Consider the following 133,223-nt stretch of genomic DNA (forward strand, 5'->3'; position numbering starts at 1 on the left):
GTGAACCGACGGTGGGACACCTTGGAGTTATGCATGCATACGACCGCGTACGACGCCGGTTCTTCTGGCCGGGTCTAAACCGCTCTGTGCGTCGTTATGTCCCAGCTTGCGAATAGTGTCAGTGCCGGAACAAACCTCCCCTGCCACCTGTTGGACCACTCCATCCAATAGAAGTTCCCTATGAACCGTTCTTTCGCGTAAGCCTTGACCTGCTTGGCCCTTTTCCGACGATGACTAGAGGGGATAAGTGGATAGCCTTCGCTACCGTTTACGCGACACGCTACGCGATAACAAAGGCGTTGCCGACTAGTTGCGCAACAGACGTCGCCGATTTTCTCCACCACGACGTCATTCTCCTCCACCACGGTGCACCTCGACACTTACTTGCAGACCGCAGCCGCTCATTCTTGTCTCGAGTGGTCGACAACCTCCCCTCTTGTGCCTCTGAGCACAAGCTGTCCACCGCCTACCACCCACAAACGAACGGTCTTACGGAACGTCTCAACCGAACAATCACAGAGATGCTGTCGATGTACGTCTCCAATGATCTCCGCGACAATGACGCCACGCTGGCCTACGTGACGTTCGCGTATAACTCCTCCCGACATGACACTGCGATATATTCACCCTTTTATCTTTTGCATGGTCGCGACGCCACATTGCCATTTGACACCATCCTACCTTCTGTCCCGCGTTTTGCAATTGTGTACACCCGTGAAGTCATCACATGGCACGTCAAGTCGCCCGGTCTCGTTTATTAGCCTCGCAGCATATTCAAAAATAGCGTTATGACCGGTGCCATCGCGATGTTAAGTTCGCGCCAGGTGCTTGGGTGCTCCTTTGGTCACCATGTCATTGGGTTGGCCTCTCCAAGAATCTTCTCTCTCGCTACACAGGGCCCTATAAGTTATACGTCAAGTTAACGACGTAAATTACGAGATTTCGCCGCGACAGTTTGATGCATCCTCAAGTCCGACGCCTGTTGACGTGTACGTTTCGAGGCTGAAACCATACTTCGCTCGCAATTCTTCGCATACCATGCGCCAAGACGGCGCTTCACCACCCGGGGTTCCTTTTACTTAAGGATGAAAGAAGAGAGAGGAAGAAAATCGCGAGATTCTGGCTGCTGCGTGTTGTTGGTGGTAAGCCATCTTAACTACTGTGACTCAACTTGTATATATATTGTAAATACAGTCTTTCTATACTCCCAACATCCCCGTAAAAATATTTTTGTCTGTAAAACACAGACGTAAAGAAGGGTCAGCTGGCCGTGCAAAACGGAAATGCTTTAGCATAACTGCTTAATTTGCTACAATTTTCAAAAGTTGCTATATCTACGACTTTTTATCAACTAAACCAATCAGTCAAGCCTTTTGGAATTTGGTGGACTGTGAGACCTTGACCTATTCAACAAGTGCGCGGAATATTATTACTGCATCACAAGTTACCATTTTTACAATTCACCTCAAATATGAAGTTTTCATGAAAATGAACGCGATATAAATATCAAAATAAAAAAGGACATCGTAAGTTTTTCTCAAAATCTTATAAACAGCTATTCACAGGCACTTGAACAAGAATATTAATAAACATGTTGCATTATTTAGTTTGTAATGACAATATAGGTGATAGAAATGAGAGTCGCCAGACTGTAGCTACGTGCTAAGGAAAAAGGACATCGGGGTAAAAAGAACGTGTATAAGGCTCTGACTTGCCCAAACTTGACTATGATTGTGACGGAAATGCAGTTTTGGCCTTGTGGTTAATACTTATTCATAAAAGTGCGTTTAGTACAATACTCATTCGATTTAATGGGAATAAGGAAGTGTCAACATAATCTTTACATGGCTCTTTTATTTAACAGCATGTGTGCGCAGCTTACAGCGTAGATAATTTGTTCCTTCTGTTAACGAAGGTTTGTATTTCTTTGTGTGCTACAGAATTAACGGTTAACTCTCTGTGAATGTGCACAGGTAACATAATGTAGGACAGATAAATGCCTCTAAAAATGTCGTACTGGTCATTATATAAACGTCATTATATAACAAAAGATGCAGTGGTGGGAGTGGCGATGGTGGTGGTTCGGTAAGAGTTAGCTAGAGATAGTTCCAGCTGCCAACTGCCTAAAACTGCCAAAACTACCTTTCTGTAGCAGTCATGGTCAAGTTTAGGCAAGTCAGAGTCTTATGCACATTTTTTTTTACCCCGATGTCTTTTTTTCTTAGCACCTTGCTGCATTCTGGCGAAGCTGTCATTTCTGCCACCTATATTGTCATTACAAACAAAATATAGCAACATGTTTTTTTAATATTCTTGTTGAACTGCCTGTGAACAGCTGTTTATGAGATTTTGAGAAAATTTTACGATTTTTCTTTTTTTATTTTGATCTTTATATCCCGTTCATTTTCATCAAAACTTCATATTTGAGGTGAATTGTAAAAATGGTAATTTATGATACAGCAACAATTTTCCGCACAATTGTTGAATAGGTTAAGGTCTCACAGTCCACCAAACTTCAAAAGGCTACACGGATTGGTTTAGTTGATAAAAAATCGTAAATATAGCAACTATTGAAAATTTTTAAGCAGTTATTCTAAAACACATCTATTTTGCACGGTAGCCTCAAACAGTGCTGGCTGACCCTTCTTTACATCTATATTTTACAGAGAAAAATATATTCTTTGTAGCTGTAATATATTGTATTTCACATTGCTGTGAATTTGCGAGAATATGCCTTGTGCTTGAATAGGCTCCTCCACATACTGAAGAATTTCGCTATTTTCTTCCTCCTAAAATATTCATTTGACAAAGAAGCCACATTCACATTCCTGCTACCGAGTGATTATGAGCATAAAATATAAAATATTCATTGGAATCTAAAATATAAATTTTTTCACCCGTGTTGATCTCTCGAGGAATCACCCTGGCACTACCTAATCTGAAAACTAAGACATCAGCTCCATGTGCCAGGTGGCATGTATGGAGCCTGAACACTGAAGAAGTGAAACTCAGGGCTGCCTTAATCATCACCAGAAATGTTTTACATATCCATCCAGTAAACTACTCAGACCTTAGGTTATTTTCACATATTTCTCCATAGCTTTCGACATTCATTCTCCTTTACAGCATGATTTCAGGAAAAGCCTTTCGGCTATCACACAACTAGCCACGGAACTTCACAGCTTTGAAAAATTGTTAATATATAAGGGTTATTATGTCTGATGTCTAACAGTACAACGGCCTGGAATTACTAAATAATTCAATGAATGTTGCATGATACATTCAATAATTAAAAATGGATTGCTACAAAATAATAAATATTGGCTGCATACAGGGCTAAAATTACTAGCTGTATAGGAGTGTAAAATCTATATACTGTTAAAATTTCAAGCCTATAAGTGATGTTTGTGTTCGCCAAATTGCATGAGGAGATGAGAAGATAAAGCATTTGAACTGGTGTGGTCTTTTACCAAGCACTCTGGGCCTTTCCATAGCCCTTACACACCATGGTTTGGAAGCTGGCACTCTAAGTGCACTGCAGCATTGCAGCTTAAGCCTTCAACTGCATGCCGTGCTATGACTTAAGACTTAGAGGACACTGTATATGTCCAGTGTACCTACATCACTGCATCATTCGATTCAAGAATTCACTATTTGAAGTTGTCGAATAGTACATTTGTTTTGTTCGAATACTGTAACGGACAACAACAGTTCTTGCAGTCTACAAGGAGGAAGACTGATATAAATGGAGAATCGTTGAATGGTTATAGTGCAGGATAACTGTGATTGTTGCGCAGATGATCCAGTTTCTAAAGAAAGATATGGAGGAGGTCATTTAAATGCTGTAGTCGAGTAAGCATGTCCTGCCTTAGGAAGACTTTGCATTTGCTCTGTCTAATTAGGCAAAGAAACTTATTGTTTGGTCAATCTCTCCATATGCTTGGATTCCTTCAAAATGATATGCAGGGCTGCAGTATTGCCCTTAGCTCCTTCACTGAGCTGTATACTTTACTGTACTCTACTACATGTGTCTGGGTTCATCTTTTTATTTGTGTCATGGTCATTGTGCACCAGATATGATTGTGCTTTCCTTTGCTTCTCATTTACAAGCTTCCTAGTTGACTTGACATCTAGTTGTTAATGGCACTACACGCATCCAAAAAGGCCAGCAAGTTTCTTTTTCCTTAACAGGCTCCACGGCATTTTAGAGCGCAGCTCTTTGGCGTCCGTTCCTGGGTTTCGCGTCGTCGTCGGCGTTGTCGTCGGCCTCGTAACCAGCTCCGCCCCCCTTTCATCCCCCCAGCGCTAGCAGCGACCGACTGATACCGCTGGATGCCGCTGACGCCGCTAGAGAGTCAAGATAACGTGACTGCATAGAACACCGTCGCCGCCATGCAGAAAGAGGAGGAAAGGGTCCCCCCCCCCTGTTCTTGTGTGGCGGATAGGGTGCTCTTCAGTTGCCGACGCGCCGGTTATTTCACGTAGGCCCCGGCACGTCGACGATTACGTGACCACCTTCCCACGGCTAGACCTGGTTCTTAGCGCTGCGGAAGCGAGGGTATCATATTGTTTGTGTCGGCATCGGCGGCGTTGTCCCTGAAACCAACTCCGCAGCTGGGGTTGACTCACTATCGGCGTCAACGGCATCAGTCAGTCGCTGCTATCTCTTCCCTCCTCCCTTTATCGTGTTGTCCGCTTGCTGCGCGCGCTTCTGCCCCCATCGTTTGCCGCTGGGTGTACACGCCGCCCCCCTCCCCCCTCTTCCTGCAAGTCTCCGGTTGTCAAAGCGCCGGCTCGAACTTAATTCCTTTCTTCGCTCCTCCTCCAATGCAACCCCTGTGCGGTGTCAATCTATCGAAAAGGTGAAACAGCTTATTTGCTGCGCTCAAATTTCGCATTAGGAAGTAACGTAATCGTCGGTAATTTTTCGTTTCATTATTTGAGAAACTGGGAATATTCAATATTTGATTTGATATCCAGAGGTAATTTTTCTTGAATATTGCTATCGATTCAATGAGAAAATTTCACTATCCAAGCATGCCTATTCAATATTAAAACTGCAACAATAAAACGCTTAGGTTTCAGTGCATGAGAACAATGTCACTTATCATTGCTGAATGTGGCTTACGTACTGTACGTACGTACAGTACGTAAGCGTACTCCAAGCAAAAAGTACGTACTCCAAGCAAAAAGATTGCTTGGAGGCAGGGGACAGCTGAAAAGTGAAGCTTACTTAACATCATGTCAAGCATTGAGGGCCCCCAGATGGTAGTGATGGCTGGCAGCAAGCTCGGGTATAAAATTTGTTATGGCTTATTTTTTTTTGTCCACAATGGCTCTGACGAAGTGACATAGGAGTGCTGCGCCAAGAAGGCCGCAGCAGAGAGAGCTCACAGTGCTTTGCACAAATGAAGTGACAGACTAAGGAGTTGAAAGATACCTCCTAATTCTGACAGCTGATGCTATCTTGGCATACATGCTATTATCTGAAAGTTGCACATATCTACTAGGAGTTCCTTGAAATTTTCACTTTCTTTATACATGCTGTGATTTGTGTGCAAAAAGGCATGGAATGTTGTCGTTCATCTCATGAATAAAAACCCTTTTTATTGATTCACAATTTTTTTGTATTTTGACTAAGCACACAAGCCGTAGAATCCTTTAGTTTTGCAGTGGCATGTGCAAATGGTGATATAACTAATATTGCACTGCACAGCACTTCCTTTGTTTCAAGCAGCTATGCACAGACATTTGTGCGATGCGAGAATGAATGTTTGCATTCACCGTCAGCGCTCAGTGTTGCCCATGTATTAATAAAATTTACTAATACCTTAGCTACTTCAGCTGCAAGATTTATGGCAACAATTGTGTGTACTCTTGTTAAGCTTGACGGAGTTCTAACGACATCACCTGGCCTGCCTGAAAAAGACACATTGAGATGAAAGCCTGTGCAGGAGTGGCACAAAATGTTTTCACTTCACATCACGCGCAAAAGTGCCAGCTGTGCGTTCATGCCACTTCATGCAGCCCTACTTCTGCCCCGGGTTTTACCGCAACGCTTGGCACTATGGTGAAGTTCGACAAGTTTGTAATTATGTCGCACGATATGACCGAATTTCACGCTTTGAGACTGAATCTTGAGCGTAGTGGCAACAAATGGTTACATTCACCTTAAGCACAAGCGCACTGTGGAGTCACTCGTTCGATTTCACGATGTGTTTGCGTCTGTCGAGGGCTTTACCTCAACACTTGTGTAGGGCTGTGAAGCTTCATAAATTCTACAGTCTGATATATGGCATGGTCTGATAGAATTTCACACAATAAAGCGTTTAATTATGTGTGGAGAGGCAATGAAGCTTCATACTGAGCTCGCAGCTTCACAGGCACAGCTATTTTTTAGATCAATGATAATGCCGTGCAAATTTCTTTTGATGAATGAATTAGTGCTCTTTACAGCATGAATGGTAGTCATGCTGTGAAGCATGCAGCGGCAGTCATCAGCCATAGCCGGCGCTTTTCTGAATGTTTTATTATGCTTCTTTAAATTGAGCCTGTGCGTTTGCGTTTACGCTTCACATAAGACATGAGTGTGATTCTCTCCAAGGAAAAGCGTTTAGCAGGCATGTGCGTTGAAGAGCCGTGAATAATGACTGACCTAGAGGGAACGTAATGTATGATGTGCATTGGCGCGGTGCATCGTACGTAGCTGACCGAGCATTGGATATGCAAAGCGGGTAGCGATTTCGCAGAACCTTCGCTTGACATCGCTTCTAGCAGAACCGGCGCGTAGTAATAAACAAATGAAATGCTGAAACCAGTGGTAACACCCACATTGTTCAGGTGCGAAAGAGATGCGGGCAAGCATTGCAAGTCAATCCAATCCTCTCATGTGCTAGCGAATCGTAGTGTTCGTGAGTTCGCGTCTCTTATGCGCGTTGATTGAATTTCAAGCGTAAGAATCGCTTCTTAATGCTTTTCAACAATGATGAGACTGTCAGTGAGTTTTACGATGTGGTTACGACGTGTTTCACAATGTTTGTATGTAAACAAGTGCGTCTGCTTTCGACTTGCTATAACTGTTCCGCGTCTGGATGGACAAGTAGCGCGTTTTGCAAACAGCATTTCTAGTGCGGGATTTGGTACTGTGTATGAGAAAATTTGCGCTTATTATGTAGCAACGAATAGTTATTTCTGCTCCCAAACAATGAGTGCACAGTGCCGCCACTGCAAACTGACATGGAATTTACGCGCGTTGGGTGTTCGCACTGAAATTTGTGCCGATCTATGGTGTAAGGGAAGTCCCTGTACTCATTTTAGTAGGAAACTCCATGCTCTTGCTGATGGCTGAGTTCTTTCATAGTATGGGGCATACCGCCCCAGATGGTGCAACGTGTTAAGCTCTTAGTATCCGTAACCGGAGAACACCGAGGCACCTCGCCCTAGACACGGGTGCACTAGGCCGCTGTTTTTGCTCCATCGCCATGCAACCGAGTAACCCTTCGTTGAACCGTTTTCTTCTGTATCAAGCCACTTCCTCCTGCCTACAGTGGCACCATTTCACACAACATGATGCAGCAACTCATTTCTATGTTCTGCTTGCACTCAGCACCCTGTCATGTCTTCCCCAGTGAAAGCTGCATTAATTGATGCACTAGGCATGCTTGAGCTCGGTTTTAGCTCTACTGAAACTTTGCTCAAGCAAAGTGGCATCCTGACTGTTCTAATACCATTCTTCCACTTCGCACCCTGCCATCCATTCTGAAAGTGTGACACCTGATTTAGTGTGAACACATTTTGATGAAGGAGTTTTTAATACACTGTTGAATTAACAAGACCTTGCTCCACCAAGTTTGAACAGGCTAAGCTTGGTGTGCCACTATAGTGAGCTTGATTTCTTCTCTGCTTATAATGCCGACATATATGATTGGCAGACAGGTGAAAGGTTGGACTTATAGAACACAGTGGTGTCACTTCTAGGTGCTTGACACATTAAGAGATCGCATGACATACTTACAGGTGGAACATTAGCATGACATATTATGCGCATGACTCATTAACGCATAATATTAACAGCTGCAAAGACCCACTAATGGGATTTAGGATTTTACTGGGACAATGTTAGTTTATTACTTTGAATGTGATAGCATTATAGGTGAACTTCAACCACTTTGAAGGATCTAGCAGAAAATGTAGCCTGATTCCAAAGGCAATGCAATCTCACACAGCATCTCAAAGTACTAGCTGTCAAGAGGGAAGAATGCGAGAAACTGGCACGTTTTGCACGCACCGGATGTTTCAAAGAGTGACTTTGGCACAAGAGAAGTATATGTGCAATTATGGGTTAACGGTTAGAACATTGGGCCGCTTTGCTGGAAGACAGATTCAATCCCACCAACAGTCACACACTGCTTTATTGTTTTATGGGTGTACTTCACCCACTTTGGAGGTGAGTTGAGTGTGTACGACTGTGTCACAGTGTGCATGAAATCACAAGTTTGTGACAGGTACAAGTTGTAGGAACGTCACTTTGATAAATGAGTATGTGCAAGATTACACATGCATATAGGTTTCACAATAATCACAACCTATTGCATACTTAGACAGCAGTGCTATGTTTTAGTCTAGTTTTCTTAATTTACTTACGCTCAATGGCTGGAGAAACATTAGCACATGCAAAGAATTCTCGAAACAGAATTCTGTAACACTCTGCACATGGCCTACGCGGTTAGGCACGGGGAGAAGGGGGTGGGTCAAGTGCATAGCTTCACCGCAGCATGGTAGGATGTTTAATTGTGCAGTCAACGAATAAATGTTTGCGCTACGTGTATGTTTAGTGTGCTCTACCAACTATGAAATGCCAAAGAAAGAAGTGTGTAGTAACTTTCACGTGATTACTTACAGTTCATTCTTGGTGCAGAGAAAAGGCACTTGAAGCCATACGGGTTCACTTTATGGTGGAAGCATTAAAGTACCTAGAACAGCTACTCGTGACCTGAAGCATCCAAACAACAGGGTGATATGAGTTTTAATGTGGCAAAGCGTGCTGCGTAGTAAGTCTTAGTTTTTATTGGTTAGCTTAGTCTGCAGCGAAATAATAAAAAACCATAAATTCCTAGTAGCTTAATCATGAAATGATTAAGTTGTGCATGTTTACATGTTTTCTCCACACCACATTTAATTTGTAGCTTTTCCTCTAGATGTTTAATAACACAAGTGAGCTTTCACGTTGCTATTTCTTCAACTGAAAATTGTTGCATGCTCAAAAGTGTTATAGTGTAGTGGAAGTCAGTATGTGAACAAGGCATGGAAAGGTTTATGTAGGTGCTTTAGGTGCGTGCTCTACACCAAGTTTTACAAATTATTGTGAACTTGGAATTATTTTTATCCCTCAGACATGTCACCTTTTCATACCCATTTCATGTAATGAAGCGGCCTACCTCTATATAGCTCTTTTAATTAGCATACAGATTTCTCTGCTACATTAAAGCAACATTTAGATGGGTTACACTGTCGTACACCATAAAAATGTGCTGTATTCTTTCAGTAAAACAAAATAGGAATAACTTTGAACTAATATTGATGCCGTTTTCAGGTAACATTCAAATGCCCTTTTCTAGACGTTCACTGAACATCCATGTAATATGCACAAGTCTTGTAGCGAAATGTCTATGCGATACCCAGAAAATGTTCTAGAAAAAAAAAAGAAATGGATGTGTAGTGCATGCAAAAAAGTGATCTGGATGACTGAATTGTGTTACAATTCTTTAAAGTATGCTCAGATTAGGTACAGGGGCCCAATACTTGATTACCCATGCAACAGTGAAAGACAATCGAACAGTAAGTGTTGGGCTTTTCAAGCGAGTTCATTGCAAAACAGTGTAATCTGGACTTGATTGTTGGGTTGTTATAGAGTGCTGCCCTTTAGCATGAACTTTTTTTAATGCTGTCGTCTCTGTTCATTTGTGTTCATCGCCAATAAAAATTGTAGACAAAGCTATCCCTTGCCTCAATTTTGACAGTGACAAGCACCTGATCAAGGAGGAGTATTTAAAAGACGCGCTTAGGACTTAATTGACACATACTTAACGTAGTTAGTGCAAAAAGAAACTGTTGTGTGTAGGCTAGCTTGTTCTTGAACATGGAAGCCAAGTTGTGCTGCATAGCTGATACAAAATACTCCTATGTAAAAATGCCAAGGCACTAAAGAGGGTGCACAATCATCTTCGGTGTTTTGTATGAACTATGCAGTGCAAGTTGGTTTCATAGCAGGTGAGCAGTATGCATTTGCAAAAAAGTAAAAAAAAAACAGTTATAGCTTATATGCTGCACTGGCCTGTTACATATACAATGCCAGCTTTGCAAGAAAATAAATATGTATAATCAGTCTTTTATTGGCAGAACCATTACAGAAAAATATACAAGTCTGATTTTCTATCTTAGACAATAGTGTAATATTTAGATAGAGGTACAGACGCTCCTGATGACTTGATGGTAGTGTGAATGCATGCAGCTGGTACATCTAGTGGACCTGTACAAGAGAGGGTAAAAACGCAGGTGAAGTACAAAGGATTAAAAAGAATCTGCAATGTGCACTCTGAGATGAATATGTCACTGTGACAACCTGAGTGCTGCTGTTTAGCCTTTTCTTAGCCTGTTGGTCCGCAGGCACAAGTGCCTGTCTTGCATGAAGCTGCTTAGCACAGCTTCATGACAAGAGCTTTCTCTATCCGCCACCCGAGAACGCGCTCTGCAGCGGTCAGGCTCCGCCAAGAGACTTGCGGTAACGGGAAGGTAATGGGGCAATGTCAGTACAGATTTTGGTTGCTAAAGCCGTACCAGGCCGATGGCAAGCAAATTTTGTAACACAGTTGAATATCTGAAATACTTGCTACTGCTAAGAAGCAGATTGATTAGCTTTTCAAATTGAATAATACAAAGTGAACCTGTGCACATTAAAGCTTCAACCAGAAGAAACACGTTCCTGATGGATTGTCGACGCCAGCTAGTGTCGTCAAGAACGATGAGATGCTGATTTTGATGCTCTAGATGCTGAATGGTGCCCACGTCAAATCAAATAGCCGGTCAAAACTATGTTGGAAACTTGTTTCTTGTGCTTGGGCCTTAGTAATCCCGATGCCGCAGGCAACCATAAAGCAGTTGCACAGCTGCCGATGGATCTAAGTTAACGCATTGATAATGAACAAATAAGCCTCTTAACAGCATTGAAATGTACAGGCATATTGCTAACGGGGCTCTGGAAAAATAAAAGAAGTTTCACATCACCGGTTTGTGTCAGTGTTTACTGCTGGCTTGTAGATATACTGAAACCCGATTACAACAAACTGGCCGATGCACTAAATATAGGGTCATTATATCAAGTAATTCTTTAAATCCAAACGCGCCTATAACGAAAGGAAACAAACTATTGTATTGTGTTTGTTCTACACGAATTTGTTGTCCTTAGTGGAAAAATTAAGACAGACAGCAATCTTTACTTTAGCTTTAAACAGCTTGCCAGTCACTAAAAATAGAGACCCGATAGGAGCTTGCTTGAAGTACACTGCTGGTATGTTTCTGAGTATTCTAACATTTAGGCACAATTTTTAAAAAAGTATGAAAAAAAGAATGCCTCTGTTACAAGCGAGTGTTTTACATGAGTATCAGTCAGGAAGTTTGGTGTGTGCAATATACAGCATAATTCACTTTATGCTGGTTTGTTATAGTCAGGTTTGTCTAAACCTGTACAAAGAGAAAAATGCTATGTACTACAAGTGTGGATTTTTGCCTTGGCAGTAGCCAAACATGACTTGGAGCACACAATTACTTCTTTATACATATTATCTGGTAAAAGGCGAAGGCGCACCCTGTGAAAGGTTTTTGAACAATATGCACAAGAAATGTTCAGTACTTTTCTGCCATACAGCGGTTGCCTGCATACACAATGCAACTCGTAAATACAATTTTTGGCTGCACACGAATAATGGAGGAGCTTGTGAGTGTAAAATCTTCCGTGTTGCCTTTTTGTATGCATTTCAGCAAATGTCTGCGCAGCATACTCTGACTAAGGTTTAAATTTTCTGGTCTCCTATCTGATGCTAAATAATACATATTTGCAATTGCAAACAAGCCACAGTCAAGCGTGTTGCACTGGTTTTGTGCCCCTTTAGTGCAAATGGTCAGCGTTGGTGACTTGTAATTTTAGCATGTGACAGATTTTCCTGATATGGCATCAGAAGGAGTACATTGGTCAATTGAGTCATATACAAAGACTGTGTTTTAATCAGCGTCAACATTGGTTACCGTAAGCCAGTGATCGGGGTTTCGGACATGCAAGATTTGAATAAAAGGGCTTTTTACCTTAGTATATAGTAAACGATGGTCAAGGAGCACATCTTGAAAGCCATCCCAGTTAGGAAACCTTTCATGAATCAAGTATTGTGCTACGTTAATCACGCTGTCTGATATTGAGGTGCCCTGTACTAAAGCCCTTAAATCGACATCTGAAAGAGAGTAGCATTTGCAAACAATTAAGATGCCTGCTGTCACCATTGCAAGGCTTACCATTTCCTTTTGCGATGGCAAAAACTTGCGCTTAACAGCTATGACTTTCTTTGGCCGTCCTCTTCTTGCTTTTACCAAAGGTACAACAAGTTTTTTATTATTCGAATGCCTGCAACTGCTTGTAGCAGTCATTTGGGGTAATGGAGCTGGTGTACCTTGTAAGCTAACTGTAATTTGATTACTAGGAAAGGTGGTTAAGTTTCTGAAGGGTGCCTCGCATGATGCAAGTTTTTCCATTAGCTCCTTTTCACCACAATTAGATAATACATTAGCCACAGTCTTGGACATTTCACAAAGCCTCTTGTAGGTGTAAGAATACTTTTCTTGAGCAGTGTCGAGCTTCACAGATGGCAGCAGCTGAATGCTGCTTGTCACCACTGGTGTGGCACTTGAGGCCATGCAGCTGTCACTCAGGAAATGATCCTTACGCCACATGTCCGGCATGCATGCTTTGTCAAAAAGGTCTTGCTGGGCAAAATGGAGAGCTGCTATAATGTGTGCACAAGGCAAACTGTACTGATTATAAAAAGCACACATGCAACGCGTCAGGCATAATGAAACACTGTGCTCGGAACTTGCTGAAGCCACTGGATAAGAATTAGCAGTCGAAGTAACGAGATAACCTACTTCTTTAAACTGTTCATACTGCTCAAGTACTTTACTTGTGGCCTCAGAAGTGCAATTACGGGCCAAGTCTAGTTGAAATGGCTCACTGACATCATTTACATTTAGGTTCAGCTTCATTTCCTTAAACTTGGAAAATTTTAGAGATAAGAAATCCTTCTCAATATAACTTACTAGTGCTTCTATGGCTTGACCCAAATGCATGCTTGAAGTGAGATAACTTTTAATCTTTCGATTGTGACACTCAATGCGATTATTTGTGTTATTACCAAATGGTAGGAAGTTTTTGCCGATATGCATCTACCCACATTTCTTTACAGGAGTGCCAGTTCTGCATGTAATAAGATATAAAATCTTTAGAAGTCATAACTTCGAGCTCAGCAAGCCTGTCTAAGTAGTCCTGCACAGTGAAGGAATAAACACTTTTTTTGAAGAGAGGGAGTAACTGATCACGCTGCAGTCTAGCTTTCTCACTGACTTTTTGCTGAAAGTATTGCAGCAAATGCCACGTACACAACAAAATTTCAGAATTAGGAAGAATCTTGGTCAAAATGCATAGCTCGTTCATGTCTTTATCTATCATGACTACTCTGCAAGCGGACACAACGAACGGGTTAAACTCTGAAACTTGGCGAACATAGCCTGCACAATTTCAGTCGTTTCATTTTGCAAAAAGGCATAACACACACGTCTCCCACGACCTCCACCATCTTCAACCAATATAGAGTACAAGATATGGCCTTCAATGTTTACGTTATATGTTCCGTCAATAAATAAAATCTCTGGATACTTTTCCAAAATCTCACGCATGTGCGTTGTCTGAAGTAGCACAAATTGCAGGTTATTACTTTCTTTTCATAGTGAATGACCCAGTTTGGATTATTTGCTAACAAGGTGTCTATTTTTTCTAAAACCATATCTCCGTGAGCCTGCTCGTTGCGAATAGGAATAGAAAACCTTTGCTTGTAATATTTAACATTTTTCTTAGTTAATTTCTTGCCCGTTTTCTGTTCGACCAAATTTTTTAAACACTTTGGGCCAATATTACATTTGGCAAAATCAAAGAATTCTACCTTCTCTGCTTCGTTCAGAAGCCTCCTTTGAGGATACAAGTCAATACTTTGTGGCGTGATTATGCTTAGTTTGCAGGTTGGTTATTTTGTAGTGAAGAGCAGGTGATTTGCACAGGCTTAGTGAAACTGCCATTTCACAACCGGTACCATTGTATGCTTGCTTGCGTCGCTTTCCTGTGCCTCTTGGTTTTATAGCACGACCATGAACACAGCTATATGTAATCCTAATATACTCAAACTCTTTAGATTCTGTTGCAAATGGACTTCTGTGAGACCTATTTATTGTGACTACGTGCTTGCCCTCCCTGCACCATTCATTAAAGCTTTGCCTAAAGGAAATAAAATTATCAAATGTTGCACTTAAATAAACTTTGCTGCCTCCACCATGCAATAAAGTGACAGTTTTAGGAAGTCTGGTTGTATTAGCACCAGCTCCTTCACAAACAGCCTGGGCATCAGAGCTGGCAGGCCTGCAGCTGGATGTCAAAGCAGCCTCACAACACCTACGTCTCGTGGGAGCAATGCACGCAGCTTTGTTAAGGTCACCAGCCTCTGTGCCAGGATTGCTCGTCATCTGCCCTCCATCTTGCATTGTTTCTGACCTACAGCATTTGCAGACAGTGACCTCATTTGGAACACCATTTATGAGAGGTCTGCACTAAGCCATAGCAACTACCAAGCAATCTTTATTCTGCCTGCTAGCCACATGCTGCACCTTGCCAAAACTATCATAAATGGCGTCATCAGAGGCACTGGCTTGTCCTTCAAGCTTGCTACCAGAGACAGCAGAAGGAGCAGACTCAGACTTTCCACTGGAAATGCATGTCTGTTTCTGGCATACAACTGCTCTCAAAGGTGAAGCGAACTTCAAGAACTTGGCAGCTGTCACAGCAAGAACTTTGCCTTCCCTGTCTGCAGCCAGGTCACAGCTCCATTCTTGCTTGTGCAGTGCTGCAGCCTTCCACCACCTCATCGATACTACCAGTTTCCATTCCCTGTCGCCACGATGGGATACAGCCTCTGGCACAGCTGCTTCTCGAGCACTGGCCTCTCCTTCCCCCACAGGTGAGCACACAACAGGAGCACTCTTATGCTTTTGTGTGGCTGTCCTAGTTCTCCTGACACAAATGGTGCTTGCCCCTCGACCAGCGATCATTGGCTCAGCAGACCTCCCGTCGGCTTTTACCCTGCTTGGTACACTTGTGCCATGGAAAATGGGGGAAGGCAGGCTGTCCCAGTTGAACCAAGCCTTGCTTCCCTTGCAACGGACATGGACACCGCCAACAAGTGAAAATCCAGCACCTTGAAGCGTTCTGGTAGGCTGGTTGGTGCCGTGCCTTTACAAGGGAGCAGTGCTGGCTTTTCAGACAGGAGCTGGTGCTGTGCAAGGTCCACTTGCTGCTTGAGAAGAAATGAAAATATGCAAACCAAGCGGGGGAAAGTCAGCCTCGGAGATGGCAGGGATGCTGTCCTGCCGAGTCCAACCGGTCAATGAAGAAGGTGCCCGGGTCTCTGCAGGACTGCTGGATGCGGCTTCTCTCCAGATGGATGGACAGGGTGCAGGTCCCCTGGTACAGGAAGTGTGCCAGCACTTTGTTACCAAAGTGGCTAGGGCGGACACCGTCTCTCCTCAGGCAACTGGATCAGTTGTCCACGAGACCACCCAGGAATGTGAAGCCGCACTCATAGCAGTACTGCATCAGGGCAGTGTTAACGTTTATGTAGTTATCATTCAGGTCATGCAACCAAGAGGACTGAGCTTCCCATGAGCTGTACTGATTCTGCCCGAGGAAGATGGCAGAAAAAGCTACATGCACCATGGGATTTCTTTCAATGATCCCCTGAGCGAGCTGGCGATACTTGCGTCCATGCACACGCTGACACAGTCAACAGTGTTGTTAGTGCCAACGTGCACAATTACAACATCAAAACCAGCTAGCTTGTCAGTAATCATTGACAGCAAATACCCAATCCTTACTCCTCTATGCGCGGCAACACTGAATGACACACTACGACGCGATGGGAAATACTGGTCCGTGTATTTCACCATCGAGTCTCCGACAACCAAAACACGTGTCATGTTTCAAGCAGTGCAATCTAAAATGACACCTAGAAGAAAAAAAAAAGACTGCGAGAAAACAAATCTGAGATTTTTCAGAAACGAAAGGAGGCTACCTTCTAGTCAGCACTACATCTGTTGAATCCGAGAAATCCGCGCTAGGGTTGAACAAAGCAAGCGGTCGCGAACAATTAAGGACAGCAAGATCGGCAAATACGTGACAAACACACTCAAAATACTTATTAGAATAGATATAAATAACGCTAGCAAATATAAAGTAACCCTGCAAAGCAGCTGTCGCGCATATAAAAGGATGATGTCAAAGGCATGCGAGGATGCAGCAGAACCAGGCCTTGGGACCAGCACCAGCGGCAGCAGGAAAGCACGACCCGCAAGCGCGGCTGACGAGATGCCTACTAAATGTCACGTGAGAACAAGGAATCAAACCAAGCGCCCTCGAAAAACCGGAAATACACATGCATGCGACGTTGTCTTTTAGTGACGTCACTTCCGTGCGTTGCAAGAGTCGATTCTGTGTGGGATCGCCTGGGGAGCCGCGCGTTGCACTGGTCTTTGCCTAAGAAACGAAATTTTAGCTTCAGCTATACTTGGACTTTCCGGCGCTCAGCCGAAAGTGACAGCTTTCAAAAGGGCGGGGGTACAAATGACATACTTTGCCCAGCGCTGGATTAAGGGGGGGCTAAGGTGGCTGCAGCCCAGGGCCTCACCTCGGACAGTAGGAGAAGGGGGCCCATTTATTCTAACCTGCTTAGTACATGGAACCATGGGCAACAAAGCTTCGAATGACATGTATGAAGCGAGAAAACCAGAACAAGCAGACGGGGCCCCCCGTCTAATGTAACAGCATTAGTTCAGCCTGACCATTTGGGGAGAACTTGTCGAGCTGCAAAAACAAGAATCCCCCGCCACCCCGGCAGGGCCCTCTTTCTTACGAAGCGAGGTGCGTTTGCTTGGAAGAGTTTTCGTGGTTTCCTGTCAGTCCGCCTGTCCAGTGCTGTCTGGAGAGGAGGGGCAAGTGGGACACACCTAAAACATGTAATGTGGGATGAGGACCTAAATCTCCCTTGCCCCTCGTCACCACCACGCCACCCTCCACCTCTCAAATAGTTCCACCGCTGTCCTCCTCATAGAAAGGATGTGCTGCAGTACCCAACAGTGCCTCCCATTAGTGTTTACCGTAATGGTGATTTGGGCGGGGGAGGATGAGTCCGATAGCAGATGATGATGAGTCTGATGGCAGAGTCTAGGCAGGAAAGGAAAGAAGACGTCACACGTGCTTTTGTCCGCGTGCCATGGGGCATGGAATGTTCACTGTTCGGGCTAGGATTGTGGAAGAGTGAAATTGGAGAGCTGGACACAAACGCCTGTCTCCAGGGCCTATTCCTGCCTAGTGGCTGCGCACCTTCGCGCGCGCTCGACGGAAAAAGTAGGTCAGACTGGCTGCCGAACTTTCCAGAAAGAAGTAGAAAAAGATGAATCAGAGGCGACGAAGGGTGCGTAACTTCGCCCGCGATAGGAGTCGCCCTCTCCCCTTCGTTCTCGCGCTCAGCGTCAACGGGGCGAAAGAAAAATCGAGAACCTCGCAGAACAGACAATTGCTCCTAGCCAATAGGAAGACGAGACCGGAACGGGAGGAGTGAGTTTGTACGGAGGAGGGAATTTGTACAAGGAACTCTATTCGTATGTGAACGCCTGCTTTGGCGCTAGTAACAGACAGACGCGGTGCGCGTCTATAAAAGGAGGAGGAGGAGGAGAAACATTTATTAAAAAGAAAGGACAAGCAGGTGTCTTTCTGCTTGTGCGGGAGGCGCCCTTAGTCCAGGGCTCCTGCGGCTCTTGCTGTCTCCCGGGCCCGCCGCACCAGTTGCTGCTGGTTACGAGGGTCCGAACTAGTCAGCACGGCCTCCCACTGCTCGGGTGTGGGGTTGGGTATTTGCGGGGCCGCCTTCACGTTGGGGCACGCCCATGTGGTGTGATATAGGGAGGCGTAATCATTACAAAGGGGACATTTGTATGAATATAGTGTAGGGTGTATTGCGTGTAGTCTGCTTAGATGGGGGTATGTGTTGGTTTGTAGTTGTCGCCATGTTACGGCGTCTTCACGTGAGAGGGTCTTGTGTGGAGGCGGGTATTGTCGTCTGTTCAATCTGTGGTGTTGTAGTATGGCGTTGTATTGTAAAGGTACGGGCTCCATGGAGGCGGCCGTATCCCTCTCTTGTGGCGCCCGGGAGGCATGAGCTCGGGCTACAGCGTGCGCACGCTGATTGCCACGGAGGGACTCGTGTCCTGGAGTCCACACTATTTCAACGTCCGGCAATTGGGAGGCTTGTTTGAGGAGTCGGTGGGCGATTGAAGATATTCTGCCTCTCGCGTAGCTACGGCAAGCTGCCTGGGAGTCAGTAATGATTGTGACGTACTCGATGGTCGGACTAGAGCTGATGGCCAAGGCGATGGCTGTCTCCTCCGCAACGAGGGCGCTGGCAGTGCGGACCGTCATCGAGACCACCTCTTGTAGGTTACAGTCGACAACGCTGGCCGTCATGGCTGCCTTTTGGGGGTACTGCGCGGCATCTGTGTATAGTGTGGTGGGGAGACTGCCATATTTTGTCTGTAGAGTTTTTGCGCGAGCTTGGCGACGATCGGCATGATGTTCCGGGTGCATGCTTCTGGGGATAGGGGCTACCTTGATGTGTTCCCGGAAGTTGGGGGCCAGATGAATTGCTTGTTCGTGGCCTTTGCCGTGTGTGGGGTTGCCTAGGCGCGCTAGGACTGTCCTTCCTGTTGGTGTGAGGGCTAGTCGTTCTCGTTGGCTTGTGAGGTGGGCGTCTATAATTTCTCTTATAGTATTATGGACTCCTAGGGCTTCAAGCTTGAGTGTCGCTGTTCCTGGTGGTAGGCCGAGCGCTTGCTTGTAGGCTTTCCGAAGAAGTACGTCTAATTGATCAAGTTCCTTGGGAGTGAGGGGCAAGTACGGGGCAGCGTAGGCAATGCGGCTGATTATCAGGGCCCGGACGAGCTGTATTATGTCGTCTTCTTTCAGTCCGTATTGTCTGGTGGTGATACGGCTGACCATTCGCATGATTTGGAAGGTGGTCTGCTTGAGACGTTGGATGGTGTATGCGCCTCCGCCGTCCTGTTGTATGTGGAGTCCTAGAATGCGGACGCGGTTTACTGGGGGTATTTCTTTGTCGTCGAGGGTGAGTGTGATTTGGGGTAGTTCAGTGAGTTTTCTTCGTGATTTCTGTCGAACGACTAATAGTTCTGACTTCTCGGGGGAGCACCGGAGACCACTTGTTTTTGCATATTGCTGGACGGCGTCGGTCGCTTGTTGAAGGGCGTCTTGTTTCTCTCTTTCGGAACCAGTGGTGGTCCAGATAGTGATGTCATCCGCGTATATTGCATGCCTGATTCCTGGTATTGCGTTGAGTTTCTCAGGTAATTTCATCATAGCAATATTGAAAAGGGTGGGTGATAGAACGGCACCTTGTGGGGTTCCTTTGTTGCGAGTAGGTAACGTCGGGGTTCTGAGTGAGCCAATGCCTATTGTGGCCATGCGGTTGCTTAGAAAGGCGCGTATATAATTGTAAGTATTACGACCACAGTTCGTGAGGCTTAGGTTTGTAAGGATGGTAAAGGAAGTTGATCGCGCGCTGTGATTCAGCCCCCGGCCGCCGGTTAAGCTTGCATAAACCCGCCCGCTGAGGAGCTCCCGGGGGACGCACCACTCTTGGCCAGGCACGGACCATCTAGGCAGCGTGCGCCAGTCATCGGGACGGCCACCATTGGACACCTGCGGTCGCGTCGGACTGACGAAGTGCCCGGTGAACAATTAGCATCCATTCATGCGAAAATGCTCGGTCGGAAGCATCAAAGTGGTGCGTCAAAACGAAAGGCGAAGTTGGAAAGATAAGAGCGTGAAAAGAAGCTACCAAAATGACAAAGTGCCTACTAAATGCAGCTTCCGCGGAGCAGTATGATCGCTCTACCCAGAGTCCGTGTTAAACTACCGATAGTACCGACGGTGCTTCTGTGGAGGACTTGCCAACTCCATCACCATGGTTTCCTGGCAAGAAGCAAGGTTTGACTCATCTTGGTTGTCTGGATCCTTTGAAAACGGTGCCAACCTCGGTCGTCTATATTTCTGAGCAACCGACGCTAACCGAGCCCTGTCCTATTCCTGAGTCTGCAACGTCTATGCTATTCCGCCGGGCCCCTGCCACAGAGCTCTAGGTGTCCGGTCCGCCACGCCCGATTTCTACTACTGCTGATCAACAGGTGCCAAACCTCCCCGATGAGCCTTCTTCTACTGACGAGCACCAGGAAACAACACCCCAAGAACCGACTCACTTGTTTCCTGTTAGGTTGGCTTCAAATAATCACGGACGAATGAGACGGCTTCTCGTTGAGGCAACAGAGAAGTACAGACACCCCCGCAGCAAGAGGTACGCTGCGAGATTCTCCGAAGTGACCCTGCTAAGTGGCCGGACGTTATTACTGACAGTTTTCGGAGTGTATGCCTTGAGAAAGGGCAATTGTATTTTCAAAATCGGGCAGAAAATTTCCCGTCTTCCCAAAGGCAATACAAAACTCAGAAACGCTATATGTCACCTCATCTTTTCGTGCGAAAGGCTGTAAACGGGGAGGCGTACGAGCTACACTGGTTAATGTATTCGCAGTCCAGAGGTTCCGTTCACTGTTTCATGTGCAAACTATTTTCAATTTCAAGCAACCCCAGTGCTTTCACCACGCATGGCTTTTCTGATTGGAAAAGAGCAGAAGAACAGGTTTGCGCACATGAAAATAGCGTCGAGCACCGGAACTACGTGTCAGCATGGCTCGCCCGCTCCACCTCAAGCAGCGCAATTGACAAGGAGCTGGTTAAGCATCTTGTCACTGAGACCGATTACTGGACAGACGTGTTGAAGCAGCACATAGTCGCTGTTGTTAAGCCTCTAGCTGAGCACTACCTAGCGTTTAGGGGCAGTGAGGAGATTTTCGGTTCACCGAGAAACGGCAATTATATGGGAGTACTTGAGGCCATTGCCTAGTTTGATCCCTTCGTGGAGAAGTACATCAAACGCTACGGGAACAAAAGAAAAGGTGACCCATCGTTTCTGTCAAAAACCACTTGTGATGAATTTATCGAGCATATGGCAAAGGCTGTCAAGGAACGTCTCGTTGACGAAGTGAAACGCGCAAAATACTTCTCTTTAATTGTTGATTCGATTCCTTACGTTGATTAGCTGTCAGTTGTTTTACGATACTATTTAAATGGGAAAATGTGCGAACGTTTTCTTGTATTTGTTCCAATTGAATCGCATACCGGCTTGTATCTTTTCGATACTGTGATGTCCCTCTTGATGACCAATCGCATCTCAATTGATGATCGCAGGGGCCAGGCTTATGATAATGCGAGTAATATGTCAGGAAAATACAAAGGACTGCAAGCTTAAATCAAACACCTGAACGAATTGGCAGACTACGTCCCGTGTGCTGGTCATTCAGTGAACTTAGTTGGCGCGTTGAGCGTTGACAGTTGCCTTGAGGCAGTCAAATTTTTCACTGTAATTCAGATACTGTATGTGTTCTTTGCTGCCTCACCTAAGCGATGGAGGTATTTTTTGGACAGCATAGGCGGAGCTGGCCAGCAGCTTGTTTTGAAAAGTCTTTCTGAGACCAGGTGGTCAAGACACGCTGAATCATGCAAGGACATTCTGAAAAATTTCAATGCAGACTTCTGTTGCCTTGAAGCGATATAAAAGAACGGGGAAGAAAACGGTGACACTAGGAACGAAGCGCACTCTTTCCAAGAGAATGACGAAACTAGAGACTCCATTCATGACGATTTCCTGGAGTGAAATCTTGGAACGCTTTGAGAAAACGAGCGTTGTACTTCAGGAACCAGGCCTAGACATTTCAACTGATGTAGACCTGCTGAGCTTTCTAGAAGCTTTGTTAATTCTTTGCGACCGACTTCTCTGATACCTTCAAAGAGAGAGCACGCACGCTAAGTACCAATTAATGTTATCAGGATGAGGACAAACGCATCGTTTTGAGCTGCACCCGGACGGAAAAAGCGATAGTGCGCTACAAGGTAGAAAAAAGTTTAACGTAGAGACATACAATGTTGTACATGACAGTCTAGGCTCTGCTTTGCGAGTGTGAAAGGCTGCCTGCACTGAACTCTGCGAAAGGTTCGGATTCTTAAAATTGCTGACAGAAGTTGGGAGCGAGGCCTCTCTGGCACAGCAGGCTGAGAAGTTGGTGAAAACCTACAAAACATGATTTGGAGCCAGCATTTTCCGATGAAATCATTCAGTTCGCGAACTTTCTGCACAACTCTGTGTGCCAGGACACGAGTCCCCTGGGAATAATGAAGTTGCTGTACGAAAGAAAGCTTATTGATGTGTTTCCGAACCTTTCTATTACTTTGCGAATGTACTTAAGCATACCTGTGGCAAACTGTAAGACCGAACGATCGTTTTCCAAGTTGTCGCTGATAAGAAAACGCCTTCGTTCGAGCCTACTTAACGACAAGGTGAACTCGCTTCCTATCATGTCCATTGAAAGCGACCTCCTCAGCGATCTATCCTTCTAACAGACTATATCTGATTTCGCCAAAGCGAAGACGCGAAAGATACCATTTTAAAAGAGGACTGTTTCCGCTATACATGAATAGTTCCAATAAGTGCGTTGTGTCGCCTCCCAGCCTCCACGTTACGAACGAAACGCTGAGCAGTGTAATTCAAAATATGCAAATCTTCGTTGTTCCTCTCTTGTTAGTTTTTTTGTGAAATTTAGCGTGCTTATAGAGAACTGTATTTTTGTTGTTTTTGATAGTGCCACGTTTATTTGGTGTCCTCCTTGCTTGGGGGGGGGGGGTCTTACCTTCAACGAAAATATTTTAAAATAATGTTTTGTAATTACAGTTGGTAATTTTCAACTGTATTCTAGTGTATGTTATGGTGTTTGTATTGCCTTAAGTATTGTATATATCTATTGCATAATTATAAAGTAACGTGTATAACGATTACTGCAGTCTGGTGCTTGAATTTTAATAAAGAATATTTTGGATACAACCATGCGTCTCCTCACGGGATTAAACTTAGTGATGCAAACAAAGCCTAGCTTCAGGAGGATCGACATCTGAGCTGTGTTGTCTTTTCTACGTTCTTGTTCGTCTTGAGTGCGCTAAACTTTTTCCTTAAAGCGTAGTCTTTGCTGAAAACACAATGCAGATTAATCACAAAGTGAACATATGTGTTGGTGTTTACAACAGCACGCGTTTCAAGCAAGTTTTGTTTTCCTTATAATACCAACAACAATAATAATCCCGTTGATTGCACTTCGTTCTTTTTAATTTCGTGGAATTAAAATGAAACATGGCATATTTCCAGTAGCGTAGCAGGCGACAGGGAGGGGGGGGGGGTCAGTGTAGGGAAAGGGGGCCTGCATGCGTATTAGCCCAGGGCCCCCATTTTGCTTAATCCGGCCCTCACTTTGCCCCCCTCCCCCCACTGTCAAAAGTGGAAGGGGGCAGGTGCCCCCCTTGCCCACCCGGTAAATAAGCCTATGCCTGTGAAATTTTTGTGAGGGTTCAATTACAAAAGCGTATTCTGAGTGACAATGGAACACGATTAACCGATCAGCCCTTCTGAAGATTCGTAGAAGGAAATGAAATCCAAACTGTTCCTTTCCATTCAGCATCAGATGGCTTAGTAGAATGAGCAATCCGTACACTGAAGGGCGGCCTCAAAAAGATGAAAGGAGAAAACCTCAAACTCCAGCTCGCTCAATGGCTGCTCATGTACCACAGGGCGCCACACCCGAATGAACCAACCTCAGAAGACCAGATGTTATCAAGGCAAGGCTCAACCTTGTTATTCCCAAGAAGGATGAAAAGGAGGCTGTTACACACTCCGAGCAGTGACCCTATTCAAAGGAACGCAGACTACACTGCAAGAAGGGCAGTAAGGTCATTGTTCGCCTCTTGAGAAAATACCAAAATGCTGGCTTGATGACATTGACGACACCGGTAAGACGACCATAGTAACAAGGACATATACGCTGCCACTATACACCAAATCAAGTGATAATTGACACGGCCTCCAAACGAAGTTGAACAACGCCCTACAGTCAGAGCGAGCTGTGACAATGCGCACAGTGGCATGCCCACCGAGGAGACTGGAGGAACAGCGCAAACTGCAAAACGTTCCCCTCTAACTATCCGAAAACCTCTGAAATGTACAGAAGCTGCATTCATTAAGAAAGCAGGAGTGCAGTGTAAGTTCTTCAGCGCCCCTATATATAGGATGGCGTCCCTATAAAATGGCACCACACTACGAGAATCATTGTGATCATGCTCAGCTCAAATGCCTGCACTGCTCGGGTGTCCGCGTGCCACGCAAGACGCATTCCAACCATGGATGGTGGCACCTGGTCAATCACGATTTCTGTACCTCTTGATAAATAAGGTTTTCTATCCCAGTATAAAATATGTAACAGTTAGGTATATATGTGAATTCCTCTATGTAGTGATGTAATGATGCAGGTATCACGGTGGAATGCCCCTTCAATTTATTCCACTTGCCAACATGTAGTCACCCTCACATCGAACATGGGGCTCATATACCATTCAGCTGTATGGAAGGAATGATTGCTTCCATTTCAATCCTTAGTCACACGATATTACAGGTGCAGAAGTAAGGATGTAGAGCCTGTGACAAGGCATGTGTATTTACGTATAGCTGTAGTGTGTGTAGCTGTATTAGGTACACTCCTTTCTATTGGGCAGACACGCTCCGTAAAACATCAGAAGATCCTCAGTAAGGTGGTCTCCAGTACTGCATTTCGAACCACCCCATACATATTGAGAGGTTAGGTCACCAATAAAATTTACCTGGAAGAGCTGATGGACTATATTTTTGAATTAAAACCCTTCGAGTTAGTGATCTGTTTGTATGCATAAAGTACTCTTTCTTGTTGACTAATAGTGCCAACTTGAAGTAGCATATGAAGGTTCACATGTTAACTTACAATGGACCTTCCTACAGTTGCCATTCCACGGGATAGGCAGAACTGATGCAATCATTGTAAAAAAAGTTACATAAGAAATTTGTGTTTCGGAGTGACGTTAGCATTATGAATACAGAGTGCTATTTGCTTAAAATAGAATAAAATGTCGTCAGTATTCTGCAAGTGACCTCAAGCAGTACATTTTGCTGTTTAGGTTGCCCTGTAGAAATGGAAGAAAACTAAGAGCAACTGCTAAGTCTGGGTGGTACTCAAAGCTGCAGGATTGTGTGAGGCAGTTACAGAGACAGACTTTTTGGCATGCTCAGCAGCATCCCGCGCTATCGGCACTAAGGATGATAGGCTCGCCGCTACCTCCGTAAGGACAAGAAGAGCTGGAGGAGTTGGCAGATTGGTTCAGAAGAGGATGATTCCATCAAGACAATTTTCAACTTATGCTAGCTTATCTTGATCATGCCGGTCAGAAAGGCCTTGGGATTCGGCAGGTACTGCTCCCCAGTGTCAAGAAAGCCTACCTCCATGGGCTCAGGTGGAGCACTGGAAGGGTCAGGAGCCGGAGAAGGTGGTTCTTTCCAAAACAATTTTTGTGAGCTATTCCTTTCACCAAGCCATACATTTGCAACTGGGTTCTAGGAGGTGCAGGACAGGGTCGGGTCAGCAAGACCATACTAACATGTAGCATCAACCAGATAGCGCATACCAGCCCCAGTGAACTGCATCACCCTAGTTTACACCTGAAAACTATGCACTGCGAGACAATTTTTTAAAGTTCTACCTAGATTACCTTGTCCCTTTTTTAACATTACACATGATTCAGAATAGGTTGCATGCAGACGGCTGCAGTTGTGGCACTTTGTGAATGCATTCGCACAGTTCAATTTAGATTGATGTTATCAGCACTTTGCACATCCAGTTTCCCATGATAGGAATGTGAGCTATGCCCATATCGCTGCCTTTTGAAACATCTACTTGAGTTCAGAATGAATGGCCTGAGTGGACAGTTGAGGAAAGCAAAGCTTACTTTCTCATGCAAACACATTCAGTTAAGGTGAGGACTAGATCGTTGTGTTCATCTCCGTTACTTGCCTATTTTATTGTTATGCACACAACCGCAGCGAACACTTTGTCAAGCAGTGCATCTAAAATGACTTTCTTTCTATTCAACAAATCTCTTTTGAGTAGGTTATAGAAAACGAAAACAAGAGTGTGAGGACCATACTAAGAATGCATGTGCCATTATCCATGTCATTTATTCCCTTCCAAATAACCGAAAATAAGTCATTATTTTTCTATATTATTTGGGGGAAGAAACGACACTGAAAGGGCAAAGGATACATAAAAATTAAAGGGCCTCCAATAAATTAGAACAATGTTTTATTATGAAGCAACTTTCAAGGTTCTCAAAGGTCTGCACGGATCTTTACGAGCAAACAAGTTTCATACCAGTGCATTTAACAACACTGAAACCATTTGAATCATAGTACATCAAATCATAGTACATCAATCAAAAAAGCACATAATAATTGCATAATTTCAATTCCTAAGAAAATGTTGTTTTAAATGCATTACATAGCAATAGTAAATAGCAACTGAAATTCTCTAGAACTGTTCAGGACAATAAATGCGAATGAATTGAAACATTACATGCTATTAGTGCAAGTATTGACATATCGATAATTCGCAGAACCCAATCCCAAATTTTATTTAGTGCACTGAAACGAACTCACACAACTCATTAAGTAAAGAGCAGTTAAACGCTTGAATGCAGAAAGAAGTGCTTGTCTGCAAGACAGAGCTCAAACATGCTAATAATGAAAAGTGAAGACTTACAATGATTCATGCTAGTATAGAACTACATGCGTCACATACGCTGAGATTCCATGAAAAAAACTAAGGAAAACATGACAAGCAAGAAGGAACAATGAGGAGTGCACATAACTCAGCACTGCTGCACCGCATGTGTCAGGTTCACTTGTGGTGGCAAGGTGCCTATAGAGGTGGCTTTGGTGTCCAGCGGTTTGACAGAATAGGTGGCACTGAAACGACCTCTCGTTTATGTGGGTTGTGCATGTGTCAGTTCAGGCGAACTTCTGCAAGTAACTCCGAGGACATGAAGAGCCCTGACATGGCGTCTCCCTGAGTGGACACACAGGTGATCCTTCACCACGGACTTTGTGTGGACGAGCGGGTGTCGGCGCAGTGCAGACTTCCACGACAAATTCTCAGGACATGAAGGGCCCTGAATCAGCCTCTCACATTAGTGGAAGCGAAGTTCAGTGCGAACTTCCATGACTACCTCCGAGTACATGAACAGCACTGACATGGCCTCTCGCTGAGTGGATGCACATGTGATCCTTCAGTAAGGACATTTGAGGATTGCTGAGGGCATGAAGGGCACTTAAATGGCTGCCCGCCTGAATGGATGCAATGCTTTTGGTTTAATACACGCTTCCACAAGAAGTTCTCAGGACATGAACAGCTCTGAAACAGCCTCTCACATTAGTGACAGTGCAGGTGAACCTTCCATGTCTTTTGTTAGAAGCTTTGAGGGCATAACGGGCACTGAAATGGCTTCTCTCCGGTGTGAGTATGCAGGTGCTGGTTCAGAATCTACTGTGGGAAGCTCAGAGGGCATGCAAGGCACTGATATGGCTTCTCCTGTGTGGGTGTGCAGGTGCTGGTTCAGAACATTCTTCTTTGAGAAGCTCAGAGGGCATGCAAGGCATTGATACGGCCTCTCACCTGTGTGAGTGCACATGTGTTGTTTCAGAGTACTCTTTTGTGAGAAGCTCTGAGGGCACGAAGGGCAGTGAAATGGCTTCTCGCCTGTGTGGGTGCGCAGGTGCCGGTTCAGATGACACTTCTGTGATAATTTCTGAGGGCATAAAGGGCATTGAAATGGCTTCTCTCCTGTGTGGGTACGCAGGTGTACCTTCAGAACATTCTTATACGAGAATCTCTGAGGGCATGAAGGGCATTGAAATGGCTTCTCGCCTGTGTGGGTGCGTAGGTGTTGGTTCAGCGTACTCTTTTGTGAGAAGCTCTGAGGGCACGAAGGGCATTGAAATGGCTTCTCACCTGTGTGGGTGCACAGGTGCTGATTCAGATCACTCTTCTGTGATAATCTCTGAGGGCATAAAGGGCACTGATATGGCTTCTCGCCTGTGTGGGTGCGCAGGTGTCGGTTCAGATCACTCTTCTGTGAGAAGCTCCGAGCGCATGAAGGGCAGTGAAATGGCTTCTCTCCTGTGTGGGTGCGCAGGTGTTGGTTCAGACTACTCTTTTGTGAGAAGCTCTGAGGGCATGAAGCACAATGAAACGGCTTCTCTCCTGTGTGGGTGCGCAGGTGTTGGTTCAGAGAATTCTCATGTGAGAAGCTCTGAGGGCACACAGGGCACTGAAATGGCCTCTCGCCTGTGTGGGTGCGCAGATGCGAGCGCAGATTACTCTTTTGTGAGAAGCTTTGAGGGCACGCAGGGCATTGAAATGGCCTCTCGCCTGTGTGGGTGTGCAGGTGCTGGTTCAGAGTATCCTTTCGTGAGAAGCTTATAGGACATGAAGGGCACTGAAATGGCCTCTCGCCTGTGTGGGTGCGCAGGTGTTGGTTCAGATGAATCTTTTGTGAAAAGCTTTGGGTGCACGAAGGGCACTGAAATGGCCTCTCACCTGTGTGGGTGAGCAGGTGCTGGTTAAGAGCACTCTTTCGTGAGAAGCTTCGAGGACACGAAGGGCACTGAAAGGGCCTCTCGCCTGTGTGGGTGCGCAGGTGCTCGTTCAGAGCACTCTTTCGTGAGAAGCTTTGAGGACACGAAGGGCACTGAAATGGCCTCTCGCCTGTGTGAGTGCGCAAGTGGTCCTTGAGAGCACTCGTTCGTGAGAAGCTCTGAGGGCATAAATAGCAATGAAATGGCATTTCTTTTCGGTGGATGCACAAGTGTTGCTTTAGGTTAACTTTTTGTGAAAAACTCTGAGGACACTGAAATGGCCTTTTGGCTGTGTGAGTGTGCAGGTGTTGCTTCAGCTTGAACGTTCGTGAGAAGTTCCGAGGGCACAAATGGAATTCAAACACACGCTGGCCTGCATAGATCTTGGTGAGCACTTCAGGTCAGAGTTTATCCATCTCATAGACACGGGGGTTACAGCGGGGCGGTATCCTTCATGTAACTGCACCATCTGCATTTGCTGGACAGCTGGAATGCTTCAATGCTGCACCAAGAAAACAAGACAGGTTACCCAAGTAATGCTTTTCACTTAAAAATACAAATGTAATTATATAATGCCGAAGAAATGAAATTACATAGATGGTAGTGGTAAAGATCAGCCTTTTCTTCATTCAATGTGTTGGCAGTAATTTCAGATCAAATCAGAGCACAGCAGGTCAACCATCCTGATTTAGAATATATATATTTATGATTGCTCAATGGCCAAGTTGAAGAAATTTCCACAAATTTTTCCTTGATTTATTTTTTACCATTAAGCTAAAGTGGGAAGACTAGGAGCTTGGTATTAATACCATCATGGGCCTGATGACCAAATTAAGAACAGCAGCAGTTCAACTCGACCTAGGTTTCACGTTATTGTCTATTATGGTAGAGAGTTACATTTCTCAAATGTATTAATGCTGCCACCTCACTTGAGTCCAAGGAGGAATGAATATACAGAAAATGTGATCAAGGGGCAAAAACACAAACAATGGAAAACAATATTATAGCCAAACAATACAAATCACAAATACGGCATTTCTACTTTAAGCAACACTCTTAGGCTATTCATTCCCTTCTTTGTCTCAGAAAAATATTACTATCTATAAGCATTATCCACAGCACATAGGTCCTGCATCATTCTACTGTGGTACTGACGAATGCTGGCACGAGAAGGACACAGGTAAGATTATCTTGTAATGCTGGGCTCTCTTGTCACTAAATGCACGAGTTGTAGTTTGTCTAGCGTGTCTTCCCTGTAGCTATTCAAGATTGAGAATGACTCAGCATCTGCATCACACTATCAGTTTTTCTGCAGAAATTGCAGATGAACCTAACTGCTATTCGCTGTAATAATTATAATTTAACAATAGTTTATTGGCATATGGATCCCGCAAAGCTTATGCATATTCATAGCTAGGTCTGACAGCATAGCGATTGCCCCTACACCTGAATAGGGGCTCTTTTGAAATTGCGACAAATGTCCATGAACTTCTGAGAGCGCTAATGCAAATGTTTTCAATATGCTCGTCCCACCTCATGTGTTGTTACAATTACCTCGAGGTACTAATGGGTAGAAACATTGCTAGGTGTTGTTGCCAATAAAATAGGGAAAGTGTAAAGGTGTCTCCTCGCTGCTTATCTTCATAAACACAGCACTAATTAATGTTCAATCTCATTTTCTACCCTTTACACCAGTGGCAAATCTAATCAAGGTTATTGCTGAGCTTAGTTTCATCAGCTTGTGATTTAACTACTGTGTACAATACATCCAACCATATTTGCTATCAGTGACTATTAGGAACAGGAAAGGTCCCAAGAATGAGCCCTATCCTATGCTAAACCTGATGTCAAAAAAAAATGCCTCAAATACGATTACAGACTTTGACGTACTGAACACTGTTTTCAATATAGGCTCTGATAAAATGCACAGATTTGGTGTCTATTCGAATGCCTAAAGCTTACATGGAGCTTTATGTTCAGGCAAATTAATCAAAGGTGTTGGCGAAATCTAAAAATATACTGCCTCTATTTGTTCCCTGTTATTAACTGCTAAGTCGTGATAAGAGGCAATACGCTGAGTGACAGTAAAAGCCTTCCATAAAACCCTACTGGACTCATGTCGTCTTCATCAAGTATTGTTTAGGGTGCCAACAGATCACATGCTCTAACCTATTGCTGCAAAGTTGGGTCAGTCAGACAGGACAATAATTTTGCATGTTTAGGGGATGCACCCGCAGTGTTGGAAGCATGTGTATTTGGTAATGAATGGCTGGACACACAATATGCTGTACGGCCCCAAGAATAGTATATATTTTGCGAATACCTGACCGGCAGTTTCCCGGAGGATACGTTCATTGTCAAGACCAAGAGCCAAGCCAATAAATGTTCCACAGTGGCTTCAAGCAGCAATCATTTGATGATACGGCACACATCTCTCCCAATGGCACCGACTGTTCTATTGCATGCAAACCCCATCCGTTCACTACAACTTTGAATTGGAACCATGAAGCAGTCCTTTAGGGCACCAGTTGGAGTGCTAGAATATACTCGAGGCAGTGGAGCACACGTTATGCTGTGTTGACTAGAAAACTTAAGGTACCCTGTGCAGTGATGGAATAGCCATTTGGCCTTCTGGCGCAGATCTTAGCACCAACAAGAAGCTGATTTTGCACAGCAACTAGCTTCTGGGAGAGTGTCGAACCTACGTCAATCTTTCTTTCATTTAGATTATTCAAGGTGAATTCGGCACAAGACTATATGGTGCGATTTTAACTGAAATAGGCAATTAAGATAGCTGACGCCAGTTATGTGCATAAATAAGGCATTCTAGATAAAAAGAACCCATTTTTAATATAATGGTCAACCCTTTGCATACATCACGCTATAAGGCTGTTTATTGATGGTATAGCTCATCACTTATAAATAATTGGAAAGTTTCATCGTCAGCAGGTACTGACAATATCAACTGTAAACTACTAAAGAATACTGTCTCTGAGCACGTTTCTTATTCCATATTTTTCATCAATCTTAAATGACTGATCAGATTCCACAAGATTGGAAACCGCCAGTCATACCAATCTTCAGAGACTTCAACAAAAAATGTCTCCAAACTACCAACCGATATTGTTGACGTGTATATGCTGTAAAATGATGCAACATTGTCACAATGCCACGGGAGGGACAAAGACAACGAGTAACAACCAGACTAAAGAGACGATGGAATGGGGTTAACCTAACGTTCGGCCATACTGGTTTTACCGGCCATATGTTCTGCAGAATCACATTCCTATTTAACATTATATCTATGCCCATTTCATTTTTGGTGGTGGTGCTGGGTATTGCAAAAGACGGAACTCCGCAGCGGGCTTGTCCTCGGCCGTCCTACCGTGCTGACAGACGACCAGGCCTTGTGAGCATCACTGTCCGGTCCCATCGGTTGTGTGCAGCGACGCATTCGTATAAGCCAAGCCATTCTTCGATGCTTACTTGGTCGGTGTTGTTACCAGAGAAGGTGCCGGGGTCGCGCGGATGGTTAAAGACGACTGACGGTTGCGGTGTCGCGGATGCTTGTGGCCCAGGTGCGCTGGGTGCTGACGCCAAGCACGGCAGAAGTTCTGGGAATTTGTGGGCATGGGAATTTTGACAGAAAAGGACAGTTTAGAAAAGCTCAATGCTTTTATCAGTCCTTGAACTGTTTCAAAGCAAAGTTGGATTTGACGGTGGTCGCTATAAGGTAGCCTTCTCATTGAAAGGAGATTGTGAGTAGCTAGACAGCAATCAAAGAGAAGCTTTAAAGCGAGTGCATCTCTGTGGGGAAGAAAATAAAGTTTATTAGTGATTTTACTGCGGAATATGGCTCAAGCATAAAAATTTATATGAGAACATGTCTTGCTGAATGTAGGCCGGAAAGAAGTGGTACGCCATGTCTTGTATTCGTTACATTCCACATCACGCTGTCGTACGTAGTGAGTCAACAACCACAAGAATATGAATGATCTTTGAAGAGTCAGCATATGGACCTCATTTGTGACTGAAGAAATGCTTAGAAAAAGGACCTAATTTTCCGACTGACTTTGTTACTCCTCTCATACGTTTTTGGATTAATCAAACTACTTTGACTGCTGATATTTAAAAAAAGACCTTGGCAGATCGAACCATAGCTTGATATCTTTGAAAGTAATAGCTAGTGCATTACAAGAGACCACTGCAAACTTGAGTGACTGACGTGCTCCTCAACCACCATAATAGACCTTACACAGAAAGCGGTACGCTTATACAGCATAAAGACTTGAATTAAATGACACAAAGTGCCCAACCTTGACTTTGCAGAAACCTGCCAAAGCATAACAGTATACTGAGAAACGTGCAGTCTATTTCTAGTTTTCCCAAGAATGGCTCATAACCACTACTGGATATAACCACTACTGGAACCACTAGGGGGTAAAGCCACTACTGGAACTCAAATATTTCAAGCACGAATTATGGGTCAAACCAACGTTGCGTTGGTAACATTTGAAAGACTTAAGGCGCCTGGCTACGTGCGTTTCTGTGGTGCAGAACTCCGCTGCTACCCCCATCGACCCCGTCAACTGGTCTGCAAGATATGTCACAAGCTCGGCCATTGGGCTGATTACTGTCCTACGCCGCACGTGGTCCTTTCCGCGACGTGCGGGACTGACAACCCCACCCCGTCACATCCGTGCACCCCACACTGCAGATCCTGTGACGGGACCCACCCTACAGCGGATCCAAACTGCCCACGGCGTGCTAGGCAGACACTGAACAAAGCTTGGGTGCGGAAAGCTCTCGAGAAAGAGCAGCATGAACTCCAACGCTCCAGCGACCCGACCACTACCACAGATACGGCGGAGACCCGAACGTCGCGCGCCCCAACGAAGAAGACATGACAAGATCGGTCGGAGACCCGCTCGAGATCCCGTCGCAAGTTCCGGACCCGCTCCAAGTCTCGGTCCCGATCCCGCGAGGCATCGGTGCGCCTCCCAGAGAGGCGCCCTCCTTCCCCATCTTCCCAACCATCTTACAAGAAGGCCCTGCAGACCAACGCCCCAGCCAAGGTGACCCTGGTCCCTTCAGGGGTGCAGCGGACCGCGGAGAAGAAAACAGCAATGGAGGCGCCTCGGGAGGTAGGTAGGGCGGAGGGATTCCCACAGCTCGCTCCGCCCCGTAAATCTCTCCCTACCCCTTCCCCCATTACCAATTCGTTATCAAATCCCGATCCTCTAAGAGAAATAGCCCGCCTACGCCGTGACATGGAGGCGCGCTGTGAGCGCCTGCAAAAACATATGGACGCGCTGGTGGCAGACATGAGCACTAGTATGCAGGCGGCTCTGGGCAGGATAGAACGCCAAATGGAGGCCCTTCAAATAGGGATCACGGAGCAAGTGAAATCATGTATAGAGTGCACTTTCGCACGCATACAAGTTCCTGAGCTTAGCGGTAACAACGAAAGCGCGCTTTCCGACCAAGGCTCTCGGCCGCAACCTTCAAATGTGGGCATCCGGCGCCCGCATCCCTATGCACGACCGCCTGCTTCCTCTCGCGATGATGATTGCGCCGCGTAACGCGGAGCAACTAGTGGTGTGGCAGTGGAATTGTAGGAGATTCCGCAGAAAACGAGGTTCCCTACAGCAGTATATCGCCACATCCACGAACCCTCCCGATGTCATCCTCTTACAAGTCAATTGCACCCCTTCTTCATCAGGCTACGGCACGCTCTCGGGTGTCTCTCCTCATGTGGGAGCCTCAGTTTCGAAACATGTTACATGTCGCATGCATACCACTAACATTGACATTCCTCACCAAATATTGGAAATAATTACGCAAGGTAATCGCAGCGAGAGTCTGTTTATACTCAATGCATACAGTTCCCCCCGTTCGCGAACGCAGTTTTCAGCACCTACTAACAGAATTTGGTAGGTTTGGACGGGTTTGTGCGGTGGCCGCCGACTTTAACGTTCCGCATACTGCATGGGGTTACGTTAAATCGCAGCCTAAGGGGCCCCCTTATGGAATGCCATCTGTAACATGAGATACACACTGCTTACCGACCCAGAGCACCCCACTCGGATTGGCAACAGCGTATCTCGTGACACCTGCGCTGACCTTACCTTCGTGCGCAATACTGGCCCAGTCGTTGCGCACGGGCCTTTAGAGGTGCACCTTGGTAGTGACCACTACATTGTGGCGACCACCTTGTCATTACGGAGTGCACGCAGGCGCGAGCGAAATGTGCGTATAACGGACTGGGCGAAATTCAGGGAACGTCGCCAGGACCCACCTGAGCGCCAAGGGTACGAGCGCTGGCTTGACTCTCTCGCACAAGATCTAGAGGCCACCACGAGCACGCTGCGCACCACAACCGAGGCACCAGACATAGACCCGCATTTACTTCATCTTTGGAACGCCCGCAGAGGGTTGACACGACGATGGAAACGACAACGCCTCAACCGCAAACTTAGGAAACGTATAGAGCAAATTACACTGGAATCTCAGGAGTATGCAGAGATCCTTACGAGGAATAACTGGCGAGGATTTCGTGATCACCTCGCAGGCACATTGAGCACAGCAAAAACTTGGTCGACTCTTCGCTCACACACAGATCCCACCACAACAAAGGGAAAAACATTTCAACAGCTGCACATCCTAATGCACGAGTACAGGGTCGATGTCTCGACACTCCTCAGAGAGCTAGAGAAGCATTTCATACCCACAGGCCCGCCACCGCAGTACCCTGACTATCCTTATGTAGGCGAGGCGAACGAATTGCTCGATGCAGACATCACATCTGACGAGGTGCGGGTGGTCCTACAAGACCTACGCCGCAACACGGCACCGGGAGCCGACCACATCCGATTCGCCACCCTTCGTAACCTCAGTGACGCGGATATTAACCACCTCACCCATATCTTCAATGATTGCTGGCGCAAGGGCACGCTTCCCCAAGCATGGCGACACGCCGACATCAAACTGATCCCCAAACCGGGCAAGCCTGTTCACGTTGAAAACTTATGACCCATCTCCCTAACATCCTGCATTGGTAAGCTCATGAAGCATGTACTCTTGCGGCGTCTGCAGCCCTTTCTCGAAGAAAAATCATTCTTTTCTAACTCTCAATTCGGATATCGGCCCCATCTGACTGCCAAAGATGTGCTTTTACAATTGCGAGAGGAAGTCATAGGACCTCCGCCGTCCGCCCAAACGAGAGCACTCATCGCCTTAGACCTAAAAGGGGCATTCGATAATGTTGAACATGACCTCATCCTTCGCAATGTTGCACATTCACACTGTGGAATTGGTATGTACAACTATATCCGTGCATTTCTTCGAGATCGCACAGCCACCGTAGGAATGGGACCGCATCGATCCGGTACGATTCGCCTTGCAGGACGTGGGACACCCCTGGGCTCAGTTCTTTCCCCTACTCTATTTAATATCGCGCTCGCAGGGCTCCCCCGGCTACTCGACCAGATCCCTGATGTCACCCATGCTATTTATGAGGACGACATTACTATCTGGTCGACACGGGGTTCCGACGGAGCCATCCAGGACCGACTGCAGCAAGCAGTCGATACAGTTTCCGAGTACGCGAGAAAATGCGGCTTAAGATGTGCTCCGGAAAAGTCGGAGCTCATAATCATTCGCCCCCGGAGCCGTTCCTCTACTCCCCCTATCACTGTGCACGTAGATGGCACACCGAAACCACAGGTTAATCGGGCTCGTATCCTCGGCCTACACGTCCAAGCGGATGGCAGGTCAAACTACACTGTTTCCCTTCTATCCAGACAGATTGAGCAAATTCTGGCCATGATCCGGAGGGTCTCCAACAGGCGCTCGGGCCTTCGAGAAGAGGACCTGCTGCGCTTGGTGGAGGCATGCGTGATCAGCCGCCTTACATACCATCTCCCACTTCAGCGGTTGACCCGAGCGCAACAACTTCGCATAGACGCAATGATTCGCAAAGCGACGAAGCTGGCCCATGGCCTCCCGAATTATACTTCCACACGCCGTCTCCTTAACTTAGGGACACATAACACACTAGGCGAGCTGCTAGAGGCACATTGGGTCAGCCAGTGCCAGGGCCTCCTACTCACTCTTACTGGCCACCATCTACTCACACGGCTAGGATACTCTGTCCCACCCCTTGAGTCTGAAAGCCGTCCAACGATCTTGTCGTCAGCGATACGCCAAGCACTAAGTATTCATTCATTGCCACGTAATATGCACCCCGAGCATGACAAAGGGCGGCGCAAAGCCCGTGTACGATACATTGGCCGCATGCTTGCAAACATCCCGGAAACGCATACTTTATACACGGACACATCACGCACTCAAGAGGGCTATACCTCGGTAGTTTTTGATGGCACCGAAACCCTGAGAGACTCTGCTGCAATGCGCGGAACAAATGCAGCTTACGGAGAAATTCTCGGTGTTGCTCTTGCAATTCGATACGCCATCCGTGTTCCTGAGGAAGTGTGTATATTGACGGACTCGCAACAGGCATGCCGGGCCTTCCTATCAGGACATGGCATCCCGAGAGCGGCGCACCAAATTCTCAAACAGATCCCGCAAAATACACCAACTACACCTCCCCGCATCCACTTACTCTGGACCCCTGGTCATACCTCGCTGCCAGGTAACGAACGCGCATATGCGGTTGCCTGAGAAATTTCCCTCCGGGCGACTCGGCGTGGTGAGGCGACTAGTTCAGAATGGGGGGATCCCTTGCTCCGTTACAAAGACATACTCCGTCATTATACACGCATTCGTCGCACCCACGCCGCACCACTGCCGTCCTTCTCGCGGGAGGAAGCAGTGGCATTACGCCAGTTACAAACCGCAACTTTTACAAATCTTGTCTCTCTCAATAAATTCTACCCACACTGTTATGCAGATCGTTGCCCTGGCTGTGGCAGCTCGCCCACAATCTTCCACGTCACGATTGAGTGCACTGCAAGCCTCTTTCCTCCCTTGCCAACTCTCCTTTACCCCCTACGCAACAAAGAGCTGCGGGACGAAGCCCTCCGCGACGGACCTCCCGAGGTCCTCCGAGCTGTGACACAACGGGCTCGAAACATCGCCGGAATCATCTTAGCGACCCTGGACTGAGGGTTCCTCCCACACTGCTCTCATCATTCAAATTTTATTAATAAAGATGTTTTACTCTCTCTCTTTAGTTGCCCCAAGAATGGCTCATAACCACTACGGCATATTGGTCGGCAAGTAAACAGCTTTACAAGTGTTCGTATAAGGACTGTTTAAAAAAGTACCCCATCAGAGTGTAATTTCATGCACGACTGCATCCCATAACTTCTTCCTCCATCGCCATCAGGAAGATATGCACACTGATGTTTTATAAAGTGTTGCTGTGCGACACGAAAATACTGATTGCATGAGTTTATTTCCCCCTTTTCAAGCATGCATCCATGGTTTAATGGTAGAGCATCGAGCTTCTGTTGCTAGGGGCCACAATTTTAAACTAACCAACAAACGTTTTTATTTATTTGATGCAGTGAGCCAAGCTGACCATAAATGGTCAGAAACTGACAAACTGCAACGTCGGGGGAAAAGGCAAAGAAAGCTATCACTTTAAAAGTCTTTCTACAGATGAATATCAAGAAAGAAGAAAAAAGATACTCAGCTCTAAGAAAACTAAGAACAGGGACAGTGTCCGCCATGAACTCTCTCTCTCGTAGTATTATGGTTGATTTACTTGAAAATTAGTTCTCGCAACGGCCATGATCCTATTTTGTACTCTCTCCCGTTCAAGAATGACAGAATATCTGATCGAATTAAAGAATTACCATACTTAAGAACAGCAAGTCTGCAGAACTAATGCACAAAAAGTGTCATGGATGCTAGTCAAGCTACAAAAAGCCTGCCTAAAATTACCTGAAATAAGTGTAGAGAACATGCACATGGAATGAGCCCCTGCTGTCTACTAAAACAAGACTTTAGCTTCTTCGTCGAGCTTTTCTAAAACTTATATTCTGGCTGCCCCATTATAGGCCTTACGCTAATAATGAATCAAAGGGATATCAGCACCATTCAGTAACAATGAGGACAAGCTGAGATCTAGTTATTGTCATTACATGCCGATGAAAAGAACTTCATTTAGTACCACTTCCATAACTGGGAACGCTACATGCTTGTGTATGAAGGTACAGATGCCAGCTCTATCCAATAGACAGATGAGTGGGCATTGGGCAGCCATGGAAGCTGCTGGCACCATCCTGCTCTCCAAGATAAGTACTCTCCACTGATGTATGAGCAGAGTGGCTGAGAGGCACAATCCTGAACTGCCAATCTGTTGACTCTGCGTTAATGTCCTTGCAGCAGAATGAGAACATTTCGTTCGTTGTAGCTTCCTTGCAAAGTATTTTGGGATAATAGTGATGGGCAGGCGGAGGCATCACTAGAGATCAAAACAAGCAGGGGAGTTTTATATCTCCTTGCATGTTAACATTTTGTACAGGGCAGCCTGCTTAAGATGAATTTTCCCATACGTCACTAGAGAAATAAACTCCACTGCAAGCTGTAGAACTGCTGGCACCGTAGTTACAGCAATGAAGGCACGAAATCAGAAAATAATTTTTAGCACTTCCTTCAAAACTTAAATAGCTGATGAATAAGTGTCACAATAGGCGCCATTGGGTGACAATACAGTTAAATTTCAATAAAGAGAGGTCGGTGCGATCGGCACTTCGTTAGATAAAAAATTTCCCTAAATTGAAATTCCACTTTTTCGGAAAAGTACTGTCGCCAAGCGATTCTTTTTTACTTGGAAGGGGCGTAACGATTCAACTTGACTCCATTTCCCCATTTGCCCTTTTCCCTACATACACCAGCGTGCAATCAACTTGCCTAATAGTTTTTTTTTCCGCTACATTATATTTGCGGTAAAATCGTCTCATAAATTTCACATTATTTCTCTGGAAATTTGTCATTTTCTTCAGCACGTGGAGGGCAGCTTCTCTCAACTTCAATCATGGAGAACGCCCTCTGTGTAGTAGTAGGTCATTCCAGCGACGCAGGCGGCCCCGCACGGCCCTCCTCCGAAGCAGTCACTCGGTGATAGAAATCTGCGACGCACTTCGGCGGTTCGGTCTGGCGGGGTGCATGAACGCGGTAATGAGGAAAAGAAGGGTACAGTAATCGCATATGCAGCGTGCCGCAGCGCTCGAACCTTGCCGTAGCGAATGTTCACTGCTACGGTATTTTTTTAAATGTACTTCAAGACAGGCGTAACGACCCGAGGCACTGCAACCAGTTACGAAGCTCGTACTACATTTGCACAACACTGAATCGTGTACAGTGGGCATCGCACTTGTCTACAGCGATCGAGCCGAGCACTGCGCAAGTAAGAAACAAATTTTAAGGGAGCTACCGAGTTACGAAGAAACAACTCGAAACGCAAGTGGAAAAACGTGAAACCCGTTCAGGCACAAGTACTTTGTCATTATTCAAACAGCTACGCTAAAGTTAAGTTCATTTGCTCCGGCCTACGCTGCTCGAGGCTCTAAACGAGCGAGATCACCCCTGAACGTTACGAGTTTCGTAAATTTTATTATACAGCCCTTTTCCTTAGTTTGCATTCCAAAATGCACTAAAGCTTGTTTCTTACTGCACAGGATTAATTTGTTGAAAACAGGAGCGCTCGAAAAACAACTAACATCTGTTACCGGTATGCGTTTGCGTTTACTAAGTACTCGTGAAAACACAAATATATGGCTTCATGCCCGTGAGCATTTTCAAGGCTATAGTAACGACATACTGACCTTTACAGAGCCTGTACCTTTACGAACTGCGGCGTTAATGCAGTGCCGCGGGCCCTTGATTGCACTCGTCTGCAGGCACAGCGATTCGACGCTGACCTCGGTTTCTCTAAATTGAATAGTAAGCTGTTGGGCTAGTTGGTTTGACATGATTTTTGCAAAGGGGATCGAGCGCAGAAACGTTGCGGAAAAATGAAACGGGACAGAAAAGACGCTCACTTGCAACTAAGTATATTCTCAGACACAAAACGATCTCACACAACCTAAAAAGAATCGGGAAGAAACCGGCGTTGACCTCCTCTTCACAGCTCTTCTCAAGCTTTCTCGGTTGTACGCCTTTGCAACACGGCCACAACAAGAACAAGACATGTGGAAAGAAACACACAAAATTGCTCGCCTCCTGTGCTACCGATGTGGTATATAAGATACCAGTCGACTGTGGGAGATGTTACATTGGCCAGACGGGGCGCTGTCTAAATGACAGGCTAAGAGAACATTCTTCATATTTAAAGGCCCTGAGCAAGTCTGCGCACCTTCCTGTGCACGGCAGGGATTATGGCTGTAAACCCATTTTAGATAAAACCGAGATTACAAGCAGATTCAAAGGCAGACTCGAGAAAGGGAAACCCTCGAGGCAGGCCAGATTCACGCTCGTGCTAACCTTTGTATTGGTGCTCCGTCAGCGCATCTTACCTAAAGGCAGACTCGAAAGGGAAACCCTCGAGGCAGGCCAGATTCACGCTCGTGCTAACCTTTGTATTGGTGCTCCGTCAGCGCATCTTATGGGTATGGAATTTGCGTCCCTCGCCCTTGGCTTAAGTTTCTAGGCCACCTCCTGTGTCACTCTCCCCCCGAATGTTTTCTTGGAATTACTTTTGTCAGGCCACTTGCACGTGCCGTTGTTGCTATCACCTACACTATTGGCCAAGAGGAGTTACGGAGTCGCCATCTATGGGTAGCGCCTCGCTGGCGTAGTATGAGGGATCACGCGGCACGCTCCTCATAGGTTTTGCTGTCAGCGCTCACTCAAAACACCACGCGGAAGCTCTCCCGGACATTTCTGTAAGTACTTTCGAAACGAGAGAAGCTTTTACTGTCTAAATAATAATATTGGGCAAACTGAAAGCACAGAATCGTTTACAGACGCTACCTCTTTACCGAATACGTACAGTGAACGCCACTGCGCGCGGTCGCCGCGATGGAGTCTCCCGAACCGGCTTCTTGCGTGAAAGGTAGGCAAACGCCGAGAGCAAACTATGCGAAATATGTTCTTATTATGTTTGCATAACTAAATAACAGAAAAGAGAAGGGAGGCAGACCCAAAGATTGGAAGCCAGTCTCCGAAAGCAGCATCAGTCTTCGCACTTGTGACGGGGGGTGATACCCAGGGTCGACGTTATTCGGGTCCTGGGCATGTTTGTCGAATTCAACGGCGGGAACGGAACGGCTCTCCGCAAGATCATCGCAAAGACAGACAACGCTTTCCGCCTCGTTCGCAGAATAGCAAACCGGCACCGAGGAATGAAGGAAAACAATCTCCTCAGGCTTATCAATGCCTTCGTACTATGTCACTTTACGTACACAATTTCTATGCATCACTGGCTCAGAGCGGAGCGAGACAAGCTCAACGCTCTCATCCGCAAAGTGGTCAAGAGGGCTCTTGGGCTACCCATCAGGACCCATACCGAGGATCTCCTTAAGCTGGGGGTGCATAACACTGCCGAGGAGATTGCCGAAGCCCAAGAACGCGCGCAACTCACTCGCCTGAGCACCACAGCGGCAGGTAAACACATCCTCGAAGAGCTGGGTTACCAACCTGCGGGATTCCCAATGGTCAATACCCCGATCCCCAGGTGCATTCGAGAAAAGTTCGAAGTGGCCCCTGTGCCCCGAAACGTCCATCCCGTCCATAACGAGGGCAGACGCAAGGCCAGAGCAGCGGCCATCCTCAAACAGATCAAGCAACGAGACATTTAGAGCAAGCTTCGTCGACGCCGCGGAGTACAGCGATGGGAAGACCTTTGCCATCGTTGTGGTCGACTCCAGCGGCAACATTTCCAACTGCGCCTCCATTCGCACTTCAGACCCCGGTGTCGCCGAGCAAGCCGCCATCGCCCTCGCCCTGCTAGACGGTCGTGGGTCCGAGATATATAGCGATTCCAAAACGGCAGTTAGGGCTTTTCAGAAGGGTTGCATCGCCAAGCAAGCTGCTCGTCTTCTTAGCAGCTCGAGTCGAGATGCTCTCACGCATCATTCAATCCACTGGTTTCCAGCTCACGTAGGGTCTGTCGAGGGTGCTCCCCCGAACCTCAATGAGTCTGCTCACGAGGCTGCGCGTGACCTCACCGACCGCGCTTCCTCTGCAAGAAGCACCGACTCCCCTCCTCCCTACGGCCACAGGGACGCTCCCGCTACTCACAACGAGATTATTAAATTCTTCTAGATGTCTAGAAGGGTCTTTCCACCCCCTCACCCCAAGTTGAATAGGGCGCAAGCCGTTTCGCTTAGGCTTCTGCAGACCAGTACGTATCCGTGTCTGTCCGTTCTCCACGAGGCTTACCCGGACGTGTATCGCGACGACGCCTGCCCCTCCTGCGGACAGACCTCCACTCTAGCGCACATGCTGTGGGAGTGTGGGTCGACATACCCCAAGTTCATCAAGGAGGAGTGGGACTCGCTTCTGCGTAGCCCCGCTCCAGAAAAGCAAATCCTGGCTGTCCGGCGTGCCCGCGACCGGGCCGGTGGGCTAGACCTGCCGGTCCCGACGTGGGACTAGCCAGGTGCGCGACGAGTTCGCGTCCTCGCCGGACCTGCAATAAATGTTTCTTCACTCACTCACTCACTCACTCACGTAATAGAATGACGCCTCAATGCAGCGACCGCACAGGTTAGCAGCGACCGACTGCGCGTCTGCATGCTTGTCCGCGCACTGTTTCGCTTTCGCCACGTGAGCATTTTCGCACCGTGCCATGAGCTTTAGGCCGCAGAATATGAGCATTTGACAGTATACAAGCAACAAATGTTGCGTGGACGCTATCAGAGCTGTTCAAAAATAATTTCATTGTAGACTTCGACGCCTACGGGGACTGTGATGTGCCGTCGCGACGATTTAATCTTTCTTTTTTCTAAATTCTTGGACGTTTCAATATTATTTCTCGAGTTGCGTCGCATTGTATGTTTATCGGTGTTCTCAGCGTGCGATTTCCGGCTACTTTTTTTTTTTTTGTAATCCAGTGCATTAATTCACAACACAAACATGACCATATGCCATGCTTTTTTTTTTTAATGTGCTTCTTACCGCTCCCTTTCCACTCCAGTGAACTTGCCAGTATTTATAGCATCGACAAGTTCATAGACCAAACCGTCATGACATTAGTCGGGCAGCGGACTCGGGCGGGCGTCTCAGTGCGCGTTTTCCGAACATCGCAGTCCCAGCGCCGTAGCAGAAATCTTCCTCGCGTCTGTGCTTGCTGCATACCCGAGTTGTAGCTGTCTGCCGGTTTTATGTTTCGCGAGCCAAGCTTCACGCAGCTTCTTGTCCTGCGGCTACGTATGAAGGCTGACACCGGGCTCCGTTGCGTACGTCCGGCACTGCGGCACCGAGCAGTAGCCTACCATGTTGCGCGCCTTCAAAGGCAGCCACTACCTATTGTAGTGTTTTAATCCTTGTAAAGGAGACACTCGAAGCGGAAAAATCTCGCCAATAAATGAGGGCCGCAGCGTACGAAGGAATTTAAACTCGTTTTCAGCTCGCTTCGGCGCTCCCGAAGCAGCCGACGCGGCCGCTATGTCCACGTGATCCCTAATAGCACGTCACGCCGACGGTGGCGCCAGCTTTTCCAGTGGTGGAGCTCGAGGCCAATAGCTGTCATTATTGATGTAGTGATGCATGCCCCGTTAATCAAATTATATATATATATATATATATATATATATATATATATATATATATATATATATATATATATATATATATTGTAAAAAAGATGTTTACATTATATATATATATATATATATATATATATATATATATATATATATATATATATATATATAATGTAAACATCTTTTTTACAATGCTCGATGACAGCGCATGCGCAATAACGTTCCTGGTGGTTTGTCTCTGAACATATACTTAGTCGCAAGTGAGCATCTTTCCTGCCCATGTCTCCTTCCGCAACGCTTGTGCGCTCCCTTTTGCAAAAATCGTCTCTAATGGACTTGATGCCGCAGCATATGATGTGACCGGCGTTGAACGTAGGTTTGCCTTCATTTACACACCTCTGCGTCTCTTTAGCGAGAGAGAAAGGATGGTTTGCAGCGAAACTAGGGCGCCTGACGTGCTTTGCTACTCGAGATGCACACGCTTGCGAGATCGCCTTATCACTGTCTCGGCAGCCATTTTGACCTACCTTCGCGCCGCCTATAGTCGCTAGAATGACCGAATCCCATGCTGAATCCCGAAAGGAGCGGCAAAGTTCTTTATATCGCGCTGATCGTTTACGCTTTAGTGGGCACGGACGCCCCATTTGGTGATCGCTATGTCTGACGGAGCAAGGTTCTGACTGGTGCTGTATAAGTCGTGGGTCGCTTGTTTCGTCACGACGATAGATTGTATTTTTTACAAGTACTGCTCCAGCAGGGCACATGTAACCGGCAAACGGAGGTTTCAGGAGAGTACATGAGGTTATAATAAAGCAAGCGGCGCAGGATCTCCAGGGCACCCAAGGGGTAGCGGGGGAGACCGAAGCGTGCCAGGGGGTGTTCGCATAAAAAATTGGCTGTCCGCTATCGCGGACAGCCGATCTTACTCATACCTGGCACGTGCAGGCCTCGGCGAGCCCCAGCCCACAAAGCAGTCCGAGTTCTAGCTTTGTCGTCCCCGTTGCCACTTTGGTGTCCGGGAGGCGCGCCAGACATGTTGTTACAATTTAGTAGTAAAAACAAGATTGAATATAATTACGTTCAGTCGCTAACTTGTGACGCTAAGTTCAGCGCTACCACGCTCCACGTACGTCTTCTACAACACCAGTCAGAACTTTGCCTCTGAAGGTATATCGGACAGACTTTCTCACGCCTGCGGCGCTGGTGCTGAGTTAGTCATCGACACCGGCAGCCTTTCAGCCACCTGCGTTCAACCGCGGTTGCTAAGGCACTGTGCCTTCTAGATTTTCAATATATGCGGCCCGGGCTCTACTACGCTCGCTACGGCTCCCACAGGAATATCTGTGATGTTATTTGCATCGCCGTCAGGCGCGAGAAAGCTAGCATTCGCCACGACTGACTTAGCACGAGTGCCACAGGTGCGAGATAGTCTGTCCGGCACAGCGGTCGCCAAATCGGACGTCAGTGCCCGCTGCTTCACCCATTTTACCGCGCCGGCAGCGAGCGTCCGAGCATGACCAAACTCGGCCCCACTCCGCAATGCCGGCACGCCTAAGGACAAACGCCTACAAGAAACCTCCGGCGCAGTGGCGTAGCGAGGTCGTCTGGCACCCGGGGCCCATAGGTCTTCTGTCACCCCCCCCCCCCTGATGTAGTCGAGGAAGGCGAGGATATCGATAATTTCCGGGTTTCATACTGGGCGCCGCCCGCAGTGCCAAAGTACTGCAGGTTGTAGCACCCAAAACGATATTGTTTAAGAAGCTTTTGTTGAGTTAATAATATGACTTTGAGTCCTCAATTCTCGAATTGAAGTGCTTCCTCTATAAGTACTAATTACGGGATTATTAAGGAGATGGTTATTACTTATCTGCCATATTTTTCGCGCTACCGAATTCCCAGTAATCACAAAAGGACATATCTTCATAGAATCTCGATCGGGAAATATCCTTACAAAATTCGCCTTTCTTTCTTTTATAAAATTCTGTGCAGCTGATACAGACACTGTACTTGTGGCATGAAGTCACACAACAACAGTTTTCTGAAACTTTCGAGCGTAAGAAGGAAAGCGTGAAACATAACGGCAGGTTTCGCCGCGGCTTCTCAGAGCGAGCGGGGGAGGGGAAATAAAAGCGAGCCGGACATCACGGCGGGCCCGCGACTACAGCCTGTCGAGTCATACGCCGCCAAACTCTTCGGCCGAACCCAGTCTGAAGACGATCCAGAGAATCCCATTCGCGACTTTTGACGGCCCCATTTACGCAACGTCGCTCTCCACGAACGCTTCGCCGTAAACGCGAGCGCCGGGCGCGCTGGTTGAACGCCCTTTTGCTGCTGTCTTTGTTCGTCTTCGCTGCGCGTTCTGAACGGAAGAGGGACCCAAGAGCCCCAACGCCTTACAACGCCTCACTGTATGTTTCGCGACTCCTGCTCTCAGCATGAACGCACAGCACGAGCGTACCCCACATGAAACGTTCCGCTAAGGTGAGTAGTTTAGCGACCATTTCGCGAATTAAATTTGTTAGCCCGCACATTCGTGCAATTATTTCGTGAGGTGTTGATAGAGCTGCAGTCGACAATTCTGCGGCGCAGCGCATCGGGTTCCTGAGCTCGGGCTACTGGATACCGGAGCATTCTCTGCAATTTGCGCCCAGTCAAGCTGGCGGAAAGACGGGTGCATTCCGGCATAAATGACACCCCCCCCCCCCCCCACTGGCCCCTTGCACCCGGGGCCCACGGCCCCCCGGCCCCCCCTGTTGCTACGCCACTGCTCCGGCGTAGTGCCTAGGCAGAGTAGTTTATTCAAGGAGCAAATGCCCCAAGATTTTCTCTCTCGCGCCTGCGCACAAACGGCTGGCGATCCCTCAAATGAACGTCTCGTCCGAATCCCATACCGAATCCCGAAACGAGCGGCGAAATGCTTTATACCACGTCGATCGAGATCCCTTGCACGGTGCTAACTGGCCTTGCTCACAGGCGAAAGGGTGTTGCATTTAGTCGAGGCGTTTAGTACTACCGCCTCTACCGGTACTCACGCTTGTCATTGTGCACACGAGGTAGGGAACACTGGTCTTGGAAATGGCAGAAACAACCAGCGGCACACACTAAATCCGGTATAAAAAACAGTTTCTCACTGTAACACCTAGAGGGAAATCTGGCGCCACCGTGCCATCATGGGAATGACGTATATGCATCCATGCATGCGAGGGATGCGAGGCTTGTGTTGGCTGGTTTTGTAAGAGGCTTCGTCTAAAGCGTGGATATGGCTACACAAGTAACGCGTTCTTAAAGTAAAATATTCATACAATGTTTCCATTCGTGCATATTACATCTTTACTCACCTATAATGCATGACCAAGGGAAGAAAAGCAAGAACAGACGACAAACTGTTTTAAAGCGAGCGCGAAACTTGTCGTCTGTTCTCCAACTTTAGCGGCCCGTTGATACTTTATATTGATATTATATTATACTGGTATTATATAATTGTGCATGCAATAACAAGTTTTTATAGTTAAACAAAACATGTTTTTGTGTAATAATAAAGCTAAAACGGCTTTTTACGTGTTGTTTTAGTAGAAAATTAATCATTGTGACAGACGGAAAGCAGGCGTTGCGCGCACCTGGTCGTTTGAGCGGGTGTGTGGATTGCTGTACTGGCTGTAACCATGGCTGTAACCATGGGGTTAATACATGGGTTAATACAATGGCTGTAACGCCCTTGCTGCATGGCAGTATCTGCGTTCACCCGGTCGACGGAATGCAGGCGTTAGGTTCACCCAAACGTCACGTCCGGGACGCCACATTCGTTCTTTGTTTTTTCACGTCCGGGATGTCACATCCGCCCTTTCTTTTGGCGGTATAGAAGAAACGAACAAACGCGGACTGCGCCTATAAATGAGCCCGAGTCGCCGTTTAAGCTTCTGAGAAGTGCACCCCGCACTCGACTCCCGGGAGAACACCACTCGACCAGCCACGGACCAGCGAGTCAACGTGCGCCAACCTGCGGATAGGCCCCGTCGTGTCCCTCAGGTCGTCGGACTGTCGCAGTGCCAGGTGAACAAATTGTGTTTTGTTTGTCTCTCTCTGTTAGTGCACTTTAGGTGCAAAGATTTTGTTGTATTGTAATTTCTCCCAAGTGTTACTTTGCACGAGTTGCAATGGATTTGTAATTCACTTTGTATGTGCACGTATGAGTGATTGTGAAATCCTCTGTATCGTCTCTTTTGCTGTATAAACTTTGTTTTGTTGTTCAATTAAAAATACAAGATATAACGGAGTACATATAACAATTTATTGTGTTTCATTTCTGAAAATTTTGTCGAAGTAATTTTTGTTCAAAGCGAGAAAAGAGTTTGTGAAGTTGAGCTCTCGCGTCGCAAGTTCTGCGTCTCTAAACGCCTCTTCGCCGCAGAACATGGCACCTGGAATGGAACAACACTTATGGCCAATAGCGAGTTGCGGAGAACAGTTTATTTCATTTCATTTAGGAAATTTTGATCGAGGTAATTTGTGCTTAAAGCGAGAAAAGAATTTTTGTTCGAAGTTCAGCTCTCGTGCCGCAAGTTGCGTTGTCTGTTAACGCCTCTTCACCGCAGAACACGACACCTGGCATGGCGCAACACTTCCGGCCAGAGAACGACTGCAGTTTGCCATCGCTCGGTTTCGTGCATTTTTAGGGCTGGAGCTAAACAAGATATCTACATTTCGTCTGGCCACATTGTCGGCAGTGTCGTGCTCTGCGGCGAATAGGCGTTAAAAGACGCCGCAACTTGCGGCGCGAGAGCTCAACGTCAAACATTTTTTTCTCGCTTTAGACAAAAATTTCAGAAATGAAAGACAATAAACTGTTGTATGTACCATGGTATTGCTGGTATTTTTACTTCGACCACCTCAGGGTGAAATTAACCAGTGTTTCTGGCTAAAAACGCACTTTTTGCAAGTTTAATATTCTTTTTTACTTCGATGTACGCAGTTTCTAGAAAACCAAAACTGCTATTTCCGAATTTCCGAGAGCACTTTGATGTTTAAAACAAAAAAAAAACGGCAAAAATGGTACATTTTCATACTTATTTTTCGATTTTTCAACAATATTTGCACCTTTCAAAGCTGCATGCTCCGAATTATATCGAAAGGCATTACCTGTGCAAATGTCAATGAAAAAACTGGTGAAGTGTTTTCTAAAAATTTGCTTTTTTTAAATTAATGATTGAGCAGCGCCTGGTTTCTCTCCTTTTCTAAATCTTCAAACTGCCCTCACCTCACGAATAAATTTTTTTTCGGCAGAAATATTTGTGGCTTTGATTGCACACATTAAGATAAGGTTCCAGGAAATTTTTTTTTCTTTTTTTTTTTTTTTACAAATTGGAGATGGTCGAGCGCAACTACTGGGATGTTTGGCGTGGAATATAGGCTGTCCACTAATTTGATATTGCAGTCGATACCTCGCCCTTCGGGCGAACTGCGACTTTTTAACGCGACAGTGTTAAGGAGCTCGTGTCGCAAAAAAGCCGGTGTCGTCGGCATCTTTGGCCGTGAGCGAAAATAGCGCAGGCGCGAGCGCAAATAGCACCCGGATCACGCAGGCGCGATCCAGGTGTCCAGCGAGAAATGTGACGGGCGTCATTTCCTTTCCTTAAAAGCAATTGTTCATTTCATTTCCCGTCCCTTACGGCCCGGTTCGGGTGTCCACCGAGATATGTGAGACAGGCGTGCATTCCTTAAATTGTCCAACGGGCCACGCGTCGCGCCGAACAGGCAATGGCGTTCCATGTACTCCTCAGCAACGCTGCAACACGCTGTCACGTTCCACTCTTAAAGGCGAAGCTTAAGTGACCCCCCAATTTTTTTTTTAATACGCCTTTTCAACTCGTGCATAAATTTTAATGCGGCGTTCTCCCTTTCTATTTCGTTCCTAGATTAATGATGTCATCAAATCGCATAACCAGCGAAATTTGGCACCACTTCGCAAAATTGCCGGACGGCAAGGCGAAATGCAGATGCTGTCAAGTTGTGTTCTCTATGTCATCTGGCTCGACTGGAAATCTTTGACAGCATTTGACGAAGAAGCACATCGCAGTACCCTTTGGCCAAGATGAACCCCGCCGCTCCCGATCACTTTCAAGTGGCGAGAGCGTCGTTGCGTCCTCGGCGCCGTTGCCAAGCTCTTCATGTTCAAGGAGCCACAGCGAATTATCGGACAATTCGGATGCACCAGAAAGTGGTCTGCTGTCGCCAGCTTTGACTTTGACGGCTTCGTCAACCCCGTTCCGCATGCCTGGGCCTAGATCAGGCCAGTTCTCGCAGTCATCATTGACTTGATATGTCGATGCAGTTAGACCAGTGTCAGCGCGGAAAAAAAAGGTTGATTGATGTTCAATTACTGAAAATGATCTGTAAAGAGTACCATCCGTTTTCACTGGTTGAAGATAAGGAATTTCGACAATTCATTAATATTTTAAATCCAAATTGCAGCGTACCGAGCCGCAAGACACTGACATATAGTTTGTTACCCGCGGTTCATAGCGAACTCCTAGACAAAATTAAATCGGCTCTGCTCAATGCCCCAGATGTTTGCCTGACGTGTGATGGATGGACTAATATTAATAATACTAGCTTTTATGCCATCACTGCTCATTATATTGATCAGGCTACTTGCTTACGATCGTGTCTGATTGAATGCTCGGAATTTTCCGACAGACACACGAGTCGCAATATAGCAGCCTGGATAAATGAAGCTCTAGAAAGGTTTGCTATGAGAAATAAAATTTGTGCAGTTGTCACTGACAATGCTGCTAACATTATTAAATTAAATCTGCGACACCTGGGTTGTTTTGCGCATGCTTTAAATTTAATGGTCACCGCTGCCATTTTGGCATCCATTGGGGCAAAACTTGAAAAATCCAAGTCCATAGTCCAGTACTTCAAGCAAAGCAACTCGGCACTCGTGAAACTTCGCGAGATGCAAGCTTCATTGAACAAAAATAAACTTAAAGCAAAATGTTCCCACTCGGTGGAATTCCACCTTTGACATGTTAGAGAGGTGACTTGGAAACAAAGAGCCACTCATTTCAACTCTGGCATTACTTGGTTGCAAAGAGCAGTTAGAAGAACGAGAATGGACAGAACTGGCCCATGCTATTCAGGTGTTGTCAGTATTTAATGATGTAACAGAAATTTCTGCTGAAGCAAATGTGTCATTGTCTGAAACGACCGTTTTGTCCAGAATAATGACAAGAAAAGTAAAACATTATCTTGAGACTAATAGAGACACTCCTGAGGCTATTGCAAAGCTTGCAAACGAACTCATAGATGGTCTGACACGGCAATTTAGAAACAGAGAAACAAGTTAATTTCTCAATCCCTAATTTTGGACCCACGGTTAAAGTCGCAAGGCTTTGGGGATGATGCAAAGTTTAAGGCGACTAAGAAATCGCTTGTTTTGAGGGTAAAAGCGACTATCCAAAGTACACAGCCTGGACCAAGCATTGAGCCCGCAACGCCTGTTCAGACCCCGGTATGGGATGAGTTTGACGCAAGTTTGAGTTCCTTGCAAGGAAACCAAGACCTTACAGCTCAGGCCGTCGTTGAGGTAAATAATACCTCAACGAGCTGTACTTGAACTGTAAGAATGATCCGCTGAAGTGGTGGGAAAGTAGAAAATTCACCTACCCGAACTTGTATGCACTGGCTTTAACAAGGCTTTGTATACCGGTGACAAGTGTACCCTGTGAAAGAATATTTTCTAAAGCTGGCCAAATTTGTACAGAAAAAAGGAGTCGTCTCACTTCTGATAAGGTCAGCAAAATATAAAGTTGAAATGAAATTTAGTTTTTATTCTTATTTTGACAAAGTGGGTTTTAAAGTACCACAACAACAGAAAGCTCCTGTAATGACGATTAAGTTTTTTTCTGGAGAAATGCATCGCATTCTGTCTCTTATAGAGTATCATTTGCATTCTATCCCCAATATCAGAAAATAAAGGTTAATTACAATGCAAAAATTTGCGCTTTTAAAATAAATAAATAATTGATAAATATTCTCAATACATAGCGAAAGTACCTATAACACGTATAAGGCCGCGCTTCATGAACGTGTTCTTTTTTTTTTTTTAGCGCGAGGCCACTGTGGGCTTCCGGTCTATGCCGAGAGTTCCCTGTAAAGCACCGAGCTCCCCACCCAGTTGTCTCCCCGCAAACATTAACAAAGGTGTAGAAGTCACTGTCCGCTTGACAGCATTCCTGTGATGGCCCAAGGCTCCTAGCTTTGTTAAGCGCGCACATCCACCAGTGCACCAAGAAAGCAAGCGTGGCACACACAATGAGCATGTGCGCTGCTCGTTTCGATGCTCCATTCCCACGGCAGGGGCTCTCCATGCCGCTTATTCTGCGGAAATATGCGAACTGCCACGTGTTCCACGAAGGGCCCTTTCCTTTGCTGGCATTCTTGATGGCGCCGAGGCGTCGTGGGCCTCCACCATCTGACATTTCTGCGACGAGCCAGTGGGTTAATGGTCCGGCCAGTTAGCTGAGAAAAAAAAAAAAAACTTGTCATCCTTCAAAGGCGACGCCCAAGTGCGGCGGGGAAGGAAAAGAGCATCGTGCGATAAGGGCAAGGGCTCCCGTAAGGAGAGGTTTTTCGGAATTTTTTCGTTCTGTGTTTGTTTTTCTTGTAGCCAAGCCCTGGGCTCGAGGTTGTGGCAAACTTCAGAGGCTGTGGCTACCTTCATTGGTTATCGAAGCTTAGAACGGGCCTCGAAATACGGCCGCCCTAACTTCTGTGTTTGTAAACCTTACAAAAACGCAAGCAAATGCATTAGAAGTATCAAGTCAGTATTGTCTAGTTTAGCTAGAGGCTCCGTGCAGTGGCTTGTAATTCTGCAAGTACCTAGGCTTTAACATGTGGGTCGATAAGTAAGGTCTTGTAGTGTGTTCTCTGTGTGAGAATTACCTTTTTTTTAGTTAGTTAGTTCAGCCGTCTGTGTGACTCTGCTTCTGTAACTCAGTTTGCCTTTGTACATTTATTTAAATATTTTTCCTCTCTTCATCATCTGCATTCTTCAATTGTCCCCATCTTCAAACACTGCCTGGACAGACCCTGTTCCCCTCTTAAGAAATGGAAAAGACCATGCCTAAGTTTACTACACGGCTATTTTACTGATGCATATATCGTTTTTTTTTTTCATGAAAGCCAAATAACTAGACTTCATAATACAGGTTACACTGTAACCTCTGCTATAGGGTCTCGTTATTTGGCTTTAAAAAACATGATATGTCCATTAGTAGAATAACCGTGTTATAGGTATTTGTACTAATACCTTCTAAATGTTGCACCACCTCACGATGCACGATCGGTGGGAGTCGTGAGACATCGCTCGAACAACAACTGTCAACGAACGGTGCCATCCTTTGCGAATGATTTGCCAGAAGACACGTTCTGAGCAAAACAGCGCTCGCAGACAATGCACGACAAGGAAGACACAACACCGCAGGACAATACAAAGCGAGGACAACATATACAGTGCTCTGCGAGCGCTCTTTTGCTCGGAATGTATCTCAACCAACTCGCCCAGCAATGCACACTTTGCCAAAAGACCCAGCTCTTTTGGAGAGCTGCTTCTCTCTCGTTCACTGAGCCATGCTGACCCATTCACTCAACCAGCTTCCTCACACTGCTAATAGATGGCGTGCAAATCGCACCCAGCTCTGACGCAACGGTTCAGCACGGCTCACTGAACGAGAGAGAACCGGCTCTCAACCAGCTTTCTCGCACTGCTAATAGATGGCGCGCAAATCGCACCCAGCAGAACACCCAGCTCTGACGGAACAGTTCGGCACAGCTCATTACGGCTCACTGAGCCGGCTCTCCAAAAGAACTGCTGCTCACTTTTACTGAGCCATGGCTCACTCGCTCTTCTAGAAGAGCGACTCAAAAGATCTGGCTCGCTCCTGAGCGACCCATCTCTACTCTTCACTCCTGCGTGCGCCAACGCTAACAACCGCAAAGCTCTTTGGGGCCCCTATTCTAAAACTCTAAATGTGTTTGGTATGTACAGGCCATGTATGTGTCGGGAAGGAAGGGGAAAGTGGCAGTTCGCTCGCTTGTATTATAGTGTTGTGCACTTTATTGTTGTTTCTTGAAATGGGTGTAAGAGGAAAAGAGCCAGGAAAGGGAAAGGGAAAGCAAGGGAAAGGAAAGTCTAATGGAAGAGACCAATAAGGATGTTGGAAAGAAAATGTGTGCTTTGATTTGCTCAAATGAATCGCTCATGCTAGGCTTGCATAGTCTATAATGTTTGGTAAGGACTCACCGTCTTTTGTTGGTGATAGGAGGAGGATTGTGCCCATTTGTAAATGAACCTATTAGAAATGTCACTTTGCCAGCGGTCACAACATCTGGACCTTTGTCTTTAACTCCTATGCTCCTGCCCTGTGCTCCCGCTTCACCGCTGCCGTCCGCAAGCCAGCTTTCAAGTGGGCTCATTCTGCTGTTCCCTGGGAGATGCCATTCTGGGCCTTCCAGTACCTGGAGGAGACCTGCCTGGTGTGGTGCTACAGCGGTCATCTGCTTCGACGACCCAACATGTACATACCCCCTCCCTCTGGCTTTGGCCTCACCGCCAAGGCATTTTCTCAAGGGCGCCGACATGCTCCCAAGTGGGAATCGGAGTACAGTGCCTTTTTCTTTATAGAATAGTCAAAGCAGGTGAGCGACACTGTTACTGTTACATTATTAGTATGTTAAGACTAGATTCCTCTCATCATCATCACCAGCCTATTCATGACCACTGCAGGACGAAGGCCTCTCCCTGCGCTGTGATCTCCAATTACCCCTTTCCTGCGCCAACCGACTCCACATAGCACCAGCAAATTTCCTAATTTCGTCACTCCATCTTGTCTTTTTCCATCCTCTACTGTGCTTCCCTTCTCTTGGTACCCATTCTGTTACCCTAATGGTCCAACAGTTATCTAGTCTGCGCATTACATGACCTGCCCAGCGCCATTTTTTTCTCTTCATGTCTATTAGAATATCGTCTATGCCCGTTTCCTCTCTGAGCCAAACTGCTCTCTTTCTGTCTCTTAAAGTTGTGGGATGTCGTGTCTGCCGAAGGACGAATCCCAACATAAAAACGTAACGCTTCTTTATTCGACTAACGATGGCAGCGGACGGGCATACCAACGCTACGTTCGTCACAGTAGCGGAAGGTAGAAGGCGGTCTTTGTCAGCCAGGCAGCCTGTTTTTATAGCCACCGTCGGTGACGCATACCTTGGGTGACGTGGCGGTGGCGCTATGTTTTATCGACCATGCAGTCCAGCGTGCAGCTGTGTTATGCCGGGCCAGATGATAAGAAGACGGAGGGTGCGCAGAAGTATGCGCGGAGTGTGTCGCCACATCACCCCCCCGCAGAGTGGAGAGCCCTCAGGGCTTGAAAAAATCTGGGCAGCGTACGCGACGTCCGCTGCGTGTAGTGACAGAAGCAGGCTGCGATGTTGGCGTTCGTGGATGGACGTCTGTGGGTGTACTGTTATTCCCTGGTTCGGCGGAATCGGTGTAGGCCGGCTTCAGCCGGTCGATAGAGACGCGGACGGCGTTCCCTTTAATGCGCAGGGTGAAGATTTTGTTGTCGCGATAGAGAACTGGGTAGGGTCCGCTGTAAGGTGGCTGTAAAGGCCAGCAGACGGTGTCGTCGCGGAGAAAAGTGTGCGAGCACGTTGCCAGATCCTTGAAGACGAAGGGGGCGGTCTTACAGTGGTGAGCTGCAGGTGACGGGCGGAGGGTAGCGATAGTGCGTCGGAGCCGGGCGATGAAATCGGTGGGATCTGACGTCGCGGAGGTGGATGGCGGTGCAGTGAGAAATTCGCCTGGGAGACGGAGGGGTTCCCCGTAGACAAGCTCTGCGTGTGTAGCCGGAATGTCGGGCTTGAAGGTGGCGCGAAGACCTAGGGTGACGGCTGGGATGGCTTCAGGCCAGGTTGAGTCTGGGTGGCACATGATGGCTGCTTTGAACTGTCGGTGGAAACGTTCGATCATCCCCTTGGCGCATGGGTGGTAGCTGGTGGTCCACGAGCGTTTGAACCCGATGGTCAGCCCGAGCAGCCGGAAAAGGTGCGATTCGAACTGTCGTCCTTGGTCGGTGGTGACGCGGCGAGGGGGCCCGAAGCGGGCAATCCAGCCGGCGAAGAAGGCCGAGGCGACGTCTTCCGCAGTGATTCCCTCGAGGGGCCATGCCTCAGGCCATCGAGTGTACCGATCGATGGCGGTGAGGCAGTAGCGATAGCGTTCAGCTGGAGGCAAGGGCCCTGTGATATCAAGGTGGACGTGTTGAAACCGACCAGAGGTCTGGGGGAATGCGCCGAGTGGTGAAGTGACATGCCTGGTGACTTTAGCACGCTGGCATTGAATGCAGGAGCGCGCCCAGGTGCGGCAATCCCGCTGCATGGAGGGCCAGACATAGCGGTCAGCCACGAGGCATGCAGAGGCGCGTATGCCGCGGTAGCTCAATTGGTAGAGCATCGCACGCCAATTTGAATGGAGCTGAGCTGTTGGTTGATATCGTCGATACGCCGCGCAAGCTCTATGGTGTTCAGCGGTGCGGCGACAGCCTGGACGGTGGGCGGCAACGGCGGCAAAGAGACCTCGATGACGCGATCAGCGATCCCGGCGAGTTGGTCGAGAGGTAGCGTAAGCTGAGCCTGCATAATTGCCTGGACGTGCGGTGGAAGTCGTTGAAGCCAAAGTGCTCGCAGTAAGGAATCCTGGACTTCCATGTTGCCCGTGAGAGCACGCATGTGGCGGAGGAGCTGCGAAGGCAGACCGGCAAGTTCTTCGGACTGAAGTTGTCGCACCTTCTGGTCTTCCGAGAGTGACAGGCGGCGAATGAGTTCCATCTTGAGGTGTTCGTAAAGGTTGGCCGTTGGTGGGTTGGCAAGGATATCCTGGACCTCGCTGGCGTAGTGGGCATCGAGGTGGGCGACGACATAATCGTAGCGGGTCCGGTCTTGTGTGATGTGCGCAAGGGAGAACTGGGCCTCGACTTGGGCGAACCATACCTTGGGCGAGTCGGCCCAAAACGGCGGAAGCTTGACAGCGACACGCCAGACGCCTTGCGGGGCAGCGTGCGGGATGCCATCTGCCGGGGTTGTGACGTCCTCGGCGGAGCCGGCAGGATGCTGCTGCACGGAACCATTGAGCTGGTCGTGCCTTCCCTGAAGCTGTTGCTCTTGCTTCTGGATCACCTCTTGCTGCGTGTGAAGCTGTCTGTTGAGAAGTTCCAGCTGTCGTTGAAGGGCATCTTTCCGTCCATGGCGATGCATTGTTGTTCGTTGTCCGGGTCACCAGATGTGGGATGTCATGTCTGCCGAAGGACGAATCCCAACGTAAAAACGTAACGCTTCTTTCTTCGACTAACGATGGCAGCGGACGGGCATACCAACGCTACGTTCGTCACAGTAGCGGTAGGTAGAAGGCGGTCTTTCTCAGCCAGGCAGCCTGTTTTTATAGCCACCGTCAGTGACGTATACCTCGGGTGACGTGGCGGCGGCGCTATGTTTTATCGACCATGCAGTCCAGCGTGCAGCTGTGTTATGCCGGGCCAGATGATAAGAAGACGGAGGAAGCTCAGAAGTATGCGCGGAGTGTGTCTCCACAAAGTTATGCCTAGCATTCTTCATCCCATCGCTCTTTGTGCAGTCCTTAACTTGTTCTCAAGCTTCTTTGTCAGCCTCCAAGTCTCTGCGCTCTATGTCAGCACCAATAAAATGCACTGATTGTATACTTTCCTTTTCAATGATAACGGTAAGCTCCCATTCAGGAGCTCACAATGTCTGCCGTATGCGATCCAACCCATTCTTGTTCTGTGAATTTCCTTCTCATGGTCCAGGTTCCCTGTGATTAGTTGACCTAGGTAAACATACTCCTCCACAGACTCTAGAGGCTGACCTGCGATCTTGAAATCTTGTTCCCTTGCCAGGTTATTTATCATTATCTTTGTCTTCTGCATATTAATCTTCAGTCCCACTCTTACACTTTCCCTGTTGAGGTCCTCAATCATTTGTTGTAACTCGTCTGCATTGTTGCTGAATAGAACAATGTCATCGGTGAACCGAAGGTTGTTGAGGTATTCGCCGTCGGTCTTTACTCCTAAGCCTTCCCAGCTTGAATACTTCTAAGCACGCAGTGAATAGCATTGGAGAGATTGTGTCTCCTTGTCTGACACATTTCTTTATAGGTAACTTCCTACTTTCCTTGTGTAGAATTAAGGTGGCTGTGGAATCTGTAGATATTTCCTAGGGTATTTATGTAAGCGGTCTGTACTCCTTGATTACGCAATGCCTTTATGACTGCTGGTATCTCTACGGAATCAAATGCTTTTTTGTAATCTATGAAAGCCATATAGAGAGGTTTATTGTACTCTGCGGATTTCTCGATAACCTGGTTAATGACATGGATGTGGACCATTGTAGAGTAACCTTTCTTGAAGCCAGCCTGCTCCATTGGTTGACTAAATTCCAGTGTTGTCCTTATTCTGTTGGAGATTGTTTTGGTAAATATTTTATATAATACTGGGAGTAAGCTAATGGGCCTATAATGGGCCTATAATTTTTTAGTTCTCTAGATTCCTCTGTCCCACTGATATGTCATCGTCATTTACTTCTTTCATTGCGATGCTCCCCAGTTGATTGAACATTTTGTTCCAATTGTAAATGATCAAAACGCAGACACGATAAAAAAGTCACAAATGGTAGAAGATCAAAACACACACATGTGTGTGTGTGTGACTTACTTATCGTGTCTGCGTTTTCAAGAAAGTGGAAAATGTTCTACAATAAATTTCCTATGTTTAATTGAGGTAAAACTGTTCGTCGACTGAGTGCCATGTTTGTTCCCACTACCGTGATACTCAGCAGAGTACTTGATAAAGAAACAGGGACGGATATTACGTAACAATATTTGTGGTTTCGTAATAAAAACCTTGAACAGGTGGGCGTATTGTAGCCTATTTCTACAGAACAGATGGTCACGATATCGTGAACATGGAATGCGGAGCCAACAAAAGGCGAAAGCGGGTTCTCCTGTGTTTTCTTCGGCGACATGGTAACCGTGATTATGAGAGGTCAACTACCTGGAAAGAGAGAGAAAAAAAAGAAAACAGGCCACAAAATTTTTGTGTCAGCCCTCGTTTAAGAAAATTATACAAACTGGCGGAGTTTACATGGCTAGAATTGCGCTGAGCAATTTATGCTTAATTTATTACTAATTGTTACTTGGCTTGTTGGTCTATACTTCTTGCGGCGGAAAAGAAGCAAAATCAAATAAGGAATTAAGCAACCAATTATGGACAGGTTCTTCTTGTCGGCTTGTCGATTGTTGTCTTACTTGGTTTCACGTGTCATTCACCACAAGAAGTTATACTGATCAAACACAAATTACGCTCCCCCCCCGTCACTCAGCGCGGCGGCCGCTTCCACGCACGCAGAGCGGCGGCCGGCGGGCGCTTTCCTCCTCGCTCCTGCTTTGCACGCCGCAAGCACTTTTCGTCTGCTACTCTTTGGAGAGCAAAAGCGACACGTTGCGCTTGATCCAGTGGAAATATGATTGCCGCTTTTGGCTTTACTTTAGTGCAGCGCGATACTAATACCGGTGTCACACGGCCACTTTCAATCGCGATCGTGCCAGATCCGGATCAAAACACTCGACCGCGATTGGCTCCCTACTACAGCTCGTGCAACAGAGCCAATCGCGACCAAGAAATTTGATCTCGATCGAGCTTAATCGATTTAATCTCGATTTGAGCTCGATCGGGATCGAAAGTGTGCCGTGTGACATGCGCATAAGTGAACGAACATATTCAGTGGAGCGCAATTAGTAAATGGACACAGAGGAACAACGGGACACACAGTAGCTTATTTCTAGCAACAATTTATTTCTGGGAAACAGCGACAACGTCCCGCGCACTTTATGTCGCAGAACGTGGGTGCATTCGGCAAGTTCACAAATGCTAGCAGAGTAACCAAGGCGAATAATAAAATAAGACGTCATTACCGTGTATGTTGTACTCAATCCTAACGCATACGTAAGAAATTAATTTATTTATATTGACAGCGACAAAAACATCTAATTCACACGATCCATCACCTGTATTAATGTGAGCGATTTCAGCGATAAGGCACCACAATATTAGCCCCATTTTATTTTGCCACATTTTTTCCATTAGTGTTTATTTCTTAACATTTTGGATGAGTTCTGTGACGCAAAGTGAAGCATGTATAAGTGTCGTTCTTTCGCAGAAATAATTTGTTTTTGGAAGCTAGCACTGCATGCGTGTCCTGTATTTCCTCTACATCCATGTACTAGTTGCCCCACACTGAACGCCTTCATCATAACATATACAGCAAACACGATCAAGTGGCAGCCTTGATCGACCTAAGTGCGTTTTGTGCACACATGTCCCTGTGTACTTTCGAAATGCATCCTCAGGCTATATGGGTAATGAAAAACTTAATGTTTTTGTTACCTGAAGCCTAAGAGTACCAAAAGCTTTATTAAACGCAGGACGGCGCTTGTCCTGTGTTCCTCCTTTGTTCATGTTTATTTCGTGCTGTTTTTTCGCCAATAAATTATGGAATTTTACGTGCTGATACCACGATCTGATCATGAGGCACGCCGTAGTGGGATTTTGACCAAATGGGTATCTTTATTACACCCATATGCACAGCACACGGCTGTTCTTGCGTTTCGCCCTCATCGAAATGCTGCTGCCGTGGCCGGGATTTGATCCCGCGACCTCGTACTCAGCAGCGCAACGCCATAGCCGCTAAACAACCACGGCGGGTTTTTTGGGTAACCACTCAAGGCATTCGAATTAAATTTGTTGGATTGAGAACAAAAAGAAGGAATTGTTATTTCTAACGTTTTTCTTAACACAAAATAAATAAATAAATAACATTGTTTACAACCTAATATATATTGAAAGTGATCATAGTGTACATATAATTAGGAAAAGGGACAGGCAGAGTGAAAGACCATCAAGCTGCACCATTACCAGCTGGCCCAATCTCCAACCCTTGCAACTACATAAGTGCGCAACAGCGAGTATTTTGCTGTTCTGATATAGAGGATATGTCCACTGCATCAGTTTACATCATAGGCGAAATATTTTCCTAATAGCTTCGCGATCAGGTCATTCACAAACAAGTAATCCTAAGATGTTTGCAAATCGTGCAGTCTTCTTGTTTCGTGTGTGTGTGTGTGTGTGTGTGTGTGTGTGTGTGTGTGCGCGCGCATGCGTGCGTGCGTCCGTCCAATTGCACATCATGCAATCGTGAATTAGTCCAAGTCTATATTAAAAAGAAGCAAATGTAGGCAATTATAAGAAACATAAAACTGGCACATTTTCAACAAGGAACTATTTGCATGCTTGCTTTCTTTTGGCTGACAAAGAAAGACCGCGAAATGTTAAAAAAAAGAAGCAAATAAAAACATGTATGTTCGCAAGTTCCGTAATTTACGATTGACACTGCGTGAGCAAGCCTTCTCGCGCATTATGCTCCAAATGCGACGGAACTGTACCGGTGGCAACCCCAAAAAATTCACTGACGGTTTAACACTTCCTAATGCGAAATTGGAGCCCAGTTCTATACGCGCTTTCATTTCGCAATATACTGGCCGGCACGAACAATCTATCTTGTGCGTCACGTTGCAAACGGAGCGAAGTATGGCGCAACTGCCTCACTAATCTGGAAATTGTGAGAGCCAGCGCGTAGCTGATGCGTGGACGCGATTCATAGCAGCCGCCGCAGACAGACCTCCACTCATGCAGTGCTTTGTTTCCATATGTGCCATTTTTGCTACTCTGGCGCCAACTTGTAGCCGTGGTACCAGCAGAACCCGTCTTGCGTGGCACTGTGCTCTTCTTCTCACGCTTTCACCATATCCTCCTCCTCCGCTTTTCGCGTCAGCCAGCATTTCAGAGTCATATCAGCCTGTTTGCCGGTGCATTTGGGGCACATATATTCTTCATACTTATATCCACAAATAGATCTGCCGAAGTACCGGCGACTCGGCCGGAGACAGCAGCGGCCACATACACCAAACGTTGGAGGATAAGCAAGGAAAGCGTCGCTTTAAGTAGTGTTGTTTGAAACAAGCATACATGTTATTTATATACTAGAAGCTCCGTACTACAACATGATTTCATGGTGTAGTGTACTTGCAATTTATACCCTCTACTTATGATAGAGATTTCATCATGACTGCAGCAAAGTGTCACCTTGGTTTAGTGCCCTTTCAGAAATGAAGGAAGAAACTTCATTTGAAGTTCTGAAATTTCACGATAATGTTTTCTAATGATGGATTGTCAAACTGTGATAAATACATGTCAAAACCAGACTATATTTCTGCATGCTTTGACATCAACAAGGGGGCTGATGTATTTTGGATGTCTTTTATTTCTTAAACAATCTGTGACTCGATCAAACAGATCATCATAAAATATAATTTGTAGTATCTCATATGGTACACTTGTTGATATCCATATGACTCACTTTATCAGTGCTTGCTTGTTTTTGTTTTCTATTGTATAATACTGTCTGAGTGGAATTACATGTTAAACTTGCACGTTACATGTTAAGCTTTTTCGGTTTATTGCATGCTTGCATGCCAGTGTGCTTTCTTTACGAATTACATCTACTTCTTTATTCTTTGTAGATCATACTTTCACCACCTTACTGTAATGCCCCATGCAGGCACTGTAAATACTCCCCTATACCCAAAAGTAATACATTAATAAGTGCTGCTTCACGTCAGCAAAAGCCACCTTACCAGGCCGTAGCTATAACAGCATGACAGGAAGGTGGGTATGTTTAATCTCCAATATAAGCAGGGCATATTTCGGTTATCTGGCTCTTTAGGGAAGCTTTCGGTAAAAAAATATTTTTAGTCAATTTTCGCACAAGTGACACCGATGATCAAGTTCTACGCAAGGCATGCTGCCTTTTAGTACTCACTATTTCTACATTGTGTTATTCATTCACTGCTCTGCCATTTTGTTGTTTTAAAATAACGTAAAAAAGTGACACACAATACAAATAATCAGTAAAAGAAGTACTGAAGCTTAACAATAGCAAACTTCTTTTTTCCTTAAAGGTGAGTGACTGAATATAGTTTTTTTATTGGATAGCTTTGTTTTACTTGCACACACAAATTTACAACCTCCCTTTCAAATAATGCATGTGGCAATAAAGTGAACATGTAGTTGTTGTGTATTCAGCATCTGGGGTACTTGCAGTGTGACACCAACCGACCATGGTCAAGGGCACCAACAAAAGCCATGAGGAGGAGGTGTGGTGGCAGTACCGGGTGCAGAAGGAGCACGAGAAGGAGCGGCACTTCTATGGTGACCACGCCAGTGCACTATTTGAATACTGGAAAAGTTAGAACTTTCCTGTTCTTGGAAGCTCAGCAGGTGATGTGGTCACCCAAAAATGCAACGCCAGTGAGACCTGGGCAGCAGTTGTACAGAGGTTAGTTTCTGCCCCCATCCACCAGAGTAAGGAAACTGAAGTGGCACCAAGGGTGGCAGAATTGAACGCCGCAGTCGCATACCCTGCCCTCTCGACATGTGCAAGTGCATACATCAGACCCTCGGTGATTGCTGCGGCTCAGCGACCAGCAAACAGGCATTCCGTGTGTGTGTGCTCTACAAGGTGCAAAAGGTTGTGCCCGCCAATGTGCCACACCCCTCACCTGTTGGTAAACAGGGCCCAGATTCTAGCTGTAAGGTACTCAAGGCTCACAGCATGGTGCAGTTACCAGAGATGGCAGCTGCAGAGCATTGCTGCATGGCATGTGAAGTGATCCTCCAGTGAGAAGCTAAAAAACTTGGAGAGAGCAGTGAAATAGCACCAGCCAACCTTTTCGAACCTCGCACAACAGATCAGGCTGAACAAAACTGCGCAAGTTCGCAGGTTTGCCAAGATGCACTGAAAAATGAAAAAACAGGTGTCACTTCAGCACGGCATGCCACCAAAAAGCAGCAAGTAAAAAAAGCACTCCACGTGCTCCTGCACTTGTTGGTGGTGTCTGGGTACACAAAGTGTGCAAGACTCCGGTTGTTGCTGCTGCTTCTAAATGTGCCCTAGTTAATAGCTACAGGAGGCTTCAACAATGCAATGTGGCACAGCTTTCAGAATCTCTGCCCTCAGAGCAGTGCCACTTGGCAAGTGAAAAAGTCCTCCTGAAATCGGAAGCTGAAGAGTACACAGAAAACTCTGATGGTGTAATAAAACAAGGTAACTTAAAGACACCTGAGAGACAGAAAAATAGCTTTGGTCTTAAAGGCCATGCTGCACTGTCAACGGATCACATAGCACAATGTTCTGAAATTGGCACTGTTAAAAACCATAACAAGGTCTACATGAATGCCATAAGTACAGTTTTACAGTCCACAGAAGATTTTGTCTGTTGGATGCTTGAACATTCCAATGCTGAATCGCTGGCCAAAAGTACTGCAGAAAAACAAATAAGCATACAGTCAGCAGCTGAAACTTTAGTTCAAAGCAGAGAAGCAGTAAGTATTACCAGCTACTCCATGCCTTATGGAAGTTTTGTGGAGACAACTGCCAAAGTGACCATACCAGATAGCCCTCCATTGGACTGCAGCAAGAGAGCTAAAGGCCACCGTATGAAAAAAAATGTAAGCTTGTGAGATCGACACAGGGCTGTACTCTCACAGGGGGAGGAAGTCTTTCTATAGGTAGCAAGTTCAGCAACTACAAACAATTTACAGCTAGCTATGAGGAATGGAAAAATAACGGGTTCCATCCCATGTGTATCTCAAGGTCAGAAAACAATCCATTTTGCTTTGACAAAGATATTAACGAAGCAGAATTTTTATACATTCGTGTTACTTTTGCCTGTTGCCATTCAGGGTACCCAAGTTCAAGAGGGCAGAGTATTCGTCCAAACCAACACTTCAATGGAACAGGTTGCAAAGTTGAACTGAAACTTGTACTACGTTCTACACCACAACCATTTTATGAAATTGTGAATATGACAGAGGCTCATAACCATAAAAGAGATCCCGAAGTTCTCATGTGGTATAGGATGAATCGTATGTATTAACTCCTTTAGAGAAAGACCAACTAAGAGAAACGATTTCTTATAATGCAAATCCCAAAGATATAAGAGAAGTTGTTCTAAAGAAAATGAGAAAGCACATTACTTCACAGGATGTGAGAAACCTAAATCATGCACCAGTTCAAAAGATAGAAGACAGCACACATCATGGAGCACTCCTTCTGCAGGAAATAGACAGATTATCTTCTGAAACTGCAGGATGGAAACTCCATGTTGAAAAAAATTCACAGAATGATCTTCTGTACATTATGTTACAGTCGCAGCATATGGCTCAATTAGCCGAAAAGTATCCAGAAGTATTGTTCTTTGATGGAACCTATAACCTTAACACAGAAGGGTGTGTGTTGCATTGTGTTCTGTGTGAAGATGGAAGTAGTCATGGCAGACCTATATGTTATGCCTTTGTCCAGCGAGAAACATTTGAAATTCTAAGATCCTTCCTTGAAACATTTCTGAAATTAAACCCTGCTATAAAGGCTAAGTGTAAAGTTACTGTGATGGACAAAGACTTAAACAAAATGAACATAGTTACGCAACTCTTGCCTGACTGTAGGATGCTATTATGTTCATGGCATGTGCTAAAATATCTCCACTACAAAGTTCACAACATAGTTAAATAGCCTAGACAAGAATAATGTAAAAGATACAATTACCAAACTAGTATTTGCACATAATGTTGACATATATGAACAACACTTACTAAATTTGAAAGAAGCCCTAAAGAATGACAGCGCTCTACTGGATTATTTTTATAAAAACTGGCACAGCTGCAAAAATATGTGGGCTTATGCTTATCATTCAGATGTGTACAGTTTAGGAAATAATACTAATAATAGGATGGAAAGCCACAACCAAAAGCTAAAGAAATATTTATGAAGAGAAATGCACTTAGTTGAAGCTGTGAAAGCTCTCATAGACTATGCAACTTGCAATGCCCTTGCAGTCAGTCATGCGCAATATAAAGAAACCAAGTTTTGCGTCAACACAAGTGAGCAAATATTGTATGGTAGTGTCTACAATATGTACACAGTATGCTAGGGGATTGGTTTGTAAAGAATATGGAGCATTCTTACAAAATCCTGGAACATATTCAATGTCTGGTGATCAGCATGTTGTTTCTGCGAACAATAAATGTTAAGTATTCACAAAGAGAATGGCAATGTGCACATGCACATTTAACATGCAGTATGGGCTGCCTTGCAGGCATATTCTTGCAGCCAGCTCAAAGCAAAACGAAAATCTTTTTGATAATGTATTCCACAACGCTGGCTGAAATCTGACTTTGTGGAGACTAAAATGGATGAGCCACAAGATGAAGTGAACATTTTAACTTTGAGTACAGTGAAAAAAGTAGGGCCTAAACTTGATACATTAGAATCCAAATATAGATATGCATATGCACGTCTCGTAGAAATATCTAAAGGGGCTGCAACTGCAATGGCGCAGTATAGCAAAAGTGAGCTGGAGGAAAAACTAGCTGAGTGCAAGAACTTTTTTCACAATCTTACAACCTATGGCACAAATAAGAAAACTTTCTAGTTTCACTGAAACAGTACAGAGCAGTGAACAAGAAGTGACAAGCTTGCAAGGTGACAAAGGGGTAACCATTTTGCAGAGTGAGGCAGGAAGAGATGATAGCATTCCAGTGTCATCTGCAGAAGAACACATAACAGCGAGTGATTACTGTGCTGATGAATTACAAAGCAAACAAAATGCAGATTTGCTAATAGCTTCAAATTATCATGCAATATGTCAGGCTACCGCAGCAGCAACTAATACTGCACAGCAGGTAACAGTGCTCACCATTCCTCTTGTAAAATCGGCTGGTGGCCGACCACATAAGAAAAGGACAGCGCTTAATACAAAGCAGTCAGAAAAAAAAGATGTCTAGCTGTTACAAACAGCTCTAGTGTGGGACAGCAAACCTCACTGCCACATGTCAAATGTAAAACAGTGCTCTCATGCAACGATGCAATTACCCAGGCTATCTGTGGTTCTCCTACTTGCAACCCTTACAAGATCACTCCCTCCGAACTAATTGCTTTGCAAGGCACAGGTTGGTTGTCAGATGCGATTGTGAGTGCAGCACAATTCATTATTTCTCAGCAATTTCCTGACAGATGCAAATTTCAGGATGTTCTGCTTGGGCAGAAACTGAAGTTCAAGAAGCAAAGTACCTTTGTCCAAATTCTACACATTCCAAATCCTGGGCACTGGGCCACAGTGACAAATTACGGAGCCCCAAAAAACACCATCTTCCTGCACGATTCACTTGATCAGAACATTTTACTTAGCGTAGTGCACCAGGTAATGAATATAATGAATCTCTCTTCAAACTATCTAGATGTGGATGCAAAAGCAGCACAATGCCAACGGAATGGCTATGACTGTGGCATTTTTGCTATTGCAAATGCATACTACGCCATTGCATCTGGTGCTGACCTGTGCTCAGTTAGTTTCAACAAGTGCCTAATGCTTGGGCACATTATAACAAGTCTAGCAGATGGTCAAATTTCGCCGTTCCCTTTAACTACATTGCTAGTTCCAAGAGTGAAGCCAAAGCGGAGTCGCTTTGTTGTTAAAAAATAAAAATCGGCCTCGTATGAGAAACATCTAGAGTAATAAGATTGATAGTTGGGCGAGTTGGTACGGTAACATAATTTTGTTGCAGCACAAATGGATGAAGACACAGACAACATACACAAGACAATCGAGCACTGACTTTCAATTGGAAGATTTTATTGAAAAAGATTGTATAGAAGTGATTGCAATTAAGACTGATAGAATCCAAAGGAACACGTGGTGAAACAAGAATATGAAGGTGAACAAAGCATCAAAGTTAAAAGAAATCCAAATTCAAACATTAATATCTTCCGGAAAAACAAAACAAAACCAGAAAGGCAACAAAAATTAATGTAACAGATTATGTATTGGTAAGCACACGTACTAAGCAGATATGCATATTCATTGTCTGACAACAAAACTGAAGCCTGGCTCACGCATGCGTCACCCATTCTTTTAATATGAAAAGCTCCGATTATTTTGTGAGTTGTTTGGTATCTATGTCTAGAAAGGACCTCTGTACCTGCCAACATAGGTGTACAGCTGCATGTGTGACAGTGTGGCAATATATGTGATGCACTAGACTTCTTTAAATATTTATTGTGGTCTTTTAATCGGATATTGAGGCATCTGCCACTCTGTCCGAGATACGATTTTCCACTTGTAAGTGAAATCTGATAAACAATATTAAATCTACAATAAGACTATTTGCAGATGATTGCGTAATTTATAGACGAATAATTAACTTTTTCGACACTGAGATTTTGCAATCTGACCTCGCGAAAATTACCGACTGGTGTAAACAGTGGCAAATGGAAGTAAATGTTTCAAAAACTAAGGCTATAGCCTTCACTAGATCTAGTAACCCTAGGGTTACCCGTTACGTGATGAACGACATCAGTATTGCATATGCGCAAAGAATAAAATATTTGGGAATCCATTTATCTTCAAATGTTTCATGGAATCATCACATCGATGCGATTACTAGCAGCACTTGTAAAACCCTTGGCTACATTAGGCGTAACCTTTTCTCGGCAAACAAGTCCACTAAATTATTAGCCTATACGACACTAGTTCATTCGAAAATGGAGTACGCGTCTTTTATTTGGAATCCGCATCAATCGTACCTCATAAACAAGCTCGAGTCGGTCCAAAACAGAGCAGCCAGCTTCATCACGAAAAATTACTCGCAAACTTCTAGCATCACTAACATAAAGATATCTCTAAATCTCCCCTCGCTAGAAAACCGAAGGCTGATAGGACTTCTTTCCCATTTTCACAAACTATATCACTGCAGGTCGTCTTTCAGCGCATGCCACATCAGGCCCGCCCATCGCATCTTCCCACGCCTTGATCATTCCTTTAAAGTACAGCCCGTTCTTTCGTGCACTAACTTCTTGAGACACTCGCCCCTCTTTCTCGCGATATATCATTGGAATATGTTACCAAATTAAATCATATCAGCTCTAAGTCACGATGATTTCCTAGCAAAACTAAAACAGGATTTTAACGTACTAACATAGTATTCTCTTGCTCATTTGTTATAGGCATCACTGTGTTGTTGTGCATCCTTTTTTTTTTTTTACTCTTATCTTACTTTTTTTCCTCACCATATTTTGATGTTCCTTGCGCAAATGGCTTTGTTCTAGGTTAGCACAGAGTCACTTGCACTGCATAAAATTTTTCCTGCTTGTGCTTTTCATTGTTTCATGCGGTATCTGCTGGTATTGTACGTTTTTATCAAGAATTTTTTTATGTATAAAGTGACCAAGTTACGTTGATATTGTGTAACACCCATTTTAAATCTATATGTATCCTCAGCGTTTAGAACGTGTAGTTGTATTGCTCTTACTGGTTTCTTTTTGTTTGTTTTCCTGTTTTTCCGCTTGTGTTCTTTTTATTTTAGCTTGCATTATCTGTTTAAATGCGTATACTGTATATATCACTAATTCATTGTAATACCCCTATGTAATGCTCGCATGGGCCTTTATGGTACTTGAATAAAAAAAAAATAATAATCCCAGTCTCGCAAAGTGCAAACATTGACAAGTTCTTTGTGTCGCAACCACATTGTCTGTTATTACACCACTCGAGTTTCCTTCTAGTGAGTGGGCAAATCCTTGACAGCTTCTCCTAAGCTGAGAACACTGTGTTTACGCCATATCTATTGGCAACATTCCTCAAACAATGTGACAACTTGTGAATGTACGGCACCACAGCAAACCTTTTTTCCTTTTTGTTTATTTTCCTGTTGTACCGACCTGATCTTTTAGTCCTTTTGAAAACTTCTCGCAAGTTCTGGGCAGCACTTGACTGGGAAAGCCAGCTTGCTTTAGCCTCTCGATCTTCTGCGAGAAACTTGGCTGCATGAATTACGTGTACATGACTTTGTTTCAGCTCACCTGAGAGCTGAATGTGCTATCCCTTGTTTTACGACTTTTGAATGACTAGAATTACAATCAAGCAGTGGTTTCCTATAGACCTAGGGAAGTAACACCAACAAATGTGATCAGATGCCGCATGTGCCTCATGTTAGAACCCCATCGTGTTCAAACATGACTATTTAGCACAGATCTAATTCGAACATTTTCTTTAAATTGGTTACATGTCTATTTAAAGACCCTTTCTACATTTCACTAGTAATTAAACAGGGACATTAGGATTAGCTGAGCGCTAGATGTTCATGTTTGAAACCGATCGTGTTCAAATATGAACATCTAGCACACATCCAATTCTAATGACTCCGTTTAACTACAAGTGAAAAGCAGGAAGGGTCTTTAAACAGGCATTAAACTGATTTAAAGAAAATGCATTACATTTAACGATTGCAAAAACTTAGTAGCTGCCAGTGTGAGTCAAAATTTGATTGTGGCTTAATTTAAAGTGTAGAAAATAATAGGAATTAAAAATTAACACAAAAAGTGACAAAGCTAATTTCGTAACAAAGATTCATATTGAAATTCGACAAGTTGTACTTGATAAAACCATCAAAGTGATGAAATACGACTTATTCACATGAATTGTTCTAACATTTGGCAAATACTACTTTTATTCTAAAAGCTCATGCAACAAAACAGCGGATCATTTTGAGCTATAATTCAACACATTTATTTCCTAGCTGATATCCATTTTATTACACAGAAATTTTCAGCTTGCCAATGAAATTTTAATCATTTAAGACAGATTTTGAGACCTACTAATCAGACGTTTTCACTTATATTAAACAAATTTCATTGAATTCATCTCAGCAGTATCCTACGAGAGTACTTCCAAGTTTAAATGTCTGTAAACAAAGACAATATGGGTCTGGCTTGACGTGAGGGTGAACTTTGGCTGTCAAATGCCTTGATTAAACAACTATCACCAAATTGAAGGAAACTTGATCAAAAATAAAAGTTTCATTGTAAAAGCAGGATGTTTATATAGACCTTCAGTTTGCTTGAATAATTCTAAAAAATTTCAGGTTATGTAAGCCAGCCAATAGCAGAAATAGCATTCAATTTATGCTTATGTTAATAATTATAAGCAATTACCAGATCAGATGCAAGACTACTATTTTTAGATAATTACTCTTTTTTATGCATTCGTGCTGCACAACAATAGCATATGAGCACTGCCCAGAAAGTATGCTCTAATAAATTTTTCAATGAAAAGAAATGAGTCCCTATATTAGGGTGATGTATAGGCCACTTCTTCAGATGTGACAACGTATACTTAATTAGGAATTCGCCATAGCACAGTATCAAGTTTTGTATGTCAGTGGTCAGTGTCATGCTACCAGCCTAGAGTCACAAAAACCAAAATGTCACATCCTGTCTGAACTGCAACAAACTGTTGATTGACTGGAACCTCCATTAACTAAGAATGTCTTTTGGCCTAAACTCTTCTTACCAGCTATATTTCTGGAAGACCGAAATGACGGCACTAGTTGCCTGATCAGGGAGAGCTTGTATTGGCATGAATTTCGTTTGAGCACGGTGTGACAGAAGCAGTTTCTGTTAAATGATGCGGAATAATAGATGGCTGCTCTGGTAGAGTCCCACTGGCTGCAAAGGTTGTGGCATAATTAGGTTATTGCATACAAAGAAGCTGACAGCTGTACATATCCTACAACAGTTATATGAAGTCGTCAAACCAGACGTCACAAGTGAAGGTATGGTCAGGCAATGGCACAGGCAGTTAACAGCAGGCTGATAGAAGGTGAACGGTTAAGACTGCACTGGCTGCAGCCATCACTTGTTATGGTGGAACCAACGGAAAGTGTGTCGTTACATCTTAACATGGCAAATGGCATTCCTTAAGTGTTTCCCGCAAGGCACCCATGCAGACACTGACGCAGAACCCTGACACTGGCTGTTGACGGGTCAACAAAGAAGCTTCCCTCAAGGTGACGTCTACCGGATTCTGTAGACGTGGTAAAAACCGCGAAGGGTCACTGCAAGCTGACCGTCACTGAGAGCTCACTAATTGATGAAAGGGGACAACATCGAGGACTACTGTGGGAACTGTGTCGACTTGAGTTTCCCAGATTTCCACGTGGTTGCCTCATGTGTGGGGGCGATTGTGCAACATTGTAGGCAGAGTCCGGCGGAACGGTGCGACATCAGGGCAGGGATATTGTGAACAATTTGACGATCATGATTGGCCGAGAAACAGTCATCGGATTCCCCAGCCTAGTCTTCTAGAGTAGACGGCCGTTTTAAAAAGCAGACACCTTTGGTGCAGGGAGGCTGATGTCTCCTGATGTGAGCTCAGACATAGAATGTGCTCCTACATGGAGTGGGCTTCCATATATGGAGCCAGTGCAAAATATGTGAAGTAAACTTTTTTTCCTTTGCTCCTACTCCCGGATGTACTCATCAATGTACGTGGAGGATTCTTGGCTTAAACGCTACCCTGAGCCACAACAGTGTGGCAAGCCACTAAATAAATCAATGCTTCACAATTTTTCTAACTTTCCTCTCAGTTTTTATATATCAGCCACTCACTGCTACATAAACTCATCACGATTTCTGGCAGGGCAACATTTTGTCAGTGATGCTGCAGTTCAATTAAGAGGTGACATGCTATAGCATCAGTCACTGGTAGCAGAATATATTACTAAGAAAAGGATAGTTCACATCCACCAAAACAGCCTATGCATTACATTGACAATGTAAATGTATTTTCCTGATGTTCAAGCCTCATTTAAATATTATTCAGAACTTTATGAACGTGCTAGAACAAACTGCCTCTCCTCTACACTGGAGGCACTGAAAAAACATACGATTGAATTTTCTTTGTTTTACATGTATTTTAATTCAATTGTGCTCATTATTCCAATAAGCTAACATGCTTCAAAACAATTATGAACCTGATGATGTATTAAGTATAACTGGAAGATGTTGCTAAATGTACAGCATCTTGTGATAAGTTGTGCACAACAATTAAGCTGAACACTGAATCTACATATTTAAAAGTACTTTTATAAAAAAATTCAAGAACAGTAGTCTTTTAGGATGCAACCTTTATTTCGGCTGGGGTTTCGTTATTTATCTCGAAGATATTGGCTTGCTCATCTTCTAGCTATGATCACTGCCTCTTACAGTTTTCTGCCAATGTCTTCAAAGTTTCATAAGCAGTTTTGTTCTTTGCGCACATGCTAACTCCACTCCCTTGGCAAGCACAAAGCAGTACTTGCTGCTCTCAGTACTTTGAAAGCTAATGCAGGCAGGTCAGCATGCCAACTGCTGTTACCAATGGAGATAAAACAAAAATTATGTTTGCTAATTTTTATTAAGACAAATATCCGTTCTTACTGGGAAATAGATTGAACTAATTCAATGATACTAGACTGGCATAAATTGTAATCAACTATTTAACACAGCCTGCATTACTTCCACAGTACTGAAAGTCTCTCGGTGGAGCCTGATCACTAGAGAGCGCATCCTCAGGTGGCGGATAGAGACACGTTCCAAGATATGAAGTTGCACAAAGCTTCTTTATTTTATGGGACAGGCATTTATGCCCACGGACCAACAGGCACTTATAGTAGTTCACAACAATGTTCACGTTTGGTGTTGCGGTATCTGTGGCCTTTGCTTTTAACAATTTTTGAATGAAGCCACTGCTGATACCTCCTGCAATGGCGCCTTGATTGTAGCACTCTGCTGCTGAGCACATGGTCATATATTTCATTCTTAGCTATGGTTTGGGGGAGACAGGAGGAGGGTGACTCAGTGGTGAAAATCCAGAGTCTACAATTATGGCGTTTCTCACAGTCCTAGGGCAGCTTTCATGAAGCTTGAAAGCATTCATGGTTATAAAGCTTTGTGCAAGTGACTATAAATATGGTGATGAGGGTAAATGAGTTCACATCTTTTCTTTATTTCTGCCACGATGAAAATAAATGGAGTTGTCACCATATGATAGCACCAGCTACCAATATTCAATTGATTAGATGTACGGAATAATTTTTGCAAGATGCGAGATTCTTGCATTAGGTAATACTTTTATAGAACAGAAGAACACCATCAACACTAAGACTCAAAGTATCTCTCAAAAAGTATTTCCTCATTTAATGAGTTTACTTGCAACTTGTCTTTTCTGTGGGCATGTTTTTTACAGGTTAATGCCACAATATTGCCGTCTTTGATCTTTTGACCTAGGCGGTCGTCCTCTGACACTGCGTGGAGTGCTCAGCAGTGTACAGCAAGCACATGCTTCGTGCAAAGAGTGGGCCAGCATCATTTCTATGCCAGCAAGAACATAAATGCTGAAAATAAGCATTTCCTTCCAAAATGTGCGGTTGTCTTTATAGTGTAAGGTTGAATTAAGCTTTATTTGCTTCCTCATTTACGTTTGTAGGGATACAAACAGAGTGGTTATTGAATGCCTAGGAAAAGCCTTGAAGCCTTTCTACTAGTGCAATAGTGAAGTGCAGTAGTGAAGTGCATATGTACTGTACCTGAACATGATGATACAGAAACATAGTTTAGGATATCATACACCAATGCTCAAGGAAGCAGTAGATGGACACACAACCAATTGTGTCGCCCAGTATTACTTGGTTCTACCAAGATGCATAAGATTAACATAAAGAATGCGTTCATAATGCATTACTCAGGTTAGCCAGATAAAGTTACACATAAATGTATGCATGTCAGTGCTAAGAATCTTAGCGTAAATGCTATAATGTTGTACTTGCACCCTTCAGCCACACTACAAGTTCGACAAAGTTTGCATGTCCTAGTCTCAAAGTACTTGATTTTCTAAGAAGGTGTGCAATAGCGATGCAGAAAGTTGATGGAGGCATAAAGGTTATAAACATGCAGAACAAGAAGTGGTAAATGGACTGGTTGTGGTGGCCCTGACTAAGCATGAATGTAAAATGCACAGACCAAATGCGATACCCGTACAATTTGCAAAATAACATCCAAGTGTGGGAACTGCCTATATGAAGTGAGAGAAAGTGTAATACTTGCAATCTACCAGCACAAAGATTACTTCTGGGCAGTGGAAGCAGACAGTATATTAAGCTCGAGTCCACTTGGAGCGATACCTTTAACTTATGGGGCAAGTCCTCTTTACCTGTTCTCAGCGAGAGCCAACATGCATGTTGGCCAAGGTTAAGTCAGATAGAGCAACCTGCATCCTTAGCAAATGTTACTATTTGACCCATAAAAAAGGACAGTTAAGCCTAAAATGAAACTTGACTTAGGGCATACTTCTTACAATTAGTCGAAGATTGTTGGGGCCTTTCATACATACATCACATAGTGGAGCTGAAAGTCTGTCAGAAAAGATCAAGTGTTCTCTCATGACATACCTGACTTATGCAATGAGCATTTTGCTAAAAATACAATTTTAGAAAATGTTAGTGGAGAAATTTACCTTTTAAGTTCATTAAAATAATGTCTGCATCGGCTTAGCCAGAGGGTGGGAAGGTTTGAGGGGTTGAGTTCCTCCCCTGTATCCCCTCTCCCATGGAATTGAAAGTTTCAGGAGACGGACTCAGAAAGAGCGACATCGATGAAAGGGAAATGTTGAATGTGAAAGCAAGTTGAGGGCTAGTGTCGGTCCGAAGTGTGTGTGGGGGGGGGGGGGAGGATGTCATGGGGGCGATCCCCTCTCCCATGTTGTCCCACTGAGAACAAACAGGCTAAATGTTTAGCTTACTAAGCATCCGTATCAGCTCGCATCTGACAGTGAAAAAGCTTTTGTGCTTGTTAGAAGAATGAAAGACAATTTTGCTGGCCATATTGGCGGTGGCGGACACCTGAACATTGGCCAGAAAAAGGGATGGTGCAATGATGAGGGAACAGAATTGGAAAAAGCATGCAGTGGGGAGCAAAAAGAGAACATATTTACAATAATTACAGTACTTACAATAGTGAATCTTAGGGCAATTTATTCAGATATTTAGCCTGCCATGCAGGGGATGCATTCGCAAGTGGGCAATTAAGAAAGCCCGTTTCAAGAGGTGTCCCCCTACAGGCTATTGAGTATTGTACATAGCAAGATTCCAGTAATTTCTGGGGGCCTTAGTTTCATTCACGGCCAGTGTCAAGGCATTTTTGAAGTGAACACACAAGTTCATCCACATCGCTGCTCCTGCCAGGTATGCATGCCTATGACAGGCACATTGTGATTACGGGAGCAGAGAAATACTTTATTGAAGTTAAAATCGACAAGCATGCAAAACACTGTCTCAAGCAACTTCACATTTTTCTTTGCTGAAACAATCATAACTTTATTGTTCTCTGAGCCCTTGCTTTGTGCCAATCACTGATTGTGCACACAAAGTGCACCACTGATGAGATACTCAGTGGATAAGAGATGCGCAGCCTGACCTTGCAAGAATATTTGAAGCGCAAACACAGAGGCGATGAAAAAAAAATTCAGCTGTAGAACCCCTCTCCCCTGAATCCAATGTTTAGGACTGCTATGTCTAGGACCACACTCATTGTGCCAAATGGGCACAAGGAGTGCACCACTTTTGGAGAGAAAAGTAGGAGGAGTATGAGGACAGGAGTGCTGGGCCAGGAAAGCTAAGAAGCCGCCACAACAAACAGGTGGGAGGGGAGCTAGGTGAATGGCTTCGATGTCCACACAAAAACAGAAATAGGAATGTTAGAGGACGCTGCATTGTTCAACAACCCCATGAATGTTGAAGAGTGTGACGATGATTGGCTGAAAAGAGTTTCAGTGAGCTCCAGGGAGTGGGGAGGTGGATACGATAAGGGGGCCGGGCTGGTAACGCGCATTAAGGGCGTCAAGAATGAAGTTAAGTGAAAAATGGGGGGATTGTCTCATCACTGCTTGATCGCTCAACACCAGGTGGCTGTGGCCAGTTGCCTTAGCTGAGGTTCACCTACCCTGTCATAGCACGTGCTGTGCTTACTACTCTGCAGTCTTTAGAATAGCCAGTCGTAAAGGCAGCATGCCCATAATGCCTGCAATTTAAGTAATAGGCGACTTGCAAAATAGTGCCCGCTCTCTTCCATACATAGCCATGGCTGAACCACTCACTAGCAAATCTGGTAAGAAAATAACGCTGACCTCCACTGTTACTTGGGCTGCAACAAGTCTAGGCTGCAAACAAGAAGACACAAGACAGAGCGCCGTCACATTTTTAGCACAGTTCGCTTTCCTAAGTAATGCACCAACTAGGTCATAATATACATATAAATACATCAATTTGTAAACAAAATGTTATTTTTAATATAATCATTTTTAAAAACAGCATAAGGATGATAGCATAATTTTAAACGTAGTGGCTGCATGCCTTAGCAATGAAAATCTTTTGTCGGAAGTTAAGCAAAGTTGCTTTGGCAACGCAAAAATGTGCATCCTCGTTGCTAAAGCATTCCTGTCCGGGGAGTGCTAGGAGTTTGTCTTGGCATGATGTAAAACCCTCCACACATTTATATAGTGAGAGAGAGAGAGAAGATGAGGAAGGGGGAGTTGTAGTGGCCAGTGGAGAATCCTTTCCTGAAATAAATTTCTGGCTACGTCACTGAATGTCTGTAATGCCTTGTAATAGCAATAGGTCTTGGATGGAAACACTATAGATGATACCAGTGAACCTATTGAGCCTATTCCTGTTTAGTGAGGTGATGGATGTTTTCCTAAAGAATTATAGAAACTGTACAATGGAATGTCTTGTACCACCTGTAATAACTATGCTGTAAGAAAACACAAAGGCTGAGCTTAAATTTTGTAGGAAATCTCTTAAGAGGCTCGAGGATAGGTAAAGATGACTAACTCCCATATTCTCCACTCAACACTCCACCTGGGCTCAAGTGCACAGCAGCCCCGCTCCTCGACAGAAGCGATTGCTTAGGCTTAATTAAACTTCATGTCAATTACTGTGAAAGACAGCGTCGTCTTCAGTCGAGGGGTGGAACTACGCTCAGCTCAGTGGAATGAAGCTTCCAGTCATAGATGGTTTCACAATACAGGGTAAGTGACATCACATTTTACTCTCTTCGTCGTGAAGTCTAGACACCAAAGCCTCGGTTTGAAAAAGTAATGCTTTAAGCGCTCTCTCATGCTTACGTTTGCTTTAAGGCAGAGTCGGCTTACTATTTCCTGCTTCTGCCACATGCAAATGATACAAAAATATCTCAATAAAATGATTGTGATCCAAGTGGTACACACTCTGCAAGGCAATTAACTGTTTGTAATAAAAGAAGCACTACTCATGTGCTGGTCAGCATCTGCAGCAATATGTTCACCAAGATAGCGTTTTTGTCTCAATATATTCGATATTGCTGCAAATTTAAGAGGTTTTGCAGCTAACATGTAGCTGTTTACTTGTGTATCGAGAACATACAGCTTTAGGTGAGAGGAGCACTATATTGCATGATACAAAGGAACATTTTTAGACTGCTTGTTTTATTTTTGCGTGAAAAACAATTGTGAAGGTTTTAATTGCAAAGTAGTACAGTAGGTGCTGGCAACGCGAACAAGCCATACAAAGTGTATGCATTAGAAATGAAATATCCAGATGAGGACCCCCCGCCCCCCTGATATATTGTCAAAAATGCTATAAATAATAAATGCTATGCTATAATATCAAATGCTGTGACATTTAACACATATGGTGACTAAAAAAAATGATAACTAAAGCAAGAGCAGCATTAATAAAACAACAATATCAACTGCAAAATTTATATAATTTTTCTCAAAACTTTTATCTTCGCATAATCTGTGGCCTCACACACTGTGGGCGCCCTTGCCAACAACCTTCACATTTCACTAGTTCTTTCTAGCTTCCCTCTAGCTTCTAGCTCAACTGCAATGTTTTGAACGTCAGCATGTGCAAGTGAAAATTAGTTTGTGATGGCCATGTGGATCTCAGTTTCTCTGCCTGAATAATAGGGAGAGGAGGGCAATATAATTGCCTTGAGAACTTTTAAGCAGAAAAAGTATGGTGGATGAGGAGCAGTGGCCGTGATAAAACATTTCAGGAGTTCAATGTAGAAAGGATACACGAGTAATATGATTAACTTTCCAAGAATATGAGGCCATTATAACACTAGGGGAAACAGACTGGCCCATCACAATGAATTTTCAAATATTGTAACTGATCTAGAACACCTTGCAGGCTGCTATAATTAGGAAAAAGAATGTAGCATTGTCTTAGACAGCTTTTTTTGTTTACTCTGCTATGACACTGCACACATTATTACTATTACTTTTTTTTCTTTTGGAACAGAAAATCACCATATGCCTGAAGGTTTTAGATCACCTTCTTGGTATGTTAACAGTTCGAAAACATTAACATTGTTGCTTGGTTTATTGCCCAAGAAGACCGGCACGTAACGACTGACCAAGGAAGCAGGCGTGTGAATATGCACACCCTGTATCCAATCAACCCCTATATCAATCAATTTTGTACAATTAGACCTTCACATATTGAACTTTAATGTAACAAACCGTTTTACTTTGCAGAACTTATTTGGTGTGCATATAGAAATCTTCAATTTATTGAATTCTGTTTATCTGCAATTTCAATTTAATGAAATCATAAGTTCTTCTAAAATTTAAATGAGGATATGTGTTGCATTTGAACAGTAAATTCTATGGACGTAGAAGCGCTTTTCGGGAGTAAAGCTTCACGATTTCCTTCCCAAGTTTATTCGACTTAAGGACAAAATTCTGCAGCAAAGTTATAAAACGACCACAGACGATAAGCAGCTGAATGCGAGGCATCTGGTACAGACCGACGAGGGAAAACTTACAAATCACAACAGCACACATTCAGGCGAGTATGTAAACAGGCGAACTAAGCAGGAAACAAAAACAATACAGCACTGCTTTCATAGGTCCCGAATGATCAGAGTTTTGTCAGAGTTGGTGCAAGCACGCATCCGCAGATAAAACGGGTTCCCACCGTCTATTGCACTATACTTCGAGAGTTGACGCCTACACGACCACCGGGGGAGGTTATAGCACTTGTTTCTGCTCTGATCGTATAGTGTTCGAATGATGCCGCGACAACGCAAGTACTTGCAATAGGGGCGACGACCTTTCACAACTCCAGAACATCATCATCATCATCAGCCTAGTTACGCCCACTGCAGGGCAAAGGCCTCTCCCAAACTTCTCCAACTACCCCGGTCATGTACTAATTGTGGCCATGTTGTCCCTGCAAACGTCTTAATGTCATCCGCCCACCTAACTTTCTGCCGCCCCCTGCTACGCATCCCTTCCCTTGGAATCCAGTCCGTAACCCTTAGTGACCATCGGTTATCTTCCCTCCTCATTACATGTCCGGCCCATGCCCATTTCTTTTTCTTGATTTCAACTAAGATGTCGTTTACCCGCGTTTGTTGCCTCACCCAATCTGCTCTTTTCTTATCCCTTAATGTCACACCCATCATTCTTCTTTCCATAGCTCGTTGCGTCGTCCTCAATTTCAGCAGAACCCTTTTCGTAAGTCTCCAGGTTTCTGCCCCATATGTGAGTACTGGTAACACACAGCTGTTATACACTTTCCTTTTGAGGGATAGTGGCATCCTGCTGTTCATGATTTGAGAATGCCTGCCAAACGCACCCCAGCCCATTCTTATTCTTCTGGTTATTTCAGTCTCATGATCCGGATCCGTGGTCACTACCTGCCCTAAGTAGATGTAGTCCCTTACCCCTTCCAGTGCTTCGCTACCTATCGTAAACTGCTGTTCTCTTCCGAGCCTGTTAAACAGTACTTTAGTTTTCTGCAGATTAATTTTCAGACCCACCCTTCTGCTTTGCCTCTCCAGGTCAGTGAGCATGCATTGCAATTGGTCTCCTGAGTTACTAAGCAAGGCAATATCATCAGCGAATCGCAAGTTGCTAAGGTATTCTCCATCAACTTTTATCCCCAATTCTTCCCACTCCAGGCCTCTGAATACCTCCTGTAAACATGCTGTGAATAGCATTGGAGATATCGTATCTCCCTGTCTGACGCCTTTCTTTATAGGGATTTTGTTGCTTTCTTTGTGGAGGACTACGGTGGCTGTGGAGCCGCTATAGATATCTTCCAGTATCTTTACATATGGCTCATCTACACCCTGATTCCGTAATGACTCCATGACTGCTGAGGTTTCGACTGAATCAAACGCTTTCTCGTAATCAATGAAAGCTATATATAACGGTTGGTTATATTCTGCACATTTCTCTATCACTTCATTGATAGTGTGAATATGGTCTATTGTTGAGTAGCCTTTACGGAATCCTGCCTGGTCCTTTGGTTGACAGAAGTCTAAGGTGTTCCTGATTCTATTTGCGATTACCTTAGTAAATACTTTGTAGGCAACGGACAGTAAGCTGATCGGTCTATAATTTTTCAAGTCTTTGGCGTCCCCTTTCTTATGGATTAGGATTATGTTAGCGTTCTTCCAAGATTCCGGTACGCTCGAGGTTATGAGGCATTGCGTATACAGGGTGGCCAGTTTCTCTAGAACAATCTGACCACCATCCTTCAACAAATCTGCTGTTACCTGATCCTCCCCAGCTGCCTTCCCCCTTTGCATAGCTCCTAAGGCTTTCTTTACTTCTTCTGGCGTTACCTGTGGGATTTCGAATTCCTCTAGGCTATTCTCTCTTCCACTATCGTCGTGGGTGCCACTGGTACTATATAAATCTCTATAGAACTCCTCAGCCACTTGAACTATCTCATCCATATTAGTAACGATATTGCCGGCTTTGTCTCTTAACGCACACATCTGATTCTTGCCTATTCCTAGTTTCTTCTTCACTGTTTTTAGGCTTCCTCTGTTCCTGAGAGCCTGTTCAATTCTATCCATATTATAGTTCCTGATGTCCGCTGTCTTACGCTTGTTGATTAACTTAGAAAGTTCTGCCAGTTCTATTCTAGCTGTAGGGTTAGAGGCTTTCATACATTGGCGTTTCTTGATCAGATCTTTCGTCTCCTGCGATAGCTTACTGGTTTCCTGTCTAACGGAGTTACCACCGACTTCTATTGCGCACTCCTTAATGGTTCCCATGAGATAGTCGTTCATTGCTTCAACACTAAGGCAAAGACCGTTAGCACATGTACTAACCAACCAAACAAACTAACCATGGCAGCGAAGACCACTTAAATCGAAAATACAACGCAGAAACACCTCGAAAAGGTTTCACCATAGAGAAAGCATAGTGCCTAGAATATTCTAAGCACTATAAGAAAGGCTACACTCTGTTTCACAGTTGCTCACACGAAATGTCCAAAGCGCACTACCGCCGCCTTTTAAAAATCCAACGGGAGCCAAGCCAAATTAGCATTAATTGGCTATTTGCTACTAACTCTATGGCTATTTGGGTGAACGCAACTAGGGTGGATAGAAGCATAGAGTTTTGTAGGAAACTCTATGGCTAGAAGGGCCTTCTAGCCACCCTAACGCAACGCACCCATTCGAACCACCGGGTACGCGCAACGCCGGCCCGCCCGACAGACACTTGCTTTGTGTAGCCAAACTCTATGGCCATATCCACGTTTTAGACGAAGCCTCTTACAACACCAGCCAACACAAGCCTCGCAGTCAATTCCATGACGGCACGGCGCTTCTTACGAAACTTACTAGAGCTTGGTGGCGCAAGCCACCGCCCCGTTCCAAAGGGGACGCTCATAACATCCATCCATGCATCCATAGACGGTGGCGCCAGATTTCCCTCTAGGTGTTATAGTGAGTATCTCTGTTTTTTGACACCGGATTTGGTGTGTGCTGCTGGTGGTTTCTGCATTTTCCAAGACCAGTGCTCCCTACCTCGTGTGCAGCATGACAAGCGTGAGTACCCGTAGAGGCTGTAGTACTAAACGCCTTGACTAAATGCAACACCCACTCGCCTGTGAGCCAGGCCACTTAGCATCGTGCAAGCGATCTCGATCGGCGTGGTATAAAGGACTTCGCCGCTCATTTCGGTATACCACACAGAGGTCGCTCTCCATAATTGAAGTTATTTCAAATCGGAACATTTCAGTTATTTCAAAATATTTCAAATGTACGGCCAAGGACATCGGGGAGGTAACAATGAAACGGGAGATAATCATCCTAGGGGACATGAATGCACATTTGGAATACTTTGACGGGGCGACAGATGCAACTGGGCGGATGTTAGTAGATTTTTGTGAGGCCCATGATTTTGCAATGCTTTATACTGAATTAAATGGGACGGGAAGATAAGATGGGAAAGAAATAACTCCCACTCGACAGTCGGCTACTGCCTAATGTCCCACAAACTGTATGAACGGTTGGGAGGTATGGAAATTGACGAGGAAGGTACAAAAAGCCTGGGGAGTGATCACAAACGAATCGAAATCAGTTTTGGAAAGACAGTACCACTGATAGAAACTAAAGAAAGGAAAGGTATGAGCAAACTGAATGACGGGCAGCTACAAGAAGTGGCGAAAAACATTGAAAGCATAGTATCCAAGCAACCGCAAAGGGCATGGACATACGACGAGTTGATAGGTATTTTTAAACGAGAGCTAGAGAAGGAACAGATTAGGAAACTAGGAAGTAAGCAGGGAAAACATAAACCGAAAAGCTGGTGGGACCGAGAGGTTAAGGAGGCCATAGAGCAACGCAAAGATGCGTGCAGCAAGGAAAAGGGGAGCCCCACCAGAAAGGTGGAGACAAAATGGGAGAATTACCTTCCAAGGAAAAGAGAAGCATTGGCATTAATTCAAGCCAAGATAGCAAAAGTTGGGGTACAGTGGTTGTTACAAATACGAAAGAAAGACAGAAATGCCTCTAAGAAGTTTTGGGAACACATAAGGCATAAGAAGACAAGAGGTGGTTCAGCACTCACTGACCACACCAGAAGGAACAAAGGTAGAGGGAGAGGAAGCTCAGGAATTTATTAGGTTAACAATAAAGGCAGCATTTGCAGAGCCAGAGGGTAGCGAAATGGAGAACAATGACAACAGTGGGACAGAATTAGAGGAGGAGAACAGAGGGATGACAAGGAACGGGACAGAATTGAACACAAGGTCCCCATGGGAATAGCGACAGGACCTGATGACATACCTATCAAATTGATAAGCATATTAGGCCAGAAAAGTAAATTAAAATTATGACAACTTATTGAACAAATAGTTATAGGGGGAGATGTTTCACAGGACTGAAAATCAAGCAGAGTGATATTAGTTTACAAAGGTAAGGAAGCAAGGACAACATTAAATCCTGCAGGCCAATAACTGTCACATAAGTCATATACAGAGTAGCATTGCAGATGGTGAAAATGAGAATGGAGGAATCGGCAGAATGGGAAGAGATCTTTGGAGAGCTGCAGAATGGATTTCGAAGGAACAGAAGGCTAGATGATAATTTATTTGTTATAACACAATGCATAGAGATAGTGGAAGCCAGGCAGAAACCGCTATGGATAGCTTTTTTAGACATTAGAGGAGCCTATGATAATGTAAACCGAGAAAAGTTATGGAACCAGATGAAGGAATGCGCTGAAACACAAGGCACTATAGAACTATAATAGGTACGAGGTGGTTAGGGGGGTATGGAAATTAGTTATGGTACCTGGCCTCGCATTCGGAAATTCAGTACTGTGCATGAAATCGGAAGTTCAGGCATGCATGGAAACAAGACAGAAGTGTAGGCATGTTGGCCTTAGGAGCGCCGGGAACACCCCTAATGAGGGAGTGCAGGGGGACACGGGATAGATGTCATTCAAAGGTAGAGAGGCAATAAGTAAGCTAAAATATGAACCGAGACTCGCAGCACTGGGGGAAAAAAGGTGAGCGGTAAAAGTGTACAAATAGTATCTATACATGAAAAGTTTGAACACTAAGTGGACACTCAGAACTAGGAAGCTGCGGATTAGATACCTACAGCCGAGGGAGGGGGCCCAACGTGGTTCTAGTATGGGAAAGGAGGTGAAGGAGACCAAAAGAAAAAGATGGGAAGAAATAATGCTCGAAAAGACAGTGCTAGCTATTGTATAGGACACAAAAACAGGAGACAAAAAGAGAGCTCTTATTTGATAACTCGGAAGGTAGCTCATTATTATTCGAAGCTAGGACGGGGGTTTCTAGAATGAAAACATGCAGGGCTAAATTTGAAGCCGTCGACCTTTTATGCACAGCTTGCAAAGCCGAAATTGAGACCACAGAGCACATAGTGCCGAGATGCACAGACCTTCGTCCGACTCTGGCTGAGGGAACAGTGACAGATATGGAAGGGGCATCAGGTTTTCCCGGGGAACCAGGGCGAATAGGCGAGAAAAGAGGCAGTAACGAAGGGGAGGCTAGAGGATTGGTGGAGGAAATCAAGGGAGAGATAATACCATAAATCGAGGAGCTAATGTCTTCTATACTATTTTACATATTTAATTTGGGGGGAGAAGGGGAGTGAAAATTAGTGTAAGGAGAAAGGGATATAAAGAAAAAAAAATATGAGGGGAAGCAAAAGGCTAGGTGGTGCCAGCCGCCGCCCGTTATAAACGGTGTAACCGCCATCCATCCATCCATCCATCGTTCATGGTGAGGATGGAGAGAGCGCTAGAAGGAAGTAATATCGGGTTTAATCTCTCATATGAACAGGCGGGTACAGTAGTAGAGCAGCAGCTCCCAGGTTTACTTTATGCGGACGACATTGTGTTGCTAGCTAACAAGCAAAGTGATTTGCAACGTCTGGCTAATACCTGGACAGGAAGGCAACAATTTAGTGTTAGAAAATCAGGAGTAATGGTATTCAATGAAAATGGTGAACAGACAGTGGAGATACAGGGCCAGGAAATACCTAGGGTAACAGAATATAAATACCTTGGTATATGGATAAACGAAGGCAATAGATATATGGAAACACAGGAAAGAATAACAGTTAAGGGGAAGAGAAATGGCAGCCATAATGAAGCACAGACCGCCATGGCGATACAATAAGTACGAGGTCCTCCGAGGTATGTGGAAAGGTGTAATGGTTCCAGGACTTAACTTTTGGAAATGCGGTTGTTTCCTTTAAATCAGGGGTGCAATCAGGACTCGATGGGAACCAAAGGTCAGTGGGTCGCCTCGCATTGGGCGCTCACAGGAAGGCTACAAATGAAGCTGTGCAGGGTGATATGGGCTGGACTAGTTTCGAAGTGAGGAAAGCTTGCAGTAAAATTGAGTATGAAGAACGCCTGAGGAATATGGAAGAAAGTAAATGGGCTAGGAGAGTGTTCAGGTATCTGTACAGGAAAAACATTGATTCACAGTGGAGGAAAAAAACCAGGAATCTTACCAGCAAGTATGTGGCCTGTAGGGTGGGCAACACAGCAACAAAGAACATCAATCCGAAAGTCAGAGAGGCTGAAATAATCTCATGGGTGGCGGCAATGGAAAAGAAACCTGCCATGAGTAATTGCTGAAGAAGAAAAAAACGAAATCAGGAAAGAAACAATTTATGATAACTCAAAGGCAAGCTCATTACTTTTCAAAGTGAGATCGGGATGCCTTAGAACACGCACCTATAATGCGAGATATAAGAAGGAAGAAGAAGCATGTGCTTGCTGCGGTAAAGCTGGGGAAACTATGGAGCATGTTTTATTAGAAAGTGAAGATGTCTACCGAGCGCTCGATTTAGGAACCACTGGCCTCCTTGAAGCCCTTGGGTTCAGCGGGAGCAGTGGAAAAGTAAACATGTCCGCAATAGGCATTAGTAAGAGGCGATTGGGGGATTGGTGGAAGAAAAGTAGGGAAACGACAAAAAACTGAGACTTACAAAAGCACAGTTCGCAATAGGGGATCAGAAAATTTGGGTGTGGTAGTTCATAGTGTTTTTTGTTTTCTTTTTTTATTATTTAACCTAAGTAGGACATTGGGCAGTATAATAGCAAGAGCTTGGTGGCGCAAACCACCGCCCCGTTCCCCATTCATAACATCCATACATCCTTTCAGAGAAGCTGCCCTCGACACGCTGAAGGAAATGACAAATTCCCAGAGAAATAATGCGAAACTTATCAGACGATTTTACTGCAAATATAATGTAACTGGAAAAAAGCAACTTTATTAGGCAAGTTGATGGCACGCTGGTGTATGTTAGGGAAAAGGGGGAATGGGGAAACGGAGTCAAGTTGAATGGTTACACCCCTTCCTAGTAAAAAAGAATCGGTTGGCGACAGTACTTCGCGAAAAGGTTGACTTTCAATTTAGCAAAATTTTTAATCTAATGAAGTAAAGTGCCGATCTTTCCAACCTCTCTTTATCGAGGTTTAACTATATTGTCATCCAATGGCACGTGTTACAACAGTTATTAATTCGCTATTTAAATTTTGAAGGAAGTGCTAAAAATTATTTTCTGATTTCGTGCCTTCATTGCTGCAACTACGGTGCCAGCATTTGAAGTAGTAGCTGCGTATTGCAGTTCTGCATATTGCAGTGTTGTTTATTTCTCTAGTGACGTATGTGAAAATTCATGTTAAGCAGGCTGCCCTGTACAAAATGTTAACATGCAAGGAGATATAGAACTTCCCTGCTTGTTTTGATCTCTAGTGATGCCTCCGCCTGCTCATAACTATTATCCCAAAATCCTTTGCAAGGAAACTACAAAGAACGAAATGTTCTCATTCTGCTGGAAGGACATCAACTCACAGTAATCAAATTGGCAGTCAAGGATTTTGGCTCTCAGCCACTCTGCTCATACATCAGTGGAGAATACTTATCTTGGAAAGCAGGATGGTGCCAGCAGCTGCCATGGCTGTCCAATGCCCGCTTAACATCTGTCTATTGGATAGAGCTGGCGTCTGTACCTTCGTCAAAAGCATGTAGCTTTCCCAGTTGTGGAAATGGTACTAAATGAAGTTCTTTTCATCGGCATGTAATGGCAATGTTTGTAGATTTCTGCTTGTCCTCGTTGTGACTGTATGGTGCTGATATCTTTTGATTCAATGTTAGCGTAAGGCCTATAATGGGGCAGCCAAAATATATGTTTTAGAAAAGCTGGACGAAGAAGCTAAAGTCTTGTTTTAGTAGAAAGCAGTGACTCATTCCATCTGCATGTTCTATACACTGATTTCGGGTACACTTTTAGGCAGGCTTTTTGTAGCTTTAGTAGCATCCATGACACCTTTTGTGCAATTAGTTCTGCAGACTTGCTGTTCTAAAGTGTGGTAATTCTTTAATTCAATCAGATATTCTGTCATTCTTGAAGGAGAGAGAGTACAAAAATATGATCATGGCCGTTGCGAGAACAAATTTTCAAGTAAATCAACCATAGTACTGTGAGAGAGTTCATGGCAGGCGCTGTCTCTGTTCTTGGTTTTCTTAGAGCTCAGTATCTTTTTTCTTATTTCTTGATAGTCATCTGTAGCAAGGCTTTTAAAGTGATAGCTTTCTTTGCCTGTTCCCCCCATTTTTGCAGTTTGTCAGTTTCTGGCCATTTATGGTCAGCTTGGCTCACTGGCTCAAATAAACAAAAACGTTTGTTGATTAGGTTAAAACTGGCCCCCAGCAACAGAAGCTCGATGCTCTATCAAACCATGCATGCCTGCTTGAAAAGGGGGAAATAAAGTCATGCAATCAGCATTTTCGTGTTGCACAGCAACACTTCATAAAAACATCAGTGTGCATATCTTCCAGATGGCGATGGAGGAAGAAGTTACGGGATGCAGTCATGCATGAAATTACGCTCTGATGTGGTACTTTTCTTTAACAGTCCTAATATGAACAATTGTAAAGCTGCGTACATGCTCACCAATATCCAGTAGTGGTTATGAGCCATTCTTGGGAAAACTAGAAATACACTGCACGTCTCTCAGTATACTGTTATGCTTTGGCAGGTTTCTGCAAAGTCAAGGTTGAGCACTTTGTGTCATATAATTGAAGTCTTTATGCTGTATAAGCGTACCGCTTTCTGTGTAAGGTCTATTATGGTGGTTAAGGAGCACATTCGTCACTGAAATTTGCAGTGATCTCTTGTAATGCACCAGCTATTACTTTCAAAGATATCAATCTACGGTTCGATCTGCCAAGATCTTTTCTTAAATATCAGCAGTCAAAGCAGTTTGATTAATCCAAAAACGTATGAGAGGAGTAACAAAGTCAGTCGGAAGATTAGGTCCTTTTTCTAAGCATTTTTTGTCACACAAATGAGGTCCATATGCTGACTCTTCGAAGATCATCCCTATTCTTGTACTTGTAGACTCACTACGTACAACAGCGTGATGTGGAATGTAATGAATACAAGACATGGCGCACCACTTCTTTCCGGTCTACATTCACGGAAGGCGTGTTCTCATATAAATTTTAATAGCTGAGTCATGTTCCGCAGCAAAATCCCTATTAAACTTTATTTTCTTCTCCACAGATGCACTCGCTTTAAAGTTTCCCTTTGATTGCTGTCTAGCTACTCGCAATCTTTCCATGAGAAGGCTACCTCATAGCGACCGCCGTCAAATCCAACTTTGCTTTGAAACAGTTCAAGGACTGATAAAAGCATTGAGCTTTTCTAAACTGTCCTCATCTGTCAAAATTCCGATGCTCACAAATTCCAAGAACTTTTGCCCCTGCTTGGCAGAAGCACTAACGCACCTGGGCCACCAGCATCCACAACACCGCAACCGTCAGTCATCTTGACCCAACCGCGCAACCCCGGGCACGTACTCTGGTAACGGCACCGACAAAGTCAACATCGAAGAATGGCTTGGCACATACGAATGCGTCGCTGCACACAAGCGATGGGACCCGACATTGATGCTCCCAAGGCCTGGTCGTTTGTCAGCATGGTAGGACGGCAGAGTATAAGCCCGCTGCAGAGTTCCGCCTTTTGCAATACCCAGCACCTCCACCAAAAATGAAATGGGCAGAGATATAAGGTTAAATGGGACTATGGTTCTGCAGAAGATATGGCTAGTAAAACCAGTATGGCCAAATGCTAGGTTAGCCCCACTACGTCATCTCTTTCATCTTATTGGTGATCGTCGTCCTTGTCCTTCCCGTGGCACTGTGACATGATGTTCCATCTTAACGGCATATACACGCCAACAATATCAGTTGGTAATTTTCAGCCATTGTTTTTCTTGACATCGTTGAAGATTGGTATGACTGGTGGTTTCCAATCTTGTGGAATCTGACCAGTCATTAAAGATTGATGAAAAATATGGAATAAAAACCTGCTCAGAGACAGTATTCTTTAGTAATTTCCAGTAATATTGTCAGTACCTACTGACAATGAAACTTTCCAATTATGAAGTGATGAACAAAACCATCAATAGACACCCTTATACTGTGATGTATGCAAAGGATTGACCATTCTTTTAAAAGCTGGGTTCTTTTTATCCCAAATGCCTTATTCATGTGCATAACTGGCGTCGGCTATCTTAATTGCCTATTCCAGCTAAAGTTGCACTATATCGTTTTGTGCCGAATTTGCCTTGAATAATCTAAATGAAAGAAAGATTGACGTAGGTTCAACACTGTGCCAGAAGTGCTAGCTGCTGTGCAAAATCAGCTTCTTGCTGGTGCTCAAATCTGCGCCAGATGGTCAAATGGCTGTTCCATCACTGCACAAGGTACTTTACATTTTCTAGTTAATGCAGCATAAACTGCTCCACTGCCTCGAGTATACTCTAGCACTCCAACTGGTACCCTAAAGGACTGCTTCATGGTTTCAATTCAAAGTTGTAGGGAACGGACGGGTTTTGCAAGCAATAAGTGACTCATCGTAAGAACAGTAAGTGCCATTGAGAGAGATGTGTGTCGTATCATCGAATGAATGCTGCTGCAGGCCACAGTGGAACATTTATTGGCTTGGCTCTTGGTCTTGCACAAGAACATATCCTCTGCAAAATGGCCGGTCAAGTACTTGCAAAGTACATACTATTGGGGCTGTACAGCATATTGTGTGTCCACCCATTCATTGTTAAATACACATGCTTCCAACACTGTGGGTGCATCCCCTAAACGTGCAAAATCATTGTCTTGTCTCACTGACCAAACTGTGTAGCAATAGGTAAGAACATGTGATCTGTTGGCACCCTGAACAATACTTAGATGAAGACAACATGCTGTTTGGAGACCAGCTGGGTTTTATGGACGGCTTTTACTGTCACTCAGCTTATTGCCTCTTATCACTACTTAGCAGTTAACAACAGGGAACAAATACAGGCAGCATTTTTTGGATTTTGCCAACGTCTTTGATTAAGTGCCTGAACATAAAGCTCCATGTAAGCTTTACGCAGTCGAACAGAGACCAAATCTGTGCATTTTATCAGACCCTATATTGAATACCGTGTTCAGTATGTCAAAGTCTGCAATCGTACTTGAGGCATTTCCTTTCATGTTAGGTGCAGCATAAGATGGGGGTCATTCTTGGGACCTTTTCTTTTCCTAATAGTCCTTGACAAAGCAAAGATGGTTGGATATCTTGTACACAGTAGTTAAATCGCAAGCTGATGAAACTAAGCTCAGCAATAACCTTGATAAGATTTGCCACTTGTGTGAAGGGTAGAAAATGAGCTTAAACATTAATTAGTGCTGTGTTTATGAAGATAAGCAGCAAGGAGACACCTTTACACTTTCCCTATTTTATTGGCAACAACACCCAACAATGTTTCTACCTATTAGCACCTCGAGGTAATTCTAACAACACATGATGTGAGACAAGCATATTGAAGGTAGTGGTGATAAACTTTATTGAAAGGGGGAAGGGTAAAGAGGGACGTGGCTGAGGGTTAGGGCTCAAGTAAGGCCCTGGGCCTGCTTGGCCTTTTCCGCCCAGTCCTCCAGTTCAAGTTGTCTGTCGACGTCCCCGGAACTGAGCCAGGCTGTCCAGTCAGTCTCGCTGCTGACGGGGGGATGAGAGAACGGAGCGAGGTGCATTCCCACATTATGTGTGTGAGTGTTCCTGTTTCTGAACAGAGCCTACATTTGTCGCTTTCCCTGCCCCCTGTGATTTTGTTAATGTATTTTGGGTGTGGGTATGTATTTGTCTGAAGTCGCCGAAACGCGACCGCTTGCGTTTTGTCGAGTTGCTTGGCCGGTGGTGGGAGCGCGCGACGCCTCAAGCGATACCGATGGGCTATTTCATAATAAGTCTCGCAGGGTTCCTCGTGTCTCTCCTCCTCATTTACGCCGTCCGCATCCGCGGACGAGGCTCGGCGCGCGAGATCTCGAGCCAAACTGTGAGCCGACGCGTTGCCGGGCACAGCCGCGTGAGCGGGGGTCCACACGAGGGTTGTCAAGCCGCTTAGGGGGCGTCGTGTGAGGACATGGTACGCCTGTTTGCAAATTCTACCACGGACGAAATTGCCGATGGCCTGCTTGCTGTCGCTGATGACGGTGTTCGCTTCCGCATGCATGGCCATGGCAATCGCGGTTTCCTCCGCTTCCACCACTCGGCCAGCCGTGATTGTTGTATGTTCTATCAGTCCTCCGTTGTGATCAGCTACCACCGCAGTCATGAGGTCGCCGCGAGGGTGTCTGGCTGCGTCTGTGTAGACCACTCCATTTTGCGAGCCGTAGCGTCGCCAAATGGCTTCACTACGGGCCTGCCGACGGCCCTGATGGAACTCGGGGTCCATGTTGCGGGGTAGAGGTGGGGCATAAGTATGCCCCCTGACCTTTCGCGGAATCGTAATGTACTCTGTAATCTCGGGGATAGCCTCGAGACTGAGCTTCCGGAGGACGGTGCGGCCAGCCGGGGTTAGCGAGAGACGACGGACTTGGGCTGTGTGGTGAGCGTCTAAGAGCTCCTCGATCGTGTTATGCATGCCTAAGGCCTCTAGCCTTGCGGTGGCCGCGTGGTCCGGAAGGCCCAAGGCTGCCTTTGTGCTTCGTCGGATCATGGTGTTTAATTTGGCTAAGTCCGTGGGTGCGAGTTTGACATATGGTGTCGAGTACATGGTTCTGCTGGTTATGTATGCCTGCAGAAGTCGAAGCAGATCGCCCATGCCGTGGTGCCGATTAGCCACCCGGCGAATGAGCTGTAGTGTGTAGTTGGTCGCCCTCTGGAGTTTCTTTAACATGAGCCCGCAGCGCAGCGTGTTCTGAAAGTCTAGCCCCAATATTTTGATACTGGGGCGCTCCGGGATGGTAAGTTCTCCGACTTTAAGCTCAAGGAAGCGCCTTCTTCGTGGTAATCCCCTGGGACAGCTACTTCTGCCGGGCTTGATCAGGAGGTATTCGGATTTATCCGGTGAGCACGTCAGGCCCCTTGACTCCGCATAAGCTTGTACGACGTCGATGCCGCGTTGCATGATCTCTTGAAGAGCTTGTGGATCATCCGCCACTGCCCATAACGTCACGTCGTCAGCGTAGAGGCTGTGGTGAAGCCCAGGGATAGAGCACAGCAGTTCCGGGAGCCCGCGCATCGCCGCGTTAAAGAGAAAAGGGGAGATGACTGATCCCTGCGGCGTGCCTCGGCTCCCCAGCTCTATAAATTCAGTTTCATGTTCGCCGACTTTGATCCGGCACTTCCGGTCGGTGAGAAAGTTTCGGACGTATTGGTACGCTCGGTTGCCGACACCCAGTTGGGTCAGGCCCTCGAGCACCGCTGCGTGGGCAACATTGTCGAAGGCCTTCTTCAGGTCGAGGCCCAGGAGGCACCGGAATCGGCGAGCGTCCGCCGGACTTTCGGGTTGCATCACCTGCCTTTTTACCTGAAGGAGTACATCTTGGGAGGACAGGTGTGGCCTGAAACCAAACATAGAGTGGGGGAACTCGTCCCCATCTTCTACGTGTTCATTGAGACGGTCTAGGACCACGTGCTCCATCAGTTTGCCGACGCATGATGTCAGTGAAATCGGCCTGAGGTTGTCCGCATTGAGGTGTTTGCCTGGTTTTGGTATGAAGACGATCGTTGACGTCTTCCACTCTTCTGGGATGGCGCCCGTCTTCCAGCATTCGTTCATGAACTCTGTGAGCTGCTCTATTGCGGCCTCGTCCAGGTCGCGTAGGATCTTGTTGGTAACGCGGTCCAAACCCGGCGCCGAGTTCGTCCGCAGCTTGTAGGCGGCTGCCGACACCTCAGCGAACGTAATGTCTTCGTCTATGTGCGCGTTCGGCCGGCCCTGATAGGCAGCAGGTAACGGTGTCTTGAGTTGCGGGCCGATGTACTTGTCTCGCATCTCTGCCAGGAACGTCCCCGGGTCCTGAGCATGCCTGTGGATTAACTTGGCCATGTTTCTTCTGCCTTCGACCCTGGTGGTGTCCGGGTCCAGGAGGTGGCGAAGGAGGTGCCACGTCCGGGCTGCGCTGAGGCGTCCCCTCATGCGATCACATATTTGGTACCATTGCTGTCGGGTGACCTCGGTCGCGTGATCGGAGATCTCTGCGTCAAGTCGAGTGATTCTTTCTTTTAGGGCTTGGTTATCTTTCCCCTGCTGTTGCCAACGCCGGAGCATGCTCGATCTTGCCTGCCACATGTGGAGCAGCCTGCTGTCGACGTTGGTGGTTTCCGGGGCGTCTTCCGGGTCAAGATGTTCCGTATGCTCTTCCACGTCGGCCAGGAGTTGGCCCGTCCAGGATGAGATATTGGCGATGGATCCCTCATTGGCTCGCATTCTTCTGGACTCGCGGAATTTGTCCCAGTTTGTAACCGAGAAGCGATGCTTCCGCCGACGCTTGCCGCGTGCATAGATTTCCGTGTGAAGGATGCAGTGGTCGCTGCCCAGAGTTTCGCCAGTGTTCGTCCAGGCGTAGTCTTGCGAGTGGACGACGAACGTCAGGTCCGGGTTAGTGTCTACCTGACCTCGGCTGCCGATTCTGGTGCGGGTGGTAGTATCGTTGATTAGCGTGAGGCCCAGCTCTTGCGCGGCTGCTGCTAGATGTCTACCCTTGCGGGTGTCACCCAGGTATCCCCACAGAGTATGACCGGCGTTGAACTCCCCAACGATGAGCAGGGGGCAGTCGCGGCTGACTGAGGGCCGAGCGAAAAATTGCATCGAGCTTCGGGTCTGCATGCGGGGCGACGTATACGTTGAGGATGAATAGGCTGGGATCTGACGTGCGCGTCGGGATGATCTCCACGAAAGCGTGGGGGATGCCCGAGGGGGGAGAAGTTTCGATGTCGTGGATCGCCGTCACCTGTTCTCGGCGAACGAGCGTAGTGACTTTCTTGGAGTTGTTACGGCAATGAATAGCCCGGTAAGAGGAGAGGCCGGCTTTCATGTTGACTTCTTGTAGCGCTATGATATCAGGTTTGTAGGATTCTTGCTGTGCCGTGTTATTAAAATGCTGGTGAAGGTTGGCCTTCTTCCTTTTGAATCCGCGGCAGTTCCACTGCCAAACGTGATAGGTGCTATTGGTTGTTACAGCTATGTTGATTGTTGGGGAGTGTGTGGACGGCCAAGTCCAGGCGGGAAGGGCGGAGGACCGCCGCTGCGCTGACGGGTGCCACCTGAGGAACGACCGCGGGGTGAGGGAGAGTCAGCTCCGGCTAGCACTCTCAGAAGTTTATGGACCTTTGTTGCAATTTGAAAGGAGCCCCTATACAGGTAAATGTATAGGGGTGTTCGCTATGCTGTCAGACCTAGCTATGAACATGCGTAAGCTTCGCGGGATCCATATGCCAATAAACTATTGTTAAATTAAACTTATTACAGCAAATAGCAGTTAGGTTCATCTGCAATTTCTGCAAAAAAAACGGATAGTATGTCGCAGATGCTGAGTACTCTCCATCTTGAATAGCTACAGGGAAGACATGCTAGACAGGCTACAACTCTTGCATTCAGTGTACAACAAAGTCCAGCATTATGAAATAATTTTACCTGTGTCGTTCTCGTGCCAGCGTTCGTCAGTACCACAGTAGAATGATGCAGGACCTATGTGCTGTGAATAATGCTTCTAAATGGTAAATTTCTTCTAAAACAAAGAATGGAATGAATTGGCTAAAAGCGTTGTTGAAATTAGATATGTTGTCATATTTGCGATTTGTATTTTTGGCTAAATATTGTTTTCCAATGTTTGTGTTTTTTGTCCCTTGATAACATTTTCTGTATATTCATTCATCCTTGGACTCAAGTGAGTAGACAGCATTTATAAATAAAATTTCAGAAAGGTAACTATCTTCTGCAACAGACAATACCATGAAACCTAGGTTGAGATGAACTGCTGCTCTTTATTTGATCTTCAGGCCCATGATGGTATTACTGAATGTTTGGGCTCGTGCACTTGACTATACAATGGCAGCCTGCACTAATACCAAGCTCCTAGTCTTCTCACTATATCTTACAGTTAAAAAATGTTTTAAGCAAAAATTTGTGCAAATTTCATAAACTTGGCCCCTGAGCATTCATAAAAACATATATTTTCTAAATCAATATGGTTGACCTGCTGTGCTCTCATTTGTTCTAATATCACCGCAAAGACATTGAATGAAGAAAAGGCTCGTCTTTCCCACTACCATCTATGTAATTTCATTTCTTCGGCATTATATAATTACATATTTATTTTTAAATGGAAAGCATTACATGGGTAACCTGTCTTGTTTTCTTGGTGCAGCATTGAAGCATTCCAGCTGTCCAGCAAATGCAGATGGTGCAGTTACATGAAGGATACCGCCCCGCTGTAACTCCTGTGTCTATGAGATGGATAAACTGTGACCTGAAGTGCTCACCAGGATCCATGCAGGCCGGCGTGTGTTTGAATTCCATTTGTGCCCTCAGAACTTCTCACGAACATTCAAACTGAAGCAACACCTGCACACTCGCAAAGCCAAAAGGCCATTTCAGTGCCCTCAGAGCTTTTCACAAAAAGTTTACCTAAAGCAGCACCTGTGCATCCACAGAAGAGAAATGTCATTTCATTGCCATTTATGCCCTCAGAGCTTCTCACGAACGAGTGCTCTCAAGGACCACCTGTGCACCCACACAGGTGAGAGGCCATTTCAGTGCCCTTCGTGTCCTCAAAGCTTCTCACGAAAGAGTGCTCTGAACCGGCACCTGCACACCCACACGGGCGAGAGGCCATTTCAGTGCCCTTCGTGCCTTCAAAGCTTCTCACAAAAGATTCATCTGAACCAGCACCTGCGCACGCACACAGGCGAGAGGCCATTTCAGTGCCCTTTGTGTCCTACAAGCTTCTCACGAAAGTATGCTCTGAACTCGCATCTATGCACCCACACAGGCGAAAAGCCATTTCAGTGCCCCTCATGCCCTCAGAGCTTCTCACAAAAGAGAACTCTGAACCACCACCTGCGCACCCACACAGGCGAGAAGCCATTTCAATGCCCTTCATGCCTTCGGAGCTTCTCACAAAAGATTCATCTGAACCAGCACCTGCGCACCCACACAGGCGAGAGGCCATTTCAGTGCCCTTTGTGTCCTATAAGCTTCTCACGAAAGGATGCTCTGAACTCGCATCTGCGCACGCACACAGGCGAGAAGCCATTTCAATGCCCTTCGTGCCCTCAGAGCTTCTCACATAAGTGTACTCTAAACCAACACATACGCACCCACACAGGCGAGAAGCCATTTCAGTGCCCTTCATGCCCTCAGAGATTCTCGGATAAGAATGTTCTGATCCGACACCTACGCACCCACACAGGAGAGAAGCCATTTAAGTGCCCTTTATGCCCTCAGAGATTTTCACAGAAGAATCATCTGAACCGGCACCTGCGCACCCACACAGGCGAGAAGCCATTTCAATGCCCTTCGTGCCCTCAGAGATTCTTACAAAGGAGTAGTCTGAAACAACACCTACGCACCCACACAGGCGAGAAGCCATTTCAGTGCCCTTCATGCCCTCAGAGATTCTCGTATAAGCATGTTCTGAACCGACACCTGCACACCCATGCAGGAGAAGCCATTTCAGTGCACTTTATGCCCCCAAAGCTTCTCGCAAAAGGCGATATGGAAGGTTCACCTGGACTTCCACTAATGGGAGAGGCTGTTTAAGGGCCGTTCATGTCCTGAGAACTTCCTGTGGAAGTCTGTATTAAACCAAAAGCCTCACATCCATACAGGCGGGCAGCCATTTCAGTGCCCTGCATGCCCTCGGCAATCCTCAAGTCTTTAGTGAAGGATCACGTGTGCATCCACTCAGCGAGAGGCCATGTCAGTGCTCTTCATGTACTCGGATGTACTCATGGAAGTTCGCACTGAACTTCGCTTCCACTAATGTGAGAGGCTCATTCAGGGCCCTTAATGTCCTGAAAACTTTTGGAAGACTGCACTGGACCGACACCTGCTCGTCCACACAAAGTCCGTGGTGAAGGACCACCTGTATATCCACTCAGGGAGACTCCATGTCGGGGCTCTTCATGTCCTCAGTGTTACTTGCAGAAGTTCCCACTGAACTGACACATCATAACCCACATAAGCGAGAGGTCGTTTCAGTGCCACTTACGTTGTCAAACCGTCGGACACCAAAGCCACCTCAATAGGCACCTTGCCACCACAAGTGCACCTGACACATGTGGTGCAGTAGTGCTGAGTTGTGTGCACTCCTCATTGTTCTTTCTTGCTTTTCATGTTTTCCTTAGTTTTTACATGGAATCTCAGTGTATGTGACGCCTGTAGTTCCATACTAGCATGATTCATTGTAAGTCTTCACTTTTCATTATTATGATGTTTAAGCTCTGTGTCTTGCAGACAAGCACTTCTTTCTGCATTCAAGCGTTTAACTGCTCTTTACTAAAGAGTTGTGCAAGTTCGTTTCAGTGCACTAAATAAAATTTGGGATTGGGTTTTGATAATTATTGATATTTCAATACTTGCACTAATATCATGTAATGTTTATATTCATTCGCATTTATTGTGCTGAACAGTTCGAGAATTTGAGTGGCTATTTGCTATTGCTATGTAATGCAGTTAAAACAACCTTTTCTCAGGAATTGAAATTATGCAATTATGTGCTTTTTTGATTCCTACTATGATTCAAGTGGTTTCACTGATGCTAAATGCACTGGTATGAAATTTTTTTGCTTGTAAGGATCCGTGCAGACCTTTGAGAACTTTGAAGATTGCTTCATAATAAACATTGTTCTCATGGATTGAAGGCCCTTTAATTTTTATGCCATCCTTAATCCTTTCAGTGTCGTTTCTTCCCCCCAGATAATATAGAAAAACAATGACTTATTTTCGGTTATTTGAAAGGGAAGAAATGACATGGATAATGGCACGTGCATTCTTCGTATGTACCTCGTACTCTTCATTTTCTATAACCTACTCAAAAGAGATTTGTCAAATGAGAAAGACGGTCATTCTAGATGCACTGCTTGACCAAGTGTTTGCTGCGGTTGTGTGCAAACCAATTAAAAAGGCAAGTTACGGAGATAAACACAACGATCTAGTCCTCACCTTAACTGAATGTGTTTGCATGACAGATTCTGCTGCTTTCCTCAGCTGTCCAGTCAGGCCATTTATTCTGAACTAAAGTAGATGTTTCAAAAGGCAGTGATATGGGCATAGCTCACATTCCTGTGATGGGACACTCAATGTGCAAAGTGCTGATAACGTCGATATAAATTGAACTGTGCGAATGCATTCGCAAAGTGCCATAACTGCAGCAGTCTGCATGCAGCCTACTCTGGATCATGTGTAATATTAAAAAAGGGACAAGGTAATCTAGGTAGAGCTTTAAAAAAATTGTCTTCCAGTGCATAGGGACGTGCATAGTTTTCAGGTGTAAACTAGAGCTATTCATTCACTGGTGCTGGTATGCGTTATCTCTGGTTGATGGGAGACATTATTATGGCCTTGCTGACCACACCCTGTCCACCTCCTGGAGCCCTGCTGCTTGGTACAACGAATATTGCACAAAAACTGTTCTGGAAAGACAACCACCTTCTCCTCCAGCTCCTGAGTCTTCCAGTGCTCCACCTGAGCCCACTGAGGTAGGCTTTCTTGACACTGCGGAGCAGTGACCGCTGAATCCCACGGCCTTTCTGACTGGTATGGTCAAGATCAGCTAGCATAAGTTGAAAATTGTCTTGATGCAATCGTCCTCTTCTGAACCAATCTGCCAGCCGCTCCAGCTCTGCTTGGCCTTATAGAGGTAGTGGCTAGCCTATCAACCTTAGTGCTGTTACGTTTCACCTACGACGCGCGGTTTAGCCGGCGCGACTGCAACAAAGCGGCAGGCATTTTGGCCCGTTCGGCGTCGCCGCTACGCTCCCCGCCAAGCGCGTCCAGGCATGTTCCGATGCCACGTGTCTTCATGTGCGTGTGTGAGTGTATGTGCCATTGTGCCCGACCGGCGGCGATACGACAGTAGGGGTCACCTTCTCCTCCTTGTGCCCGACCGGCGGCGATACGACAGTAGGGGTCACCTTCTCCTCCTTGTGCCCGACCGGCGGCGATACGACAACAGGAGTCACCTTCTCCTCCCCATTGTGCCCGACCGGCGGCGTTACGACAGTAGGAGTCACCTTCTCCTCCCCATTGTGCCCGACCGGCGGCGATACGACAGTGTGAGTCACCTTCTCCGGCGACACGACAGTATGCGTCACCTTATCCCATTGTACAATCACGTGCTCGTCTATTGAGGGGTTCCTTCTTGCCCTCAACTGCGAGAGTATAAAAGCAGCTGCCCCCGGACGCAAAAAGGGGGCTCCGATTTCTTCTGTTGAGTAAAGTGCTCTCCCGTCTCTCTACTTCGGTCAACCTGACCGCCAACTCTTTGCGATGTTAGAATAAACAAGTTGTTTTGTTGTTACCAGTCGACTCATGCTTTGCCGGGACCTTCGGATGCTTCCAGTTGTACCCCAGGCCGCCAGGCCAACGCTACCCTTGGGGCTTGCGACCCAGGTGCAACCACGGGCGTCAGCGCCGAGTTCCCAACAGGTCGTACCATCGGTGCGACCACAACAACTGTCTGCCAGCGGTGAGATCGCGACAACGGAGGCCAGCAGCGAAGAGATGCAGTTGACTGTATGCTGAGCAGCTCAACAACGATCCGGGAGCAGTGCAACGAGCCCTGTGTGATGACTGGTTGCCTGCAGCGGAACGACTGCGCTGAACTCTTGGCTGCGAGGTTTGGTGAGTGCGGGACTTTCTTCTTCTGAGCTTTGCCAGGCTTTTGTTAGTGTCAGAAACAGAGCTGGTAATTGTGGTTGTCGTTGCTGCGGGGTTAGATTGCGGCAAGACAATAATAGGCAGTAGAGAAAGCAGCATTCAGAGCAGCCATGGATTTGAAGACGTTGCGCAAACCGAAATTGCTGGAGCTTGCAAGAGAGTTGGGTCTGGATGTCTCAGACAAACTCAGAAAACCTGAACTGCTAAAGGCTATTCTTGAGTTAGAGGCTGAGGATGACGAGCTGTCGGAATGCCTTGAGACTATTGAGGAGAGGTCAAAAAGACATGAGCGCGAACTTAGAGAGCAAAAAGAGAGACAGGAGCGCGAACTTAAAGAGCAGAAAGAAAAAGAAGAGCGCGAACACGCTTTGGAAATGAAGCGTCTCGAGGTAGAGATGGAACGCGCTCGTAATGGAAGTCAGGCACACGGTGCAGGAGAACGAGTATTGTTCAAAATGACTGACCTGATGCGGCCGTTTAAGCTTGGAGAGGACATTGGTTTGTTCCTGGTTAACTTTGAGCGAACGTGTGAGAAGCAGGGGTTCTCTCGGGAAACGTGGCCACAGCGCTTGCTCACTTTGTTACCCGGCGAGGCGGCCGACGTAGTCGCTCGCTTGGATAGAGAGGAGGCAGAGGATTTCGACAAAGTGAAATCGAGTCTGCTAAAAAAGTACAGGCTGTCAGCGGAGGCGTTCCGTCGGAAGTTTCGGGAAAATGAGAAAGGCAGAAGTGAGTCATACACAGAGTTTGCGTACAGGCTTATGTCAAACATGCAGGAGTGGCTCAAAGAAGAGAAAGCGTTCGGTGACCACGATAAAGTTCTGCAGTGTTTCGGGCTAGAACAGTTTTATAGTCGGTTACCGGAGAACGTGCGGTACTGGGTCTTGGATAGGCCAGACCTTTGTACGGTGGCTAAAGCCGCTGAGCTAGCCGAGGAGTTTGTGACGCGTCGGGCTCGCGGAGCTAAGGACGGTCAAAAGGGTGAATTTGGCTCGAAGTTTGAGAGGCCAAAGTTCACACCCATGAGAGCAAAGGGGAACACACGTAGTGCGGATGCGAGTGAAAGCAGTGCGACCGAACCTAAGGAGACGGCGGCAGCCGAAGCCGAACGCAGAAAGCGGTTCGAGATGAGGCAAGCGCGCGTTTGTTATACGTGCCAGAAGCCGGGTCACTTTTCGGCGCAGTGTCCGGAAACAACACCAAAAGTTGTGTTTTTTTCATTATGCAGCACTGACGAGAACATGAAGCTTCTCGAGCCTTACATGCGAGACCTCCTCGTGAACGGGAAAGAGTGCCGAGTGCTTCGCGATTCCGCAGCTACGATGGATGTAGTTCACCCCTCTTACTTAGAACCCCATATGTTCACGGGCGAGTGCGCATGGATCAAGCAAGCCGTGGAAGCTCATAGCGTGTGTCTGCCAGTAGCAAAGGTGCTTATTGAAGGACCTTTCGGAGCGCTTGAGACGGAGGCGGCAGTGTCATCTATGCTGCCCCCCCAGTACCCGTACCTATTTTCAAACAGGTCCGATCACCTCCTGCGCGAGAAGGGGCTTTTGTTTGGTGAGGCTAGCGTTCAGGCCTTAACTAGATCGAAGGTTCGGGAGCTCGCTGCAAAGGCGGTAGTTGCGGGGCCGACGTTATCGAACAATGAGAAAGGGTCCGAGGCGCAGCAAGCTGATATTCAGAGCACACCCGAACTGAATAAAATTGAGTCTGTAGCGTTGAAGGCGCCAGATACTGGAGAGGAAATGCCCGACACGGGAAAGTTAGAAGAGCTATCTGCAGATTTGCTCATCGCGCCTACGTCAGACGGACTTGATAGGTTGCTAAAAGTCAGCCGGTCGGCTTTGATAGCCGAGCAAAAGAAGGATGGTAGCCTAGAAAACATACGCTGCAATGTCAAGGAAGGTATCGCCAGGAAAAATGCGCGTTTTGTGGAAAGAGGTGGAGTCCTGTACCGGAAGTATCTAGACCGCAGAGGAGTGGAGTTCGATCAGCTGATCGTTCCTCAATGCTATCGTCAGGATCTGTTGCGCTTGACGCACGGGGGTTCGTGGTCCGGACACCTTGGAGTTAAGAAAACTAAGGACCGTCTCTTGCAAGAGTACTATTGGCCAGGGTGTTTTCGGGACGCAGACCATTTCGTGAGGACATGTGACACCTGTCAGCGGGTGGGCAAACCAGGGGACAAATCGAGGGCGCCGTTGAAGTTGGTACCTATCATTACGGAGCCTTTTAGACGGCTCGTTATTGATACAGTGGGACCTCTGCCGGTAACAGCCACGGGGTACAGAAACATTTTGACTGTGATCTGCCCAGCGACAAAGTTCCCTGAAGCAGTGCCGCTTAAAGAACTCAGCTCAGTTGAGATAGTCAATGCACTACTGTCCATATTTGCGCGAGTTGGTTTTCCTGCGGAAATCCAATCAGATCAGGGCACAGTGTTTACTAGCGCTTTGACGACAACTTTTCGCGAAAGGTGTGGGGTAAAGCTGCTACATAGCTCAGTGTACCACCCACAGTCGAATTCCGTTGAGAAGCTCCACTCCGTCATGAAGCGCGTGTTGAGAGCATTGTGTTTTGAACATCGAACTGACTGGGAGCTGTGTCTGCCTGGGGTGATGTTTGCATTAAGGACCGCGCCGCATGCAGCTACGGGGTTTTCGCCAGCTGAACTGGTGTACAGTCGCTCGCTTCGGTCTCCGCTTCGCATGCTTCGAGAATCGTGGGAAGGCAGGGGCGACGACCCAGTCGTGGTGGAGTACGTGCTTAAGCTCCTCGAACGCTTAAGAAGGGCACAGGAGTTGTCAGGTGAAGCAATGGCAAATGCCCAGCAGAGGGCCAAGGTTTATTATGATCGGACAGCCAGGGCCCATCGTTTTGAGGTGGGCGATGAGGTCATGATATTGCGCACATCGCTAAACAACAAACTAGACGTGCAGTGGGAGGGCCCAGCACGAATTGTTCAGAAACTGTCGGACGTTAACTACGTGGTGAGTCTGCCAGGAAAGCGGAAAGCACAGCAAGTTTACCACTGTAATCTGCTCAAACCTTATAGACAAAGGGAAGCAGTGGTGTGCATGATGGTAAACGTTCCTGAAGAGCTCCCGGTCGAGCTTCCGGGACTAGGCTCAGTGACGAACAGGGAAGACACCGGTCAAGTCATTAGTGACTTAGTCAGTAAAGCATCGCTGTCGCCTGAGCAGAAAACCGAACTACACCAGCTCTTACAAGAGTTTCAAGGTCTGTTCTCTGAGAGGCCTGGTAGGACTTCTGTCCTTACTCATGACATAGAACTTACCTCCCCAGAGCCAGTACGATCCAAGGCGTACCGGGTGTCACCCCGCCAGAGCGATATTATGGAGGCTGAGGTAAAGAAAATGCTACAGCTCGGTGTTATTGAGGCAGGTGAGAGTGATTATACCTCCCCTTTGATTTTAGTTGAGGTACCGGGCAAGGAACCTCGTCCTTGCGTCGACTACCGCAGGCTTAATTCCATCACTAAGGATCAAATTTATCCGATCCCTAACATCGAGGAGCGCCTCGAGAAAGTTAGTAGCGCTCAGTTTATTTCCACCCTAGATCTTGTCAGGGGTTATTGGCAGGTTCCACTTACAGAAGAGGCTAGTAGGTATGCGGCGTTCATTTCCCCAATGGGAACATTCCGTCCTAAAGTGTTGAGTTTTGGTTTGAAGAACGCGCCATACTGCTTTTCAAGCCTCATGGATAAAGTGTTGCGGGGACAGCAAGAATTCGCTTTACCGTATTTAGACGACGTAGCGATATTCTCCGCATCCTGGTCTGAGCATATGGCACACTTGCGGGCAGTATTAACCCGCCTGCGCGAAGCGGGCTTGACAGTCAAAGCTCCTAAGTGCCAGTTAGCACAGGCCGAGGTTGTCTACCTCGGTCACGTGATTGGTCAGGGTCGTCGCCGCCCCTCTGAAATAAAGGTGGCCGCTGTGCGAGACTTCCCGCAACCGCGCACGAAGACCGATATTCGGTCGTTCTTAGGTGTCGCCGGCTACTATCAGAGGTACATCCCCAGGTACTCTGATATCGCGGCTCCCCTGACGGATGCTCTAAGAAAGACAGAGCCTCAAACAGTCGTCTGGGACGAGACAAAGGAAAGAGCTTTTAGCGCCCTAAAGAGTGCCCTAACAAGCCAGCCTGTGCTACGATCGCCAGACTATACAAAAGGGTTCGTTGTTCAGTGCGATGCTAGTGAGCGAGGCATGGGCGTTGTACTGTGCCAACGGGAAAATGGAGAAGTAGAACACCCCGTCCTGTATGCTAGTCGTAAGCTGACGAGTCGTGAGCAGGCGTATAGCGCCACCGAGAAAGAGTGTGCATGTCTCGTGTGGGCCGTTCAGAAATTGTCATGCTATCTAGCCGGCTCGAGGTTTATCATTGAGACGGATCACTGCCCTCTCCAATGGCTGCAGACCATCTCTCCCAAAAATGGCCGCCTCCTGCGCTGGAGCCTCGCTTTGCAACAATATTCCTTTGAGGTGCGTTACAAAAAGGGGAGTCTCAACGGTAACGCCGATGGCTAAAGTCGAAGCCCCTAACGTAGGAATCAGCCTCAAAATTGTTTGTTACTGATGTTTTTCTTCCTGAGGCAGGATTTTTAACATATTGCTTTTGTTTAGTGTTTCAAAGTGATGACATGCTTTCTAGTGCAATTTTCCAATTTGTGGACGCGTTCTAAGTGCTGCTAGACTACTGTAAGGAACTAGGCAGTGGAATAGAAGGGGAAAGAGCCTGGCAGGGCTTAGTGAGGGTTGTGCCGTGCTTGCTGACTGAGCGGTTGAGTTTCCGCGTAGTTCTAACGCTTGCCGGGAACGAGAACAAAAATGTGAACTCTCCCGAAGTCACTTTGCAGTGTCCTGTGCGAACCTGAACGAGAGAACGAGGCCTTCTCTGTGCGCTGCGCTCAAGAAACGTCGAGGGACGCCCGACTTCGGTTATGAGCATCATCGAGCGACATCCCTCCGGACAGCGGATGCAGTCCCCTGTCCATCGGGATCTCCTTCCCCCGGCGGGGCGGTCTGTTACGTTTCACCTACGACGCGCAGTTTAGCCGGCGCGACTGCAACAAAGCGGCAGGCATTTTGGCCCGTTCGGCGTCGCCGCTAAGCTCCCCGCCAAGCGCGTCCAGGCATGTTCCGATGCTACGTGTCTTCATGTGCGTGTGTGAGTGTATGTGCCATTGTGCCTGACCGGCGACGATACGACAGTAGGGGTCACCTTCTCCTCCTTGTGCCCGACCGGCGGCGATACGACAGTAGGGGTCACCTTCTCCTCCTTGTGCCCGACCGGCGGCGATACGACAGCAGGAGTCACCTTCTCCTCCCCATTGTGCCCGACCGGCGGCGATACGACAGTAGGAGTCACCTTCTCCTCCCCATTGTGCCCGACCGGCGGCGATACGACAGTGTGAGTCACCTTCTCCGGCGACACGACAGTATGCGTCACCTTATCCCATTGTACAATCACGTGCTCGTCTATTGAGGGGTTCCTTCTTGCCCTCAACTGCGAGAGTATAAAAGCAGCTGCCCCCGGACGCAAAAAGGGGGCTCCGATTTCTTCTGTTGAGTAAAGTGCTCTCCCGTCTCTCTACTTCGGTCAACCTGACCGCCAACTCTTTGCGATGTTAGAATAAACAAGTTGTTTTGTTGTTACCAGTCGACTCATGCTTTGCCGGGACCTTCGGATGCTTCCAGTTGTACCCCAGGCCGCCAGGCCAACGCTACCCTTGGGGCTTGCGACCCAGGTGCAACCACGGGCGTCAGCGCCGAGTTCCCAACAGGTCGTACCATCGGTGCGACCACAACAGTGCCGAGAGTGCAGCATGCCGCTGAGCATGCCAAAAAATGTCTCTTTGTAACGGCCCCACACAATCCTGCAGCTTACTTTGAGTACCACCTAGACTTAACAGTTGCTCCTAGTTTTCTTCCGTTTCTGCAGGGCAACCTAAACAGCAAAATGTACTGCTTGAGGTCACTTGCAAAATACTGACGACATTTGATTCCATTTTAAGCAAATAGCACTATTCAAAAGGCTAACCTCACTCCAAAACACAATGAAGAAATTTGCAATGACTGCATCTGTTCTGCCTATCCCTCGAGTGGAATGGCAACTCTAGAAAGGTTGTGTGTGTGCGCGCGCGCGTTACGGGGATGTTGGGAGTATAGAAGATCGTATTTATAATACATATACAAAATGAGTCATATTAGAAAAGATGGCTGACCAACAACTACACGCAGCAGCCAGCGTCCCGCGAACTTCCTCTCTGTCTTCTTTCATCCTTCCGTAACAGGACCCCCGGGTGGTGAAGCGCCGTCTCGGTGCATGGTATGCGATGAACTGCAAGCGAAGTATGGCTTCAGCCACGAAACGTGCATGACGTCAACAGGTGGTTTTTACGTGCCAAAACCACTTTATGAGGCACGCCGTAGTAGAGGACTCCGAAAATTTCGATCACCTGGGGTTCTTTAACGTGCATCTAAATGTAAGTACACGGGTGTTTTCGCATTTCGCCCCCATCGAAATGCGGCCGCCGTGGCCGGGTTTCGATCCCGCAACCTCGTGCTCAGCAGCCCAACACCATAGCCACTGAGCAACCACGGCGGGTGGTTGAGACGTTCCTTAAGACCGTTCGTTTGTGGGTGGTAGGCGGTGGACAGCTTGTGCTCAGTGGCACAAGAGCGCAGGAGGTCGTCCACAACTCGAGACAAGAACGAGCAGCCGCGGTTCTTAAGTAACTGTCGAGGTGCAGACCGCTTTGGAGAAGGACATCGTGACGGAGAAAATCTGCGACGTCAGTTGCGCAACTAGTTGGCAATGCCTTTGTTATCGCGTAGCTTGTCGCTTAATCAGAAGCGATAGCGATCCACTTATTCCCTCTAGTCGTCGTCGGTAAAGGGCCAAGCAGCTCAAGGCCTACGCAAAAGATTGGTTCAGAGGGAACTTCAATTGGATGGAGTCGCCTGACAGGTGCCAGGGGAGGTTTCTTCCTGCTTTACACAATTCGCAAGTTGCGACATAACGACGCACAGAGCGGTAGAGTCTACCCGGCCAGAAGAACCAGCGTCGTACGTGGTCGTATGTACAAAAAACTCTAAGGTGTCCCACCGTCGGTGCATCGTGAAGTTCGAGAACGACGGATCGCAGATGACGAGGAAGGACAAGGAGCAACTCGGGGCCGTCATGGTTGATATTGCGGCGATAAAGGATGCCGTCACGCAGCATGAACATTCGACAGGTGCCGTCGGTGCGGCCCGATTGCATTTCGGACCTGAGCATCGCCCCGGAGGGCTCCGTGGTCGCTGCGCATGCGTGAGGTGAGAGAAGGTGAGAAAGGAGAACAACTCTTTTTCGCAGGATGTGACGTCACATTGTTGCTTGTTTTTACTTTTTGAAAGAGCTACTCTCGAACGTAGGTTAACCATTGCTGTCGTGTCGGTTGCAAGACGTTCTGCAAGCGCTTTTGTGCGTGTCGAAAGCGTTTAACCAGAGTCCGTATAGTGCGTGATAGTCATGCGAGCGCAGTTTCACTCTACGCCAATTTCAATGCATGGACCCTATGGGTAGCTTGTCCTCTAGAGTCAGTAACTCTATGGAAACTTCGATAGACGGTGGCGCCAGATTTCCCTCTAGGTGTTATAGTGAGTATCTCGATGTTTTTTTGTTACCGGATTTGGTGTGTGCTGCTGGTGGTTTCTGCATTTTCCAAGACCAGTGCTCCCTACCTCGTGTGCAGCATGACAAGCGTGAGTACCCGTAGAGGCGGTAGTACTAAACGCCTTGACTAAATGCAACACCCACTCGCCTGTGAGCCAGGCCAGTTAGCATCGCGCTAGCGATCTCGATCGGCGTGGTATAATACAAAGAGTTTCCTACAAAATTTTTGTAGGAAACTCTATGGTATAATAGACTTCGCCGCTCATTTCGGGATACCACACAGAGGGCACTCTCCATGATTGAAGTTATTTCAAATCAGAACATTTCAGTTATTTCAAAACATTTCAACTGTATGGCCAAGGACATCAGGAAGTTAACTATGAAACGAGAGATAGTCATCCTAGGGGCCATGAATGCACATTTGTAATACTTCGACGCGGTGACAGATGCAACAGGGCAGATGTTAGTACATTTTTGTGAGGCCCATGATTTTCCAATGGTTAATACTGAAATTAAATGCGACGGGAAGATACAAAAAGCCTGGCGAGTGATCGCAAACGAATCAAAATCAGTTTTGGAAAGACAGTGCCACTGATAGAAACTAAAGAAAGGAAAGGCATGAGAAAACTGAATGACAAGCAAGGGTGCGATCGGAGATGGTTGTTCGTCGCGTTCGTTCGGTTACCGGCGCGCGCGATTGGCCTACTCCGCGCCGACGTCGCCAGCCGCGGGGCGCCGCCCCGTTTTTGGTGACGTCAAAATGACGACACGCTCCTGTCAATCATCCGCCCACCGAGCATTTCGTCCGAACGCGACGGGAGTTGAGAAGTTTGGAGCGATCATACGACTTGGCATGGCGCGTCTGGTGGATTGGATTGGATCCAACAGGCGGCCTTTTCGGCTGCGGAATGGCACGTTTGAATGCAATCCATAGTTTAATTCTAGAAAATGGCGCTTCCGTTGGAAACTTAGGTTGTTGCGCTGGCGTTTCTAGAGGAAAGAGGAGAGCGGGTGGCGGTGCGAAACGCGTTTGAAGAAATGGCAGAAAGTGAATTCCGGCGTCGTTTTTGTTTCTCGAAACAAATAATTCGTTGGTTGTACAGAGAAATCGACAACATCATCGGTGCCAGCGAGCCACTGGAATGTTGTCGCTGCCTCTTGAAAAGTGCGCCACTCTTCCCGTCGTTTCTTTTTCTTTTTTCTTCTCGCTGTGCGCGACACCACCTAGGGACGACGCAAAGAACCTAATAGTTATAAATTGCAGTAGTCACATGTACTACTATTTGAAAACGTGTTTGGGCTTGAGAAGAAAAAATACATTTTTTTAGATAAAGATTTAATTCATTTGGAAGACGAGAAACATTTGGTTTTGTAGTATACTGTTTGTAAGCAGACGACAAACGGCGGAAGTAAACTTCCGGGGAGGTCACCGCTTCCTGATTGGCTGCTCTCTCCGCCCCGCTGCCACAAATTTTGCATACTGCAACTTTGTGACGTTGCAGCAACTGAACAGAACGCGTATCGAACAAAATATCTCCGATCGCGCCCCAGCTACAAGAAGTGGAGAAAAACATTGAAAACATCGTATCCAAGCAACCGCAAAGGGCATGGACATACGACGAGTTAATAGGTATTTTTAAACGAGAGCTAGAGAAGGGACAGATTAGGAAACTAGGAAGTAAGCAGGAAAAACATAGACCGAAAAGCTGGTGGGACCGAGAGGTTAAGGAGGTCATAGAGCAACGCAAGGATACGTGCAGGCAACACAGAGCAGCAAAGAAAAGGGGAGCCCCACCAGAAGAGGTGGAGACAAAATGGGAGAATTACCTTGCAATGAAAAGAGAAGCATCGGCATTAATTCAAGCTAAGATAGCAAAAGTTGGGGTACAGTGGTTGTTAGAGATACGAAAGAAAGACAAAAATGCCTCTAAGAAGTTTTCGGAACACATAAGGCATAAGAAGACAACAGGTGGTTCAGCACTCACTGACCACACCAGAAGGAACAAAGGTAGAGGGAGAGGAAGCTCAGGAATTTATTAGGTTAACAATAGAGGCAGCATTTGCAGAGCCAGAGGGTAGCGAGATGGAGAACAATGACAACAGTGGGGCAGAATTAGAGAAGGAGAACAGAGGATGACAAGGAACGGGACAGAATTGAACACAAGGTCCCCGTGGGAACAGCGACAGGACCTGATGACATGCCTATGAAATTGATAAGCATATTAGGCCAGAAAAGTAAATTAAAATTACGAGAACTTATTGAACAAATAGTTGTATAGGGAGATGTTCCACAGGACTGGAAATCAAGCAGAATGATATTAGTTTACAAAGGTAAGCAAGCAAGGACAGCATTAAATCCTGCAGGCCAATAACTGTCACATCAGTCATATACAGAGTAGCATTGCAGATGGTGAAAATGAGAATGGAGGAATGGGCAGAATGGGAAGAGATCTTTGGAGATCTGCAGAATGGATTTCGAAGGAACAGAAGGCTAGATGATAATTTATTTGTTATAACACAGTGCATAGAGATAGCGGCAGCCAGGCAGAAACTGCTATGGATAGCTTTTTTAGACATTAGAGGAGCCTATGATAATGTAAACCGAGAAAAGTTATGGGGCCAGTTGAAGGAATGTCTAGATAGAAAGTTGGTTGAATTCCTACAAGTTTATACGGATAATGAGGTAGAGATAACATGCGAGGGGGAAACTACAAAGCCACCTAAAATAAGAAGTGGTCTCAGGCAGAGCTGTCCATTGTCGCCCCTGCTTTTTATGATTTACACGAGCCAAGTGGAAAAGAGGCTAGAAAAGAGCACAATAGGAGCCGACATAAGCTATATGCTGGAAGGGCAGAAGGTAGCTCAAGTACTAGCCGGTCTGATGTACGCAGATGATATTGTACTGCTTTCTGACACCCGAGTAGGGCTACAGGAACTAATGAGGATACGTGGAGAGGAGGGAGAAAAATTGGGACTGCAGTTCAGTAGAGAGAAGTCTGGGATAGTAGTATACAATGAAGAAAGGGGGGAACCATTGGAAATACAAGGCACTAAGATTGATCATATTGAAAAATACAAGTATTTGGTCATATGGGTAAACGAGGGCAAAAAGTACTTGGAAGAACATGAAAAAATTATGATTGAAAAAGTGAAAAGGAACTTAGCTGTAATGAAACACAAGGCACTATTGAACTATAATAGGTACGAGGTGGTTAGAGGGGTTGGAAAGGGGTTATGGTACCTGGCCTCACATTCAGAAACTCAGCATTGTGCATGAAATAGGAAGTTCAGGCATGCATGGAAACAAGACAGAGAAATCTAGGCAGGTTGGCCTTAGGAGCGCACGGGAACACCCCTAATGAGGGAGTGCAGGGGAACACAGGATGGATGTAGTCAAAGGTAGAGAGGCAATAAATAAGCTAAAATATGAACCGAGACTCGCAGCACTGGGGGAAAAAAGGTGAGCGGTAAAAGTGTACAAATAGTATCTATACATGAAAAGTTTGAACACTAAGTGGACACTCAGAACTAGGAAGCTGCGGATTAGATACCTACAGCCGAGGGAGGGGGCCCAACGTGGTTCTAGTATGGGAAAGGAGGTGAAGGAGACCAAAAGAAAAAGATGGGAAGAAAGAATGCTCGGAAAGCCGGTGCTAGCTATGTATAGGAGACAAAGAGAGAGCTCTTATTTGATAACTCGCAGGGCAGCTCACTATTATTCGAAGCTAGGACGGGGGTTTTGAGAACGAAAACATACAGGGCTAAATTTGAAGCCGTCGACCTTTTATGCACAGCTTGAAAAGCCGAAATTGGGACCACAGAGCATATAGTGCTGAGATGCACAGACCTTCGTCCGACTCTGGCTGAGGGAACAGTGACAGATATGGAAGGGACATCAGGTTTTCCCGGGGAACCAGGGCGAATAGGCGAGAAAAGAGGCAGTAACGAAGGGGAGGCTAGAGGATTGGTGGAGGAAATCAAGGGAGAGATAATACCATTAATCGAGGAGCTAATGTCTTCTATACTATTTTACATATTTAATTTGGGGGGAGAAGGGGAGTGAAAACTAGTGTAAGGAGAAAGGGATATAAAGAAAAAAAATATGAGGGGGAGCAAAAGGCTAGGTGGTGCCAGCCGCCGCCCGTTATAAACGGTGTAGCCGCCATCCATCCATCCATCCATCGTTCATGGTGAGGATGGAGAGAGCGCTAGAAGGAAGTAATATCGGGTTTAATCTCTCATACGAACAGGCGGGTACAGTAGTAGAGCAGCAGCTCCCAGGTTTATTTTATGCGGACGACATTGTGTTGCTAGCTAACAAGCAAAGTGATTTGCAACGTCTGGCTAATACCTGGACAGGAAGGCAACAATTTAGTGTTAGAAAATCAGGAGTAATGGTATTCATTGAAAACGGTGAACAGACAGTGGAGATACACGGCCAGGCAATGCCTCGGGTAACAGAATATAAATACCTTGGTATATGGATAAACGAAGGCAATAGATATATGGAAACACAGGAAAAAATAACAGTTGAAGGGAAGAGAAATGGCACCCATAATGAAGCACAGAGCGCCATATGGGGATACAATAAGTACAAGGTCCTCCGAAGTATGTGGAAAGGTATAATGGTTCCAGGACTAACTTTTGCAAATGCGGTTGTTTCCTTTAAATCAGGGGTGCAATCAGGACTCGATGGGAACCAAAGGTCAGTGGGTCGCCTCGCATTGGGCGCTCACAGGAAGACTACAAATAAAGCTGTGCAGGGTGATATGGGCTCGACTAGTTTTGAAGTGAGAGAAGCTCACAGTAAAATTGAGTATGAAGAACGCCTGAGGAATATGGAAGAAAGTAAATGGGCTGGGAGAGTGTTCAGGTATCTGTACAGGAAAAACATTGATTCACAGTGGAGGAAAAGAACTAGGAAGCTTACCAGCAAGTATGCGGCCTGTAGGGTGGGCAACACAGCAACAAAGAACGTCAAGCGGAAAGTCAGAGAGGCTGAAATAACCTCATGGGTGGCGGCAATGGAAAAGAAACCTGCCATGAGTAGCTGCTGAAGAAGAAAAAAAAACGAAATCAGGAAAGAAACAATTTATTATTGTTTCTTTCAAAGGGAAGCTCATTACTTTTCGAAGCGAGATCGGGATGCCTTGGCACACGCACCTATAATGCGAGATATAAGAAGGAAGAAGCATGTGCTTGCTGCGGTAAAGCTGGGGAAACTATGGAGCATGTTTTATTAGAAAGTAAAGACGTCTACCCAGCGGTCGATTTAGGAACCACTGGCCTCCTTGAAGCCCTTGGGCTCAGCGGGAGCAGTGGAAAAGTAAACATGTCCGCAATAGGCATTAGTAAGAGGCGATTGGAGGATTGGTGGAAGAAAAGTATGGAACGACGAAAAACTGTGGCTTACAAAAGCACAGTTCACAATAGGGGATCAGAAAATTTGGGTATGGGTAGTTCATAGTGTTTTTTTTTCTTTTCTTTTTTTTATTATTGAACCTAAGTAGGACATTAGGCAGTATAATAGCAAGAGCTTGGTGGCGCAACCCACCGCCCCGTTCCAAAGGGGACGCTCATAACATCCATCCCTCCGTTCAGAGAAGCTGCCCTCAACACGCTGAAGAAAATGACAAATTTCCAGAGAAATAATGTGAAACTTATCACACGATTTTACTGCAAATATAATGCAACGGGGAAAAAACTTTATTAGGCAAGTTGATGGCACACGGGTGTATGTTAGGGAAAAGGGGGAATGGGGAAATGGAGTCAAGTTGAATCATTACGCCCCTTCCTAGTAATAAAGGATCGGTTGGCGACAGTACTACGCGATAAGGTTGAATTTCAATTTAGCACTATTTTCTATCTAATGAAGTAAAGTGCCGATCTTACTGACATCTCTTTATCGAGGTTTAACTGTATTGCGATCCAATGGCACCTGTTGCAACACTTATTCATAAGCTATTTAAGTTTTGAAGGAAGTGCTAAAAATTATTTTCTGATTTCGTGCCTTCATTGCTGCAACTACGGTGCCAGCAGTTCTGCATATTGCAGTGTTTATTTCTCTAGTGACGCATGTGAAAATTCATCTTAAGCAGGCTGCCCTGTACAAAATGTTAACATGCAAGGAGATATAGAACTCCCCTGCTTGTTTTGATCTCTAGTGATGCCTCCGCCTGCCAATCACTATTATCCCAAAATCCTTTGCAAGGAAGCTACAAAGAACGAAATGTTCTCATTCTACTGGGAAGACATTAACTCACAGTCAACAAATTGGCAGTGCAGGATTTTGCCTCTCAGCCACTCTGCTCATACATCAGTGGAGAATACTTATCTTGGAGAGCAGGGTGGTGCCAGCAGCTGCCATGACTGTCCAATGCCCGCTTAACATCTGTCTATTGGATAGAGCTGGCGTCTGTACCTTTATACAAAAGCATGTAGCTTTCCCAGTTGTGGAAATGGTACTAAATGAAGTTGTTTTGATCGGCATGTAATGACAATGATTGTAGATCTCTGCTTGTCCTCATTGTGACTGTATGGTGCTGATATCCTTGTGATTCAATGTTAGCGTAAGGCCTATAATGGGGCAGCCAAAATATATGTTTTAGAAAAGCTGGACGAAAAAGCTAAAGTCTTGTTTTAGTAGAAAGCAGTGGCTCATTCCATCTGCATGTTCTCTACACTGATTTCGGGTACACTTTTAGGCAGGCTTTTTCTAGCTTGAGTAGCATCCATGACACCTTTTGTGCAATTAGTTCTGCAGACTTGCTGTTCTTAAGTGTGGTAATTCTTTAATTCAATCAGATATTCTGTCATGCTTGAAGGGGAGAGAGTACAAGATATGATTATGGCCGTTGCGCGAACAAATTTTCAAGTAAATCAACCATAGTACTGTGAGAGGGTTCATGGCGGGCGCTGTCCCTGTTCTTAGTTTTCTTAGAGCTCAGTATCTTTTTTCTTCTTTCTTGATATTCATCTGTAGCACGGCTTTTAAAGTGATAGCTTTCTTTGCCTCTTCCCCCCACTTTCCGGTTTGTCAGTTTCTGGCCATTTATGGTCAGCTTGGCTCACTGGCTCAAATAAAGAAAAACGTTCGTTGGTTAGTTTAAAACTGTGGCCCCCAGCAACAGAAGCTCGATGCTCTATCTATTAAACCATAGATGCCTGCTTAAAAAGGGGGAAATAAACTCATGTAATCAGCATTTTTGTGTCGCACAGCAACACTTTATAAAACTTCAGTGTGCATATCTTCCTGATGGCGATGGAGGAAGAAGTTACGGGATGCACTCGTGCATGAAATCACGCTCTGATGTAGTACCTTTTTTAACTGTCCTAATACGAACACTTGTAAAGCTGCGTACTTGCTGACCAATATCCCGTAGTAGTTATGAGCCATTCTCGGGCCAACTAGAAATACACTGCACGTCTCCTAGTATACTGTTATGCTTTGGCAGGTTTCTGCAAAGTCAAGGTTAAGCACTTTGTGTCGTAAAATTGAGGAAGTCTTTATGCTGTATAAGTGTACAGCTTTCTGTGTAAGGTCTATTATGGTGGTTGAGGAGCACGTTAGTCACTCAAGTTTGCAGTGGTCTCTTGTAATGCACAAGCTATTACTTTCAAAGATATCAATCTACGGTTCCATCTGCCAAGATCTTTTTTTAGTATCAGCCGTCAAAGCAGTTTGCTTAATACTAAAACGAATGAGTAACAAAGTCAGTCGGAAGATTAAGTCCTTTTTCTAAGCATTTCTTCAGTCACACAAATGAGGTCCATGTGCTGACTCTTCAAAGATCATCCATATTCTTGTAGTTGTTGAATCTAAATGAAAGATTCACGTAGGTTCAACACTGTGCCAGAAGTGCTAGCTGCTGTGCAAAATAAGCTTCTTGCTGGTGCTCAAATCTGCGACAGAAGGTCAAATGGCTGTTCCATCACTGCACAAGGTACTTTACATTTTCTAGTCAACGCAGCATAAACTAAGCTCCACTGCCTCGAGTATACTCTAGCACTCCAACTGGTACTCTAAAGGACTGCTTCATCGTTTCAATTCAAAGTTGTAGGGAACGGTGGGTTTTGCAAGCAATAAGTGACTCATCGTAAGAACAGTAAGTGCCATTGGGAGAGATGTGTGTCGTATCATCGAATGAATGCTGCTGCAGGCCACAGTGGAACATTTATTGGCTTGGCTCTTGGTCTTGCACAAGAACATATCATCTGCGAAACGGCCGGTCAAGTATTTGCAAAGTATATACTATTAAGGCTGTACAGCATATTGTGTGTCCACCCATTCATTATTAAATACACATGCTTCCAACACTGCGGGTGCATCCCCTAAACGTGCAAAATCATTGTCTTGTCTCACTAGGTTAAAGCATGTGATGTGTTGGCACCCTGAACAATAATTAGATGAAGACAACATGCTGTTTGGAGTCCAGCTGGGTTTTATGGAAGGCTTTTACTGTCACTCTTATTGCCTCTTATCACTACTTAGCAGTTAATAACAGGGAACAAATAGAAGCAGTATTGTTTAGATTTTGCCAACGTGTTTGATTAAATGCCTGAACATAAAGCTCCGTGTAAGCTTTACGCAGTCGAATAGACACCAAATCTATGCATTTTATCAGAGCCTATATTGAAAACCGGTGTTCAGTACGTCAATGTCGGCAATCATATTTGAGGCATTTCCTTTCACGTCAGGTGTAGCGTAAGATAGGGGTCATTCTTGGGACCTTTTCTTTTCCTAATAGTGACTGACAAAGCAAAGATGGTTGGATATATTGTACACAGTTGTTAAATCGCAAGCTGATGAAACTAAGCTCAGCAATAACCTTGATAAGATTTGCCACTGGTGTGAAGGGTAGAAAATGAGCTTAAACATTAGTACTGTGTTTATGAAGATAAGCAGCAAGGAGACACCTCTACACTTTCCATATTGGCAACAACACCTAACAATGTTTCTACCTATTAGTACCTCGAGGTAATTCTAACAACATATCAGGTGGGACAAGCATATTGAAAACATTTGCATGAGCGCTCTCAGAAGTTCATGGACCTTTGTTGCAATTTGAAAAGAGCCCCTCTACAGGTAAATGTATAGGGGCGTTTGCTATGCTGTCGGACCTAGCTTTGAATTTTCATAAGCTTTGCGGGAACCATTTGCCAATTAACTATTGTTAAATTAAAATTATTACAGCAAATAGCAGTTACATTCATCTGCAATTTCTGCAGAAAAACTGATAGTATGTTGCAGATGCTGAGTACCCTCTATCTTGAATAGCTACAGGGAAGACATGCCAGACAGGCTACAACTCTTGCACTTAGAGTACAACAGAGTCCAGCATTATGAAATAATTTTACCTGTGTCCTCGTGCCAGCATGCGTCAGTACCACAGTAGAATGATGCATGACCTATGTGCTGTGAATAATACTTCTAAATGGTAATTTTATTAAAACAAAGAATGGAATGAATTGTCTAAGAGCGTTGTTGAAATTAGGTATGTTGTCATATTTGTGATTTGTATTGTTTGGCTACAATATTGTTTTCCAATGTATGTGTTTTTTGTTCCTTGATAACATTTTCTGTATATTCATTCCTCCTTGGACTCAAGTGAGGCGGCAGCATTTATAAATAAAATTTCAGAAAGGTAGCTATCTACCGCAACAGACAATACCATGAAACCTTGGTCGAGATGAACTGCTGCTGTTCTTTATTTCATCTTCAGGCCCATGATGGTATTACTGAATGTCTTGGCTTTTGCACTTGACTATACAATGGCAGCTGGCACTGATACCAAACTCCTAGTCTTCTCACTATATATTACGGTTAAAGAATGTTTTTAAGTAAAAATTTGTGAAAATTTCATAAACTTGGCCACTGAGCAATCATAAAAATATATATTTTCCAAATCAATATGGTTGCCCTGCTGTGCTCTGATTTATTCTAAAATCACTGCAAAGACATTGAATGAAGAAAAGGCTCGTCTTTACGTCTACCATCTATGTAATTTAATTTCTTCAGCATTGTATAATTACATTTTTATTTTTAAATGAAAAGAATTACTTGGGTAACCTGTCTTGTTTTCTTGGTGCAGCATTGAAGCATTCCAGTTGTCCAGCAAATGCAGATGGTGCAGTTACATGAAGGATACCGCCCCGCTGTAACTCCTGTGTCTACGAGATGGATAAACTGTGACTTGAAGTGCTCACAAGGATCCATGCCGGCCAGCGTGTGTTTGAATTCCATTTGTGCCTTCGGAACTTTTCACGAACGTTCAAGCTGAAGCAACACCTGCACACTCACAAAACCAAAAGGCCATTTCAGTGCCTTCAGAGCTTTTCACAAAAAGTTTACCTAAAGCAGCACCTGTACATCCGCAGAAGAGAAATGTCATTTCATTGCTATTTATGCCCTCAGAGCTTCTCACGAACGAGCGCTCTCAAGGACCACCTGTGCACCCACACAGGCGAGAGGCCATTTCAGTGCCCTTTGTGCCTTCAAAGCTTCTCACAAAAGGTTCATCTGAACCGGCACCTGCGCACCCACACAGGCGAGAGGCCATTTCAGTGCCCTTTGTGTCCTATAAGTTTCTCACGAAAGGATACTCTGAACTCGCATCTGTGCACCCACACAGGAGAGAAGCGATTTCAGTGCCCTTCATGCCCTCAGAGGTTCTCACAAAAGCGTACTCTGAACCACCACCTGCGCACCCACACAGGCGAGAATCCATTTCAATGCCCTTCATGCCTTCAGAGCTTCTCACAGAAGAGTGATCTGAACCGACACCTGCACACCCACACAAGCGAGAATCCATTTCAATGCCCTTCATGCCTTCAGAGCTTCTCACAGAAGAGTGATCTGAACCGACACCTGCACACCCACACAAGCAAAAAGCAATTTCAGTGCCCTTTGTGCCCTCGGAGATTATCACAGAAGAGTGAGCTGAACCAGCACCTGCGCACGCATACAGGCGAGAAGCCATTTCAGTGCCCTTTGTGCCCTCGGAGCTTCTCACATAAGAGTACTCTGAACTAACACCTACGCCACCACACAGGCGAGAAGCCATTTCAGTGCCCTTCATGCCCTCGGAGCTTCTCACATAAGAGTACTCTGAACCGACACCTACGAACCCATACAGGAGAGAAACCATTTAAGTGCCCTTTATGCCCTCAGAGATTTTCACAGAATAATCTGAACCGGCACCTGCGCACCCACACAGGCGAGAAGCCATTTCAATGCCCTTCGTGCCCTCAGAGATTCTTACAAAAGAGTGGTCTGAAACAACACCTACGCACCCACACAGGCGAGAAGCTATTTCATTGCCCTTCATGCCCTCAGAGATTCTCATGTAAGCGTGTTCTGAGCCGACACATGGACGCCCACACAGGAGAAGCCATTTCAGTGCCCGTTATGCCCTCAAAGCTTCTCACACAAGTCGATATGGAAGGTTCACCTGCAGTTCCACTAATGTGAGAGGCTGTTTCAGAGCTGTTCCTGTACGAGAACCTCTTGTGGAAGTCTGTTAAACCAACAGCCATGCATCCATACAGGCGGGCGGCCATTAGTGCCCTGCATGCCCCCAGCAATCCTCAAAAGTCCTTACTGAAGGATCACGTGTGCATCCACTCGGCAAGAGGCCATGTCAGTGCTCTTCATATACTTGGAGGTACTCATAGAAGTTTGCACTGAACTTCACTTCCACTAACGTGAGAGGCTGATCCAGGGCCCTTCATGTCCTGAGAACTTGTCACGGAAGTCTGCACTGGACCGACACCTGCTAGTCCACACAAAGTCCGTGGTGAAGGATCACCTGTGTATCCACTCAGGGAGACGCCATGTCAGGGCTCTTCATGTCCTCGGAGTTACTTGCAGAAGTTCCCACTGAACTGACACATGCACAACCCACATGAACGAGAGGTCGTTTGAGTGCCACCTATTCTGTCAAACCGTCGGACACCAAAGCCACCTCAATAGGCACCTTGCCACCACAAGTGCACCTGACAAATGTGGTGCAGCAGTGCTGAGTTGTGTGCACTCCTCATTGTTCCTTCTTGCTTTTCATGTTTTCCTTAGTTTTTTTCATAGAATCTCAGTGTATGCGACGCCTGTAGTTCTATACTAGCATGAATCATTGCAAGTCTTCACTTTTAATTATTATGATGTTTAAGCTCTTTGTCTTGCAGACAAGCACTTCTTTCTGCATTCAAGCGTTTAACTGCTCTTTACTTAATGGGTTGTGTGAGTTCGTTTCAGTGCACTAAATAAAATTTGGGATTGGGTTTTGCTAATTATTGATATTTCAATACTTGCACTAATATCATGTAATGTTTAAATTCGTTCGCATTTATTGTGCTGAACAGTTCACGAGGATTTGAGTGGCTATTTGCTATTGCTATGTAATGCAGTTAAAACAACCTTTTCTCAGGAATTGAAATTATGCAATTATTATGTGGTTTTTTGATTCCCACTATGATTCAAATGGTTTCAGTGATGCTAAATGCACTGGTATGAAATTCTCTTGCTCATAAGGATCCGTGCAGACCTTTGAGAACTTTGAAAATCTTCATAATAAAACATTGTTCTCATGGATTGAAGGCCCTTTAATTTTTATGCCATCCTTTACCCTTTCAATGTTGTTTCTTCCCCCCAGATAATATAGAAAAACAATGACATATATTCGGTTATTTGGAAGGGAAGAAATGACATGGACAATGACACGTGCATTCCTCGTATGGTCCTCATACTCTTGTTTTCGTTTTCTATAATCTACTCAGAAGATAATTTTTAAATGAGAAAGACAGTCATTCTAGATGCATTGCTTGACCAAGTGTTTGCTGCGGTTGTGTGCATAACAATAAAAAAGGCAAGCAACAGAGATGAGCACAGCGATCTAGTCCTCACCTTAACTGAATGTGTTTGCATGAGAGAGTCAGCTTAGCTTTCCTCAGCTGTCCAGTCAGGCCATTCATTCTGAACTCAAGTAGATGTTTCAAAAGGCAGCGATATGGGCATAGCCCACATTCCTGTCATGGGAAACTCAATGTGCAAAGTGCTGATAACATCAATATAAATTGAACAGTGCGAATGCATTCAAAAAGTGCCATAACTACAGCAGTCTGCATGCAGCCTACTCTGGATCATGTGTAATATTAAATAAGGGACAAGGTAATCAAGGTAGAACTTTAAAAAAGGTTGTCTTGCAGTGCATAGAGGACGTGCATAGTTTTCAGGTGTAAACTAGGGCTATTCAATTCACTGGTGCTGGTATGCGTTATCTCTGGTTGATGGGAGACATTAGTATGGCCTTGCTAACCCCAACCTGTCCACCTCCTGGAGCCCTGCTGCTTGGTACAAGGAATATTTCACAAAAACTGTTCTGGAAAGACAACCGCCTTCTCCTCCAGCTCCTGACTCTTCCAGTGCTCCACCTGAGCCCACGGAGGTAGCCTTTCTTGACACTGTGGAGCAGGGCCCGCTGAATCCCAAGGCCTTTCTGACCGGTATGGTCAAGATCAGCTAGCATAAGTTGAAAATTGTCGTGATGCAATCATCCTCTTCTGAACCAATCTGCCAGCCCCTCCAGCTCTGCTTGCCCTTATGGAGGTAGCGGCTAGCCTATCAGCATTAGTGCCGAGAGGGCAGTATGCCGCTGGGCATGCCAAGAAAGTATCTGTGTAACTGCCCCACACAATCCTGCAGCTTACTTTCAGTACCACCTAGACTAACAGTTGCTCTTAGTTTTCTTCCATTTCTCCAGGGCAACCTAAACAGCAAGATGTACTGCTTGAGGTCACTTGCAAAATACTGACATTTGATACCATTTCAAGCAAATAGCACTCTGTACTCAAAAGGCTAACCTCACTCTGAAACACAAATTTCTTGAAGAAATTTGCAATGATTGCATATGTTCTGCCTATCCCTCAAGTGGAATGACACCTGTAGAAAGGTCTGTTGTAAGTTGACATGTGAACCTTCATATGCCACTTCAAGCTGGTACTATTAGTCAACAAGATAACTACTTTATGCATACAAACAGATTAGTAACTCGAAGGGTTTTAATTCAAAAATATATTCCATCAGCTCCTTTTCAGGTAAATTTTATCGGTGGCCTAACCTCTCAAAATGCGTGGGGTGGTTCGAAATGCAATACTGAAGACAAACTTGCTGAGAATCTTCTTATGTCTTATGGAGCATGTCTGCCCAATAGAAAGGAGCGTACTTAATACAGCTACACACACTACAGCTGTTCCTATATACATAGTCCTTGATACAGGCTCTACATCCTTCTGCACCTGCAATGTCATTGACTAAGGAGTGAAATGGTGGCAATCATTTCTTCCATACAGCTGAATAGTGTATGTGCCCCACGTTCAATGTGAGGGCGACTACATGTTGGAAAGTGGAATAAATTGAAGGGGCATTACACTGTGACACCTGCATCAATAGATCTCTACATGGAGGAATTGACATATATACCTAACTGTTACATACTTTATACTGGGATAGAAAACTATTTAGGAAGAGGTACAGAAATCATGATCAGCCAGGTGCCGGCTTCTATGGTTGGAATGCGTCTTGCGTGGCACGCGGACACCCGAGCAGCGCAGACATTTGAGCTGAGCAAGAGCGCAATCGTGCTGGTGGTGTGGTGTCATATTATAGGGACGCCATCTTATAGGGGCGCTGGTAAACTTGCACAGCACTCCTGCTTTCTTAATGAATGCAGCTTCTGTATATTTCAGCGGTTTTCGGATAGTTAGAGTAGTACATTTTACAATTTGCACTGTTCGTCCCATCTTCTCCGTGGGCATGCCATTGGGCGCATAATTCACAGCTTGCTGCGACTGCAGGGCATTCTTCCACTTGGTTTGTAGCCCGTGTCTATCGTTGCTTGATTTAGTCATAGTGGCAGTGTGTGTCCTTGTTTCCATAGTCGACCCACTGGTGTCGTCAATGTCATCAAGCCAGCATTTTGGTCTTTTCTCAAAGAGGCGTACAATGACCGTACCACCCTTTTTGTAGCGTAGTCTAGCTGTCTTCCTTGGAATAGGGTCACTGCTCAGAGTGCGTATAAGAGCGTCCTTTTCATCCTTCTTGGGAATAACAAGGTTGAGCCTTGCCTTAATTGACAGCATCTGGTCTTCTGAGGTTGGTCCATTCGGGTGTGGCGCTCTGTGGTACATGAGCAGCGATTGAGCGAGCTGGAGCATGAGGTTTTCTCCTTTATCTTATTGAGGCCCCCCCTTCAGTGTTGTAAGGACTGGAGTCGGACATGAATTAGATGGTAGCTGGCAGATGCCGTCGTCCAACGCATCCACGCTGAGGAGAGAGACTTGTTCTCATCGAGAACGAGGAATATGGATTTATTTACAGTATCTACATACGGACATTGCACTTATTTATTTATTTATTTATTTATTTATTTATTTATTTATTTATTTATTTATTTATTTCCAATTCTGTGAGCCCTGCCGGGCTGTTACAGGGTGGGAATACAGAGCACAAAGTTCACGCAAAGAACGCAGTCAAGTTTTCTTCAAACTAGTCAACCCTGTTATTGCTCGGAAACACACAAGAATTCAAGTTATTCCACTCAACAATTGTCTTGACAATGAAAGAGTGCTTAAAGACATCAACTCTTGGCACATAAGGTATATCGTAATTGTGGTTAGTTCGTGGTGAAACCCTTCCAGGAGGCTTCAAATACAAACTGGAATTCAGGTTCAGCTTATTGTGATAGAGTTGATATAAAAACTTAAGGCGCGCGATTTTCCTGCGCCTAGCCAACGTAGTGAGACCAGCCCTGGCGAGCGTGGGGGTTACCGAGCGCGTTTTGTCGTAATCAGAAAAAATAAACCTAACCGCCATTCGCTGAATGCGCTCTAATTTATCTGTTATGTATTGTAGATGAGGGTCCCAAATAATACAAGCATGCTCTAAATTTGGTCTAACAATGGTAGTGTATGTCTTAAGTTTAATATCTGGTGCAGCATCTCAATTTACGCCGTAACAAACCAAGCTTGCGCTGGGCTGATCCACATACGTTTTCGACGTGTTCATTCCAGTTGAGGTTACTAGTGATTGTTACGCCAAGATATTTCAGCTTTGTGGAACATAATTACATTATTATTTACAGCGTACGAAAACATCAACGGAGTTTTCTTATTCGTAACTGTCATGCAAACAGATTTATCAAAATTGATTTGCATATGCCATTTTTCACACCAGTTATAAATTCGACATAAAGCATCATTTAGTCGTTCTTGATCAGAAACACTTTTACGGCGGCAAAACAAGAGGCAGTCATCGGCAAACAACCGCACTTCAATCATAGGATGTACATCAGTTGCGATATCATTAATAGACAGTAGGAACAAAATTGGACCCAAGACCAAGCCCTGAGGTACACCTGATGATACAGAAAGGAAAGAAGAGCACTCGCCATCTATTTCAACAAACTGTTGTCTGTTGTGTAAGTAAGCCTGAATCCACTTAATAATTTTTGAATTTACATTATACACATAAAGCTTTTCAATTAGCTTGCTATGGCTAACCCTATCAAATGCCTTTGATAAATCCAGAGCGATGACATCAACTTGTTCGCGACAATTAAGGGCTTCTGCAAAACTGTGTATTGTTTCAAATAATTGCGTGACAGTTGACAGACGCCTTCCAAAACCATGTTGTTTGTTGTAAAAAATGTTATTGTTTTCAATATATTCTACTAACCGTTTACTAATTATGTGCTCTTAAGATTTTGCAAGCCGTACAAGTTATGGAAATCGGACGGTAGTTCCTAATGTCTATATAGCCTGTCTCCAGCCTTATAAACAGGCACAATCCTTGCTAATAACCATTGACTTGGTAATGCACCATTTATTAATGACAGAGAAAAGATTTTAACCAAGAAGCATGCAATCCATTCAGAGTATCGCTTTAAATACTCATTCGGTATTTTGTCAAGACCAGGAGACTTTTTACGTCCAATTTTAGCAACATGTCGACTATACCTTCTTTAGAGATAAAAATGCTATCATTAGTATGGTCCTCGCATTCTAAATCTATTGCAGCACTCTCATCTCTTCGGCTGAATACAGAACCGAAAAAAGTGTTGAATTCTTGGGCAATAATTTGCGGATTGTTGCACACGGTATCATTTACAACTATTCCATTGATTGAAGGCTTTGACGGGCAACGCATCGCCAAAATTATTGCGGTGATGTTTTAAGGTAATTAGTCAGCGTTGTAGTAAAGAAAGACGTTTTAGACGTTCTTAATTTCTGACGAACTTGAGTGGTAAGGGCCGATATTCTCTCGGGATTTTTTGGTTTTCGTTGCCCTGCACGACGTAGCTAGCTGATGTTTTAAATGTATTAACTCACGAGAAACCCATGGATTGCTTTTATGTAAACGCTTAGCTCTTTTTGGGACAAAGAGAGGTAACGAACAGGTAACCACTTAATTCTGTAAAATACCTCCATAATTTATCTACATCATTTTCTTCCGGCATACGGTCTAAAGCCAATTCTAAATAATCTAAGACGGCCGTATCATCGGCTCGGTTAAAATTATAGACATGAGCTATCCGGTTTTTATTTAAACATTTTATATTTTTTACAGTGGCTACAACCATCTTATGGTCCGAAATTCCTTCCACCCACTTCAACATTATATTCAAATATACTCTCCGATAAGAATAAGAGGTCTAAAAGGGCGCTGGAATTTCCTTGAATTCGCGTAGGTTTCTCGCGACCACTTGAACCAAGCCATGTTTCACCATGATTTCCAGCATAGTTCCGCATGTGGCCTCTCAAGTGTCCCAGGGATTCTTGCATCCCAATTTACTCCCGGTAAGTTGAAATCACCCATCAAAATAACTTTACTTCTATCTGTAGTTATTGTTGCTAAATGCTGATCAATCTTCTCAAAGAACTCAATAATTAAGGCTTCCCGGGGGTCTATAAATTACACCGATCACCAACACAAAATGGTGAAAAAACAACTTACACCATACGCTTTCATGCGCATAAGTTAATTGACTGCAGAACCTCATATCTAAGTGATTTTTTAACTAACAGTGCAACGCCTCCGCTTCTCGATCGACGCCCTATCTGTACGCAGCACGTTATATGGTTCGGGAAAAACTCCATCGTCCGCGATACCCTCATGCAGCCACGTTTCAGTTATTGCTAATATATGTGGATCATGTAATAGCGACACGCATTTAAGTTCGTCAACCTTTTTCACAATGCTGCGAGCATTTACGTTTATCAGCCTGAGTTTGTGCTCCTTAATTTCTTTGTCAGTCTTGGCCACGGGGGCCGGCTTCGGCGTTACTGCGCATCCTCACCTTACAGTTATGGCGTTTTAGAGCGCAGCTCTTTGGCGTCCGTTCCTGGGTTTCGCGTCGTCGTCGGCGTCGTCGTCGTCGTCGGCCTCGTAACCAGCTCCGCCCCCCTTTCATCCCCCCAGCGCTAGCAGCGACCGACTGATACCGCTGGATGCCGCTGACGCCGCTAGAGAGTCAAGATAACGTGACTGCATAGAACACCGTCGCCGCCATGCAGAAAGGGTATCAGTCAAAGGCATCAGTCAGTCGCTGCTATCTCTTCCCTCCTCCCTTTATCGTGTTGTCCGCTTGCTGCGCGCGCTTCTGCCCCCATCGTTTGCCGCTGGGTGTACACGCCGCCCCCCTCCGCTTCCGCTTACTGCTGGTTGCTCTCGACGGCGGCGATGAGCCTCCGCTTCGGCGGCGCGAACTGCAGGGTCTTCTCGGCGGCGGCGATGAGCTTCTGCTTCAGCCTCGCTTACTGCTGGTTGCTCTCGACGGCGGCAATGAGCCTCCGCTTCGGCGGCGCGAACGGCAGGGTCTTCTCGGCGGCGGCGCTTAGCCTCTGCTTCCCCCACGGCTGTGACAACCTCGCGAGGCACTTGTATAGATCTCGTCTTTGAGAATCAAGCATTGGTGTACCAAGTCGAACATATATCAGTCTATTTCTCCGACCACAAAGCTTCCTTCATGACTGTCAAGAACTGTTAGTGGAGTCTTTGTTAAAGGAATACGTGTGAAAAATAAAAAAAAAATTCTGTGATAGCGCATACATGTGTTGCTCGATTTCTTTGCCTCAATCTATCCAAAAGGTGAAACAGCTTATTTGCTGCGCTCAAATTTCGCATTAGGAAGTAACGTAATCGTCGGTAATTTTTTTTCACTGGTCGATCTGGAGCGGCCGCCGAAATCCTCGAGCGAGCGCTCGGGTTTCACAAATCCGAATCGGCCAGCGGAGCGCAAAAACGCTCCGCGGCGGATCACACAGGAAGTCTGCGTACACGTCGCACGAACCATAGAGTTTCCTACAAAATTTTGTAGGAAACTCTATGGCACGAACCGGTTCCGAAAACCAGCCCTACTTCCGTTCTATACGTTTCCACGGCAACCAAACTCGCCGTCCCCCGTGTGTAATTTGACCGTGGCAGTCGCATAGTCCGTCATTTCCATGTCGCGCCCGCAAGGATTGTGTATGGACAACGTGCATCTTCGTACAGCACTTGCGTCACTTCGTAATCGCTGTCGTCCGCGCTCTCATCGCTAAACGGGAGCGCTGCAGCAGCACCGAACGCAGCCATTTTGCGAAGCAACACGATGTTGTGCGTACCAACCGGGTACCGATTTCGCTTGAAAACGGAAGTGACGCGAGCTATTTCCGCCCGAATCCGCGCCTCGGCGGCGGAGCAAGTGAGAGCGATCCGGCGCGGAGCGAGCTGATCCGAAACGACCAGTGGAACGCGCGAACCCGCTCCAGATCGACCAGTGAAATTCGGATTCGTTGCCACGGAGCAAGAAATTCTGCTCCGAATCGACCAGTGAAAAACGCCATTAGACTGGGCGTCCCATGTATAGGGGATGTCGTTAATGAAAAAAAAAAGAAAAAAAAAAGCTTGTCATGAACAAGCCTTACCTTCGATCCTTCATTTTTATCAGTTTTAGCCGACTGCCAGAGCAACTTTCTTTTTTGAAGCGTTTCGTACGAGTAGTCGTCAAATACTTATATATCCTCGTGCCTTTCAGTTTCTTACAGTTTTTGAAGATAGCTGTTTTTTCATTGTAGTCAAACAAGCGTAAAATAATGGGTCGATCATGGTCATCCTTTCTTTTACCAAGTCTGTGAATTCAATCGACAGACGTCGGTTTGACACCAAGCCGTGTGAAAAATATGTCCCTGATGACCTTATCTTGTAAGTCTTCTCGCGTCTCGCGTCTCGTTAACACTTTCCTTTACACCAAACACAATCAGATTGTTACGCCGGGCTCTGTCTTCAATATCTCGTATTTTTTGTTGTTGACGCTGAACAGTGCTTTCGAGATTTTTAACAGTAGCCTCGATATTTGCCAACTTCACACCTTGCTCCAAACGTTTCTAAACGACATTGTCGTTGTGTTGCCGCCGCTCCCATCATCAGTCTAGCATGACTGCGAGAGAAAAGCACACTGAGGAGCCGTGCAACAGCCCCTTAAATACACTCTGTGTTCCCTAGATCCCTAGGTGAGGGAAAAACGTTCGACCAGAGTCATCGTAGCCGAGCCGCCTTTGAGCGGGAGGGCTTACACACACACTTCTGCACACGTTTCACTGCCCCCACCGAGGTGCGACAGTCTTCGCAGAACTGGGTCTTGTGTCTTGAAAGGTCCATATGGGATGGTGCCACCGAATACATTCCCTCAGGAACTTTCCCGCTCCCGACAGACCAGGTCGGTGGTGGCGAGTTCACTAACAAAGCCTGGTTCGTCGACCTCGGCTCGGCATTCCGGCGACGAAGAGCTGCTGACTCGGCGTATTGTCCTCCTCACACAGTCAATCGCCTTAGCAGACATCGTGACGTTAAGAGGCATGCGGAACGACGCCTTGTCGTCCTTTCGAAGCAAGTCTCCACAGTAGAGCGCCGTTCGGCTGGAGACTGACGGATGGTTCCTAGAAAACGCAAATCGCACTGCTACAGCTGGCTGAGAAAACTGCATGTCGGCACCACTGCAGGCCATTCCTAACAGTGTGTGGACTGCTCATTCTACCAAGCCATCTGATGCTGAATGGAAAGGAGCAGTTTGGATTCCATTTCCTTCAACGAACCTTCGGAAGGGTTGATCAGTTAATGGTGTTTCATTGTCTGTCAGAATACGCTTTTGTAGTTGAACCCTCATAAAAATTTCACAGGCATAGACGTATCTACCGGGGGGGGGCAAGGGGGGCACCTGCCCCCCCTCCACTTTTGACAGAGGTGGGGGGGGGCAAAGTGTCATTTGCACCCCCCTTTTGAAAGCGGCCACTTTCAGCTGGGTGCCGGAAAGTCCAACTATTGCTGAAGCTTAAGTTTCTTAATATTAGAGTGACTACGTAACTAACGCTTTTCTTTACTACGCATACCCTGCTTGGACAGTGAGGATTGGCTTTAGTGCCTTCTCGAGACGTGCTGTAGCGGACGACCCACGGGATTCACCATATATGCCCATGTGGGGGAGAATAGAATGCCTGACGCTTGGCAGTTCCCGCTCTAACAAACTGTCAGCTCATGCAACTTGCATCATGGCCACTTTTTTGGCCACCATATCCATATTCGAAAACAATCAGCTTGCTACATTTAACCTACGAGCAAGGGGGAAGTCTGGAAAAAGTATTATAATCAGCCGCATCCAACGAATGCTGCGCCTTACGACATGAAATAGTTGGTTTATCAAATGCTGAAACTATTTAATCTCTGTCCAGAGATAGCCTACATAGCGTGGCAGCCTCAGTATCTTATCACCATCAAAAATATAATCAAACCTCTTACAGGTAGTATAACTGTCGGGTTTCATTGTTTAATCATGACTTACCGTAGATATGCTTGAAAAAATTACTTCGGTCGAGCGTGCAGAGCCACTTCAATAGCAATAAAACACTGACTTGATTTTTTTCTAAACGAATGCGTCACTTCTGAGTTTGAAGATTGCATTTAGGGGCTGTTTCAAAATAAGAGCTACACTATCACTTGTTTTCCGGCAGCAGCAAGAATAGCAGATATTTCGTATTTTGAAAAAAATGATGGCTGCTTTTTTGGTGGCATGTACCGAAAATTAAAGTTGTTTTGCCCCTGTATCCACGGTAAAATATGCGGGCCACGGTGTTTATATTTATTCGGAGTAGCAAAGAATATGGATGCCCCATTTAGTGATCGCTGTCTGGTGATTCCTCAAATGAACGTCTCGTAAAACGTGTGAGTTGTGCGTCGTCGTCGTGCTTCACGACTTGCACGTGCGGAGAGCGAATTACAAGGGACTTTGTAGAAACATCGCCGTGGAACTTTGCGTTTCAAAAATGTGAAGGAAGTACAAGAGCAATTGGATGTGCTCTGTGCCACAACGCTCATTCTGCACCGTAAAGTCGTCGTAAGCTGACTTACTTTTCCTGCAGACAAACGATGAAAAAGAGCAATGGGCTGTGAAACAGCGCATCGGAAAGCCTGTACCTATTGTATCCCCATAGTGCTTTGCAACAAAACACTCTCACCATCTGTCAGCACTACAGAAAAACCATGCTTTACAGTAGCAACGACAGGTGACGCTACCGTTAAGTTGGTTTTAAGGTCCACCTGTGTGTTGTCTAATAGGTGGTGTCCACACCCACAACTCACAGGGTGTCGCATTCTGAATTTAAAATACAGGTCTTAAGGGCCATGCTTTTGCTGGTTGAATGTGCCGGACACGATCGGGGGTGCCGGAAGCATGACACAGACGTCAGGTTCTGGAAACCACCCATTTCTACATTAGTGTCACAACTAACACAAGAAAATCACAATTTGCACTGGCATGCCACCTTCAGCCCAGTGCGAGCCGGGGAAGAAAAATGCTGAAGAACCTCGGCATCACTTATCCATAGATTTACTATAATTAATAGTCTGAAATGCACCCTGGCCTGCTCGTATGCAAAATGCAGGCTGTTGTAATTCAAGCAACCACTCCTCCTAGGACCACTGTTGTGATTCCTGGAGCATTACTGGGGGATGATAGTCCCTGCAAGAAACTTTACTTCCAAGATGTTGAAACTGGCATATGCGAAGTGACTCCCATAGAACCTTAAGCTGTGTATCGAGTAAAGTTCTCTCACTCTCTCTGTTAAGTGCTTTGGCAAGGCTTGTGAACTCGTACAGCCAGTTATAGAAATAATCACTTCCTGGTGGTTCCATTTGGACTCCATGGCTCTGCCTTGCAACTCCTACACATGTGAGCCAAGACTACAAACACATGTACATCAGCAGTACGAGTTGAACAGGCCTGCAGAAAGGCCTGCCACCTGCCGTTGGCCAACCCCATCATGCTAACTGGCACAGCCACGTCGGATTTTTCGAAGATTCCCAATATACTGCAACAAGAGTGAAGCAATATTTGATGACCACCAGTTTCTCTCTGCAGTGTACAATGAATCTCTAATGGACCACCTGCTACAACAGCTCAATTAGAGCCCGAGCTTCCTCCCAAACAAATATACTACATGCAAGATGGGATTGTTTCTTGGGAGCATTGCCTCATCACAATTCCTAATGCTAATGGCACACTTTCGGCAGTTCACCCAGTTTGAGGTGTCTCTATGTATAAATGTAGGTACACGCCTAGCCTCTTTCCTCTCAACATGGGTCGTTAGGTCATCCAC

At 45.6% G+C, this 133,223-nt stretch overlaps 4 protein-coding genes, 1 long non-coding RNA gene and 2 pseudogenes across 12 annotated transcripts; 5 read left to right on the forward strand and 2 right to left on the reverse strand.

The window, feature by feature from the left end:
• Positions 1-26,728: 26,728 nt before the first annotated feature.
• On the reverse strand, positions 26,729-47,966 carry LOC142579738 (uncharacterized). 4 transcript variants are annotated; one of them, XM_075690255.1, is made up of 3 exons: positions 47,785-47,867; positions 32,562-32,689; positions 26,729-29,577 (listed from the first exon to the last, which is right to left on the reverse strand). In XM_075690255.1, exon 3 carries the CDS (start codon positions 29,282-29,284, stop codon positions 27,866-27,868), a length of 1,419 nt encoding a protein of 472 aa, XP_075546370.1. In that variant the 5' UTR covers positions 29,285-29,577; positions 32,562-32,689; positions 47,785-47,867; the 3' UTR covers positions 26,729-27,865. The 4 variants fall into 4 exon arrangements, with proteins under 4 accessions (XP_075546370.1, XP_075546369.1, XP_075546368.1 ...); XM_075690254.1 differs by lacking the exons at positions 32,562-32,689; positions 47,785-47,867 and adding an exon at positions 47,884-47,966; XM_075690253.1 differs by lacking the exon at positions 32,562-32,689 and having other exon boundaries at positions 47,785-47,921.
• A 581-nt stretch (positions 47,967-48,547) lies between these two features.
• Positions 48,548-75,651, forward strand: LOC142579743 (uncharacterized). Of its 3 annotated transcripts, none has more exons than XR_012827438.1 (3): positions 48,548-48,802; positions 55,212-55,450; positions 75,051-75,651. It is a non-coding gene; the product is annotated as an uncharacterized LOC142579743 (long non-coding RNA). The 3 variants fall into 3 exon arrangements; XR_012827439.1 differs by having other exon boundaries at positions 75,092-75,651; XR_012827437.1 differs by lacking the exon at positions 75,051-75,651 and adding an exon at positions 64,033-65,624.
• Positions 65,722-67,761, forward strand: LOC142577654 (zinc finger SWIM domain-containing protein 3-like; annotated as a pseudogene).
• Positions 67,746-70,482, forward strand: LOC142577655 (uncharacterized; the record flags this gene model as incomplete). Its single annotated transcript, XM_075687128.1, has 1 exon — positions 67,746-70,482. A coding segment is annotated over one exon (726 nt), but the record flags the coding sequence as incomplete, so codon positions are not given.
• A 7,903-nt stretch (positions 75,652-83,554) lies between the features above and the next one.
• On the forward strand, positions 83,555-99,835 carry LOC142579739 (uncharacterized). 3 transcript variants are annotated; one of them, XM_075690259.1, is made up of 3 exons: positions 83,560-83,698; positions 96,159-96,338; positions 97,345-99,835. In XM_075690259.1, exon 3 carries the CDS (start codon positions 97,638-97,640, stop codon positions 98,736-98,738), a length of 1,101 nt encoding a protein of 366 aa, XP_075546374.1. In that variant the 5' UTR covers positions 83,560-83,698; positions 96,159-96,338; positions 97,345-97,637; the 3' UTR covers positions 98,739-99,835. The 3 variants fall into 3 exon arrangements, with proteins under 3 accessions (XP_075546373.1, XP_075546374.1, XP_075546375.1); XM_075690260.1 differs by having other exon boundaries at positions 96,159-96,259; XM_075690258.1 differs by lacking the exon at positions 96,159-96,338 and having other exon boundaries at positions 83,555-83,698.
• Positions 91,334-95,804, reverse strand: LOC142578332 (uncharacterized). The gene is made up of 2 exons (XM_075687730.1): positions 94,262-95,804; positions 91,334-91,374 (listed from the first exon to the last, which is right to left on the reverse strand). The coding sequence occupies exons 1-2, from the start codon at positions 95,802-95,804 to the stop codon at positions 91,334-91,336; spliced, it is 1,584 nt and encodes a 527-aa protein (XP_075543845.1).
• A 9,652-nt stretch (positions 99,836-109,487) lies between the features above and the next one.
• On the forward strand, positions 109,488-122,130 carry LOC142579740 (uncharacterized; annotated as a pseudogene).
• The last annotated feature ends 11,093 nt before the right edge of the window (positions 122,131-133,223 follow it).

This window comes from Dermacentor variabilis, chromosome 4 (genome assembly GCF_050947875.1).
Source record: "Dermacentor variabilis isolate Ectoservices chromosome 4, ASM5094787v1, whole genome shotgun sequence".
NCBI classification, from domain to species: domain Eukaryota; kingdom Metazoa; phylum Arthropoda; class Arachnida; order Ixodida; family Ixodidae; genus Dermacentor; species Dermacentor variabilis.

Excerpts from the sequence above, each read along its gene's own strand:
- LOC142579738 (XM_075690254.1), bottom strand. The coding sequence starts at position 29,284 with ATGCCATTTCATTGCTATTTATGCCCTCAGAGCTTCTCACGAACGAGT.
- LOC142578332 (XM_075687730.1), bottom strand. The coding sequence starts at position 95,804 with ATGCAGACCCGAAGCTCGATGCAATTTTTCGCTCGGCCCTCAGTCAGC. Across the intron at positions 91,375-94,261 it reads TATAGAGCTGGGGAGCCGAG|ATTTGAGCACCAGCAAGAAG; the intron begins GCACGCCGCAGG and ends CATCTGGCGCAG.
- LOC142579739 (XM_075690258.1), top strand. The coding sequence starts at position 97,638 with ATGTCATTTCATTGCCATTTATGCCCTCAGAGCTTCTCACGAACGAGT.